Source organism: Argopecten irradians, chromosome 2 (assembly GCF_041381155.1).
Source record: "Argopecten irradians isolate NY chromosome 2, Ai_NY, whole genome shotgun sequence".
Lineage (NCBI taxonomy): Eukaryota > Metazoa > Mollusca > Bivalvia > Pectinida > Pectinidae > Argopecten > Argopecten irradians.
This window is the reverse complement of record NC_091135.1, coordinates 34,072,125-34,216,303: the sequence shown is the minus strand read 5'-3', so window position 1 is coordinate 34,216,303 and position 144,179 is coordinate 34,072,125. Positions and strand designations below refer to the sequence as shown.

The following is a 144,179-nucleotide window of genomic DNA, read 5'->3' as shown; positions in this document are numbered from 1 at the left end:
GATGACACATCTATTGAAATAAGATGATTGACGTACGGTACTTCATAAATATCTGAAATAAGATCAATATATCTCATACATTAAAGAATTTTAATTCCATTGGCGTTACACGTATGAGAAAGAACTGCCTAAATCGTTCGATCTCGCCACCAGGGCTATCGAAAGAACGTTGCATTACTTGTGGTTTCGATCACGTCAACTGCCAGCCTCCAGCGTCACAAGTATGCAAATGATGGCGATTAACACTCTCCTAGTACAGGTAGATAATCTGATAATTAGGTCGACGGAAACAAAAGACTGACTGATGTACCTGCGGGTAGTTGGTCACGGGTTGCTGCGTGCGGGAAGGTGAGGCACAGCGAGGTGTGAAGTCACATGTGCCTGTGGTCATAATCAAAGGGTCAATTAGTGTTAATTTAATGGTCGTTGGGACTATGAAAATTGGTCGTAAAACGGAATAGCGGTGTGATTGTATTTCTGAAGAGAAAAAAAATCGGAACTGAAAATAAGTGGCCGTAGTAGTGGGATGTTCGTAATTTAGTGTTTATGCTATACAGTACATGTCTATGTTTGGAATAAACTTTTGGAAAATAAAAATAAAATCAAACAAAAATAAATATAAAGACAAAATAAAAGAATATTTTCAAGCATGGTGAATTAACAACAAATAAAAATATGAAATAAAAAAAATAAAAGTAAGCTGCCGTCGACAAGGGTTGAACCCCGGACGTCAGCATAGAAACCTCAGGACTTACCACGACACCACTTGTATATGTTCTTTCCTTGTGAATATTATTAACTTGATAATGAAATGCAGTTCACTAAATTTTCTTATTTTCTTCGCAATCCACTTAAATTGATATTGATGCTGCTAAATAAGTTTACAGAATGATTCTAAACTAGTTTATATTGTATCTGGGTGCAAATTACAACTACATATACCACAAATGTGTGGTTATTCAGTTTATTCTTCACGACACCAGCCGGGGGGGTAAAAAGCTAGTTCCGGAATTGCGATCCCAATACTGGTAAAACCAAGTTTTACCGTAAAAAGTAGGTAAAAATCATACTCTATAGTTTGGTATCAGTGTCATAGTAACTCGGGCTACCTTAAGCTTGCTTGTCGGGACATTACTCAGTTGTCTAACCGATTGGGGGCCCTACGCTTAATGTTGTCATTATTCAAGAATGCTACATATGAAATATCAATACATATATAAATCATTCTAAAGTTGGTGTAGCTATCATATTATTTCTAAACGAGTGCACAATACAGGAGCCTAAGAATTAGTTAAAGGAGAGTGGCCAAGTGGTTCAGATGTCCTGACATGTTACCACAAACCCCTGGATCGCGAGTTCAAAACTTTCTTCCCTATGTATACAACTGTATACAGTACAAAGAGGTATGATTTTTACCGATTTTAATCTAGACCCTTAAAACATATAATATACATTGCCATCCAAAAGGTCTGTTACAAGTGTCTAAATTCTGTATAAAATCGTTTTGACAAAAATCCATGTGTAACAAAACTTTTGGAGGGCAGTGTATGTCCAATATTACGAGTTTAAGGACATATGGACCATCAAGTCCCTGTGGTCAAGGAATACGTCCTTATAGAGAACAACCAACTAAATAGTTTTACATAGACCACAGTGTTAAACTTTGATAAAGTTTTGTACTGTATTATTAAAACAAAGGAATATTAGTTAGCTATTGAGTTCTATCAATAAAGTCTAGGTTCTCATATAACACTAGATAGAACAAAAATGGGTCCTTCTGCTCAAACTCCAACCAGGGTAGCTATATTGAAATCAGGCGCATTTTGCGCTAAAAAACCTGAAATTCTAATATTTTACCTATTCATTATCAAATTGATATTTTGAACTTAATTCTCAATATGAATTTCCAAATTCATTTTATAGTTATCTAGGAAAAATTGCCTGTCAGAAAACATTTTTAATTTGAAATTCATAATTAGCCAGCCATTCAGCGGCCGGGTTAAACTCTATCCTGGGTCCTGGATATCCAATAATTAAAACAAAGTATTAACAAATAAAATATCATGATCATGTACATGTATTACAAATACAGTATGCATAGAGTGGTATAGATGAATAATATCTGTATACAAATGAATAATTACATAATTTACAATAATATAACAGCACTTACAAATGTAAAAATAGATATACACAGTATCATACAAGAATATATCTCATTCTTAAGTTTTTACTTACAGCTGGATTTGTTAACAACAGGCAACTCAACGATCACCCAAGTTCTGATACATAATGACACAAAGATGTGTTAAATCCTCTCCCCCCTGCACACATAAGGCTCTTGACCTCAGTCAGGAAAACATGACCCCTTTGTGAAAAAGGATCTTAAACTGCGGTGAAATAATAAAAAAGAAATGTTTATATAAAGGAAGTGATCGATTTGACTTTAATATTTGAAGAGTATTTAACTCCATCATATCTTGAGTTCTGAAGAGTTTTGAGCTTTTAGCTATTTTGGCACACCCCCTCTATGTAGTTTGGCCCTCCCACAGCTCCTTGGATGGTAGGACCATATAATTCACAAATTCACAACGTGTATGTCTTATGCCATAGAAGGTTTGTGCACTGTAGTTATGGAGAAGTCGAAAAGGTAAATTGTTAGATAGAAGCTTTAAATGGCATTTAAGCAATATTTCATCAAAAATTATGTATATTTACAATTGTATATCACATGATATCATGGAACATTTGTCAATGGCAAATATAGATTTACTGTCATGGTCGAAATAATATAATTTGTAAGTTTGTGCGTTATATCTGTATACATTGGTACGAATTATTTTTAAATTCCTAAGATTATAAAATCATCTCTCAATTTTCCTACCCTTGACTGTATTTATATGAATTTGTATTGAAAATGCATTAAGGATATACTGTTCAGTTTGAATATGTAGTTTGTTGATTTAATTGCTATAGGATGGTTGCTTCAGGGTGTTATGGGTACGATATTCTGTCAAACGATCGTGGGGAGCCACAGCAAAACAATATACATGTACATATCTACACACAGACATTAACTGATGTAGTAATATGCTACCAACTTGTAAATGTGACATGAGTAAGATCATTTATTTGGCATTGTTCTGAATTATACATGATCATGATTAGAAAATTAACCATGTACATTTTAATTAACCATGTACATTTTAATTTACCATGATCATTTTAATTAACCATGTACATTTTAATTAACCATGTACATTTTAATTAACCATGTACATTTTAATTAACCATGTACATTTTAATTAACCATGTACATTTTAATTATCCATGTACATTTTAATTAACCATGTACATTTTAATTAACCATGTACATTTTAATTAACCATGTACATTTTATTTAGAATACATCAATATGTGAGCAATTTATGGCAAAAGCCAAAATACAGATATGAAAACATGAACATGATGTCCAATGATGTATACAAAACATTAACATTACAATTATACAAAATAAACACCAATAATCACTTGTGTAAAATGAAATGTCATGTTTTGCCTAACATGCTTAGAAAATAGAAGGAAAACTTAGCTGATATATGCTGCTAGATTACAACTTTTAACACAGTAGAACATTGCACGGTAACTAGTAACAATGCAAAGTATACATTTATTAGATCACTGATTATAATCCTTCACCTACATTGGCCATTCATTTGTTTTATTACTTTACACCATAAAGACTACAGCTTAATTCCCAGAGTCACTCAGGAAATTCGGGGTAAGACAGGGAGATGCACCCTAATAAATCAACTTGTTCACCAGTTCTAGAGTATACTTCAGTCATTGTATAAATATGTCACAATAAGACTATTCATGCAAAGGATAATAGCATATAACATATGGTCAAGGACATTTAGAGGGATATATCATTCATTATACCAATATTGTAATGAATAAGCATTTTCGTTTTCTCCTCCTACTCACAACTTCACAAATACTCTTTCTTTGCTTCAATTTGAAAAAAAAGTTACTTTTGAACAGGGCTAGGTTGATCATTTATATAACAGGATCATTGGGTTGCAATGAATACAATATATACTGGTTTTTTTATACACAATATGTTGAAGAAATTTTTTTTTCCCAACAAGATATCAAATACAATGCTTCTTAAACAATTTACATAATGGGTGAAGATAAAGACTATCCTAATATATGGCCTTCAGTGACCTTACACATCAAGATAGGAAAAGTGGATCAAGACTTCCTAAAGTTGTTATTGCTTGGTATTTTGATGACTGTTGTAGGTGAGATCTCTTCATTAAATTGGTTGCTATGCCAACAATGCCTACTAGTAAATTTTGAGATTTAAGACAAAAGAATTAAAACGAAAATTTGCATCAGTTCTTACAAAATTGAATAAGAAATAAACAGCAAAAGAGCTAATTCTGGGACTTTGCAAAATATTCATCAAACAGAAAGTTGTCAGTATATATATACTATTGGAAAGTTCTACATTGTATATTACCTTACATGTTAAACGGTGATTTATGTTTTTACTTTTCTTAGCTCTTATGCTACAAGATGTTAGGAACAAGTCCAAATTAATTAAAATATGCGAGATTAACTTCTGGTCACATTTTTAAGATTGATTGAAGAGCAAAAGGAAAATGTTCTTAGAAGGTTTATGTATTTCAGTGTAGGGAAATTATTATTAAAGTAAAACCAACAATAATAAATGAACAGATATAGATGAACAATTGATAGAACATAAGTATCTGATAAACTCATTCACCCCTGGAGACACATTTGAACTTTCCTATTTCAAAGGCTGGAAAAGTTCATTATGGATTTTCAGGAGTGATTAGGTGAATGAGTTTTGCTACAGAAAAAAAAAGTAAAAAATTATCTATTTTACCAAGTTATAAAAACAACCAATATTATATCCAATCATGAATGTCTTAAGCATTTTATTTGGTGGAAATGGTGTTTCAATAATCATATTTAGATTATCAATAATAATATTGTACCGGTAATCAAAACGCTTTGGTAAAGTGTGCCTCCCTGCTCCACCCCTAATTTCCTGCATGTTTTTTTCTAACATAATGAATTAACAAAAAACATAAATAATGTTTTAAATGAAAACAAGTAAAGACCGACTAAAAGCCATCTTCTCTTTTTACAATAGCGAGGAAGAATAATCACTTTTCCATTTAGGCATTTTTGACACTATTTATTTCACCAGGAAGCAAAAGAAATACTTTATTGTATCTTAGGAGAATTTAAACAATAAGATTATTTATTTGTTTCTTACATCACGAAGTCAAATATCAATAGTAAGATTATGATGTACAAAACAAGTCTTTGGAAACATTTTCAATTAAATCTGGGAGACAGCATGTCAAAATACACCGGTGTACTTGCTATAATTTGAAAATCACAACCAAATGAAATTTAAATTCTAAAAATATGTGGAAAAAATGAACAGCTTTGAGGTTAACACATATTAATAAAATATTTCTGTTTTAATTCATCACCTATTTTATAACTATGGTATAGTAATTAGGAGGTAAACTTTACAATATTCTGTTGTATTCACAGATCAAAGATATTGTAGGTGTTCCATTTTTATTTGAGCTGACTTAATTTTAATTAGACAACAGAAACATGCATACTACACACAGTTACCTGTATATTCGATACGAACAAGACATTATTATATATTATATACATGTATGATGTAATATGGAAAATATATCAACAACTTGTTTTATATATTTTGATATAATATATGAATACATGCATTTACATATAACCTTCTAATATAATATAATCTTGTGTTCTGAGATCTAAAGAGATATAATCTGAAAAACAAATTGTACATTACATTTATTATACTTATTATTGTATAGTTAGATATTTCAAGTTATTATTATTTATTCAAAATTTTTGCTATTTTAACTAAGAATTTTAAAATTGGATTTTAATGTCTTTAAATTTTTGAGGGGTGCACATGGCTTTCAGGATTATATATGATTACATCATTTCTTATATTTTACTGATCTAATTTCCACAATCAAAGCAAAGTCGGTTATACTGTATTTAATTGAAAACAAAATTAAACACTAATTGCATTTATAATCTGTCACCATACTGATTTCTAGTAAAAACGAAGTATCTTGAAACATATATCAGCGAATTTCGCTGAAAATACACTGTAGAATTGAAAAATATTCAATGTTACTTTTAGGATTTCCAAGATATTTTATTCGAATAACCGGAGTCATGTAAAAAGTTTATTAAAAAAAACAGAGTTGAAAAACAATGATAAAGAAGGAAAAAATAGGGCACATGACATTGTAATGAGGTGAGGTTGAGAGGTGAGTTCAGGATGTTACAAGGCTGTCAATCTTGCTCTCTGATTTTTCAACCTTGCCTTGCAATCCTTCAATCTGTCTCAACCTTATCTTGTATAAAGAGAAAATCCTTGCAAGTACTTCACTTTGGAACCACACGATCACATGTCACAATCTTGTGATCTCGAAAACTTATTTGACTTGAGGTTTAAATCATGAAGTCACAAAAATGAGACATGACAGTAACTGGCCACCATTTTTAAGCCATGGTTGAAAACTATTGCTTAAGTCCCCATTCCTAAATATATGTAATAGTTGACAAGTAAGGGCAGTAACTCTAGTTTTAGTGTCAGATTTTCTGGGAGTAGCAAAATGTAAAAAATTATTTAAATTTCTAGATAAAGAATTATAATAATTATTTTAATCAGAATGCCATCGGTGAAATAATTTCCTAATTCATATTCATAAAATAGAGGATATCAGGATTATTTTTTTTAAATGTTCAATCTGTATTTAGAATCAAATTGCTGTGTTCTGAACTTCAGTTCTCTTTAAAAATCTATTTTTATATATTTTGAAGACATTCTACATCAAATCTTAATATGAAAGATATGGACATAGTTAAGTTTACATTTTCACTCACCCGAGAAGTTCTGCTAGGAGAACCCAGGGTTGTCATAGTGACTAGGAGAGGACATGGCCATGGCACCCTGGCCTCCTCCTCCTCCGAGGTCTGTTGTATTGTTCACATTGTCGACTGATTCCCAGCTAATTGGTCCTGAGACACTTACATTACCGTAGGCGGATACTCCTGGAAAATATATAACAGGATATATTAGGTTTAGATTATTCTTGCTTCACCTTTTCAAAATAACCAGGTGTATCTAAGGGCATGTCAGCTAGCCTTGAAGGTTCTGGACAGTCAGAATACCCAGTGAAAAATCACAGGACTACAATCAGTACCAGGAAATTTCTAATGGATAATGGTGGGTGAGATATCCCTCAACATCTAAGTCGCAAGTGGAAACCCACATGAAGCAGTTGCCAGGTATTGATCACAAGTCATTGGTTTTTCTCTGGGTACTCTGGCTTTCCTCCAACTGGATGTTAATATGACTAGCAATTATAATGAATTTCTATAGAATTTTCTAAGGTGAGTCCAAAATGCTTATTTTCAAATTTAGTGAGTCTCATTTAAAAGAAATATAGAGAGTTCTAAAAGTTTTGATGACTCCCACAGGAAATTCATGAGTCCAGGATTGGTCTAGGCGAGTCCTGTATATCCCCAGTTAAAATTGTAACTCTACCTATGTTCCATCTGCTAAAATTGTTAAAGGCCCATTACCTTTTCGAAACAAAACAAAAATAAAAGATTTATTTAAAGTATTTTTTTAAAAACAATCAATGATAGCGTAATAAAAGATACATTGAAACAAAAAGATAAAAGATTTATTAAAAGTTTCTTAAAAACAATCATTGATGCTTAAAGTAAGAAAAAATAGACTGATGACCTAAGAAAATTAAGTTTACAACACCATATAAATGCAAGTTTTCCTGCATGATCTATGTCAGTATGTGACTTGCATTATAAAAATAAACATTTATTTATTTATATTTTCTTATTTTATTTAATTAAGTTGTTTAGCTAATAACTTTTGAGACTCTACAAAACTATCAATCTTGCTTTAAATTTGCATACTAAAAATCAAAATCAAGCTGTTTCATTAAGATACATATAGTTGGCCTTTAATCAACAGATGATTTTTTGTTTTACCTGTTCAAAAAACATCCATTAAAATTTGAAGTACTGATATATGTACAGTGTACATACCTGTTCCCATAACACCAGTCGTTATTGTTGGAATAGCGTTAATTTCTGTCCCTCTCATAGCACGGCGCCGCTTCCTTATGGCTCGACAAATTAACAGGATACTAATTATTATCAAAACAGCAAGTAGAGCTACTGTAATTGCGGCTATAGTGTCAGTAGAGTTGTCTCCCCCTGCATCGGGAGGGTAGTAATCCCTGGGAGGTCCATTATCGGGTGGGGGAGTAGACTTTGCGGAGGGATCAGACGTTGTTGGTAAGGAGTTTGAACCATCCTGCCCTTGATTTGAGCCAGGATCAATGACATCACGCTTTCGCCTCATTTATATTTGAATGTCAAGTTATCTATAGCCGTACTTTACCGTACTGTCACAACCAAGCATAGCTTACAAAGGTCATCGTCTACACATTTATATGTAGTTAATACATTACTTATTCTAAAGTCAAATTTGAAAATAATCCATTGTATTAATTTGGCATGGGAGATGCAACTTCTGAAAGGAAAAGTAAGAAAAAATGTCTGAAAATCAAAATTACAAAAATAAAAATATCTACAATTACATGTATATATATATATATATAATCTGCTCGTGCAAAAGCAGATATGAATATATTTGAGGTTTTATTGATCATTCAATCCTTTTCTACTAAGGAAGTTACATATGATCATGTACGTACAGTTATTGTAAATTTTGTCAGCTGTTAATAATAAAGTTATAAAGCCCTTCAATACAAGTATCATATAAAATCAATGAAGATATTAAGTATTTTCAATGATTAACTCACTTTTCAGTTGCTTTACCTTCTTAAGATTCGGGATCAACAGCAATCACATGTTTACAAACTTTGACCGGGTTTATTTACCTGTATCATTTTCACCTGCACAGGTAACCGGAAGTAGTATTTTAACCAGCGCCACTAGTACTATACGGTGTATATTGAAGGACCGATAACTCTTATATTTTGAATGGTAGGCCTTTATCAGGCAAATTAACTTAATTACGTTTATAAAATGCATCACTAAACTTAAACCATTTTTCAATCTATTTTAAAACAATAAATGACAAGAATGAAGTTAAATTAAATGTATAGTTATAGATCTACTTCTTGTTTTAATAACATTATAATCAATAACTGTATTTTTTTAGTGCAGTTGGTATGTACATTCTTTGAGAAACACATTGATAGATCCTAATATAATATGTAACTTATTCTCAGATCCCTGTGGACAGATCTAGAAATGCGCTAGTAAATTTATTAATAGATTTTGATAATTCAAATTTATCATCAACTGAATTTTCTTTGACCTTGTAGCAGTCTGGCGCCAAAATAACAGTTACAAATCATTTTTTTTTTAAATTACAAAAACATACATGTATACTGTACAAAATATACACTGTACAGTGTATGGTGTATATATGTATATACATGTATCATTACATATCCATGGCTACCATAGCCCAGAATGTTTTTACCGCAATGACAGAGTAGGGGGAGGGATTTCAGTGTATGTATCTAATGAATTAACTGTTAAACCTTGTAATGACCTTATATTTAACGATAATGGAGTAGGCAGTGTATGGATCGAAATCTGTCATAAAAAATCACATGTTTTATTCGGAACTTTTTACAGACTCCCAAACTTCAATATTCAACTGTGGGGTAGAATTGAGGAATCCATCGATCTTGCTTTTAATACAGGTATCTCAAATATTGTTATAACAGGCGATTTTAATGTAAGTATTATCCAAAATCATCTCCATAAAAATCATTTATGCAATATTTTTTATACATATATAATGACACAGCTAGTGAACGAATGTACTCATTTTACAGAAAACAGTTCATCTTTGTTAGATATTATTCTTGTTAGTAACCCTTCAATATTGCAACGAGTATATGTCGGGGAATATTTCCTATATCAACCATTACGATACCATTGTCCTATATTTGGTATATTTAATTTTACAATTTTGAATTGGACTTTGTTGCTTCAGGATATGTCTGTTTAAGGTGTAGAATTTGTGACACATAATCTTGACTCGAATTTTGTAAAGACAATTGTTACATCTAACATTCCGGAATGAATTAATTGGTAACGATTAAGTACAATTCACCAATTAATTCATTCCGGAATGTTAGCATTGAATTGGCTTAATTGTTACCATATGAAATTCATTCCGGAATGTTAGCTGTAACAGTTATCTTTACAAATTTCAGGAACATATGTGTCAGCCAGCTAGATTGCATTTTATTTGTGATTATCTACATGTAATATAGTCTTTACATCCTATAAATCCTATTTTCTTTGTTGTTTATAGCTTACTGCCAAACTGGTTTTGGAATTACACAATTCATACTTTTATAGAATTTGAGAATTATTTGAGAAACGATTATTTTCTGAACATAGTAATATTTAAAATAAAATTTAAACTTTCAATTTATTGACCATATTTAGCTAGACTAAATTTCAACTAAAAATACGGTGTGATAGCTATGTAGCTGGGCAGTGTTGCATATTCCGTTTTAGAAAGCCTAATGTTGAGCTAGCTTTATTTGCAATTTTTGTGATATGTCACATTTGAAATCATCCGAAAGGGAAAGACCAAGATATGGATTGTATTTAATTGCTCCAGGATTTGTCTGTTTAAGGTGTAGAATTTGTGACCTTTTTTCTTTTATGTTTATGATGTAGCACTTTTTTGCATTTAATTTCATTGCCCAAATGTTTGACCATTGTTTTGGATATTGTAAGTCTTCTTGTATTAACTGATGGTCTTGGTATTTGTTGATTTCTCGTTGTAGGAGACAATTATCTGCAAAAAATTGTACCTTTGAACTAGACAGAGAAACAATAATGGTCTGAGTACTGTTCCCTGAGGAACTCCTGAATCTACTGGGGCTTTTCGAGAGAATTCTCCTTCAATGGCTACTGTCATCTGACGATGTGTTAAGAAGGTTGGAAACCACTTGCAGATGACTTAATCCCAACAAAGTGTTTTGTTGTTGTTTTTTTTTCTGTTTTTTTTTAACGCGGAAAGATGACATAAATATACATCTTGACCATCAATTATGCATTTGGTAAATTTACGAAATAATGAAGTAGCAAAATCTTTTTCTACATAATTATATACACTGTATTGTTTTTCACATTCCGGATTCAATCATTTAAAAGCATGCCCCATAGCAAATTTGGACGTCATGTAAACTCAATGAAGAAGGATTTATAGGAAGTTGATGAACAACGAAAACAAAAACTAAATATTATGTTTTTTTAATCTTTCAGAGACGAAATTATAAATATTATGGTTCTTAATCTTCCAGAGACGAAATTAAGTAACTGAAGTAAGGAAAATGAAAGGTCCTATTTACCACACGTTTCACATCTTTTAACTCAACGAAGCAAGAAACTGAACATCTTGAGATAAAACCCGGTTTACATTATGATATAGGTAGGAAGAAACACCAGAACAAACCTTGTGTGAGTAATGCCGATAGAAAAGCATTATAAATGGAAAATGTCCAAAACATCAAATATGCTCCAGGATGACATAGACATTACTAGAGACGCCTTTACTATACACCATAATGAGGGAAAGCAGAAACTGAGGGAAGGACAAGAAAGTTCACCTAGAGCTACAATTATGTATGTGTACAAAGGTGGGGTTGCAAAATCCGCCCACGCGCCGATTTTTTTCCAAATTTTGCAGTGTTAAAGGTCTAGGTACATAACTACTTTTTATGTGCTTCTTATTTATTTTGTATGTTTTAAAAAGGCATAAAGGGCCTAAAATGATGTTTTTTAAAATTACTTTGGGTATGTGGCAAGGGGACCCCTTGTGTCCATATTTTGAACATAATTTTTATTTTTTAATTATTTGTGTTAATAAAAGATACTTCATTCTTTATTTCATATCCATTTATAATGATATTTACGAATTATTTTTAAGACAAATTGATTTTGAAGCCAAAAATCTCAAATTTTTGTCAGGATAAAAATTGAGGATATTGGGTTTGCTCGAAATATTTGGCATGTTATCGATGTTGTCCACACTTTTAAACCATTTTAAAAACATGCCATATTTATAATCTTATAACAGATTCTTTTTCAAAAAATTGAAATCCGGGAAAATAGCATTTCATAGGCTGAAATGTAGCGAGGGGAATTTTCTAAAAAATCAATATTTGCCCTAGTTGACCATAAATTTAAAATTGATCATAAACACCATAATAAAACAACAGTTAGAGATAGAATTTTTTGTTAACTAACATATGTACTTTAAAATTATTGCATTTCTATTCATGCATCTTCCCTAACAGTATAAAAAAGCCTAACAACTAGATATGCTCTTGGGTGAAACAAATAGTTTCTCTTTTCGTATCAGAAATCAAATAATTATTGGAAAGAAATGTATTTTCGTCAGCATCTTAAACTCAAAAGATACAAATTAAGATTATCCATCTCTCTTATGTAGATAGAAACTATCTTAAATTGAATTAAAAATGATTAAAGAGGGAAACAGAGTTACATTTGATTTTCAAATAAAATATGTAATATTTAAAAATAATGCCAGCACCACAAAGACTACAATATTATTTTTGAGCAATCAGACGGCTTTTATTTCGAAACAATGGCAACAATGTATTTAAAACTGTTACTATCTCATTTGGCATACCCCATAACCCATTTCTACCAATTTTCAGTAATATCTAATAATATATAAATTTCAACCAATCAGAGACCTCCATTTTGTTTCCATGGCAAACAATCTTTTAAAAAGGGATTCCATGTTATTCAGCATATTTCATAACCCATATATACCAATTTTCACTTAAATCTGACAATATCTAAATTTCAACCAATCAGAGGCCTCCATTTTGTTTCCATGGCAACCCATCTTTTTGAAAGTGTTACCATGTTATTCAGCATACCTCGTAACCTCTTTTTACCAATTTTCACTTAATTCTGACATAATTTAAATTTCAGCCAATCAGAGGCCTCCGTTTTGTTACCATGGCAACCAATATTTTAAAAGGTGTTACCATGATATTTAGCAATAAAAATTATTTCTGTACACTAGTTTTCACGTATATCGGACTCTGGAATCATAAACAAGAAATGTATAACTAGGTATACTAACAAAGAAGTGGTCCGTTGCTACATGCACTCTCTATTTTTAAGTCACTCAAAAACAGTTTTCCCGGATCTTAATTTTGAACCTAATTTACACATAGACAGAAAATGTCATGGGAGTATTTTTAAATGGGGGTAAAATTGTGGACAAAACCAGTAACAGGGTGAAATGAGATGACAAAGAGCAATGTTTCCTTTTCGTTTTTGCAAAAAGTGTTACTTTTTCGTAAAAAATATTATTTCAAACAAAATTTTCCGTTAAAAATCTAAAAGAAATGACTTGAATATAAAGAATACAATCTACTCAAATGATTTATTAATGAAAAATGTAGAATATTTAACAAAGGCTAACCTTTTTTGGCATGTTTGTGCAGGTAGTTTTAATGAAAATGACTACAAAGAATTCAGGCCCTTTGGGCCTTTTTAAAATCACAAAAGAATAAAGAAGTGTCATTTTAAAGGGACAACTAGTAGTACTTTCAATATGCAAAGTTTCAAGAAAATTGGGCTGTGGGCAGTTTCTATGGGATTTTTAACATTAGCTCGAACACCACCTTTGTAGTAGTCCGAGTACAATGAAGATCTTATCTATGCTACAACTGATATGAAATAGTGTACATTGTACATTACTTAATGTTATTGGACAAATGGGTTTAATACCATATACCGGTATATTATTTTCACTTCAATAAATGAACTTGAAAGATGGCAATCAAATATCATACGGTATAAATGAGATTAGCCGAGTACATGTATAAATGTTAAAAAAAAACCTCCACATGACCAATGTTGTTCTATATATAAATGCATGTAATACGTACGGCTATTTTATCACTAAATTGAATCTAAACCCAGTTCCACTTCACAGATTTATTAGAAAAAAAATGCTTTGTTTTAAATCTTGCATTGACCGTCGATATCGCTTTATGTGTGTGTGTATACATATATGTACATTTGTATCGATAATGTTCAGTGGTCCGCACTGTTAAGTGTAGGGTACGTATAGTAGTATGTCGGGGATAGACTTGTTGTAAATAGAAAGAATGGATGTCTGATGTCACACACACTTATGATGTTGGTGATGTAAAACAGAGCTAAATATCGATATATATATACAAAACATAGCCAAAAAATGATGATAAGCCTTAAGAAACCAGCGAAGAAAGGTAAGTTATTCGAATTCGTATTTTATAATTTGACTATTTTGATATATTGTATAATGACCGGGGACTTTTCAGAGCTTGCATACATACCGATTCCGAGGTATATTGTTGAAATTGTGATATGTTCTACTGACCATTTTATTACTTTTGTGCTTTGTTTGTGATTAACTACGTGTACATACATAGTATGTTAGTTGTGCATTATTTGTATTGTCCGTACTCATTACCAGCGGAGGAACACCGCCGGTTTTTTTATGTTATTTTTTTAAGTTTTGCCCTAAATGACTCTGACTGCCGAAAGGCCGTTTAACATAAATAAACAAACAAACAACGGTGGTATCAGTATTATACAGTTGTTTCATGCCTTATCAGTCAACAGTCAAAACTCTTTTCCCGAGGTGTTGGGACCAACCTGTTTCCCGAGGCCGCAGACCCAGGGAAACAGTTTCTCAGGTTGGTCCCAACTCCTCGGGAAAAGAGTTTTGACTGTTGACTGATAAGGCATGAAACAACAACTGTGTAATTAACATTCGAACGTTACGTCTCCCCGATAAAGTCTTGTTGAATTGGGGTAGCTGATAGTCGGACATCGTGTTGGAATTGGCATTTGCTGACGGAATCTCAAGCTCTTGGACTAACATATTCTCCTGGCTGTCCGTTAATGCCACCAGGCCCATGTTTGTGATATCATTGAATAGATCTGAAAAAATGACCAAAATATTGTTGTCTGATTCATTAAATAGATTGACTTACTAAATACACGTACCTGGAAATCGTACTTTTATACATGTAATGTAAACATATACATGTACATGTACTAGGACAACCTTTAGAATTTCAGGAATATGTATCCCGGAATGTTTAAATTTAAATAATTATTACTTACTCACTCGTTATCAGGACATGTAGTACTTATTTATATATTGAACATATTGTTTTTTACAATGTACAAAGTCGAAAGAGCCGATCAGAGATATGTACATCTCGACATTTCATACTTACCGGTAGCGCTCTGATAAGGACTAACATCACGTATTAATTCTTCACAGCCTTCGTTTCATGTCCAGTCTTGAGATTGTCTACTTTAAATCTCTGTTTTCAATCAGATCCAAAATTCCTTGATAGGAAATTTCGTCAAACCGTTCTGTTTTTGACGCCATTTTACGTCCGTCATAACTGTCGATCTCAAAGGCGGCGCGACAACTGAAAATTTGGCGCGGGCGCTCTCGTTTTCGTGACGTCAACAATTAAGCGCGTGCAAACATTCTCAGCCGGTCAACAGTCCTAATATTGACCGGTCAATATTTTCTGAGGATTTGTACATATGAAATGATTTTGTAGCAATTTCTAGGGAAAGTAGTCGAAATTACTTCATTTACATTTATATAGAGAGTCAGGTAACAATAAAACATGTAAAACACAACAAGGGTATAATATGATAAAGAGACGTAAAGTTCGTTTTGATATCTTATATTGTCCAGTGCTGTCAAAATGGTACTGGGTCTAATCTAAAGTGCGATTGTGTTCCCCATGTCAAAAAAATATAGTTATTATGTATTCCTATTGCAAGAATATCAGCATTAAAAATAAGAGCATTACTACATTGTATATAAATGTACTCTATATACAAGAACAACAAACAGGTTAGCATAATACGTTTCAAAAAGGAACATTTGCCTGTGATGTATTCAGAGATATAATTACAAAAATGTAGATTCTTCGGAGACAGTAAAATTCTTCACTACTGTATCAATTAAAAGGTCTAACGTGACGCTACCCAAATTGGTACACTTTTTAATATATTTTACAATCTAAACTGATAATAACTGTCCTGAACAAAAATGAAGGTGATTAACAGTGACTGTGTCAATTTTAATATGTCATATTCTTCCTTTTTCCTATTGCTCTATTTAAACACGGATATAATGAAATTATGAAAAAAAATCCGGGAATCGACGTCGTGTGACAACCTTAAAAACACCATATATTTTATAACACAGAAAACAATTGCTGAATGGGATATTTTTGACATATATGTGGCTTTAATCAAATGAAAAATGTGTTTGAACTTTCCTTAAACTAATTCAATCATTTTTTATCATGTCTAGACATTAATCAATCAAATCAAATTTAGGAGATGTACCATTTTGGGTACTCAAACCTGCTGAAACACAGGGCTGGACCGGGCATGCTTCAAAGTTCTCTATTTATCAATATATGCACTGCTGACAAGTAAACAAATCATGAAATTAAAGCTGAAGGCATTTATTTGTGGAATGTAAAAAGAAAAATCTGGATTCAAGCACAACACGTAAGAAAATTTTAACAATTATCTTCAAAAAGTGTACCAATTTGGGTAGCGTCAAGTCAGGAAACTTATTGCATTTCCCTGCTACATCAGGTCAAAGATTTGATTTCTCTCAACAATACCAATGGATACTGAACACTCTCTTTCTAAATAAGAGTATTTGTATTTCTTCTCTAGGTACAAAAGTGTCGAAGAAAGTCAGGATAAGGGAGTATACCGATGAAGGAAATGGTACGTATTTAGCTGTTAGAAAGCGATACAAAGTATGCTTGTCAACTCAGAAGTTCTAAAGGAATAACATTAATGTAGATTTTAGAGCATTGAATAAGATAATTTTCTCATCCAATATTTTGACGTTTTATTCGACCATTGAACGGTGTCGGATCAGTGGTCTCCTAGCAATACTTGCACAAGCTTTATTTTCAGCACCACTTAGGTACGGTTAGGTTACTAGCTAGGTTTACGTGCTATTAACATCCAATACTATTTAGGACGCGGCCTGCCTTGTATGTTTGGGATGGCTGCAGTAAGCGCTTCTCACTGAAGTCCTTCCGTACGTAAGTTTTATGTAATAAGCCTTGACTATATCGAGCTATTACCTCTCAAACTTACGTACATTTGTTTTATTATTGCTTATATTTAGAGTCAATATCATACAAATATTGCCTTTTTGGGGATTATTATAAAGATTTCTTAAACCTGACAAATGGAATATTTTATGAGACCGAAGAACGAGGGAGACATTATCTTTTTCCTCCGTTTCTTTTAAGCATCCTTACTATGATTTTTTTATAAGAAAACAGAAATTGTTGGCTAATGGCCGATAATCGGTAATGTCCTTATTTGATTGGTTAAACATGCGAAAGTAATGGGTAAATCCACGCTTCTATTTATAGCCCGCTTACCGACAATTGCGATATTAACCTCTGAACAGGTAATCATCGCTCTCAGGTTTACATTGCATTTACGTAAGACATGTTCGCGGTGTTCAACCAATCGGAACAGCTAAATGTCAGCCAACAGTTATATAGCAACAAGCGAAGTAAGATGATAATTTAACTATCTTTCATGTTGAGAAAGTGTCATATTTTCTATGTTTCAGGACGCTCACCTACCAACCTGATTAACAATAACTACGGGGTAGCCCTTCTGCTTGTCATTGGATTTTCATTTGGATTTATTATCACAAGTTATTCTGGATCCATCACGTCTTTCGGCTCGAAAGCCGAACCCATCCCGATGGAAATAACCCTCTCCAATGAGGACGACACAAACGAAGACATTGTGGAGATCCAAAGAAAGCCTATTACATCAGTTGATATAAGCTCTACAAGTACCAGGAATAGCGTGATTAGGAATAATCATGTTGAACCGGATGTAAAACCTACGCAGCCATCAGCTTTATCTAGATCTCCACATCCACCTCCAGGAAGTGCAGAAGCTTTCACGATTGAAAACTTGCAGCGCAAAATTCCAAAGTTTGAAGTTGGTATTGCTATTCGGCAAGATACAAACAGATATATCTGCAATGGTTATGGCCCAAGACTCGGCAACCTCATGTTCCTGTACGCTACCTGTTACGGTGTTGCGTACGATTTCAATATGACACTAGCCCTCAATAATGGGGAATATATATATGGTCCCTTTGAAGGGATTCCTAAACCAAAAAAGTCAAAATCACAGTACTGCAGAGGGGGTCAAAGGTCCTTCAATCAGGCAAAGCCAAGATATTACAACAGATTTAACATCAAAAGGACGGATAAATTCGTTAGACTAAATGGGTATCTGCAGTCATGGAAATATTTTGCAAATTCGTTCGATGATCTTAGACAGCAATTTACATGGAGAAAGTCTATTCGTGATACCGTGGAGAAAATTATTGCCCATTTGGTTAAAACTAGTTACCCTAACGACGATTTCAAATCTGTGACAACCGTAGGAATTCATATAAGAAGAGGCGATTATGTGCACGAGCGCCGCCCAATGGCGGACAAACCTTATATAGAAAGTGCCAAGCAATATTTCCTGAGTCGTTATCCAAAAGTGTTATTTATAGTAGCGACCAATCCCGATACCGAGGCAAGGACCTGGTGCACAGCTAATATAATAAATGGCACGGGGACATCAGTGTTTTCCGGAAAGAATAATGACCGCTACGTTGACATGGCACTATTGTCAATGACAAATCACGTGATCATTTCTACAGGAACTTACGGATGGTGGGCGGGCTTTCTTAGCAAAGGGACCGTGGTGCATTACGACTGGATCCCACATAACCATTATAAGTTTAATAGAGAGGATTATATTCTACCATATTGGGTCGGAATTAAAGCTACAAAAATTGACTGGAGCAATTCCCAATTCAGAACTCTTAAACCACCACCTATTCAACCACCGCAAGGATAGATAAATAAATACATTAAATCTATCATATATCTTCAAAATACGGTGTACGACAGACTCTTTATGCTCAAGTATATGGCAATGCCTCATTGTCAGTGCTTCATTTCTAATAAGAATTCAGACAAAATTTTCTTTAAAACTTAACTAAAAAGTTATAATAATAAAAACATATTTTCAACTAGCGTATACATGTACGTCAGTGTGTAAATTTAAGCCAGGCAACGATCAACTTAGGTTGGACAAAAATAGTAACAGAGGTAGTACAATACAAAGAGGCACAAAACATTAAAAGTCCACTCGAATCCCACTGTGAATAAAACTCATTTTCTCTTCAAATTCAAAATGGCCACCGAAAGATATCGCGAGAAATGCCTTTAAAAGACGCCAACTTAAAAAACGAAAGCAGATCTGTCGAATTAAGATTTTAGTCGATTATGAATCCTCAAATTAGTTTAAGTAGAAATGGACTCCTCAAGCGTAATTCTATGTCACTTTTATTTAATTCGTAAGAATGGCGGCCATTTTGCATTGGAATCCTAAACGAGATCTTGCCATGGAGGAATTCGGATGGACTTTCATGTGACAAGAGGCAGTAAATCACTTAACTAATTTCAATTGTTAATATTTTTGTCCAACCCCTAATAAACTTGCATTGCCTAGCCGACTTATAGCGTGAATAATTTAAATAATCGTTTCCTGGGATTTCGAACTGATTGCTGACAATAAGTGGTTACCGTTTTACACCCTATGCATGTCATACCCAATAATAATCGTTGAATCAATTATTATATCAATACAGACTCTAATAAAAAAGATTGCTTTATTTTCTGAGTACTATTCAGTATTTGACGAAATATTGATACAGAGGTTTGTGAGCACTTTTATTAAACACAGAATAAGAATACATTTTCATTTCGCCTGACAAAGTATGTGACGAAAACAAAACGCATGTATTATTACACGAAAACAAACAAAAACACAATAAGTAGTTACGTTCATATAATTAATGATATTCATGACCACAATGACGTCATGAGGGAGGACGCTTTTGTTAGAACTGTTGACGTCACGCATATTTTAGCAATCTCTGCAGTGAGCGATGCTACATTGTACATAAGTGCATTAAGTGTTTAATGAATTGGTTAAATAATAGTATGCACGTCTCACTTTTAAATTCAAATTTCCTCCTATGTTTTATTGTTGAATCACGTGCCATTCGGCCATACACATGTATTATTTTACTTCCATCCTTACTCGGCTCTCAAGTCTCTTCTATTGAAATATAACAGCTAATTTTCGATTAAGTGCTGCATTTATGCATCTATAACAAGGATTTTTTTTCACTTGTTATACAAAATGTTGATTTCGGAAAAGAAACAAGGATCCGTAATGATTTCTTTTGACGGTCTTTTATTACACTAGCACTTTGGTGGCCGTCACTGCTCTTATAGAGTATAAACAAAAGCTTAAATGAAATACAACAGATAAACACCTGACATTTACTGCTCTAAATTTACTGGTCAGGCGGGTAGGCTAATTATATTTAATTGGCGTGTCCATTGCCCTGAGGCTAAGTGTCATACCACCTAGTTGCCCCGTGTACTTAATACAATTACTCAATTAACTTTATGTGACAAGCAGATATAAATACCGCGGTTAATCCAACAACAATAAAATCAAGGAAATTTGTATAGCAATGTCAAATGTAGTGTCTGAAATAAATATACACATCCATCTGTCCGTTAAAATTATACGCGTTCACTGTCCTTTGTTTTACAATATTGTATTATTATAGAAAGCACTAAAATCCTTGTGACACATCTATCAGCAAACTTTAAATAAGACAATTTTATTTAAAGCATAACGCCAGAAATTTCAATGCGTACCACACAAATATAGAATTTTTAAAATAAAAGTGGTGTAACAACCTTTCATTACTCTTAAAGGCCCATTACCTTTCCGGAGCAAAATATAAAGGTTACTTAAAAACATTAATAACATCAGAAAATGCATACCGATGACCTAAAATAAGGTAACGACAACAAACATATGCAAGATTTCCTGCGTAATACATGAAAACAGTGGAGAGTTAATTCGCTGTTTTGCCGTCTGGCGCAGTGATAGTCAACTACCGCGCGGTATTTAGGACGAAGGCGGGAAACATAAGACGACCCGCGTTATGAAAATAAACGTTTTATTTATTTTAATCAAATCGTTCAGAAGGTGATGATAAATGTAGTATTAACGGTAAGTTAATAATTTTTGAAGACTCTACAAAATTATCGATCTTGTTTTACATTCCCATTTTAAAAATTGAAAGCCGTTTCGGAAAGGTAGTGGGCCTTTAAACGCAAGGCGAAACATGTGTGAAATAATTCATTTATTGTTTTCATTTTCTAAAGGAATTTTTCCAGCATGCCGATGTTGAACATATCTAAAACATCCCTTTTCACCTTGTTTCCTTGCGAAGCTCGCTAAAAGAGGAACACTATCATAACAGTACCACTGCTCTAGTTGAAAATGCAATACTACAGTATCATTCAAAGCTCTACTTCACTTACTTTGGTATAGCAAGATTGAATGGTCACAAGTCAACTAATCTATATGACGCATTTGTCCTTTTCTTTTCGAATGAAATTATATTTAAGAAAGGCATCAAAAGACAACACATTAAAATTGTATAGAAAACAAAACTGGTTTATATATTTCTGTCAAACGCATAATGGAAATCCAATGAAGTTAGATATACCGTATATATAGACATTTACGTAATCCCAAACGGTTCTCAATTTTGAATATGTACATGCTACTAAATGTCGTATTAACTCTTAAAAGTTATAGACGTTGTGTTAAAATTACATTAGAAAGTTGATGTAACATATGTAAGTTATAACATAGTATCAGTATTCTTCTTTTTGGCTGTAATAAGTGACACAGCTGGTCAAATTCGTATACCAGATTAGCCTTTCAGTTTTAAAGATATAAATGTAAAAAGAATTTTTCAAGCTTACTCTTCATTTTTACTTATCAATGTTGCACAAATAACCAGTTTTTAAACGCAAAATCATGTTTCGGAATGGCATACATACAATGCAGAAATTTTGCATGAAATATTTAAGTGAAATTTCTTTCGTGGTTTAGATATTTGATGTAATTTCGTGGATAGAAATATTGGTGGTTAGTCGATGGAACAATAGTGAAAATAATATATATATATAAAAAAACAGAATTCGCTGAATTATATTCGTGGTTTCACAAGAACCATGAAAAACAACGGAGGTTTCTACACAACGATTATTTCATGTTATACAGTTTTAAAGTGATAAATATTGATTAAAGATTTCTCGACGTGAAAGTCACTACTATTAAACTCTAAATAAATTCAGTTTCAATAAGTATTTTTTTATTGGCTGTAGGTTGACTTGAACAACGAGATAAGTCAATTTCGTTGACAAAAACAGAAATATTAATATTTTTTCAGACTTGATATTTTCTTTCCATTTTCGGAAAACCAAATATTCATTACATTTATGTAATTGATCACTGCTTCTGTTCTTAGAATATGTTTCGCTTAAATATTCCGTATAGTTACATTGAGTTACATAACCGCTTTAAAATAGAAACATGCAATTAATTCTGGATGAATCCTAATTAATATATGCAATGTAATGAAGTACACGTCACGACCCTCTATATTGCTTCCTTGAATCCATTAACAACAGACCCAACGTAGAATAATAATAAAACATTAAAACGATGTACATACACTTGTATACTGTATTACGTATTGCTGACACCTAAGTCATTGCGTTATATATCACGGTATTAAATGTTCGAAATGAATATCGTTTTTTATGAGGCGAATTAAAATCCTTCGCTAGGTTTTTTTTTGTTTTACATGTTTTGTTAAATGGCTTATTCAGAGGACCAGTCAAAACGTTTAATTTCATGATCCCAAAAACATCTAGGAAAAGGACCTTGCGGTAAATGCTAAAGTAATAAAAAAATAAGCTGGGACTCATTTCAGTGTTTTTAAATGCATTTAAGTTATGAATGTGGTTGAAACTTTAATTATTCGTTGGTCATCAGTTTGTATAGCAAATTACCACAGAAAATATCAAGTGATGTTAACATTTGCTAAGATATTCAAAACAATGTTATTCTTTCGACACACTGGTACAAGTGGTTAAGGTGGTTTCCAACGAATTGTTACTTCATCTTTCTCAAAAGTTTGTAACTGACGCATGGCAGTTACTAACGGTACTTCAGGCCATTGGTCGTTATCTGGGGGCTCCTACATGTACCTTCCCCTGCTACTAGACCATACCATGGTATCATAGCATACTAACCAATCACCTCTATTGTCTGCTTTGCATTCCCCTCTTTAAGCGTTATTTGGAACTTTGCCTCATTTAAGGCGATTCCGAAAGTACCTTTTAAATGTGTGTTAATGAATTCCAGCGTTGCTCTTATACTTAATCAATCATGTTAGTAATGAGATAAACATATGTTCGATAAAGTATCTTCTGAATTAAAATTCTGCTAAAATCTTCTTCAAAATGGGATAATTTAGATGTCAGTAGACATATTATTATCCATACAGTAAAATAGATGTTTCAGCACAACCTTTTGATTAAGTATAGACAGTTATGTTTTGTTTTCTCAAATATTACATATATTATGTATTTATAAATCATGTAAAAATGTATATCTTAGGTAGATTTTGTCGCGTTATACGTTTATAATGCATATCACATCAAATGTATATTTCAGGTCAAAAGTTTAAAAAAGCATGACTTGTACGGTGTATTTGAGGGGAAAATATACCTATCTAGGTAGTATACCTTAAGTGTATAATTTAGGAAATTTTTGTTGCTTTGATTTTCTGTAACGTATATCAAAAAGAAAATTTGTGTCGTTTTAACTTGTCTGTCACTCTGCTCATTACGTATGGTAATTGACACATACATTTTACCTGTCTGGTGTGAAACGTTAATGTGTGCTTTATCGTAATGCTCTGTTGTTGAGAATGAACTCTTGATTAACCGCAAATCCATCATGAACTGACAGGGACGGGGAAAACAGAACGTAGAATGTCAAAACGGCTAAAACCTCAATTGATTATAAAATACCAGCGGGATTTCCGTGGACTTTTTACAGGAGTAAGGTGTATTCTTCGAAACACAGAAAGTAAAATTCCTGGCATATAAGCTATATAAATGATAAAACGGAATGCTGCAAATCAAACCGAAACATCGACGGAAATCATCACTTGTTTCAGGCAGAAGACACATAGAAAATGTTGTTGGCTCTACAAGTCTCGCTGATCCTGGCTGTACTGGGACAACATTGCCCACTTACCTATGGAGCTGTTTTGGGTACAAGTGACGGGAGTACTGAAGTTACGTCTACTTCTCCGCAGCAAGTGGGCTCGGATAGTCTGATCATCGAAAATGTTGACGTCACTCAGCTGTCCGAAGAAGATTTGGAAGATTTCTTAGCAGCTTTGGATGAAAAGTTTAAAGGGGAGCTAGGTGAGTGTGCTTCAGTTTGGATTATTTACAATAGCTCCAAATCATGCTTGGCTTTCATTTTTAATGTTAATTCAGCTTTATTGTCATTTTAGAAAGTCTTCATGTAGGCAAAATGAAGGTGAAGAATACGTTTTGGGAATTTGTTTAGTTTTGTTTGTCTCACAGCGCAGAATACCACACAAAAATTGTATACTTAAAATATTTTCTCTGTGAAACATTTTCTTGAAGACATCTATCGTCCACTGGAGCTGGGCAACATTATAACGATAGCGAACTAATTATGTGAACATATCCAAAAATAATGACCACCAAGGTTGCAAGAAAAAACCCTGTTATATAGACATGTGGATTATACCATTACCTAGAGATAGAACGAGATAGAAGGCACAGCTCACTTTGTGTACACCTTTGTAACACTGTTGTCTGTATCAGTTATATAAATAAAAACAATTACGCTTTGTAAAGTACATTTATAACACGAGAAAAATCGCAACGTTAACATTCAACAAATTAATCATCTCAAAGTTAGATCCTATAGTGTATGTCGTTATGTAGCAATGCCCAGGTGACTTTAAATAAGAAAGTTTTCTTCCCCGTTGTATTTAACACCTAAAGCAAACATGAAAATCATTACCAATGTAAAATTGCATTTCAGGTATGTTGTATAGGATAGGAATCATGTTAAATTATATAGAGTACTAATACTATATAACATAAAATGTTCGTGAGTGCTTTCTTCATGGTTTGGTGTTTTTAAAGTATTTAGTAGGTTGACATATTCGTGTTGTTGTATTGGAACGGCGATTCCAATAATATCACTGTATTTACTCTTATTAAAAATAATAGTTCAACGGTAATAACGAAAACAATTTTATGTAGAACAAAGATTCTACACAGCATATACGTTATACAGTATACATTTATTTTTTCTTCAGATATCGAGGTTGGCAAACAAATCATTAAAAGTGCTGTATCCGGGGGTAGGACAAAAAGATGGATCCCGCTCGCAGCACGTGGGGCTTTCATTGTTGGGCGTGGTATATTCAGAGCGCTCTCCCGCGCAAAGGTGTCCAAAAGTGCAGGGAAAATTACCCGTCAGTATGAAAGACGAGGAAACTTCAAAAAAGCTGTCAGCGATTTCCACAGGCTTAAACCAACTAACGTCAAACGGTTTAGTGGAAAGGTGAGTTTATTACCTGTTCGTTTGGTAGTATTAAGCGGAATGCTGAATATCCAGTGATAGTCATATCATACCGGTCTGTCGTTAAAAAGGATTACTTCTAAAAAGTTAGAAGGAAAGCATTGTGAGCACTTATGCCCTGATGCATATATTTCGGGCGAAGATTTTTACATGTATTTCAATACCTCGCATAGGCATGCATGTTACCAAAGCAGTCCATTTGTAATAAATATACTTGTAATATAAACTAAATAACTGACTAAAAAGTAGCGCCATTTCTATAAAGAAATTTTTCTGTTACTAGTATGTATTCAAATTATAGCATTATTTGAAGCTACTTTTATTTTGTCCTTCTTCAAGACCGTCAATTATTTATTCCAATGGCGAAAATGACAGAGACAAAACCCCAACAATAGCCGTATACCTAGCGAGTTTTACAGCAAAACGACCACATTTATTCCGATTTTTAAACTTGATTTTTTCACTTTCTTAATTTTATTTAGAATGGCTTGACTGGTCTACAGGGACAAGTCGGAAGAAACACCGTTAAAGTCCGATCAAACAGTTCCGGAAATCGGCCAACTCTTGAATCCTACAGAACGAACAAAGCAGAGAGGAAAATTATCAGGAAGGTTCGATACGACAGAAACTAGATAGTTAGTACTGAAATTGGACGGTTGTATACATTATGTTACTTCAAATGGCAATTTGGAGTGAGTTTGTTTTTAGTTTTTTTTCAAAGGAAATATGAATAATTTTCGGTAATACATGTACACAAATTCATACCACTTAAATTTCTCAAACCTTATATTGAAATCCATTGTGTTGATAAGGTATGACTGACTTTGAACAAGATCATTTTCTTCGTAATAACGTTGGTTCATATTGCTATATATCTCTTTGACACACCTTGTGAACGTATTCATTTTCGTTTCGGAATAAGAACGTGTATTTGATTAATATTTTAACTAAGCTTAAAACACTTGTTTTTATTGTTTTAATCAAGTACCATAATGTTAAACATATTTCTGACATGTTTTGTGACTGGATGATGCAGTGTGCCTAATATGGCAAATTATGTAATACATGTATATTCATTTCTCATTGATTTCATTTGTTTTCACCGCTATTAATTTCATATCATGAAAGTGTTATGAAGTGCGAGACTGTTTTCGTATTTTCAAACTTATCATTTTGTTTTTATCATTAAAAGTATGTTAACGTATACATTGTCGTTCTATTTGTGTTCCTTTTTACAAGAATGTTATCTTTGCTGATTCTGTGTCGTATTCAGTTCCTGTCCATAAGCAAACAATTTCTCTTGAAATGAGAATGAAGCAGTTTAAATACCGGAGCCGGTTATTTTTGCGGGTATGATATTTCGCGGGATATTTCTATGATCGCAAAAATTTGAATCGCGAATTTATAATCTTAAAGCCAACTTGGCAACAATTGAATAACGATAAAATTATTTTAACTCGGTTTTAGTTCAAATCGCGAAAATATTGACCAGCGAAAATATCCGGCTATGTAGTAATACAAAAAGGTACTCTGAACGAGGAATCTTCTCATCGACTTCACAACTACAGGCATGGTAGTTTGGGCGCTAAGTATATATACTGTAAACGAACGTTTTTGGGGGTGATAAGATTTTGACGAATTTTGCTTGAATTCCTTTGTCTTTCAATGTGTGCTAATTGCATTCTTTATAATTTCTTATAATTAAAAACATATTGTGACTATACATGCATGCATTTATCAAGTGTGCTAATATTGTCATAATCAAGTTAGTGCTAAAATTCGATTGCGCTAAAATAAGTAAATTTACAGTAAGTAACTTAACTTTGCCTTACTTGTGCAATGATGCCATCGGGGCGGGACTCATTCACGTACCACGTGATACCCGATAACGTTTGTGCTGGACTATTGTTTCTATTGGTGATGGAATGACGTCAAATGACGTTATCGCGGGATAACGTCATTTCAGCGGGAAGATTACAAAGAGTTACCTTCCATCACCACTGGAGATACTAGTCCCGCACAAACGTTATCGGGTATGATTAGCGTATGGGTTATTTGTTACTTGTGAATTGTTAAATCCGTGCGACTCCGCATTATTTACGTATTGTGAATTACCATCGTTTGATAAGGACAGTTTACGCTAGCTAGGGTGGATAACAATTATAAGTAAAGATGTCAGAGGTGAAGTCGATGAAAATTTAGGATAGCAAGTCCACTTGAAGTTTTTTTTTTAAATTTGATAATAGCGAAAAATCGAATCATGCAAGACATAGAAAATTAAGAAGCATAAAACAAAATTCAGTTCGGTATAAATCCGGTTTCAGAACATTGCTTACAGTTTTTTAATAAACAATACTAACCCGTTCTAAAACGGACTCTTTAGCTAAGAACTTTAATGCCTATTGATGATCTTAAAGCACAACCATCAGATTAAGGCTTGCTGGAGATTTGTATTTCAGATCATCATTGTTTTCATTCGTTCGAGTTTCAAAATCAGAAGGGTTGATCTCGAATCGACTTCTTTCAACAGAAGACCAGTCAACCATGGAAATGAAATTTACCAGTACTAATTACCATAGATGATTACTTATGACGTTGTTCTCTTCTCGATAACGCAAATATATGGTTAATTTACCATCACATCTAAAATGAATATTGATATCACCAGATAAAATTTTAAATACAAAACGTGATTATTATCTGATGCATTCTATAAAGGATGCAGAAAAGAAATTTTGAAAACAAAAAATAAATTTTAAAATCAGTATTATCCTAATGTACGCATCACACCTACAGAAACCCAAACTGAAATAAACCTGTGTTAAAACACTTACGACAAATTCCGTTTCTCAATACCACAAGATTACGGTTAACATAATAAAAAGGTTATTAATATTAATAAAACAAAAGTTATCTTTTCGATAACACAAAATTAGCATTAAAACTATAACTATATAATGACTGTATATATCTAATACTTCACAATATCTTAAAAGCAATATCTTCTCGAAAAATCTTCAAAATAAAGATTAAATCAAAATTACTTTATATAGTGCACCACATCTACTGTAGATGTATGAAAATCAATTTTCAAGGTTATAATACTACATGCATTGTTGTATGTATCGTAATATATAACTGATTAGTGATGGTACCGAATAGTACATTAGCGCATCACAGTAGTCTTAATTATTCTGTCGTTCTATCGTCCTTGTTTATAGGCCTTGATCAACGGCTCAATGCAAATATAAACAGCGATGGAACGGCAGAATAATTCGGACTCGCGTCAGATCAAGATCAGTAGATTATGTAGGTTCATGTACCTTTCTTTCAATTAAATCATGATATGCATGAAGATTGTCAACATTAAAAACGACATCAAACTGTAAAACATTAAAGTGACACATGCATTACAATATGGAATCTATCCAGATATGGAAGTAGCGTCATCGCAGGAATTAATCAGCTTTCATCCCGTTTATGATACTTGTCAGTTTTACACAATTATCCATACTAACTTTACACAAATCTAATAAAACTGGATGATGTGATTCAGTCAACTACATACAAATATAGAGACAACGCTATATAAACAATCTCAATCTCGAAACTATATGTTGCTGATGTTTGTGTGGTTGATGCTGTTGTTGTTGGTGGTGGTGGTGTTGTTCAGTTCGAGACTTTGGTGTCTATCTGTTGGAGGTTTGCAATGAATATTTGTCTGGTTGAAACTTTGATTTTGTGTTTGACTGTCCTTACTGAGCCTTTTGAATTCTGTATTTAGCTGTCTTGCCCATGCGTTTGCTTGACGCTGACTCGATTCGTATTCGACGGGACCTGTACGCAATACCAGTCCTTTACCGGTCTCAGAACCATTGCCTTTCCACTGATACTCGGAGTCTCTTTGATCAGTGTACCTCGTTCCCATCCCGTTGACCTTTGACATCGGCTGGTTACCACTGCGATATGATATATCCGATCGATTATTTTTGCTTATTTCCTGTTTGTGGTCATATACGCAAACTAAAACAACATCCGGATCGCCGTTGGATTGTATGTGTCCTTTCTTTGTTTCCTCAGCTGTTCTTAGTTTCTCCTCCATATCGTGTCTGACATATGTCAACCAGTCGTTGATTCTATCTGCTAGTTCCGGACCCTTTATGTCCACCGGACAGACAGGCTCTTGTTGTTTCTGAAATGTAAATATTTACTAGGCCAATATGAAAATTCAACCTCAGCTTTAATTTGTACTTTAGGCTGTGATCTTTCCACATTTACTTTAAGAGCTATCTGTATTTACCTTTTGTAGAAGTTGGAGGGCTATTCTTCCTTACAAGGACTATCCGTAACCACATGTTTCTGGCCACATTAAGAACAAATCCTGCCAACCCCACCACTTCAAAAACTAACCCCTAACCACCGGTACCCTGCTACTTAAAAAACTACCGCTACCTACCGGTACCCGGCTACTTCCAGAACCACACCCGCCTCCTGGGCCAACTCCTGTCTACCCGACTAAATCGAGATCAATCCTTGCCTATCGGGCCTGCCCAACAATTTCCAGAAATATACTTACCTCCATAACCAAGAAAAACAATAATCATATCTGCGTACTGAGCCACTTCAAGAACTATCATTTCCTCTCTTGCTACTTCCAGAGCCATCCCTATGAACTGGGCACTTCAATGACTATTCTTACCTACCTAGGCTCTTCGAAAACTTTCCATACCTTCCTTGCCATTTCATAAATCATCCCTGCCAACCTGATCACTCAAAGAACCATCCTTGCCCGCCCGGTCACTTCAAAAACCATTTTACATGTACTTACCCTGTCACTTCAAGAGCCATTCCTGCCATTCTGATCATTTCATAAACAATCCCAGCTACTTAACATCTATGGGAGAGGCAACAGAATTTGGCACGAATTTCCAAGAAACGGTAAATCTATGTTTACATGGTTAGAAATTTGTATCAAGGCCATGTGGGCGAAGCCTATTCGCGAACATTAAGGGGCTAAATCTCTTTTCCATCTCGATCATAAACATTAACGAGTTTTGATCTATACTATTCCTTCTCCCATCCTTTTTAACGGCCTAGACCTACCACGACACCCCTCGTCCTCTTGAACAGTAGCGTTGGTGTTGATCTACTGTTTTGGGAGGACAGTCGTTTGATCATCTCGGCTCTTTCAGCATCGTCCATCGTTTCTGAAAAAGTGACAGAGTACTACTGGTGGGTCTAAATATATTGAGTATATAGTATAGTGTATATTTAAGGAATAGATTTTTATTTTGTTGAGGTTATGAGGGTATAATGATAATGGAATACGTGTAAATTATGTAACCCCGGCGACGCCGGGTTACATAAAATTTACACGGGCTCCATTATCATTATACCCTCATAACCTCGGCGGGGTTACATAATTTACACGTGCTCCATTATCATTATACCCTCATAACCTCAACAAAATAAAAATCTATTCCTTATATTTACAGTTTTTTACGTAAATGAATATAATTTATTCTCCCGGCAGTTGCATATTTTTTTTTATTAAAATATAATTCTACCCTTGTTTTTTCTTCTCTTCCGTCATCGTCAACGAATTCGATTGAACAACTGATTCGAGTAATTCATATGTTCCCACTAAAAGTTGGGTCATGACCCCACGTTGCTACGCCATCGACTATTCACGTAACGATAGAATCGCCGCACGTGTTGTGCTATCATTATTTAAGCAGTAAACTGTTAAGCTAGACCAGGAAAACCGTTTGTCAACGACGATTTAATCCACGAGATGGAACACCATTTTGGCGGTGATCAGTTGACGTTACCACGTCAACAATAGTGACGTCATAATAGTCACGTTTTGGGTGTCATGCAGTTATACCGTCATATACTTCACTTTGCCTTGGTTAGTTTATATAGTAGAAGTGACAATTAAATGTAAATATACACTGATAATGATAATACTAGAAAGCATGATTATTGAGTCCATGTCAGTGCAAACTGTAAATATTATGTAGTAACATGTAGAATACGAATTTTACCGATTTTTGATCTAGACTCCTTTTAAAAACGTCTATAATGGCTCTAAGGGCACTCTGGTGGGTTGGAATTTTCTGGCTACGGAATTGAAACGCTAAAAATAATATAGTATGTAACATTTTTGTGAATGCATGTATTTCAAGAATTCAGCACAAAGTACCTACAGTAACAAATGATTTGCAACCATTCTATTTTCCAGTAATAATAACTAAACTTAGAATATTAGATTTTCGACTACATTTTGGGCAATATCAATTTTTCCATGCGCCAATTCCATGGACCTCCTATTGGTTGATCCATTGTTTAAAAGTCGGACATGTTTGATGAACCTTGTGCTACGAATATGTTTATCAATGTAATATTGCTAAATACAAAAATAATTTGTGCATTTTGTAATGTTGCAGTGTCTTAAGATATAAACTGTATTTTGGCTCGGGACAGAAAGACAAAAGGTATATCATTCAGCTAAAAGATGATTTTTTTATGAATGTTGTAGGATAAAAAGTATATATGGTCAGTGTCTGAAAATAGAAGCGGTATTTTTGGCTCGGGTCAGAAAGAGAAATTGGCAAGCCTCTATTGCTATTTTGCCTTTCTTTACCTTCGCCAAAATACAGCTTACATTTTAAGATACCGACTGAAACCTCACATGTAATGTAACAAATAAAGGGAGGTAACTCCAATTGGTTCATCGGATTAAATTACGTCGCTAATTAGTCTGGTAGTCGCTAATCGGAGAAACATTTATTAGTTCTCAAATCCACGAATAAAATCTGAAGTATCAAGAATAACAGTAAGATAAAATAGAAAACAGGCATTAGTCGCATCATTTGTTACACTGACTGACTTTGAAACACGTGCAATCAAGTTTCTAAATTGGTATGCATATTTCATGCTCAGTTACATTTTCCTGATTTTTTCCTTATGTAAAAAACGAAATTATAGTCGCGACTCCAATCAAAAAGTGCCATTCGCAAAAATAGACACGCCAAACAAATACTGTTCCTCTCCTTTATTATACAAATGTACATATAAGTGTACAATGTCTGACGCGACAGGACGCGCGTACATATGAACATGGGGTTTGGACGGGACCGACACGACTATTTCGAAGTGTTCAATAAGCATACTATAGTATCTACCGTCCAATACAATATTAATTGGTCATATATAAACTTAATATAAGCAAAACAATATATACGGACTAGCATATATGGGTAATAGACATCATTCATTTTGCCCGACACGGAGTACGGACACCGACACCGACACGGACTTCCAAAATTCGGGAGCTGTCTCAAAAACAAATTCAACAAATTAAACTCGCCTTCCTTTTTCATGTTTATCCGAACATATATATATAATAGAATAATTATTATAATTTAATTCAGATAACTCAATCAGGTGCCAAATTAGCATAAATTTCCGTGATTTTATTTACTATTAAAAAATCGAGTTGTGGCACATCGATATCTTATCCAATAATTCAGTTGGCCAATGATGGCGCCGCTTTTAAAATTCCCAGCGAAAATGTTCTGTATTAGGAAGTCATAATACTTGACGTACAATTCTTTCGGTCGATGGAAAATAATCTCCACGATTTAACCAATAGAAATGATTTTAACATATGAAATTAATATATAAAGAAATGGAAAAAAATACGTACCTACATGTATCTATGTACAGTATGTATCCATAATGCATTGCGTAACTCGTCCAATCGTTTAAATGAAATGTGCGCACATGGTAACCTTCGATATGTATTTACTATGCGAAAGCATGTGTAATGTGTTCAATTATTTCTTTTTATTTCGGGTAAGTCTTTAAATAATAAATTATATAATTAAAATCAAGGATGTCAGAAATCTTGAGGACCTTTGCCGCTCATTACGTTTTATCTTCCAAAGCCACTAATCAATTTCACCTTTGAAAATTTATGTATTTAAACCAAACAAATAAGATCAGAAATTGTTACCGGCCATGCACTGTCACTATTGATACACAGGCTTTCGACTCTGTAGATGTACGGACACCGGTACCTCTATATGTGTAATACTGGGTACACATATAGAGGTCGTCCGTATATCAATAATCAAAAGCCTGTGTATCAAATGAAAACTATACGATATCGGTCTGGATATGCACTCTAGTATATGACACAGGTAGGTCAGCTTTCACGTGCATAGAGACAGGACAGTGCTGTAGCAGACGACCATTTATGAGGTGCGAAACAAGCATATCGTATCAAAATTGTATAATTAATAAACTTAAACAATGAACACAATTAACAAATTTGAAAGTAATCACACATTTAAAGTTATATAGAAGTTGCAAGCAGTATTCAATTTATTTCAAAATATTAAGAACGTACATATTTGTATATTCATCTACGTCCTTGAAATATATCAACAAAAATGTACCGAATTATACCTGAAGTATGTTTTAAAGACACGAAATGTGATTGCATCCCCTGATTTTAAGCAGAGTCAATCAAATGATTAGATGTATACGAATATGTATAATTAGTACCGCCTATATTAATTGAGTTTACATTTGATTGATTTTCAGTGTAACCTGACATTATAAAATGAGAGAAAATGATACCATTTAAAACTTAAAACTACTTCCAGCAATAATGTCTAACTTTAAAAGATACGACACGACAAGTATATTCTATTTATAACGTATTTGTTACAATGTTGTCTTTTTTACATTTCGTGAAGGCCCCCAAATTTCGGAAGTCCGTGTTGGTGTCGGTGTCCGTACTCCGTGTCGGGCAAAATGAAAGATGTCTAATATGACATATCCCAATAACTAGGCCTATACAATATAGCTAACCTGCCCTGGTCATCATGCGGGGCCATACAAATAGTACAATGAAATGATAAAATACCACTGTGTGTAGAGCTACAGTCGAGTAGATTAAATACAGAGCCTACCTGATTTTGTACTTGAAGACGTCGTCGGCCAAGATTTCGCGTCACTTTTCCAGCTGTTCTGTGTGTTGCATTGCCGTTGCTATAGAAACACGTGCCGCAATTATGACGTCATGTCCGCAAGCTTTTTAGTGGGAATTGAAAGGTGGCCCATTAAAAGGTGGTCTTATGATATTCATGCGAAATAGGCTATTCTTATTTTCATATAAGCCTTTCTGTTTGAGCAAAATAGCAGACAACCATCTATGGCCGTATGTATGTAGATAATCTATGTAACAACGTAAATTGCCGGACGGAGGGGGGGGGGGGGGGGGGGTCTTTTTGCCCCCCCCCCCCCCCCCCCCCCCATTTTCGCCGAGTGAAATGTTCTAAAAATGCACATTTGAAAGAAAAAAAGGTATTCATGCACATTTTTGTACTTCATTTCAGAAAATTTTCCACTGCGCGGCGCGTTTCCTAAACCGTTCAAGCACGTAATGTTCAAACCTTTAATAATGAAAATTCAATACACACGAACTAGACTAAAAATGTCCATCAATGGATTATACTATTTAAAAAAATGCTTATTAAAAAATTAATCTGTTTATATGTCTTCAATTCATTATTATTTTGAGTTACACAACAATGCGCCGATGGTGTGAATCCGGTATGTTCAAATCGAGCCGAGTTGCATAATGGTATGACGAACTCACAATTATCATTTCTAAATGCAGGTAACTTTAAATCGAAAAATTAAGATCGGTACTCACAAATAAATCAAATACATCATAAAACTCATCTCAGCCATTCTAAATCTTAATTTCTTTCCTCGGGGGAGACCCCCGAACCCCCAAACACCAAAATCTCGCGGTTTCGGCGCTCGCAAATTCAACAAAATGCATCGTAAAAACTCATCTCTGCCATTCTAAATCGTAAAATGTTTCCCCAGGGGAGACCCCCGAACCCCTCAAACACCATAATCTCGTGCTTTCGGACGGTTCGAAAATTCAACAAAATGCATCGTAAAAACTCTGCCATTCTAAATCAAATTTGTTCCCGGGGCAGACCCCCGGACCCTCCAAACACCTAAATCTCGCGCCTTCTTATTCCATCATAAAACTCATCTCAGTCATTCTTTATCATCATATTTTCCAGGAGATATCCAAAGTATTATATAAATTACCTCCTTTGGGTGCGGGGGGCCCGAGGGGGGAGGGTGTTACGAAATATTGAGGAAAACCACAAGGGAAAACCACCGTGCCACTGTGGGGACAACAAACCCAACAGACACCGCCTTGAGCAGGAGTCGAACCCCTTACTGAAGCGAGCGGTCCAGATCTGCAGCTCACGCTTGAATGCATATGGCGAATCCTGCCAGCGCATTATATAATTACCGATCACGGCTATCGAGGCACCCCTAATTATTTTTCCATCGCTGATTTTGAGGTTGATTTTGCCTTTGATGAACGTATCGTCGAATAAAAAACAGCAAAAAACACCAGTCATATAATAAATATGCTAAATCGTTTGTTCGGGGCAAAAAGAAGATAATTAAAGGCCCACTACGTATACCTTTCCGAAACGGCTTTTAATTTTAACATGGGAATATAAAACGAGAATGATTACTTTGTAGAGTCGCAGAAGTTATTAAATTACCATTATTACAACACTTATAATAATCTTCTGAACAATGTAATTGAAATAAATGTAATGTTAATTTTCATAACACGGGTCGTCTTACGTTTCCCGCCGTCGTCCCACGTGTATACTAGTCATCATCAATCTTTATTCCTCAAAAAATGAGAGTGTGTAATACAGAAAAAGAAAACAAAATTAATAATTGATATATACAATATAGATCAAATTTTGAAAGTCTCGTATCTGAAACAACATATCAATGTTCTTTGGTAGGGGTGTATCCCCCTGACATCTTATGGTATCATTCCATGTTCACGGCGTTAAAATACGTTTGTGCTGCTTTATACAAGAAATATATACAGTCGTTTGCGAATTCGCAGCCCAACGCATCGTTGTCAAAGTCATGTTCGCCAAGTGTTGCTTTAAAAAGAGACACTAAAAGTTTCTCGTCACTCATCTGCGACAACGTCAGATATGGCTGTACACCATAGTAATTTATTATTTTGTCCATAAACGTGTCCCTGAGAATGAATGTGGTAGTACATTCAGTGACGAAATGCCGAATGACGTCATAGGAAGGTTTTCCACACTTCACACATATTTTGCTACTGTGTTCTATAGGAGGGCAAGTTAACATTTTACAGACGTATAATACTTCTTTCTTATTGGTGTTTTCTAATTTTAGTAGCTTATATGGTTCACTATATGTCATGTGTACATGTTTAAAACGATTAAAATCAGAGTCATTGTTCATTCGTTCTTTAAGTTGTGCGTTTTCACGGATGTGTATTGCAGCTCTTACTATATATTTCCACTCGCGTCGATTTGGAAAGTTCCCATCTATTACGTATTGAGATATATATGTTATTAAATTATACTTGCGAAGAATGTTGACTATATCAGGCACGAATCCGCCTTGTATCTTTGATGTTCCGTCATAATTCAGAAATTTTAAAAGTCTACGAATGAAAATATCTTTTGTTGTGCTATTTGGAGGACTACTTATCAGGCAGTGTAGAAAGTTCAATTTCCTCTTTTCAATTTCACTATTGATTCTATAGATGCCGAGCATCGTTTCACACATATCCGACCTTGAAGATTTCCTAAGATTTAGAATTATTTTTGTAGCATAGTGTTGGAAGATTTCTAGCGTTTGTCTGTCTTTTGCCGTTAAGTTGCTCCACATTTCAGACCCATATAACACGGCTGGTAGTATTACCTTCTTATAAATGTTAACAGTGGTCAACGGCTTAGTATATGCACAGTCTGATCCCATACGAGTTATGGCATGTAACATGTTCCTTCCTTTTTTGCATGCTTTCTCCACCGCGTTTGAGATCTTTAGATCCGATGATACTTCAATTCCTAGATGAACTTCTGATTTTACCGTCTTGAGTATATTCCCGTCCAATGTCCATGTGATATTTGTAATACAGTTTTTAAACGATATTATAGAACACTTAGAAGAATTAAAAGTAAAATTCCACGTCTTCGCATATTCTTCCGCGATGTTGAGTAGGCACTGAAGAGCTCTCGGACTCGTGCTAATGAGTGCTATATCGTCCGCTAGGCATGGGTTAGCACATTTAACTGACAGAATTCTCGCGCCTGCTGCCGATGCTTCTAATTGGTTAAGTAGATCGTTTATATGGAGGAGGTATAAAAAAGTTGACATTATTCCTCCTTGTCTTACTGATCTTTTCACACTGAACCAACGTGATTGGACATTATTGTGGAAGACCGCACTGACGATTCCTTTATATGAGTTGTAAAGCATTCTGAACAAGTTTCCGGTTATACCGAGTTCATATAACTTCTGAAACATGCCTTTATGTTGAACAGTATCGAAAGCTTTGTATGTATCTAAAAACGCAACGTACACATTACTCTTTTGTTCTAGATTTTCGTTGATACATTCGTGGAGATTAAAAGATGCCATGGTGCAGCTCTTTCCTTCTTGAAATCCTTGTTGCTGTTTGTTAGGGAATTGGATATTTTCCGTTTCCATCCATCGAAGGACACGATTACGAATAACTTTTTCCATCAGTTTGTAAAGGGTCGGTAGTAACGATATTGGACGGTAATTATTCGGATCGTTCTTCTTTTTATGTCCACCTTTATATATTGGAATGACTATTCCCATTTTCCACGTTTTTGGTATTTTCCCTGAAATCCTTATACAGTTGAACAGTTCTACTATCTTCTCTATCAATAATTTCCCTCCATATCTGATATGTTCATTTGTTATATTATCAATACCTGGGGATTTATTCTGTTTTAGCTGTCGTATGCATATGTTGATCTCATCAAACGTAAACGGCGAGTCTAATTCCTCTACGTACCTATGGGGTGGGTCGAAGTCCGTCTCCTCATTTGAGTTATCCGAGTAGAGGCTTTCAAAAAAGTCTGCAAAAATGCCCGCTATTCCAATGGAGTCTCTACTATCAACACCTCCAAGTGACAATGATGTACATATTTCTGGCGTTGGGTTCTTTCGTTTCCGTATCGTTCGCCAGAATAGTCTTATATCGAGATCAGCTGTGCTATCAAGTTCGTTGTTAATTGTGTCCATATATGATTTGTATCCAATTTGATGCATATTACGGAATATATTTTTAGCCTCCTTGTATTCTTTATATGTTTTGAATTGCATCCCTCGCGGTCTGTTTTCGTTTATCCACAACTGTCTTTTATAAAGAGCCATATTTTGCGCGTTTTCAATTTCCGGCGTCCAGTACGGTTTTAGAAATTGTTTGAATTGGCGTTTTGGAATGGTTTTATGTGAAGACAATAGCATACATAATGACAATTGTTCATATAACGCGTCTATACCAAGTTGTGTATCCATGTCAAATTCTCGGATGTTGCCAAGTTTTTCCGTTAGAGCTAACTGATATGCTATCAAATGGTCTGTGCTTGCTTTATTCCAAGATGTGTGGTTCCTTGGACTATTTTCTGGTACTTTACAATATCCAATATTGAGATCTATTGAGCAGACTATAGGTAGGTGGTCAGACGCTATTTCAATATCACGATTATCTAGTATTCGGTTGCTTGTAACACTAGCAGCGGTTGATTGGTCTATAAATATATAGTCTAACGTCGATTGGCAAGATCTGAAGGTATATTCTTGTCCAGTCCTGGACGGTTGATTGTTAAGAATGCACAGGTTAAGGTCATTAACTAGATTTTTCACAGCATTTGCCTTTTGTCTTGCAATTGAATATGTCGGATTTTCTAGGATCCTTGCATTAAAATCTCCCGCTATAATCAGTTTACCGCGTTGGTCATAGAACGAAAGAAGATCGTGTAAAGTTTGTAAGGTTTCGCAGTAAGCATTTATATTGCAATCACTATGCATATATACGCCAAATATATATATAGGATTGTTCCATGTTTTACCGGTTACTTCAATGGCAACAATGCGTCCATTCTTTACTTCGTCTAGTTTCCGGATGGTATATTGTAAGGACTTTTTAATAAGAAAAGCAGCGCCGGTTCCACCGTTGGAGTATTCATGACAATTAGCACATACTGCATAGTAGTTTTCGTCTAACGTGTCTAGATAGCCGTGCGACTTCTGGCACAATTTGTGTTCGGTGATCGCCATTACGTCACAGTCCGTATCACGTAGTAGTTTTACAACACTTTTACTAGAGGAGAAAATTCCCCTTACATTCCATGTCATTACGGTAAGTACCATGATACCAGCGAGAAGTCCTAATTTAGACATATGAAACGTCTGTCTTTCCCCGATTTTATTCGAGTGCTGTGTTCTAATAGAAGTTATCGCGTGCATCATTATAGTTCCAAGAACTGTCATTGCCTCTGTTGAATCTGTTGTAATAATCCTCGCTATCATCATGCCAATAATCTCTATTGCGTTCATTATCATTGCGGTCTCGCGGTGCTGTCCATCGCGATCTATCTTCATTTGGTTGTTGGGATTCAAGTTTTTCTTGCCATTCCCTATTGGGGAGCCAAGGTCTACATACCACGCTTTCTGGCCAGAATCCTGGGCTTTCGAGAATTGCGGCAGCATTGGGTTCAACGTTTATCTTTGCCGTAAACGATCCAAACCGCTGTGGAAATATCCGTATGTCCGTTATTTTAACATGTTTCCTTTGTAGGTAATTGACGATGCCCGACTTGGTTGTTTGGTGGCCTATACCACTGAGATAAAACCGCGCCGCGCGTTTTCGCTTTTGAACTCCAACAAATATGTCTTGGCCTTCGTTTGTTTGGTCCATCTTAGGCTTACTATTTCTTTGTTTGTCTTCATGTCGTCCTTCCTGACTTTCTGTAGATTTCCCGGCTTTATTGCCATACGGCTTACAATGCCCGCTTTTTGGTTCGTAGTTTTGAGCATTGCCATTTACAGTATCTGTGGGTATATTGGTAGAATGTGTTACGCATTCTTGGGGTTCATTTGTAATAGTGCTAGCGTTGTTAGTCGGAACATTTCGGCACTGGTCAGGACTGGTTGGGTTTTGGTCAGTATGGGCGTCCATACTGCTCGCGCACCGTTTCTGTCGGCTGATTATATCCTTATGTAGGAGAGAAAAGACCATTATTGTATATAATGTAGATATAGCAGGACGGAGGGTATTATTGTCGTTATTTTGATTACAATTTCCTTAACTTTACAGAAGGAAGAACTTAAATTAAAGGCCCACTATCTAAGCGAAACAAATATAAAAATTTTCTTAAAAACAGAAATAATGTACGAAAATGCATATCAATGGCCTAAGAGGATGTTAACACATCAATTATCAATTTCGTTTTACATTCCCAATTTTTAAATAAAAAGTCGTTCGGAAAGGTAGGCCCTATATAGTGGCCCTTTAAAATCCCTTCTTTCAGTACATAGTTTTAAGTACATATGTAAGTTATTAATGATCAATCAAAAAAAGTCGGGATAAAAATTATTAAAAGAAATGTTCAATTTTGTTAAGATGAAAACACAGTAACATAAATATCATAATCACGACCCCCAAACAGTTTTAATTTGCTACAAGCTATGTACATGTATACATGTGATATTGTACATGTACCTTAAAACATGGTTCAGACATCGCGTATCGAATGCACCGATCGAATTGGTAAACAGGAAGTCACAGAAAGACCACGCGGACCGTCGACGTCCGATTCGATATGTTTTGAGGTACATTGTAGGCCTTAATTCTTATGTCTAATCATCATTTTTCACAATATCTAGACTTCATATGACTAAGCGATTCTGACAGCATTACATTGGAACGTCTTACATTGTAATACACACGGCAATGTAAGCTAGCCCACAGGTACTTGATGTTCTGACTCTACCTGTCTACAGTAAAGCACTGTTCTGTCAATGATATATACTATACATATATAAAAAATACCACTATGTACTATAATTAGGGGTATTTTTTTTATATATTTACTATATATTATTGACAGAACGTCAAACTCCTGTGCCTAATTATAAACAGATAAATATTATAATAATCATACTCTAACGTTACCGACTGAGCTAAAGGGATCGAAATTCATCCTAGTGCGAATCTAGAAGGCGACTGTACCACTATGTACACTATAAACAACTAAAATCTGTTTCACTCTGTTTAAAGACCACCTGATAGGAGGAACCTCTGTTTAGAGGCCACATGACATGAGGAACATCAGTAGAGAGGCCACCTGACATGAGGAACCTCTGTATAGAGACCACCTGACATGAACCTCTGTTTAGAGGACACCTGACATGAGGAATCTCTGTTTAGAGGCCACATGACATGAGGAACCTCTGTTTAGAGGCCACATGACATGAGGAGCCTCTGTATAGCGGCCACCTGACATGAGGAACCTCTGTTTAGAGGCCTCCTAACATGAAAAACCTCTGTATAGAGGCCACCTGATATGAGGAACCTCTGTTAAGAGGCCACCTGATAGGAGGAACCTCTGTTTAGAGGACACCCTACATGAGAAACCTCTGTAAAGAGACCACCTGACATGGAGAACCTCTGTATAGAGGCCACCCGACATGAGGAACCTCTGTTTAGAGGCCACCTGACACAAGAAACCTGTGTTTAGAGGCCACTTGATATGAGGAATCTCTGTTTAGAGGATACCTGACATGAGGAACCTCTGTATAAAGACCCATTAACACGAGAAACCTCTGTAGAGAGGCCACCTGACATGAGAAACCTGTGTTTAGAGGACACCTGACATGAGGAATCACTGTTTAGAGGCCACCTGACATGAGGAACCTGTATAGAGGCCACTTGACATGAAGAACCTCTGTTTAGAGGCCACCTAAATGAAAAACCTCGGTATATAGGCCACCAGACATGAGGGACCACTGTATAGAGGCCACCTGACATGGAGAACCTCTGTATAGAGGCCACCTGACACGTGAAACCTCTGTATAGAGGTCCCCTGACATGTGAAAATTCTGTATAGAGGTCACCTTAAACAAGGACACTCTGTATAGAGGCTACCTGACATGAAGAACCTCTATAGAGGCCACCTGACACTTGAAACGTCTGTATAGAGGACACCTGACATGAGGAAATTATGTATAGAGGTCACCTGACACAAGGACACTTTATATAGAGGCCACCTGACATGAAGAACTTCTGTATAGAGGCCATCTGACAAGAGGAATCTCTGTAGAGAGGCCACCTGAATGAAGAACCTCTGTATAGAGGCCACCTGACACGAGGAACCACTGTACAGAGGCCACCTGACATGAAGAACCTCTGAAAAGAGTCCACCTGACATGAGGAATCTCTGTTTAGAGGCCACCTGACATGAAGAACCTCTGTATAGAGGCCACCTGGCACGAGGAGCCACTGTATAGAGGCCACCTGACATGAGGAACCTCTGTTTAGAGGCCACCTGACATGAAGAACCTCTATATATATGCCACCTGATATGAGGAACCTGTATAGAGGCCACCTGACATGAAGAACCTCTGTATAGAGGCCACCTGGCACGAGGAGCCACTGTTTAGAGGCCACCTGACATGAAGAACCTCTGTATAGAGGCCACCTGACATGAAGAACCTCTGAAAAGAGGCCACCTGACATGAGGAATCTATGTTTAGAGGCCACCTGACCTGAGGAACCTGTATGGAGGCCACCTGACATGAAGAACCTCTGTATAGAGGCCACCTGACATGAGGAATCTCTGTTTAGAGGCCACCTGACATGAAGAACCTCTGTATAGAGGCCACCTGACATGAGGAATCTCTGTTTAGAGGCCACCTGACATGAAAAACCTCTGTGTAGAGGCCACCTGACATGAGGAATCTCTGTATAGTGGCCACCTGACACGAGGGACTATTGTATAGAGGTCACCTGACATGAAGAACCTCTATATATATGCCACCTGACATGAGGAATCTCTGGTATATATATGCCACCTGACATGAGGAATCTCTGTTTAGAGGCCACCTGACATGAGGAACCTCTGTATAGAGGCCACTTGACATGAGGAATCTCTGTTTAGAGGCCACCTGACATGAAGAACCTCTATATATAGGCCACCTGACATGAGGAATTTCTATTTAGAGGCCACCTGACATGAGGAACCTTTGTATAGAGGCCACCTGACATGAGGAATCTCTGTATAGAGGCCACCTGACACGAGGGACTATTGTATAGAGGCCACTTGACATGAGGAATCTCTGTTTAGAGGCCACCTGACATAAAGAACCTCTGTATAGAGACCACCTGACACAAGGAATCTCTGTTTAGAGGCCACCTGACATGAAGAACCTCTGTATAGAGACCACCTGACACAAGGAATCTTTGTTTAGAGGCCACCCGATATTGGGAACCTCTGTATATATAGTGACAATCTGCTATGTGGAACCTTTGTATATGAAGGCTACATGACACAAAAGTTCATTTTTAGAGTCATCTGAAGATGAAAACATTAGGAGCTGTTTTGTATGGCTGGACTATGATGTGGTTTGTTAGAATTTCTTTCTGTATGAACATTTTTGAACTTCTTCATAGATATTATAATATTACTAAATATTAAAGAATTCTTCTCTCTTTTTAAAATAATCAAAAAATACATAATGTATCACTAGACTTAAAAAAATCTATGGACATAGTTTGAAATAATTGTATTTTGATTTACAGAAAGCCCATGACTTCCAAATAAGATCATTTGTGTATTTATGTAACATTGTATGGAGAACTTCTTTATAGAAGGCAATTGACATGGGAAACCACTTTTACAGAAATGGTTGAAAAGTAAACACCAATTTTGCATTTTTATAAACAATATATCTTATTACATCTTGTTAAAACATCATAAAGCTATTAATCAGAATAAAACACAAGAATAAATTGGCCAAAAGACATGCAAGGTCATGCATTGGGTCAGATATGTTGGTCACTCAATATGCACTTGCTGATGGTTCAGTGTCCTAACTATATATAGTATTACTTTGTTACGTTATAAATTAAACACATTATATTTTAACTCAAAAGGTAACATCAGTAGCTGGTACTACACTGTGAAAATGAACATACCATTACCAGATCACGTGATCAAACACAGCGCTGAGCTGGGGTTAGAAGTAAGTATATGATATCTTATTTCCATAATTCAAAACTTCAAAATCTTTCCATTTTAAAAGAACTGTATGTAGTCAATAGGCAATTAATTCACATTAATGATTTCCTTCTTCCTTTTCCACAAACTGTTTTTACTGTGAATCCTCAAGATGGCATGTGATAGCTAGGTTTTAGTTAGTGGATTGAGCGATAGACATTGTACAAATGTACAAAGAAAATTAAAGTTGTCGAAAAATTTATAGCACCCCTTCAATTTTTCTGATCTTTTTTTCACCCAGCACTTATTGGGTTAAATCAGAAATTTAGATTATCATATTTATATCTCTGGTCAAACACAATTTGATTAACAGTTCCATATCATGGAAAACTTTTAACTGTTTTATGAAATCTAGAATAAAAATGCAATTTTGCATTACAATTTTTAAGGTTTAATTTTTCAAAGAAAATGTTTATTGTTTTTAAAGCAAAATTTTGTGATTTGTCATTGTAAATACAAAAACAAAAGATTTATTTGACTCAATTCACCTTTCATGTAAGTGTTCAAGGGTTCTTGATGCATTTGTATTTAAATGTAAGGGTAAGAATTCCTCCTAACAAATTCAAGAATATAATCAATGATTGTCACAAGCACCCTTTAATTTAAATTTTTACTGAAACTTCTTTTTCAATTATGTGACATTGCGATTTATAACATTATCTTTTTAATAATCAAAAGATTTGTATTTAATTTATAGAAAAATAAGGCTGTTAAGAAAGATTTTGTGGAGGCGTTTTTGAAACGTCACTTGCCCAGAAATAGACTTCTTAAAGGGGAAGATGAGGAGATTAAGTCAAAGTTCTTGATGTTGGATAATACAAAAACCAGCAAAGCAAGCAACAAAAGACCTACACGGAAGAAAAAAACTCTCACTTCAAGGGAATGCAAGAATTTAAAGATTTTTAAAGTGGATAAAACATCTCAAAGGTAAAACAAAAATCTTAATAAATATGTAAATAAAAATATTGTTAATAGAAATATGAAATTCATTCTATTTGATGACATTTGATGAATAATGTGTAGATTTACCACAAAGTATCTCTTTATGTATAAACAGAGAGTTTACTAATGAATTCGAGACAAATGTCATTATCATAAAATACCGAGAAATGAATCTAAATGTGCTTGTCGCACTTGTATTTCTTCAGGAATGGAATGGTTTTTTAGCTCACCTGGCCCGATGGGCCGGTGAGCTTATGTCATGGCGCGGCGTCCGTCGTCCGTCCGTCAACATTTCCTTTAAATCGCTACTAGTCATAGAGTTCTGCATGGATTGTAACCAAATTTGGCCACAAACATCCTTGGGGGAGGGGGAACAGAACTTATAAAAATTGTGGCTCTGTCCCCCCCGGGGCAGGACGGGCGGGGCCCAATAGGGGAAATAGAGGTAAATCCTATAAATAGCTACTTGTCCTAGAGTTCTGCATGGATTGTAACCAAATTTGACCACAAACATCCTTGGGGGAGGGGGAATAGAACTTGTATAAATTTTGGCTCTGGTCCCCCGGGGGCAGGAGGGGCGGGGCCCAATAGGGGAAATAGAGGTAAATCCTTTAAATCGCTACTAGTCATAGAGTTCTACATGGATTGTAACCAAAATTAGCCACAAACATCCTTGGGGGAGGGGGAACAGAAGTTGTATAAATTTTGGCTCTGACCCCCCGGGGGCAGGAGGGGCGGGGCCCAATAGGGGAAATAGAGGTAAATCCTTTAAATCGCTACTTGTCCTAGAGTTCTGCTTGGAATGTAACCAAATTTGACCACAAACATCCTTGGGGGTAGGAGAACAGAACTTGTATAAATTTTGGCTCTGGTCCCCCGGGGGCAGGAGGGGCGGGGCCCAATAGGGGAAATAGAGGTATATCCTTTAAATCGCTACTAGTCATAGAGTTCTGCATGAAATGTAACCAAATTTGGCCATAAACATCCTTGGGGGTAGGAGAACAGAACTTGTATAAATTTTGGCTCTGACCCTCCCGGGGCAGGAGGGGCGGGGCCCAATAGGGGAAATAGAGGTTAATTCTATTAATCGCTACTTGTCCTAGAGTTCTGCATGGATTGTAATCAAATTTGGCCACAAACATCCTTGGGGGAAGGGGAACAGAACTTGTATAAATTTTGGCTCTGATCTTCCGGGGGCAGAAGAGGCAGGGCCCAATAGAGGAAATAAAGGTAAATCCTTTAAATTGCTACTAGTCATAGAGTTTTGCATGGAATGTAACCAAATTTGGCCACAAACATCCTTGGGGGGAAGGGGAACAGAACTCGTATAAATTTTGGCTCTGGCCCCCCGGGGGCAGGACGGTTGGGGCCAATTAGGGGAAATAGTGGTAAATCCTATAAATCGCTACTTGTCTTAGAGTTTTGCTTGGATTGTGACCAAATTTGGCCATAAAAATCCTTGGGGGAAGGAGAACAGAACTTTGGCTCTGACCCCCTGGGGGCAGCAGGGGTGGGGCCCAATAGGGGACTTAATGGTTAATATTAAAATTCCTTCAGAAAAGAAACAATGAAGCTGTATTCAGAACATTACTTGGCATTACAAACCAGGTGAGCGATACAGGCCCACTGGGCCTCTTGTTTTAACTTAAAAAGGTTTTATGTCATTTTTCTGTTGCTACTGCTAACAATAAATAAGAAACCTATTGTTTATTGTAAGAAATCAACTTCAATTGTTATTAAAATTCTTATTTATAACTATTTCAGCTATGAATCTTATCTTCCCCTTCATCAACTTTGGCTAGAATACATGGAGGAACTTGTGAACTTCAACAGGTAATGTATAAAAAAAAAGTACAAAAAAAAAAAGAATTACTGTATTCACAAAAATTAGAGCCCCTCTCCGTATACCCGCCCCTCCCCTTTCTTGGAGAAGAGTTGAAGTTTTAAGCCTTTAATTTAACAATGTTTTACAACATATGACGACTTTAACATCAGGATTGTAACCCATATTACAGAAATTACGAGCCATGTTTACTGTAACAGATTAGTAGAGAAAGATTTTAAAATATGGAAGCCTTCTTTGGTCCACAACTTACATTTTGGTTCATTAATAAGCGCCCCCTTTGTTTCAATTATTGAAGTGTTAATTATGGTGAATACGGTATGGCATCATGACTTTGAGCTTCAGTTTCAATAAAATCATCTCTCATGGCTATTCTGTCTTTGCATATTACAGAGTTTCTCCCTTGCTGGTAGGTATCCATTGTGACATCAGTATTTTGTGAGTGAAATTCACTTTGTTTTTTCAGAAAAGTATGACATTACACTTGCAAACTGTCATGACATGACATTGGCCCTGCAGGTAGGGCGTTGGAATTGTACCTGATACCCCTATTGCATGATTGTAAAAGGCGACTAAATTTAGGATCTTTTCTTCTCTCTTCTTCCTAACTGACTTTATCTTTCCTAATGCCTCTCTTACCATCGCCTCACTTTTAGCCTTGAGTTGAGCTTTCGCCCCTGTGAGGAAGGCTCTTGGTTCTGTCCCCTGGCCGAGACATACCAAAGTCTATAAAAGTGGTAGTTTCTGCTCCTGCTTGGCGCTCAGCATACAGGGAGTGGGGCGACTGGTTCGCCCGTTGTCAGTATAATGTGACCGAGTGGGGTGTGTTGCTTGGTGTCTTCGGCGGCATGCTTCAGTGATATAGCACTATAAAAAGGGCAACAGTTCCACTATACAAGAAGACACAACATGAATATACCACAGTCTCCCGAAACACGCACCTCGCATAACATACACGCAACACATCACATACATGGGAGGCCGTCCTGACATGACCGTAGCTGTTAATAGGACGTTAATTAATCAAACAAACAAACAATGTCATGACATACCTGCAAGGGCAGACAACTCTACAATATGTAACCACAGAATTAAATGAAGTACCCTAATTAACTGATACCTCTTAACCAGTGTTAATATGCAAGATACTGGTTTAAATAATTTTGATGAAATATTGTACAGTATCAAACCTGTGTGAAAAGACCATGTAAGGGACCAAGAAACAATTGTCTTTATACATTATACTTAGGTCAGATTGTGTTGACATTGACCATTTGTGATCTTGAGAAAGTTGTCTTATTGAGCAGATGGTCTTTATACAGAGGTGTTCGCTAAGATTTGACTATGTTACTGCTAATTTCTGTTCTAGTTTCACGCCTGGTAGGATGATGAATGTACAACAACGATTACTAAAGGCTGACCTCCATGGCTCGCTACTAACAGTTCAAAGGTCAAAGTGCCCCAGCTACGTAGGGGTCACAGGAATTCTCCTACAGGAAACTAGGAACACGTTTCTTCTGATCACTAAGGAAAACAAAGTTAAATGTAGGTCACCGCTATTACTCGGTACATATAAGGGAAAATGATATATGTTGCTTATCGTGTCACCTAACCCAAAATGTCAGAATGACCTTCTTCTATTGTGCTACTTAAGTTTTTACAAATTTGCAACTGGGCGCTCAGTAATATAAACTAATAAAATTAAAAAAAAATTCTTCTCATGCTCTCGATCCCCATAGCAGGGACCTGTTGCTAATATATATATAAAGATGAGCCAAGTTACTGTAAACCAACTTTCTTTCTTGTGCGATTTAATTTCACGAATTACGTGATCCAAATAAATTGGCAAACATTTATCTCTGCAAACTTACATCTACATCATTGATACTGATAGGAATTGCCAGTCATTTTTAAAAATCTGCGAATGTTAATTTCCGTGAACATGTTTTGAAATGGAAATCGTGAAATTAAGTAGCCGCGAAAGAAAGTTGGTTTACAGTAACATTTATAATTGCAACCCATCTTGAATATCCTATCATTTAATAGTAACAAGTCCCTGTGCTCTCTCTATATCATGTATTGGCATTATTCTTCAGATGTTTCCCACCCTCCCCCCCCCCCCCCCCCCAGCAGAATTTCTAATACAACTTTTCTGAAATAATTCTGAGCTTTAAAGGGATGCAATATGACTTCAAAACATTGACAGCTCACATACAATATTGTTGATAACTTGACAATTATCTATTTTTGTTATAGGTATTCCCAAACAACATTCAGTGTTCACCTTCACATTGGGCACGTACCAATTTACTATCTACGGTAACAACTTCCGTGTGAGGTCCAGTGAAAGAGCTGTTCGCAAATTCAAATCAAAAGCTACTGTAGATTTATGATGTGTTAAATAAAATTATGTTTTTGACAAGTTATTTGTTGATACTGCTATGACACAAATATATTATAATATATAACACAATCTATGACATAACATATATATATATTATTATAATAAAAAAACTAAATTAAAACAAAACTGCAATCTATTAATTATAATATTAAATGTATAAATAAAATATTAAAAAAAAATTTGACTGGTCATGCCATGCAGACATTCTATTTGTTTGATTTTAACATCCTATTATTAAAGACCAGAGACTTATCAGGTTAAGGAGCTCAGTGGAGGAAAGCTGGAGTACCCAGAGAAAAACCACTGACCTGTGATCAGTACCTAGCGAATGGTATCATGGGCTTGTGATAAAAAGATGTCAGGACATCAGGGCCCAGTTTCATGAACATTCTTTAAAGTGAACAGTCGGGCAAGGATAGCTAAAGTCGGTAAAAATGGTGTGAATGTATCCAGAAATTAATTTAAAGTATAGGAATCCTAAAACGTCCTCCCGGCTGACTATGTCCGTGGTTACATTTCCACACAGCCTCGCTTTCAATGCTTTCAACTTTTCTTTTTTCCAATGGTCAGAACTGAAAACATAAGCAGAACTTGACCGTCGTATTAATATGCGAGAACTTTTGGAAGGCCAATGAACGCATTTAGACTGGTTTTCTTTGCCCGACTATTCACTTTAAATTTAAGGAATCCCCTAATTTAAAATTGTCCGTAGGAAAGCGTTTCCCCTTAACTTCTGTAATGCTTTTTATGGAGAAATTTAAGTTAAGGAATTCCTTTACAGAATGTTCATGCCTGCAACCTCCACTCCACCCTTCCAAGCAGAAATCAAAGGTTATGTGATGTCATCAGTCATTACAAATAACTATTATTAGCAAGTTCAGGGTGGTAAAAAAAAAAAACCTACATATCTCCCATTTGTTTTTGCAACTTATTTGAAAGTCATATATCATTCTGTTAAAAGTTTTTTTATTTTTAGGTCATCTGACCCAAAGCGTCAGGATGACCTATTGTCATCATGCACTGTCCGTCATCTTGCGCCCTCCGCCGTATGCAAACTTTTCATTCAAACGACTTCTTCTCAGTAACCGAAATGGCAAGGGTACTGATATTTGGCCTGTAGCATGCTGGGATAAGGGGCTACCAAGTTTGTTCAAATGAATGACCTTGACCTTCATTCAAGGTCACAGGGGTCAAAAAGGCTAAAATCTTTAAACGACTTCTTCTCAAGAACCAAAAGGCCCAGGGTACTTGTATTTGGCCTTGCGGATTGCGGGGATGAAAGGCTACCAAGTTTGTTTAAATAAATGACCTTGACCTTCATTCAAGGTCAGTGGGGTCAAATAGGCTAAAACTTTTTAACAACTTCTTGTGAATAACTAAGAGGTCTAGAGACCTGATATTGGGCCTATGGCATGCTTGGATGAAGGGCTATCAAGTTTGTTCAAATGAATGACCTTGATCTTCATTCAAGGTCACAGGGGTCAAAAAGGCTAAAATCTTTAAACAAATTCTTCTCAAGAACCAAAAGGCCCAAGGTATGCATAATGGGCCTGCGGCATGCTGGAATGAAGGGCTACCAAGTATGTTCATATAAAATAAATGACCTTGACCTAAAATTCATTCAAGGTCACGGGGGTCAAAAAGGCTAAAATCTTTTAACGACTTCTTGTGAATAACTAAGAGGCCTAGAGACCTGATATTGGGCCAGTGACATGCTGGGATGAAGGACTACAAAGATTTTCAAATGAATGACAGTGTTCAAATAGGCTTAAATCTTTAAATGACTACGTTGTATTGTGCCAATAGTCAGATGACCGTTAAGGCCCATGGGCCTCTTGTTTAAAATTAGAATGTTTTTTATTTATTTAAAAATTTTGGTCATACTCAAATATGTTAAAGCCGATCAAAAATCTGTAGTGTCTATTTAGTAGTATTACACTGTACTTTGTTTGCTATGCCTTAAATTTGTGAAGATAACAATTACCTCTTAAGTAATTTATTAGTGTTTGATCGAATATACCTGTTACCTACAACAGTAAAAGTTATTTCCCCTCCCCACAGGAATATATTTACCGTGGTAGTAATTTGCAGACCGTTGATGAGATGTATTATTGTCATACCTAAAGCATAAACTCTCAGGTGAACAAACAAAAATAACAGAATCATTTTACTAATTAAGACAATATTTTATTATGAAAGTATAAATAACCATTGCATGCACAAATATTATATTTTTCAAAAAATAGATAATTGATATTTGTTTCATATTTATATGTTCACAATATAAATATTTAAAAATAATTTAACTAAATTATGGCAATTTTTCTTTGGGGTCGGCTAGTGGATACATACATTCATATTCAACACAACCATGACTTGATTTGACAGCATTACAAGCATCTATTGACTTAATTCTTCATATTTTTCATTAAATAATGAAAATTAAGCTGATATAGGTGATTAATTAAAGCTGAACATTATTTAAAACCTAAGTTTACATGACTACACAAATATTTAATGTCGTCATGAGTATAATACCCCACATAATATTATGTACATGTATATATATATACATTTTGTATATACAAGCTCCCAAATTGTGAATGATATTAGTCAATCTTCGTTTCAAATCTTAGTACAACAGCCAATTTATATTCCACCATGGAATGTGAAGTTCATAATTAATATTGGGGTACAAATAATTGATATCCTGCCAATCAGATCGAATTATTAAAATCTTTGAAACAGGATTCTAAGGTGAGCAATTGTTCATAAAAATGAATATTTTACCCTTTCTATGGTCATGCATTGTGAAGAATGGAAAAAACAGCGACCATCCTCGATACCCCAGAGGTAACTATTACTAATGTTAGACATGATGCATCCACCCCCGAACCATCTTTTAGTAAAACTGGAGGCAGCCCAGGAGAGAGAAAAAACTGACCAATCACAGACCTGCAGAGACTTGCTTTGAAGATTACAGAGAGAACGATGCCAGACATCATAGCCATGCTATCAACCACAGTGGACACAGGTTTTATTCTTTTAATGTACATCTAAGGACCAGCTGAAATTACCTGTGTCTTATGTTACCATCAGTTTTACTACAACATAATCCAGGGGTTGATATCACGTCAGTAAAAGTAACCCCACTTGAACATCAAGGATGACCAGCAACTAGATCAACAAACAAACTTCTTGACATTATCTGCATGGTGACCATACTTATCTAGATCGACTGAATTCAATGTAAACTATACACTTAATTTCTTTCTTTTTAGAAAAATAGCTATATGAATTAGGGTATACATAGTAGTATATATGTATACATCATTTGTTTTTATTAATTGGATACAATGTAATACATGAAAAATAAAATAAAAGTTGGTTTGTTTACTGAGTAATTAGCTACAAGTACAAATGGAATAATACATACTCTTAAATATATTATCACCATTTTATGACACTTATAGAGCTGCAAAACTAAAACATTGATAATAGCTTTAAAACATAATATGTTTTTGTCCTATTGAACACACTATAACCTGCCAACTTTGTTGGTCAAAATTAAATAAGAGAGGAGTAGATGTACCAACATACAGGTAATGAATTGCAAGGAAATACGTTAAAATATGCAAATAAGTGTATAGTTTCTCATAAATTGGCAATATAATTATCCAAAAGTCTATACAAAAGTCATGTACTTAATTATTCTGGCTTTCAAAGAAGTAAAATATTTTCACACATGATAGTTCATATCAAGAATATACACTAATCTCAAACATCTTCTCAAATCTTGTTGATGTTGCAGTACTTCACTTAAATTAGGAAGCCTTTTTCTTCTGAGCGTCTCTATCCTTCTTACATTTTCTGACTATACCATCAAAGTGCGTCAAATAGAACAAGGACACCAGGCGAAATACACTTGCTGTAAGTATCTGTAAAAATAAAACCAATTTATGCAAAATATATAATTGTGAAAGTAAAACTATTACAGTATATAGTTTTATATAATATTATATATATTTAAATGTAGATTACACCTATCCAATATAAACAGAAATACAATGTAAACAAATTCTACTTTCTTCAAAATGAAAATTAAAAAAAAAAAAAAATCAACTTGATACAGAATATACCAGTGAATAACACCAAAATAAATTTAAGCAGAGAAATATGTATATGTACATGTACAAATTACACTTACATTATATCTAGCTGTCCATTTGATACAAAAATGCATAAAAACCTCAAAGATACCCGGTACTTGTTTTAGATGACTCCAGGTTAATTCAAGGGTCACTATATATACGTTTCCGAAACAAAAAGAATTAAAAAAAAAGTTATAATAACCTGGTATAAATAACCATCATAGCATCTATCGATGGCCTAAGATGAAGTTAAAACACTAAACAAATGCAAGCTAGGTTCCCTATGTATATCTATGTTAGCAGTGAGAGAAGGTTTATTTTACTGTTTTACAGCCTGGTGCAGTGATAGTCAACTATTGTGCTGTATTTAGGATGACACTAGGACACAAAAGATAACCTATGTTATAAATCAGGTAACAAAAGATAACCTGTGTTATAAATCAGGTAACAAAAGATAACCTGTGTTATAAATCAGGTAACAAAAGATAACCTGTGTTATAAATCAGGTAACAAAAGATAACCTGTGTTATAAATTAGGTAACAAAAGATAACCTGTGTTATAAATTAGGTAACAAAAGATAACCTGTCTTCTAAATTAGGTAACAAAAGATAACCTATGTTATAAATCAGGTAACAAAAGATAACCTGTGTTATAAATTAGGAAACAAAAGATAGCCTGTGTTATAAATTAGGTAACAAAAGATAGCCTGTGTTATAAATTAGGTAACAAAAGATAGCCTGTGTTATAAATTAGGTAACAAAAGATAGCCTGTGTTATAAATTAGGTAACAAAAGATAACCTGTGTTATAAATTAGGTAACAAAAGATAACCTGTGTTATAAATTAGGTAACAAAAGATAACCTGTGTTATAAATTAGGTAACAAAAGATAACCTGTGTTATAAATTAGGTAACAAAAGATAACCTGTGTTATAAATTAGGTAACAAAAGATAACCTGTGTTATAAATTAGGTAACAAAAGATAACCTGTGTTATAAATTAGGTAACAAAAGATAACCTGTGTTATAAATTAGGTAACAAAAGATAACCTGTGTTATAAATTAGGTAACAAAAGATAACCTTTGTTATAAATTAACATTTAATTTATCTCTATAAAATTGTTCAGGAATTAAGTGATAATTGTAGTATTAACGATTTGAGACTCCACAAAATTGTCAAACTCATTTCACATTTAAAAACTAAACACTAAAATTCTGTTTCAGAAACGTAGTGGGACTTTTATACAGAAACATGTAGAAATAATTCAGAGCGAGGAAGAGTGAACTGCACACCTGTGACAGAGCATCCAGAACTGTGGTCACTGGAGACATTCCGCAGGTCATACAGGCTAACATAAAACCATCCATTCCAATCCAGCTCTGGAACCGGCCATTCTGTTGGAAACATTAATTATGAAAATTAAACGTGTTCAATAATTTGATATGCCACGAGTGTTTAGGCGAATTGGCATATCAAATCATCTAACTAATTGATTTAGAAATTTCATATTAGGTACCCACGAGTATAAGATTCTATTTATCATATACGTGTAATAAGTATTGATGGAAATATATATACAAAACTATCAATTTCATTTCTTTATCAGAGTGGCGAAATCAGTCTTGGATTTGATGTTTTTGTCTAATAAGACAAACGTGTGATGTCATAATTTGGTTATGACGTAATTATTTTTGTTTTGTATTTTTCAAAAGTTTTCAATATGTATTGATGTAATTATTACCTGTGACATTACGATAGCGTTATTACATGTGTGTCTTATGACAATTAAATAGCTGAATGGGCCAGTTACATTATGTGATATTAATATTTAAGACATATCATTTACAAATATTGTATTAAGTGCTATGAATTTGAAGGAACAAGCAAGTTCGTGGAATTTCCATCCCCCGCTTTCAGGACAAATTGTAGGTAAACATTATTGAGGTTAGGTTTACACTTGATTGAAACATGCCGTGGCAAGCAAACTTGGCCAAACCCTTAAGGCATGCATTTGAACTTGTTACCAATTTGAAGAAAATCGGTTAATAATCATTAGAGTTATTGCAGGGAAATGGCAGAAAATGATTTTTTTTTTATTAAATCAAAGGGCCATAACTCTGCTAAATAAGGTCAGTCACAAATGGTGATCGAACTTGGCCAAGCCCTTAAGACATTTAACTTTGTTACCAAGTTTGAAGAAAATTGGTTAATATTTATTACAGTTATTGTATGTAAGTGGCAGAAAATGGCTTTTTTTTTATTAAATCAAAGGGCCATAACTGTGCTAATTTAGATCTGCAAAAAGTGGTGATCGAACTTGGCTAAGCCCTTAAGGCATTTAACTTTGTTACAAAGTTTTAAAAATATTAGTTTTAACATTTGTTACTTATTACACAGAAACTGCAGAAAAATGACATTTGTAGTAAATTAAAGGGCCATAACTCTAATAAATAACATCCGCTGAAAGAGTTGATCGAACCTGGCCAGGCACTTAAAGCATTCAACCTTGTTACCAAGTTTGAAGAAAATTGGTTAATATTTATCACGGTTATTGTACAAAACTGTTTTTTTTTTATTTAAGCAAAGGGCCATAACTCCACTAAATAAGATTTGTTGAAAGTTGCGATCGAACTTGGTTGAGTCCTTAAGGCATTTAACCTTGTAACTAAGTTTGAAGAAAATTGGTTTGCATTTGTTACACTTATTGCGCGGAAATGGCAGAAAATGATGTGTTTAGTAATTCAAAGGGTCATAACTCTGCTAAAGCAAGTTAACCTTGTCACCAAGTTTGAAGAAAATCGGTTTACATTTGTCACAGTTATTGCACGGAAACAAAGTGTTACAGACAGACAGACAAACCCAAATTAATATCCCCTGTTTCGGAGAAAGCGGGGGATAAAAAATCCAAAAGATTTCTTAAAATGTTGTTACAGTATTAAAATTGCACAAAATGGTGGTCAAGTATATAAAGTCAGGAAGACTTTTTTATTTTCATCAGATGAAATTAGATAAAATGACATTTTAAAAAACTCTATTCTTATCAACGGTCTTTATACGAATCATAAAAGAGGATGCAAATCATTCACAGAAAATTAATACTTGAAGTAAAGGTAACTTTAAATACAATGTCATGTCTATCAGAGCAATAACCATACACATTCAATATTATATCATCTAAGATTTAACCTGATATTAAATTCTTGTTAAAAGGTAATTCTTAACATAAAATAGCAAATTTTGTATTATGCTATAAATAGTTTTGAATAAATATTTTAATATTTCTGTAAATTGATTATTCCAATCAATCAGTGATCACTACCGTCAGTAGAGATCAATCGATACACAGTTTGACTTATATGTACAGAAACTGCGACTTATATACAGGTGCAACTTATTACTCGGTAAATAAGCCATACAAAACATTATTGTTATAAACATAAGCCAATGTTGAAGACTTTGATCTTACCAAACTATCCTCCACAATTGTTCTGGCAACTTTATCAGGCTGGAAAACTCCGGAGGTTTCGGATATTAGCATTGTTTCTTTTGGCTTTGAATGAAAAAAGAAATAAGTAAAAATTATTCCAAATTTGAAGTTATTCATCATGTCTTAATTCAATTATTTTTACAAAGAAATAAAAATCAATCCTTGAACATGTAATTATGTCACCAATTTCAATAATCAATACTGTCTACAATATACTATTATCTTCAATTGTTTAATTAAACCTTTAGATTTATTAATAAAGAAAGCATTTAACAACTTTGAAATGTTTCATTATCACTATGTATAAACTAAAGAGTAGATCCCCACCTCCACTTATACATCCTCAATTTCCAGGGATTACATGTAATTATGATGACTTACAATCTCTTTATGTAACAGTAGATACTATGTTTTTGTAACCACTGGAAATTGAGAATGCTCCTTATTTTCAAAAGCTTTCATTACTAAAATGAAAAGAATGATAATTTATTTGCCAAGTTATTGACAGTAATTAAAACCATACATTCAAGGTTTGAAACATTTGGGTCAAGATTAAATTAAAAACTATTAGCCAATTACTAACCAATGCCACCTTACTCTCCTGTTAATTACCCCTTATATGAGAACATGGCATTATTATCATGTTTCCATGATAACTGTCATTGAAACATGTTATATGACAGATTAAAGACATCAATATATTTACTTTAATTGACAATGTTTCAACAAAATTGATCCAAAACCTAATGATATAATAATCATTTGACGAAACCTCTGTGTGTGTGTGTGTGGATCGAGGGTATTATGATATAATTTTACTGCACAACTAATACACATTTAGTCTAATAGTGATTCTGTAGTACTGCCAGTTTCATCAGGCTCAGCATAATCTTTAATCTTAATTCATATATTTACTGAATATAATTTCAAAACTTGTACAGTATTAAAATATTTTACATTTTCATCTGGGTAATAAAGTCATAGTGGCTTAGCTAGCTAGTATATAATAGTACTTGGTATCAGCCTTGAAATATTGAGACAAGCTTAATCAAATACTGGTACATTGTATTGTTTTGAAGTTAAACATCCTGTACCTTTAAGAACTGGTATATATAAGCAGCAATATAACAACAAAGCCTTTTATCTAATACATAATTTGATAACAGAAATAAGAATAAAACTTATCAGGATTACACTCAATGATTTAGCTTGACCTACCTTTCCCTCGGCCAGTTCAGCCTTATAACCTGGTGTTTCAGTATCAGGAGGAAAAGATATCGTCACATGAATATTGTAGGGCTTTACCTGCAAAAGGTATATGTCCTACACGTAATATACATGTATTACATCAATAAAAGTGACTACATTTCTGGAGGTTCCATCCCCCTGAAACATAGCCACATAGATTAGATCTACACATGAAATCTTTAAACTATTATAATAAGTAACAAAACAGCAGTGACATCTATCATACTATGTTATAACAAGTGTGATCATTATGATACTGTTGACATAGAAACATTCACTGATCACTGTCAAAGGTAGGGATTGAATTGTTGATAAAATGCTAAATGCTTTTCTGGATTACATTAAGATCTTAGCATTGAGCTATCTTGATATGGCATCAATGGTCAATAGAAAAGCATCCTCGATATACTCCAGGGGTTACTATCACTGACATCATATCCACCCCTGGACTATCTCATAGTAAAACTGGAGGCAACAGAAGACACAGTTAAATTGATCCATTATACTGTGGTTGATTGTGTTGCTTTGAAGTTGAGTGTCTCTCTCATTTCTCTCTCTCTGTAATCTTCAAAGGAGGAAGTTTCTGCAGGTAAGTTTTTTTTCCTCAACTGCCTCCAGTTTTACTATGAGATAGTGCAGGGATGGATATAACTTCAGTGATAGTAACCCCTGGAGTATCAAGGATAAAAAGATGCCAGAGCTTTTTCAGGCAATAATTTCATGATGTGTTAGCACACAATTTGATGTTTGTGAGCAATGTGAAGGGCTTAACCTGCTGAACACACCATTTGTTATGCAATTGAGTCAATAGCAGTACTGGTAGTATGCAATATGGTCTAAATTATACATCTATATCCTTAGAATTATTTTGTGGGACAGCCGAAGAAATTGTAACCACCTAACCTTAATTAATTCATCATACCTTGATTCATTCACTGTGCCCTCATTCGTCCTACCTTAATATATTCACCCTACATGTAACTCAATCCATTCACCTTAACTTGATCAATTCATCCTACCTTCATCCATTCTACCTACCTCAATCCATTCACCCAACCTCCATTCACCCTACCACAATTTATTCTCCTTATCTCAATTCATTCATCCCATTTCAATCCATTCTACCTATACCTCTATCCATTCACCCAACCACCATTCACCCTACCTCAATCCATTCTACCTACCTCAATCCATTCTACCTACCTTAATCCATTCACTCTACATAAATTCATTCACCCTACCCCAATTCATTCACCCTACCTAGATCCATACACCCTACCTCCATTTGAAGAGCCTGTGCAAGCCCTGTGAGAGCAAATTTGGCAGCAGAATATCCAGTGTATCCAAATAGTCCAATTTGTCCGGCCTGTGAGGAAAGGAAGATGATTCGGCCACACCCCAAAGTCTTCATGGACGATATGACAGCTTTGGTTGCATAAACCGTCCCTAGATAGTTCACATCCATCTGACTCTGAATGTGAAATATGAGTATGATTATTGTTTATTTACAACAAAATTGATAAAAATAAGTTATATCAACACAATACACTATTTATTTCACTTCGTTTTCAAGTGGAATATAAAAAGCATAAGATATTAAATTATTAAAGGGGAGATAATTCATAATACTCTTATAAGTAGTAAAACCACAAATTGTATAAAAAATTTCCTTTGACAGACTGTAAACCGTCATGTTATCAAAGGGGGGATAATTCATATTTAATACACATTGTACTTAAGGGGAGATAATTCATATACAAAGTGTATGTAATTTATAATTTAATAAGAAAATTGTTTTCAATTTACGCCACATCTTGTAAACATTATGAAGTCTAAATTTGTATTTTTAAGTATATAAATAACAAGTTAAGATTGATTACAATTGATTGATTCATTTAGGTTGTCCTCAACCACTTATCAACTTTGATTTGAGTAACATCTTCCCAATAATATAGGTCTAAAATATTGTAAAAACGAACTCTAGTTGCTCTCAAGTCCACTACCTACAAACATATGTGTTTAAATGGCAGTAAAATGTAAACTGTCAAATGACTGGGTATTTCGGTAAATTTTGATGATTTATATAACAAATCAATTTATATTAAGTACGGTATTTGGCAACATATTGAATGTCTGTGTCTCTTGTTAGATAAAATCAAGTATAGGAAACAGAATTAATTTAGTGGTCATGTGGATATTACAAAAGACATATTGCCATGTCATAGAACATGACATTTGTGTATTAACTATAAATAGAACCACCTCACAGTCAATCTGAAAAAGGCTTGAATTTGCTGTATCATTTTGATTTCAAATCTTATTCTTAATGCATCCCATTTTCATGTAAAATATCATAATATATGTAAGAGTAAATTATTATGGTACTTTAAAGTCTTCTGGTTTCATGTCATCAAAAGGTCCACTGATGGAGAAGCCAGCACTATTAACCAGCATCTGAACAGGTCCATTTTGGCTCTCTGCCTTAGTGAAAAGAAAAGAACAAAACATTATTCTATGTAATATGAAGGGTTCAACTCATGATTATATATACAGAAAACATTGTCTTAGTGATCACATCTGTATAAAGACCATTCCTTCAATCAACAAGTTATCGTACATATATTTGAAATAATGATGATAGCATACTCTTAATTTATGATATTGTTTCAATTGTTCTTGTGTGATCTATGAATATATTAAGACCTTGGATTAATTGTCCAGAAAGGACAGAAATTATGGTAATCATTTTCAAACAAATTTAAATTATACAGATCTGCTACCATATAGATTTGTGTATTTTTTTTTTTTTATATTTTATTGCATAAAAACATTTTACATATAAACAACTTGTACATAGTCATCATTCACTAACTTTCTCATCTCTCATTTTTTTAGCATTTTGTTATATGATCATCTTAACTTCAGCATATTATCGCACTATTATTTCCTTTCGTTGTACAAATATATCTCATTCTCTCTCATTTTTATTACAATTACACTAATACTATCGATCTCTTACTTACTCCTATTTCATTCAATATAATGTCTAATATTTCCTTAATGCTTGTTAGGTTGTATATTTTTTTTACATCCCTCTCATTGACTCATTCTACATTCTCTCATTCTATTACACTCACACTTCATTTTCTAGTATCGTAGTCAATTTTTCCAATGTCCCATCTAATCCAACAAGAGATCCCAGAGGGATCTTGGCGCCCACCATAGAATGATCTATGTCTGACAATGGAAAGAAGGATCTTTTCCCTGCTTTTCAAACTTTTTCAAATATACAACATATGACATTTAAGACAAATCTCATTATTGCTTTCTGAGAATCAGCGGTGAAATCCAAGATGGCAAGAGGTTGGCCATCTTGTTGACCAATCAGTCCCAAAGGTACTATGCACAACTAAAGTCCAAGGGGAAACTACGCATGAAATATGAGAGATATCCCTTCAGTAATTGCAGACAAATAGCGATAACTATCAAAATCCAAGATGGCTGCCTGGCGGCCATCTTGTTGACCGATCAGTCCAAAAATGCAATATGCACAACTAGGGTCATAGGGGAACATACATATGATAATTGAGAAACATCCCTTCAGTACTTTCTGAGAAATAGCGGTAACAAACTTTAACTATCAAAATCCAAGATTGACGCCAGTCGGCCATCTTATTCACTGATCGGTCCCAAAATGCAATATGCACAACTAGGGTCCTAGGGGAATCTACATATGACATTTGAGAAAGATCCCTTCAGTACTTTCTGAGAAATAGCGGTAACAAACTTTAACTATCAAAATCCAAGATGGACGCCAGTCGGCCATCTTGTTGAGCGATCAGTCCCAAAATGCAATATGCACAACTAGGGTCCTAGGGGAACCTATATATGAAATTTGAGAAAGATCCCTTCAGTACTTTCTGAGAAATAGCGGTAACAAACTTTAACTATCAAAATCCAAGATGGCCGCCGGTCGGTCGGCCATCTTGTTGACCGATCGGTCCCAAAATGTAATATGCACAACTAGGGTCCTAGGGGAACCTATATATCAAAATTGAGAAAGATCCCTTCAGTACTTTCTGAGAAATAGCGGTAACAAACTTTAACTACCAAAATCCAAGATGGCCGCCGGTCGGCCATCTTGTCGAGCGAACGGTCCCAAAATGTAATATGCACAACTAGGGTCCTAGGGGAACCTACATATGAAATTTGAGAAAGATCCCTTCAGTACTTTCTGAGAAATAGCGGTAACAAACTTTAACTATCAAAATCCAAGATGGCCGCCAGTCAGCCATCTTATTCACTGATCGGTCCCAAAATGCAATATGCACAACAAGGGTCCTAGGGGAACCTACATATGAAATTTGAGAAAGATCCCTTCAGTACTTTCTGAGAAATAGCGGTAACAAACTTTAACTATCAAAATCCAAAATGGCCGCCGGTCGGCCATCTTGTTGAGCGATCGGTCCCAAAATGCAATATGCACAACTAGGGTCCTAGGGTAACCTACATATGAAATTTGAGAAAGATCCCTTCAGTACTTTCTGAGAAATAGCGGTAACAAGAATTGTTAACGGACGGACGGACGGACGGACGGAAGGACGGACGGACGGACGACGGACCACGGACGAAAGGCGATTTGAATAGCCCACCATCTGATGATGGTGGGCTAAAAATGTTTGCTGTTCTGATTAAATTATTTTTAGTGTGTCTGAATATAAAATTTTCGTCATGATCAGTGTTTTGATATTTAATAATATTTTTTGTTTTCCAAATCCACCATTTTGTTGTCATTATGATAAAACTGGTAGTGATTTGCTGTTCCTTGTTGAAATAAGTATTCAGTCCTAACATAATGTGTTTTTCTTCCATAATATAATTTGGGGGTAAGTTAAATAGCCTTATAATGACATTTTTAATTTTTTGCCATAGTAATTCAATTTTTGGGCACGAATAAAATAAATGAGTTAAGGTTTCTTCATTAATTTTACAGAATGTACATAGGCCGTTTGATTTCTTCATTAGTTTAAGTTTGTGTTCTGTGCTTACTATTCTTTGTATAAGTTTCCATTGAAAATCCTTACATTTTTTATCTGCTATTGAATATTTGATTGTTTGCCAAATTAGTTCCCAATTCATATCCTCGTTATTAAAGTTATGTAGTGTTCCCATTTGTTCATTTGTTTAGTTTTTGAGCTATTGCTATACAGAATGTGTTTAAAAAACTTTTGAGGTCCTAAGTGTATTTATAATTTTCTCATTGTATATTAGACATAGATCGTCGGTGATCTTAGTAATTTCTTGAGCATTTTCTTGTTGGTTTTCTAAGATTTGTAACCAGTTACTAGGTATTGCCTTCTTTATTTTAGCAAATTCTGATATCCAGTTATGTTTGTTGATTAATTTATTCTGTAATGCTTCGGAAGTTATAAATCTGCTTTCTGTATTATTCCATACATGTTTGATTTTAGATATTCCGCTCTTACACCATTGTTTAAAGAAAAGTGGTTTGTGCTTAAATAATATTTTGCTATTGCCAAAAAGATTCATATTCAATATGCCTTGTCGGGTGTGATTAGAAAATTTTTGGATAATGAACTGCCATTGAATTAAGGCCTGCTGAAATATGTCTGGTATTTTCCGGAGGTCTAACCCTTTTGTGGTACTACATTTGCAAAGAAAGTAATCAATGTTGAACGCTTTATCGTAAGTTTGGAGCCAGTATTTTCCTAAGATATTCCATGCCTCTGTTTCACTGTGGATAAGCTTATATATCATTTTGACTTTTTTTATTTTATCAATAACGTCTATATCCAACATATCCAATCCACCCTGATTTCTTGACTGATAACATAATTGTTTAGAGACCTTATGAATTTTGCTGTTCCATAGGAACTCGTAAATCAAATCGTTTATTAGAATTTTGTAGTTTTTCGGAATGGTCTTTTGAGATAATTCATAAGTTACCTGGGAACAAATCAAGGATTTAATTATGAGAACTTTCCCTTCAAGCGTAAGGTTTCTTTTTTTCCATTGTGTTATTATGTTTCGAATTTTCAAAAGTTTACTTTCCCATATCTGTTCTTCATTGATATTATACCCATGATATAGACTGAGTGCTTTGATGTTGTCTTTCACCCATGAAATTTTTTCTAAAATTTGTAGGTCTCTGTTTCTAAATACCCATACATAATCCTTTTGTTTTTTTCTAAGTTAATCTTTGCACCAGATGCTTTTTCATATCTAGATAGAATGTGGAAAATATTTGGTAAACTGTTCGCGCTACTAACAAAGAATTGAGAGTCATCTGCGAACATATTAAGTTTTAATTGAATGTGTTTGTTATTTACACTTGGTAAGTCAATACCGTTGATAGCTACGTTATTTCTTATTGAACATGCTAGTGCCTCCGCTTGTAAAATGTATAGTATTGGGGCGATTGGACATCCCTGTTTTACTGACCTGGATATGTTGAAGAATTTAGAAAGATGGCCGTTAGTAAGTATGCAACTTTTAGAGTATTTGTAAGTCATTTTAATCCATTCAATCATTTTTGTCCCGAAACCAAATTTCTTCAGACATTTTTCTAACCATCCCCATTCGACCCTATCGAACGCCTTCTGTTGGTCTAAGAAAATAATTGCCCCACCCGTATTCATTTGCCCTGTATATTCAATCACGTCACTTAATAATCGTATTGCATCTTCTATGTTGCGCCCTTTGATAAACCCTTTCTGATCACTATGAATTAGATTTGTGTATTATATAAATTATAAAAAAGCTAGAAATGTAACAAAGGTTTTACTGGTTACATAATTATGGGTCATTTAAGGATGTGCCAGGTTTCTTGGTGGAGGAAAGCTGGAGTACCCAGAGAAAAACCACTGACCAGCTGTCAGTACCTGGCAACTGCCCCATATGGGATTCAAACTCACAACCCAAAGGTGGAGGGCTTGTGGTAAAATGTTGGGACATCTTAACCACTTGGACTCAGCCATTGCATCGCCTGGTTACATATACAGTTATACCTTATTTATCAAATAATTATTATAGTAATAAACACCCATTACAGGTTTAAATGATGGTGGTTATATCAGTAAACTATTATACTGATTAGTATATAATTTATTCAAAACATGTATTATTATGTAGTGTACATGTATATATTATAAACCACTTTCAAAGCATTGTTTAATCATGTATATACAAAATACTTTACATGTATTTTGATTTTGGTACATGCACAATCAGTCCATATAGGACATAGTGCCACAGAATATTTTCGTGATGCAATTAATTATTTGTGATATTTTTATCTTGAAGTAAAATTAGAAGCTCAAACTTTTCAATGGTGGTATAATGGTGTATAAAAAAAAGCAAATTTTGTATAATAGATATATATGAAGAAAAATACTAATTCATCTGCTCCTGTTTTTTAGTGAGAAAAAATACCATTTGTCAGCGGTGAAGCATCTTAAGTCCAATATGATAATACATTTTGTATTATTAACTTACTTCCCTAACTGCTTTTTCCACAAGTTTAGCATCTCTGGCGACATCAGCTTCCACACAAACTACTGGCTGGAAGAAGAAATCATTTCAGTTTCTTAAGTGTGACAAATGATCACAAACAGAATAATTCTTAAGATATAATCTTCTGATGAAAATGACTATTATTCCTTTCCCTGACTATTGTAACTTTAAAAAGTGATATTTTGTAAGCGTAATAACATTTGTTTATCAATTCTTAGGTAACTGAATTCATGAACATTGTAAAGGTTGGTTGACTGAATTCATGAACATTGTAAAGGTTGGTTGATCTTTATTTATACCCGGGCAATTGAAATTGAGGCCTCAAAAGGGGGAGGCCCGCTTATACATGAAGGCTTATTGGGTCAAATACAGTAATTATATAAGTTGATTAAAAGTGCATATATACATTATGGCTAACATTTATAGATATTACAAATACTGTTGACTTTAGATTTGTTGTGTATAGATTGTTACTAAAGACTTAAGTTTGACAACATGTCACATTGTGCGGAAATGGTTTTTATATCTATTTCATAAAATGATAATGAAAACATCAATGTGAATTGGACACAGATATATAGAATTAGGTATATTAAACTAATAAAATTGAATATGAAATAAAACATTATGAATACAACTACTACATGTATGCACCCCTATACCATAAAGGTTATATACTAAGCATTTATTACTAATAGATAATAATGTGCATCTAATTATGATGCATGTGTCGTACAAGTATGACAACTTGATAAATTACACTTACCTCTGTACAGCCAGTTCTTCTACATTGTTCAATTTCTTCCTTGGCCTCTGCAAGTCTTTGCTAAAATGAATAAAGACACTATAAAATAAAATGTATTTATTTTCTATTTCTTCTGCAATTGAATTGAGTCACTTGACTTGAATTTTATTATATTGGAAAAAAAAATCTGTGTGATAAACTTTGGTCCTTACCTTATTGCGTGCCATTATGCTCACTTTTGCACCTCGACTGATCACCAGTTTCGCTATCTCCTTCCCAATACCACTAGAACCACCTGTTATCTAAAAGAGAAAACAAAAAATTAAAAAAATTAATTGGCTGTTTAAAAAAAAAAATTTCACTTATTATGTAGTATGTTGGACTAAGCACTGTTCAGCCCTAAACATCCTGACACGAATTACAATAATATTTCTCTGTCTACTAAAATAAATGTTCATAAATTCCCAGTACATGTAAATTGATGCCCATGTTCCCGTGTAAAGGTGTTGGTGTCTGTGTGTTGCTGTGAGTGAAGTGTAGTGTATCCGTGGTCAGACCTTATTCATACTGGTAGGATTTTGCCTACGAATACAAATTCATGACAGGCACTTGATTTGAAAGTAAATCCATTTGCAAGTTTATATAATTAGTTATGTAGCCACTGACCATTGTCAAAAATCTGTTATAAATGTAAAAAAATTAATTTAGTTATTTTCAAAAGACTTTGGCCACAAAATCTAGACACATTTGAATATATTTCCATTCATGGCAATTATGCCATGATCTATACTGTATATACTTTATGGTCCATAAGCTTTACATTGATTGTAGAACTGAATAACACAGTGACACGTACAAACATGACTATAAAGTATTCAAAATACGTAACGTGTCATGGGATCAACAGCTATCTGTACACACGGGATTGTTCCACTTGCAACTAGAATGCATATTTTATTATGTTTTTTTAATACTAGGCCTAGTCCTAATATTCCGGATTGTTTTACTTATTACAGTTTCCCTCATGTGATGTGGTAACCGGCCTGCTTACTAGAACGTGCACTCCTTCCAATTGCATTTTCTTCGGAACCCTGACATTCCAAACAAACGTCAGAATAAAAACTGACAAAATAACAAGTACTGAAACCGTACAACAATCCATCTTCACTAGAAAGAGCTTAGAGCCGAGAATCGAGTATTGATCTTCTACCGGATGTTTGATATCGACGTGTAATAAATTAAATCATCCGGAAACAGGGACTGGAAACGGAAAATGGATATTTGCGATGTACATGTATATAGAACCTTATAAAAAATCATGATGACAATAAAGAATCTATGAATTTATGTATGGCCGTTAATTTTAGAAGTAGTCTTTGCCAGCACTGTAACCTTTGTAAAAAGTTTTTAGAAAAAAAAATATATATTTTAATCGAACGCACCTAAATTATCTTAGTCTTCTGCATGTTTATCTTTGTGGTGAACAGAAGCATTTCATTAACACCGAATGTTTGAAGTGTGTAATAAGGAAAAGCACCTGTTAGTTTCGGTTTATTTTGAGAACAGGAAGTAAATGGAGATTTTCTTGAAATTTAAACATCAACAGACAATGTACATAATGTGACACAGATGGCATTTCTTTCAGAGACATACAAACTTGAAGAAGATGAAAAGTCACCCATAAAAACTCAACCCGTGAATCGGGATTCCATTAATGGAGACGAACCTCCAATTCTGCTTATTGACGAACCATCACCTCATCTGAAATGCACTGTTTGTAAAAAATTATACAACGAGCCTGTTATTAGTGTCAAATGTGGTCACACATTCTGCAGCAAGTGTGCTTTCAGAATAACCCGCTGTCCAATTGATAGCCAACCTTGTGATACAACACAGCTTGTTGTCAACAGGTGTGTATGGTACATGTGTATTTTCATTTTTATTTGTGTATTTGAAATGTATAATTAGGCTATGGCACGCCGGTTTGTCGTAAAATACATATAATATTTAATATCAAATCTTTTCCTTTTACCGTTAAGGTTAAAAAATCGGTTTGGTAACATAATGGCATAAACGATTTTAAGTAGGCCTATTTTATGTATACATATGTATCTATGTGTATTTTATGACAAAACGGCGTGCCATATAATATATGTTTCTATTTGGATGTGTTGTCCTAAGCTTGTAAAGAATTTCTTTATGTAAAAACTGTATTTCCATCATGCCAAAAATGAAAGCATAATATTTACTGTTAAAAATAATTATTTTAAAATGTCATTATAAAAATGCCAAGCCTTTCTCAAATGTCATAATATTAGCTGTATCTTGTTAATTTTTCCTTTTTCCTAACCGGCAAAGTTCTTAATCCTTAAGTTAAGGATTTCACGAAGCCATACAAACTTTAGATGTGAGACATAGAAAAGTTAGAGTAATATTACGTTAATTTATGTAAATCTTAAAGTGAAAGATAAAATAATCTTTCATTGACATAAACAGTTTGTGTTTGTATTGATACCCTGTAATAGCGTTTGATTTTATTGCAGAATTGTGGTTGGACAAATAGAAGACCTATTGATCCACTGTCGATATGGTGTAATTAAAACAGACAATGGTTTCACCACAGACCCGAGTGGCTGTCAGGAACACATAGTAATTGGTTAGTTTAATCAATAAAAGGCAGTTTTGTTGTTATAAACTTGTTTAAATTCTATTGCCTTAAATTGCTTTTTAATTTACATAGCAATATGATGTAGAGTAGCTATATATATGTATAAGATACATGAGTGCATACTTTTTAATTTACAAAACTTTTATCATCTGGACTGGCTATTTTTTCATCCTTATCCTTTGAAATCTGTGACTGTGAAATTTGAACATTTAATGAATTCCAACAATTAAAAAACAAGGTAATCTCCTGAATTTCAAAATTATTTTGTCATTATAAGCCCATCTACCCCTGAATTTACTATTAGTGGGGCGACCTATTCCCTGTAATTGCCCTCTTTTCATGTCAGGATCTTTAATCTCTCTTCTCATCTCAGGAGCCTTGATCAGACTCTTCCCTTGTCAGGATCCTTTGACTCTTTCCTTGTAAGGATCCTTGATCAGATTCTTTCATTGTCAGGATTCTTGATCAGACTCTTTCCTTGTCAAGATCCTTGATATGACTTTTCTATGTCAGGATCCTTTGACTCTTTCCTTGTCAGGATCCTTGATCAGACACTTTCCTTGTCAGGATCCTTGATCAGACTCTTTCCTTGTCAGGATCCTTTGATTCTTTCCTTGTCAGGATCCTTGATCTGACTCTTTCCTTGTCAGGATCCTTGATCTGACTCTTTCCTTGTCAGGATCCTTGATCAGACTCTTTCCTTGTCAGGATCCTTGATCTGACTCTTTTCTTGTCAAGAGCCTTAATCTGACTCTTTTCTTGTCAGGATCCTTGATATGATTCTTTCCTTGTCAGGATCCTTGATCTGACTCTTTTCTTGTCAGGATCCTTGATCTGACTCTTTCCTTGTCAGGATCCTTGATCAGACTCTTTCCTTGTCAGGATCCTTGATATGATTCTTTCCTTGTCAGGATCCTTGATCCGACTCTTTTCTTGTCAGGATCCTTGATCTGACTCTTTCCTTGTCAGGATCCTTGATCAGACTCTTTCCTTGTCAGGATCCTTGATCTGACTCTTTCTTGTCAGGATCCTTGATCAGACTCTTTCCTTGACAAGATACTTGATATGACTCTTCTTGTCAGGATCCTTGATCTGACTCTTTCCTTGTCAGGATCCTTGATCAGACTCTTTCCTTGTCAGGATCCTTGATCAGACTCTTTCCTTGTCAGGATCCTTGATCTGACTCTTTTCTTGTTAGGATCCTTGATATGACTCTTTCCTTGTCAGGATCCTTGATATGACTCTTTCCTTGTCAGGATCCTTGATCTGACTCTTTCCTTGTCTTGTCAAGATCCTTGATATGACTCTTTCCTTGTCAGGATCCTTGATCAGACTCTTTCCTTGTCAGGATCCTTGATCTGACTCTTTTCTTGTCAGGATCCTTGATCTGACTCTTTCCTTGTCAGGATCCTTGATATGACTCTTTCCTTGTCAGGATCCTTGATCTGACTCTTTCCTTGTCAGGATCCTTGATCAGATTCTTTCCTTGTCAGGATCCTTGATCTGACTCTTTCCTTGTCAGGATCCTTGATCAGACTCTTTCCTTGTCAGGATCCTTGATCTGACTCTTTCCTTGTCAGGATCCTTGATCTGACTCTTTCCTTGTCAGGATCCTTGATCAGATCTCTTTCCTTGTCAGGATCCTTGATCAGACTCTTTCCTTGTCAGGATCCTTGATCAGACTCTTTCCTTGTCAGGATCCTTGATATGATTCTTTCCTTGTCAGGATCCTTGATCAGACTCTTTCCTTGTCAGGATCCTTGATCTGACTCTTTCCTTGTCAGGATCCTTGATCTGACTCTTTCCTTGTCAGGATCCTTGATCTGACTCTTTCCTTGTCAGGATCCTTGATCAGACTCTTTCCTTGTCAGGATCCTTGATCTGACTCTTTCCTTGTCAGGATCCTTGATATGACTCTTTCCTTGTCAGGATCCTTGATCAGACTCTTTCCTTGTCAGGATCCTTGATCTGACTCTTTCCTTGTCAGGATCCTTGATCTGACTCTTTCCTTGTCAGGATCCTTGATATGACTCTTTCCTTGTCAGGATCCTTGATCTGACTCTTTCCTTGTCAGGATCCTTGATCAGACTCTTTCCTTGTCAGGATCCTTGATATGACTCTTTCCTTGTCAGGATCCTTGATCTGACTCTTTTCTTGTCAGGATCCTTGATCTGACTCTTTCCTTGTCAGGATCCTTGATATGACTCTTTTCTTGTCAGGATCCTTGATATGACTCTTTCCTTGTCAGGATCCTTGATATGACTCTTTCCTTGTCAGGATCCTTGATCTGACTCTTTCCTTGTCAGGATCCTTGATATGATTCTTTCCTTGTCAGGATCCTTGATCTGACTCTTTCCTTGTCAGGATCCTTGATCAGACTCTTTCCTTGTCAGGATCCTTGATCAGACTCTTTCCTTGTCAATATCCTTGATATGACTCTTTCCTTGTCAGGATCCTTGATCTGACTCTTTCCTTGTCAGGATCCTTGATATGACTCTTTTCTTGTCAGGATCCTTGATCTGACTCTTTCCTTGTCAAGATCCTTGATATGACTCTTTCCTTGTCAGGATCCTTGATTGACTCTTTCCTTGTCAGGATCCTTGATCTTCTTTCCTTGTCAGGATCCTTGATCTGACTCTTTCCTTGTCAGGATCCTTGATCAGACTCTTTCCTTGTCAGGATCCTTGATCTGACTCTTTCCTTGTCAGGATCCTTGATCATGACTCTTTCCTTGTCAGGATCCTTGATCAGACTCTTTCCTTGTCAAGATCCTTGATATGACTCTTTCCTTGTCTTTCCTTGTCAGGATCCTTGATCGACTCTTTCCTTGTCAGATCCTTGATCTTCTTTCCTTGTCAGGATCCTTGATCTGACTCTTTCTTGTCAGATCTTGATATGACTCTTTCCTTGTCAGGATCCTTGATCTGACTCTTTCCTTGTCAGATCAGGATCCTTGATCAGACTCTTTCCTTGTCAGATCCTTGATATGATCAGGATCCTTGATATGACTCTTTCCTTGTCAGGATCCTTGATCAGACTCTTTCCTTGTCAGGATCCTTGATCAGACTCTTTCCTTGTCAGGATCCTTGATATGACTCTTTCCTTGTCAGGATCCTTGATCTGACTCTTTCCTTGTCAGGATCCTTGATCTGACTCTTTTCCTTGTCAGGATCCTTGATCAGACTCTTTCCTTGTCAGGATCCTTGATATGACTCTTTCCTTGTCAGGATCCTTGATCTGACTCTTTCCTTGTCAGGATCCTTGATCAGACTCTTTCCTTGTCAGGATCCTTGTCAGGATCCTTGATCATGACTCTTTCCTTGTCAGGATCCTTGATATGACTCTTTCCTTGTCAGGATCCTTGATCTGACTCTTTCCTTGTCAGGATCCTTGATCATGACTCTTTCCTTGTCAGGATCCTTGATCTGACTCTTTCCTTGTCAGGATCCTTGATCTGACTCTTTCCTTGTCAGGATCCTTGAGATCCTTGATCAGACTCTTTCCTTGTCAGGATCCTTGATATGATTCTTTTCCTTTCCTTGTCAGGATCCTTGATCTGACTCTTTCCTTGTCTTGTCAAGATCCTTGATATGACTCTTTCCTTGTCAGGATCCTTGATCAGACTCTTTCCTTGTCAGGATCCTTGATATGACTCTTTCCTTGTCAGGATCCTTGATCTGACTCTTTCCTTGTCTTGTCAAGATCCTTGATCAGACTCTTTCCTTGTCAGGATCCTTGATATGATTCTTTCCTTGTCAGGATCCTTGATCTGACTCTTTCCTTGTCAGGATCCTTGATCTGACTCTTTCCTTGTCAGGATCCTTGATATGACTCTTTCCTTGTCAGGATCCTTGATCTGACTCTTTCTTCAGGATCTTGTCAGATCCTTGATCGACTCTTTCCTTGTCAGGATCCTTGATCATGACTCTTTCCTTGTCAGGATCCTTGATCTGACTCTTTCCTTGTCAGGATCCTTGATCAGACTCTTTCCTTGTCAGGATCCTTGATCTTCCTTGTCAGACCTTGATCTTTTCCTTGTCAGGATCCTTGATCTGACTCTTCCTTGTCAGATCTTACTTTCTTGTCAGACCTTGATCTGACTCTTTCCTTGTCAGGATCCTTGATCTGACTCAGGATCCTTGATCTTGATGACTCTTTCTTGATCTGACTCTTTCCTTGTCAGGATCCTTGATCTGACTCTTTCCTTGTCAGGATCCTTGATCAGACTCTTTCCTTGTCAGGATCCTTGATCTGACTCTTTCTTGTCAGAGATCTCCTTTCCTTGTCAGGATCCTTGATCTGACTCTTTTCCTTGTCAGGATCCTTGATCAGACTCTTTCCTTGTCAGGATCCTTGATCTGACTCTTTCCTTGTCAGGATCCTTGATCTGACTCTTTCCTTGTCAGATCCTTGATATGACTCTTTCCTTGTCAGGATCCTTGATCTGACTTTCCTTGTCTTTTGATCTGACTCTTTCCTTGTCAGGATCCTTGATTGACTCTTTCTTGTCAGGATCCTTGATCTGACTCTTTCCTTGTCAGGATCCTTGATCCTTTTCCTTGTCATCCTTGATGACTCTTTCTTGTCAGGATCCTTGATATGACTCTTTCCTTGTCAGGATCCTTGATCAGACTCTTTCCTTGTCAGATCCTTGATATGACTCTTTCCTTGTCAGGATCCTTGATCTGACTCTTTCCTTGTCAGGATCTGATTGACTCTTTCCTTGTCAGGATCCTTGATTGACTCTTTCCTTGTCAGGATCCTTGATCACTTTTTCTTGTCAGGATCCTTGATCTCTTTCCTTGTCAAGATCCTTGATATGACTCTTTCCTTGTCAGGACCTTGATCGACTCTTTCCTTGTCAGAATCCTTGATCTGACTTTGTCAGGATCCTTGATCAGACTCTTTCCTTGTCAGGATCCTTGATATGACTCTTTCCTTGTCAGGATCCTTGATCTGACTCTTTCCTTGTCAGGATCCTTGATCATGACTCTTTCTTGGTCAGGATCCTTGATCTGACTCTTTCTTGTCAGGATCTTGATCAAGATCCTTGATATGACTCTTCCTTTTCCTTGTCTTTCCTGCAGGATCCTTGATCTGACTCTTTCCTTGTCAAGATCCTTGATATGACTCTTTCCTTGTCAGGATCCTTGATCAGACTCTTTCCTTGTCAGGATCCTTGATATGATCTTTCCTTGTCAGGATCCTTGATCAGACTCTCCTTGTCAGATCTTGATATGATCTTTCCTTGTCAGGACCTTGATCTGACTCTTTCCTTGTCAGGATCCTTGATCTGACTCTTTCCTTGTCAGGATCCTTGATCTGACTCTTTCCTTGTCAGGATCCTTGATCTGACTCTTTCTTGTCAGGATCCTTGATCTGACTCTTTCCTTGTCAGGATCCTTGATCTGACTCTTTTCCTTGTCAGGATCCTTGATCGACTCTTTCTTGTCAGGATCCTTGATCTGACTCTTTCCTTGTCAGGATCCTTGATCTGACTCTTTCCTTGTCAGGATCCTTGATCAGACTTTTTTGTCAGGATCCTTGATCTGACTCTTTCTTGTCAGGATCCTTGATATGATCTTTCCTTGTCAGATCCTTGATGATCTTCGATCCTTGATTGACTCTTTCCTTGTCAGGATCCTTGATGACTCTTTCTTGTCAGGATCCTTGATCACTCTTTCCTTGTCAGATCCTTGATATGATTCTTTCCTTGTCAGGATCCTTGATCAGACTCTTTCCTTGTCAGGATCCTTGATCCTTGATCGACTCTTTCCTTGTCAGGATCCTTGATCTCTTTCTTGTCAGGAACCTTGATCTGACTCTTTCCTTGTCAGAATCCTTGATCTGACTCTTTCCTTGTCAGGATCCTTGATCGACTCTTCTGTCGATCCTTGATCTTCTTTCCTTGTCAGGATCCTTGATCTGACTCTTCCTTGTCAGATCCTTGATCTGACTCTTTCTTGTCAGGATCCTTGATCTGACTCTTTCCTTGTCAGGATCCTTGATCTGACTCTTTTCTTGTCAGGATCCTTGATATGATTCTTTCCTTGTTCAGGATCCTTGATTGATTCTCTTTCCTTGTCAATCCTGTCGATCTGACTCTCTTCCTTGTCAGGATCCTTGTCAGATCCTTGATCTGACTCTTTCTTGTCAGGATCCTTGATCTACTCTTTCCTTGTCAGGATCCTTGATATGACTCTTTCCTTGTCAGGTCCTTGAGTCAGATCCTTGATCGACTCTTTCCTTGTCAGGATCCTTGATATGACTCTTTCCTTGTCAGGATCCTTGATCAGACTCTTTCCTTGTCAGGATCCTTGATCTGACTCTTTCCTTGTCAGGATCTGACTCTTTTCTTGTCAGGATCCTTGATAGACTCTTTCCTTGTCAGGATCCTTGATCAGACTCTTTCCTTGTCAGTATCCTTGATCAGACTCTTTCCTTGTCAGGATCTCCTTGATCTGACTCTTTCCTTGTCAGGATCCTTGATCAGACTCTTTCCTTGTCATGATCCTTGATATGACTCTTTCCTTGTCAGGATCCTTGATCTGACTCTTTCCTTGTCAGAATCCTTTGTCATCTGACTCTTTTTCTTGTCAGGATCCTTGATCTGACTCTTTCCTTGTCAGGATCCTTGATCTGACTCTTTCCTTGTCAGGATCCTTGATATGATTCTCTTTCCTTGTCAAGATCCTTGATATGATTCTTTCCTTGTCAGGATCCTTGATCAGACTCTTTCCTTGTCAGGATCCTTGATCAGACTCTTTCCTTGTCAGATCCTTGATCTGACTCTTTCTTGTCAGATCCTTGATCAGATCTCCTTGATCAGAATCTTTCCTTGTCATGATCCTTGATCAGACTCTTTCCTTGTCAGATCCTTGATCATGACTCTTTCTTGTCAGGATCCTTGATCGACTCTTTCCTTGACTCTTTCCTTGTCAGGATCCTTTGACTCTTGTCCTTGTCAGGATCCTTTGACTCTTTCCTTGATCAGATCCTTGATCAGACTCTTTCCTTGTCATGATTCTTGATCAGACTCTTTCCTTGTCAGGATCCTTGATCAGACTCTTTCCTTGTCAAGAGCCTTGACCTGACTCTTTCCTTGTCAAGAGCCTTGACCTGACTCTTTCCTTGTCAAGAGCCTTGATCTGTTTCTTTCCTTGTCAGGAGCCTTGATCTGACTCTTTCCTTGTCAAGAGCCTTGATCTGTTTCTTTCCTTGTCAGGAGCCTTGATCTGACTCTTTCCTTGTCAAGAGCCTTGATCTGTTTCTTTCCTTGTCAGAAGCCTTGATCTGACTCTTTCCTTGTCAAGAGCCTTGACGAGAATAATTCACATACCATGTGATTCCTGATAAAGTTTGTGCGGGACCATTGCTTCTCTTTGTGAATAAAATGACACATAATGATGATATATCCCATGCTAACGTTGTCATTTCAGCAGGAAGATTACAAATGGTTAATGTTCCATTAATCTTCCATCACCACTGGAGATACTACATGTAATACGGTTCAAACATTATTGGGTATCACATAGTACTTGAATTATTCCCATGCCTGTGTGTAAAACATATATATATATACTATTTTGCTAATAATTGTTTACATCAGGTAAACGACAGGAGCATGAGTCCACCTGCACCTATGCCCCAGTACCATGTCCAAACAATGCTGGTCACTGTGGCAGGTTTAGGAAGTCCGAGCTTGACCAACACCTGGAGGTGTGTCACTTCACACCATGTGGACACTGTGAAAAAGGTAACAGGAAAATAAATCTTAATTTGCAGAGAGCTAAACAAGAGAAAATTGATTGCATGCTTCCAGAAATATCACACGCATAACGTTGTCTTAATTTACTACCATAACTAATTAAGATACTTGCATGTGGTTAAATTTCAATATTAACATATACAGTGTATATAATTACATTAAGTAATACCTATGCACAGACTGTAGCTGAGAGTAAATACAAAGTACATATTGTCTTCATAACATATACCATTGATGTTATATATTGCCTAAAAATGAATGAATGCATTTAATAACTACACAATGCATAGTTTAGATAATGTTTAAGGTAGGAAATGTTTGAGAGAATGACAAACCAGCTGGGTTGAGATTCATACGTTTTATTTCATTTTAAAACATTCTGCAAATATGATAAAAACACAATAAGAACCACTTTCAAAACATACATCTTTCATTCAAAATCGAATCACCTGCTACATGTAATAACATTCAAAGACAATCTTTACATTTCACACATTACTGAAAACTCTTATCACAATATTGCAGAAATAGATAAAAGTAAACTCACCCACTTACAATACGTATAGAGTATTAATGTGTAGACGTTTATGTACTCGGTATTCTACAGTCATGAAACAGCCAATCATATAGCTACAGATTGAACTACAAATAAAAGAACATACAATCCTTACTTATAAGTACATTTAAGATATATGTAACTTATACATTTTACAGTTACAATGGGATCACATGTATACAATTCATGTACATATATCCGTATCTATTTCATTGTTTAAAAATATTCAAATTATAATGATCACATTGATAATTATCGCATTCAAACAATTTCCATACTGGGGAGAATATATTTACCATTTAAGATAAAGAATATCCCAAATAGTAGAACGAGCGAAATTAAAACTTACCAAATAAGTGGACCATGATCACAAGAGATGTATATGTCTGACATATATACAACAGGGACAAAATTCAAATCTCTCGAAATACAAAAAGATGTATACTAAATACGTTTAGCTGAAACTACCAACCAATCAAACAACTTTGTCACTGTCTGTAACAGTCACATGTCCTGTCCATCATAAAAGTCTGTCAGTGAACACTACTAACAGGTACACAAACCTATATGTACATATATAGTTAGATACAGCGCTCACGAATATATACAATATATTACGCATGCAGGTGAAACACAGCACAGATACAAATTAATATACATTTGTAAATATTAAAAAAAAATCTTCCAATTTCACTTTCATACCACTTTTATTTATTGCACAAATAGGTGACAAATTCACATAAGATATGACCCTATTACATGAAGAGCCTGAATCATTTGTAAATTAACCAAATTGTTTATCTGGTTGTTCAGGATGTGAGTTCGTGGGCACTCTTGAGGAAGTGACAAAACATGAGGACACTACTTGTGGGTACAGAGGTCTTCAGAAGAGTGTCAGCTTTAAAGATTTCCATGAGCAGGTGACATAATTATTATATAGATAAATATGAAACCATGAGTTTCTGATATGCCACAGTATAGTCTACATTTGCATATTACAGAGTTATCTACCCTTGTCAGGAATGCATGTACATGTTCCTTAGCGTAACCTTATACTTTTCGAAAGAAATGATGCTAATTGCACACATAAACTAACGACTTTACAATCAATGCCTTCACACAAGAGCAGATAACTGTATCATGGAAAGACAGAATTACTATTTAGTCTAAATAAAATGATCTAGCGAAAAGAAAACACGTTTTATCAGCTAAGTTTACTTATATTGAGCATATTCCCCACATGCCAGCAGTCCTTACCATACCTTGATCTACAGCATGCAGTGCCAATAAAAATACTTTACTCGAGGTAATTCTAAACGTATTTTGTAACACACAAATGGCAGCTCAAGTACTGTTTGTCCTGTTTACTGGGCCTGCAAACAAATCAATGATAGATAATCAAAAGGCCAGGAATCTTAATTATACTGAGCACTCATTTTTGCATGCAGTTACGTAACGTGCAGTTAGAATATGCTAAAATTTATAGCTGCAAAATTGTTTTGAGCACACTACGTATACTGTGCTGTACAGTAGAACAGTTGCAATCTAAATCATGATATTAAAATGTGAAAATGTTGTTAGGCATTAAAATTAGAAAATAAGTTGAATAGGTTTGTACAGTAAAATCATTTGCTAACCAATCCCATTGGACCAGGAGAAGTAATTTGTTGTTGTAATAAGAGAAATTTAGTTAATTTAAGTGGTCCTAGGCTGATTGCACTGAGAATCAACATATATAGTTCTATATACTTACTACTAGTAAGCTTATTTACAAATTTCTAAGTTGGCAACAATGTATTGACTATTCTTTGACTATTCCATTATCAACAATTAATTGTATACTTGTATACTCATATTTAATTTTCTATCAATTGATTCCCCTTTCACTTTAAAACAAGGCTATACATGTACATTCAACACTTTCAGATAAAAAATAATCCAGAAAATTTAGATCTATTCTAAGAACAAATATTAACTTGACAGCACCACAAAATCACCTTGTGTCAAAAGGTGATTGTTATAAGCAAATTCCTTATTATATTTCTAGTATATACATTTCACAAAGTAGTATGATTTAATAAATAAAGAGGTGCCAAAATCAGGGATTTGAATTTATTTTGTAAGTAGCTGAAATTTGTATTAAGCAGGTTCAATTATATTAAAGCTTATATTGAGCTCATTATATATTATGATTATAATGTGATATTAAAGTATAAAATTACTGGTAAATGTTTGTGTTTAGAATCTGTCTTCAGTATTGAGTGAACAAGTGTTGTAATAACCAAATCAATACCATTAACATGTAATGGTTACCATTTCTCCAATCTTTTTTTGAAGACATTACTATATATTCATTAATAAGATTGTGTTTTCAAATTCTCAGAATCGCATTCTTGAAGAAAGCAACAAAGAGTTGAGGGAGGAAGTTGGTCTGTTGACACAGCGAGTGGAGTTATTGGAGGGAGGGAAAGAAACAATGCAAAAACAGCTCACAGCATGTACAAGGTATGTTTAATATGTGTTTATTAATTTGAAGTTATTTTTAATTCCATAATTATTCAAAATCTATAACAGTTTTGTAATTATTATTGCACAATCTTTTATATATTAACATGATCTGTATAGTGTAGACAATTTTGAGGATTGTTTGATAGCTCATAAGTCAGAGTAACTAATACTATGTAAGTATACATTTTAACAAATTTTCAGGTGTTTTTTTCTTCTAAAAAATGAATTAATAAGATTTTGATTTCGTGACTTTTTGAATTTTTCTGAAATATGGTTACTGTAAACCAACTTTCTTTCACAGCAATTAAATTCTGCGATTTCTAATTTAAAACATGCTTGCGAATTCACAAATTTGAAAATAAATATATATATCTATCAATAATTTAATTTCATATGTTACACTCATTTCTATTGGTAATATCTTTGAGGTTATTTTTCCATAGAGCGAAATAATTGTACGTCACGTATTATGACGTCATAGATACAAAACGTTTTCGTAGGGATTTATTAAAAGCGGCACAGCTATTGGCCAAACTGAATTATTGGATAAGATATCAATGCACCTCAACTCAATTTGTTTTATTATAAAGTAAGTAAAATTACGGAAATTTATGCCTAATTAGTACCTGATTGAGTTATCTGAATTAAATTATAAGCATTATTCTCAATATCTTTTGGGGTTATGCAGTCATAGACAAAAAACGGGCGGACATTCTTTTTCATAGACGCTTTGCGTCTATGAAGAATATCCTTCCGATTTTTGTCTATGACTTCATAACCCCAAAAGATATTGAGAATAATGTTTAAATACAAGCGCGGTCTACATGCATTCACTGAGATTAATATTTGTTAATTAATTTACTATGATCGCAAAATTCGCGAAAGTAAATCGCACAAGAACGAAAGTTGGTTTACAGCACCCAGTGCTTACTAATCTTCACTATATTCTCTATGTTTAGATTCTGTTCAGGGTGTATAAATATTGTATGTATATTTTCAGTTGTCATTTGGGATCTTATTTACCCGGCCATAAATTTAGCTAAAAACACCTTTCATAATGCATGATGTTAAACAGTTGGTGTTCAAGCTTGATGTCATGCTCTTACTCCTGTCCATTACACTCTATGTGGCCATGGATGGTGATTTATGAAATAATTCTAAGTCAAATTATATAATTTTGTGATACAAGATAAATGGGTCAACATATATGTGAAGAATTATCAATTGTGTAATTTTATGTAGTAACCTACTAGCCCTACAACAAAAGTATGAACAGATACAGGGATTAGTGGAACAGATGCTAAGTGGTGGACGGAACCGCCGGTCAACAACATCTCCTGGTCACACACAAGAGGCTACTGCCAGGCCCCGTGGTAACAGTACAAGTAAGTCTTATAGGGCCATCACCATGGTTACTGTACAAGACAGGACAATTTCCTTAGTAAGAGTACATGTAAGTTATATAGGGCCTTCAAATGGTTACAGTAGATGTAAGTCATACAGCAGGGCAATTGCATGGTTACAGTAAAAGTCAAGACAATTTCCTTAGTAACAACACAAGTCTAAACTGCAATAAATGAGCATGTGTATTCAGACAGATTCTTGTTGAACTTGTTTTGTCAATTAGAGAGGATTTTCTCTGGTAATGATGGTTTGTGTATATATTATGTTTGTGTTTACTTAGGTACTGCTGTATTAGTTAAGTCCCCGCCAGGTTCGCCATTGAAGGCCGAGGATTGGGACATGCCTTTCCAGTTTAAGTGTATTGGGACTTTAAGGTAAGTCAATTCCTGAAAACAAAACAGTGTAACTGTATACCTGTCAGAGTAAAATTGTGAAATTGGATGACTTAATTGGCTCCCAATCAGAGTGTGTAATGTGTTTATAAATTGAAAATATTTGTATATTAAACAATATCATGTTGCCAATATATTTTTTAACATACATTTGTATAAGTCATTCTACACATTTGTCCACTCTTATTGATGTACATACTGCTATCAATTCTAACATAATGTATTTTCCGAAAATTGTTTGCACTTATTTCCAAATACTTTATCCCTATAAGCATCCATTCCCCTATTGAGGAATTATTTCATCAGAATCCATTGATGTTGGTTTAACGTTAGTTATCTTTTATGGTATGATTTATTGAACTTAGGGGACATAAGGATATTGTTTGGTGCCTCGCCACCCAGCGTCAGAAGTTGTGCAGCTCTGGGGCAGACGGCTTGGTGAAGGTCTGGGACATGGAAACCTTATCAAAAGGCTGTATCAAAACTCTTGAGGGGCACAGTAAAGTGGTAGGAAATTTGTATTGACATCCATTGTCTGGAAAAATATCAATGTTTCCATACCATATACATGTACATATATATATTCACTCCCCATTTCATTATTCCCCACTTACAGATTTTCTCCCACAAATGGGGCAAAACTTTTGAAGAAAATTGACAGATTTATGCTCCAGCCATTATTTAGATGCATAATATTATAATTCTAATTTAGTATTTCAAAAATGGTTTTCCTGCAAAAACGATATTTTCACTGCTTAGTAATGCTGTAGGTGTTATGATTGGTCAAAACTGATATCTTTAGCCGCATGAAAAATACCACTGTCTGATATTTTTACGATGGAACCTTACATTTCACTCTTAAAAAATGAAATTATTAATGAGCTAGGCTGAATATTTTACAGGTCCATTCAATGGTAGCTAGTGGAGACATTTTGTATACTGGTGGCAGTGACATGTCCATCAGAGCCTGGAACATGGAGTCACTCTCAGAACATTCCCATGTCGAGGTACGGAGTGACTGTTAACACAGGGTTATCTGCTCTTACATGTATGACTTGTGGTAATTGTTAATCTCATTAGACTGTTAACACAGGGTTATCTGCTCTTATGACTTGTGGTAATTGTTACATCTCATTAGACTGTTAACACAGGGTTATCTGCCCTTATGACTTGTGGTAATTGTTACATCTCATTAGACTGTTCACACAGGGTTATCTGCTCATACATGTATGACTTGTGGAAATTGTTACATCTCATTAGACTGTTCACACAGGGTTATCTGCTCTTACATGTATGACTTGTGGTAATTGTTACATCTCATTAGACTGTTAACACAGGGTTATCTGCCCTTAGTCCTTGTGGTATTTGTTACATCTCATTAGACTGTTAACACAGGGTTATCTGCCCTTATTACTTGTGGTATTTGTTACATCTCATTAGACTGTTAACACAGGGTTATCTGCCCTTATTACTTGTGGTAATTGTTACATCTCATTAGACTGTTAACACAGGGTTATCTGCCCTTATTACTTGTGGTAATTGTTACATCTCATTAGACTGTTAACACAGGGTTATCTGCCCTTATTACTTGTGGTAATTGTTACATCTCATTAGACTGTTAACACAGGGTTATCTGCCCTTATTACTTGTGGTAATTGTTACATCTCATTAGACTGTTAACACAGGGTTATCTGCTCTTACATGTATGACTTGTGGTAATTATTACATCTAATTAGACTGCTAATACAGGGTTATCTGCTCTTACATGTACATGTATGACTTGTGGTAATTGTTAAACTTAATATAGTAACTTCATGAATGCATTCACAGTATACATATAATGTACATATTGATACAGAAAACTTTGATACAGTAACTGATCCATTAGTCATTCTGATCTATCAGATCGAAATACTTCCTATTACTGAGAGAGTGACGCAAAGGGAAGTAACTCTGATACATCAGGTTTTTTTGTTATTTTTAATAACCATAAAAATGTGTACTTAATAGATATTTATGATAAAGTGACTTCAATGTTCCAGAATGCTCATGACAACATAATCACAGCCATGGTTCTAGTGGGAGACTACCTCTTTTCTTCATCACATTCGGTCATCAAGGTATGGGAGGCGAAGACATTGACTCACAAACATACAGTATCAGGTTTACACCACTGGGTGAGGGCACTGTGTCTCAACACGACAAAGGTCAGTCTTTTTTCTCAAATTTAATATTTTTTAATTAAAAGTCAATAATTCATTTAAAGAGAACATTATGTTTTGGTCAAGGGTTCATTAAGTTTGGAAGTTTTGTAGCATAGAAAAGTAGGTGACTGACTATATTGTGTATCATAATTACCACAGTAACTGTAAAAGTAATGATACCTTGGAATGTGTATCCCAGTCTAAATTGTCCAATTTGTGATTTACTGATCAATGACATGCAATTATCAAATCCCTTTCCTAGGATATTGATCTGTCAGAAATCTGAGTCTTGAATCCCCTACTATTAGCGTAGGGATTACTGCGAGTCCACTGTAACAGTGACGGTCATTGTTTGAAGGACTGTATCCAAGTTGTTTCAGGCAAGATTTAGAGCAAAACCATGATATATTTACATTAAATAAATAAAATAATGTATGATTTTGATTGTGTTTTAGGACCGTCTGTATAGTGGGTCCCATAACACTATAGATATATGGGACTCTACAGGGACATTTGATCTGAAGGGAAAGATTGACCATTCGTTTGGGTCAGTGTACTCTCTGGCCATTACTCATCAATATGTCATAGCAGGTACAGTCACCACATGCTGCAAATATTCAAGCTTAATTCAATCTGACAATGCTTTATGAAATTGGTTGAAGCTATTACTATTTATAGTATAGGCAAAAAGAATGCAGAGGTATGTAATTATAAGGTTCAGGCCCATTGTTGTTGCCAGATGTATGTAATTTCTATTTTAAAGTGTTAATTTAGTGGTTAGTGAATTTGTTTTTATCATTTTTTTGTTTCTTAATGCAGCTCCATTCGCCATTATAGTAACCATCCAAAATATGCATACATCAAGATCTAAAAGTTTGTTTATTTGTTGCTTATTTTTTTTCAAATATTTTATTGACATGTATGTACAAATGTACAGATAGATCTTTGGGATTGTTCAAATATTTGCTGTTTGATTACTTGAATAAATATTTATAATACATAGAAAATTGTCAATAATGCAGACAACATTTTAACAATTGCATAATTTATGCATATATAGGATAGTTCCAATAGCATTGAACAGCTGTTACGACATGGGTAACATTCCAATATGGGGATTTTGAGATCCTACATTGGTAAAGTACGATTTACCGTCAATTTACCTTCTGGTGATTTAGATGTCACAAAATTCATGTCAAAAGATGACGTCACAATCACCGGAAACTGGGACTAATGGACAGTAAATCATACTTTACCCACGTAATTTTGGGATCTTGAAACCGCCGTATTGTATCAGGGATGCTTAATTATGTAATTATATAATATTAACAATACAAATACAACAGTATATAATTACTTAATAACAGATTTAACATACTGATGGATTTCAGAACCAATTAAGGGCATAAGCCATGTGTATTTATTTAACAATATTATTTCCTGGTATAATAATAATGAAACACATCACTGTACTATCTGATTACATAAGTTTGTATATCATGATCAGTTGACCTTTTTTGAATGAAGCTGTCTTTGTCACAGACTGGTTGACTGTAAAAGAACTTGATATCAATTTTTAAATATATATTTCATTCTCTTTTAAATTTAACTCAATGTTTTCTTTTTACTAAATAATTTATACAATCTTTCTCAGAAACCCTTCATGCCTTTCATAAGCACACCGACCATTACTTGTATTTCATTAATTTAAAATAGATAATTTAATTTGAATATCTTAACTTTGAAGAAAAACAAATATGATTAGGTATACCATAGAGTAATTACACATTGTGAATTAAGGTTTGTTCCTAAAATCACCTGAACCTTTCATATAGATCTTGAGTACATTACCATAAACACATCATGGAAACCATTTTTGGCATTTATTTAACGGTTATTTCATTATTTATTTCAATTCATTGTGACTGGAGTAAGCTGATTATAATTATCTTATGCAATTGTTCTCTTCCCATGTTCTACTGTAAGATTGTTCAACTTTTGTTTAGGTACCTACAACCGACTCATACAACTATTTGACCTTCAGTCACATGACCATATCGGGTCATTTAAAGGTCATATTGGGACAATATGCAGTCTAAAGGCAACACCCTCTGGGAGGTTTCTGTTTTCTTGTTCTACAGACAAATCTGTAATGGTGAGAGCCTGCATGAATTGCAATGTCCAATCAGAATCACTGTAAGGGCTTGTCAATCGTGGCCAATCAGAATCACTGTTATCATGATAGCTTGTGATTGGTGAATGTACATGCTAACTGGCCAATCAAAGCTATTGTTAGGACTCCTCCATAGTTAAGCCACTTTTCTGCAGCCCTTTTAATCTGAGCACTAACACCTTAGCTTTCAAATGTTGGCTTTTCAGTATACATATATTGATCTTGCTTGTTATTTTCTATAACCTGGAGACAGAATTTCAGATTTATCTGTTTTGATCTTTGGTAGGAACATACAGCCAAAACATTCAGGTGTTTGACATAGAAACCAATCAGCATACCAGAACTTTCCAGGGTCACATTGGGACCATAAATTGTGTGATTTCCTCACGCTCAGGCCGTTTTCTCTTCTCGTCCTCGATTGATAAAGCCATACAGGTGATTCTGAGTCTTTAGCGAAAATAGATATTTGCTTTAAAGATTGGCCGTTTGATATTTGCTTAAATTATTTAAAGTATTTATCCAAAATTCTTTTAAAAGAAGGCCTTCAATTGGATAATAAAACACAACTAAATTTGTGTGGTTTTATCAAATTTATTTTTTTGAAACTGTAGGTTCTCAACAACAGGCAAATTCATTTAATTTGTTTTTGAAATGGCCTTGCTTATTAGAATTTAGTCGCTACTATAAAATTGAAGTCAATAGTGATTTTTTAAGTACTTTTAGCTGTCAATATAAAGAAATAATGGCTATGTCAGCAGAGGCATCAATGAATATATGGAAAATATTGCAATGGTTCAGAAAAAGAACATGCACTTATTCCAGCAAATATCATACGGTAATATAGTTTACATGCCATTATATATGATATTAATATCTGACTACATGTATATGACATTCAGTTATTCTATTCAATCATTCTTTTTGAATCTACATGTATATGACATTCAGTTATTCATATTCAATCATAACAAAAAATAATTTAATTATACATAAATGTATCTTCCAAGTTGATGAAATGAATTAAAATTAACTTGTGTTACTTTTACCGTAAACTCGGAATTCCCTCAAATAAAAAGCATCCTGCATAAACTTTTCTGTCTTTGTGTACTAAAAGATTATGCATGTTATGATTGTTAAAATCACACAAGTTGCTTGGTTAGAAAATATCCTTTAATATAATATTTTTGTTAAAGATATGGAGTCTAGAACTGATGCTACCTATCCAGAATCTGAAGCGACATGAAGGAAGCGTGAACACTCTTGCGCTCCTCGGGGACTACCTCATATCTGGGTCAGAAGATCACGAAATCAAGGTGAGATTATGTCACACAGATTTGTTTAAAATCCTGGAAATTGTGATTATAGAAAATAATTATATAAGTTTTTTAATTGCATGTTATAAGATGAGAACTTTTAATTGATATAATTTTTAAAATTATTTTACTAGTATTTGCTTACATACTGGAACTGATTTTGTTGTTCATTTTGTTGAGCTTTCATCAAATCAAGTATTCTATCAATTGAATTCAATAGGAATAATTTATAAATTAAATTGTAACAGACCATTACTGAAATGCGTCTGTCCGTCCGTACGAATGGTTTCCGGAGCATAACTCTAAAACCAGTAGAGATATTTCCACGAAACTTCATACACACATTGGTCTTATGGTCTAGTAGTGCCTTTTGCTATTGTTAGGTTTTCACTTTTTGTACTTTTTTCCGTAACCATGGAAACATTGCTGAAAATATCATATTTTTGTACCAGGTTCGTTCCGGAGCATAACTCTAAAACCAGAAGAGATATTTCCACGAAACTTCATAGACACATTGGTCTTATGGTCTAGTAGTGCCTTTTGCTATTTTAAGGTTTTCACTTTTTCTACTTTTTTCTGTAACCATGGAAACATTGCTGAAAATGGCAGATTTTTGTGTAAGAATCGTTTCCGGAGCACAACTCTAAAACCAGCAGAGATATTTCCATGAAACTTCATAGACACATTTTATGTAGGACTTCTAATTTTGTATTATGCTTTACTTTTTATTTAATATGCATGCAGTAAAACTCAGATATATCAAACTCAATTACTATGAACATTCACTCATGCATTAATTGATTTAGCTCTCCATTGGCGGGGGATCTAAATGACTATGTCCTTGTATTAATTTAGCTTCGAATTCTTGGTCAAAATTTTTAACCCTCATTCAGTCTCGTTCATCCATAAACAATAGCTTGAAATTAACCTTAATTGTAATGTCTGTTTTAGCTCATTTACATGTACATATAAACATGTTGGCTATATCGCAAGATAAATCAATTTTATCAAATACAAATAGTTTATTAATTTTTTTTGAAAATACAGGTTTTTTAGGTCACCTGAGACGAAGTCTCAAGTGACCTATTCTAATCGCCTTTTGTCCGTCGTCGTGCGTCGTGCGTCGTCCATTGTATGTCCGTAAACAATTTACATTTTCGACTTCTTCTCCAAAACTGCTGAAGCAATTTCAATGAAATTTTGCACAAACCTTCTAAGGCATAAGGCCAATCAAAATTGTGAATTATATGGTCCCCACCCCCCAGAGGGCTGTGGGAGGGACCAAAAGGGGTAAAATTGAGTAAAATTTCAAAAATCTTCTTCTCTACTCACAGATGTGGTTGAATCAAATACTCTTCATAGATAGAAAGGTCTTAAGGTCCTTTACAAAAATTGTGAATTATATGACCCTGGGGTCTCTAGTTTCCCCCTGGGGAGGGGGTTAAGTTTACTATACTTTATATTGAGAAAACACATTTTTGCGCATTATTTGGTCATTTGTAATAGGAAATGAGTCAAATGTTGTCAAAATTATAAGTATGGGATGGCCATTTAATCTTATTAACAAATTTTCTATGACTGACCCCCAGGGGCCTTTAGGGCGGGGTCAAAAGGGGTCAAATAGGCTAAAACTTCAAAAATCTTCTTCTAAAATTCTGGAAATGGTAGAATCTAATACTTTTCATAAATAGAAAAATCTTAAGATAGCATTTTAATATCATATCCATATTGGTCCTGGCCGACCCCCTGGGGCAGAGGGGCGGGGCTAAAAAAGGGTTGAAAAGGCTAAAACTTCAAAAATCTTCTAAAATTCTGGATATAATAGAATCATATAATTATAGATGGAAAGGTCTTCAAGTGTTTTATAAAAACTGTGAATTAAATGACCTTGGGGTCTCACGTTACCCCCTGGGGAAGGGTCAAGTTTACTTTAGTTTATATAGGAAAAACATATTTGTGTACATTATTTGCCCAATTTTCGTAGGAATTAGTCAAACTTGATTAGAATTATTAGCCTAAGATATAGCATTTAAACATCCATATCCATCCTCAATGACCCCCTGGGGGACCAGAGGGGCAGGACCAAACAGGGTCAAATTGATTAAAATTTCAAAAAATACCTCTAAGTTCACAGGTTTGATGGAAGCAAATACTCTTCATAGTCTAAAAAGGTCAAATTTATAAACCACTGACCAACTTCAAGGCCCAGCATATAGTGTTTATATGTCTTTAATTTGTTTCATTATTTGTTTCATTATATATTCTAACTCAGGTGACCGTTAAGGCCCATGGGCCTCTTGTTTTTGTTTGATTATCTGTAATGCTCGCTGAACATTCGATCTTGAAATAATTATATATATATATGTATCTGTATCACAAGTCTTGACTTCTATACTTACGTTTCAGGTTTTCAAATACTTCCAAATGCAGATGGGTTTTGCACTTCAGACTTAGAGAAATGATGTGCGTATGACTCAATGTCATAACTAACTCTACTGTGATAAAGATGTAGGATACACCTTACAAGGTCAAAGTCAGCATTAAAAACATTACTTAAATTAAGTTTATGAATGTTATTGTATGTTATCCGAGAGAAGAGGCAAGAAAGAAGTTTAAAGTTTTCATTTCATAGTGAACCAGTATTATATTATTATATTAATGAAATCCTAACCAATTACTGAACTTGCTGATATAAAGTTGATCTGATCATAAAGATATTATTTATGAGAGTTGTGATTTTGTTGAGGATGAAACCATTGCGTCTCAGAGGAGGCATTGTCCAAAGAATTGAAATAAGACCTTTCTGCATAGTGATCTGAGATTGCTTTCTGATATCTGTGCAGTAACAGAATTATGTAAATGTATTTTATTCAGACTTAAATGTTTACTCAGTTGTATATGCTGATCAGGTGTTTGACTTTTACTATTATAATTATAGCCATGATATATTTTTCCATTACATTTAGATACTCTGTGATAAACTAGAAAATGTTAGATGAGAGACACTGCATAGACCTATTGCTCCAAGTGTCTTACCACTAACATTCCATCTGGTCTGGTTGCTGCCAGGAACTATGATTGGGCAGTATTCTCTTCTGTCTTTCTCCACCCAAAAACCTGACAATCCTTTAAACGATCTTAACTGTTTCAAAAACATTAAAAAAGTTTAGCAAAAACAAGGATAGAGAAAATAATAATTAAGCTTAATTGTTATTTCATTAATGTCTTCATACATTTTACATTATAGACGCTTCTATATCAAAGAAGTGTTCGCTATTGATATCAGATCTATTATAAATAATTGTGTTATGTTTATGTAAGTGTTATAATACTTACGTAAAAAACTGTTGTAACTGAATGCATTTATTTTTATTAATAAAAATGTAAATTAATAGTGAAATGCTGGTGGCCAAATAAATGTACTTTTTATTAGGTCACCTGAGACGAAGTCTCAAGTGACCTATTCTAATCGCCTTTTGTCCGTCGTTGTGCGTCATACATGTATGTCTGTAAACAATTTACATTTTCGACTTCTTCTCCAAAACTGCTGAAACAATTTCAATGAAATTTTGCACAAACCTTCTAAGGCATAAGGCCAATCAAAATTGTGAATTATATGGTCCCAACCCCCCAGGGAGCTATGGGAGGGGCCTAAAGGGGTAAAATTGACTAAAATTTAAAAAATCTTTTCTCCACTCACAGATGTGATGGAATTAAATACTCTTCATAGATAGAAAGGTCCTAAGGTCCTTTACAAAAATTGTGAATTATATGACCCTGGGGTAGCAGGTTTCCCCCTGGGAATATATTGGTCCTGGTCAACCCCCTCAGGGCAGAGGGGCGGGGCCAAAAGGGGCAATTAGGCTAAAACTTTAAAAATCTTCTTCTTAAATATTGCAAATGGTAGAATCAAATACATACTCGTCATAGATGGACAGGTCTTAAGGTGTTTTATGAAAATTGTGAATTATATGACCCTTGGGTTGTTTCCTCCTGGGGAGGGGGTTAAGTTTACTGTAGTTTATATAGGGAAAACACATTTTTGAGCATTATTTAGTCATTATAATAGGAAATTAGTCAATTGTAGTCAGAATTATCCCTATGTGATGGCCATTGAATCTTATTACCAAATTTTCCATGACTGATCCCCAGGGGCCTTAGGGGCGGGCCAAAACGGGTCAAATAGGCTAAAATTTCAAAAATCTCTGCATAGATGGAAAGGTCTTAAAAGTCCTTTACAAAAATTGTGAATAATATGACCCTGGGGTCTCATGTTTCCCTCTGGGGAGGGGTCAAGTTTACTTTAGTTTATATAGGAAAAACACATTTATGAACATTATTTGCCTATTTTTTGCATAGGATATTAGTCAAACTGGGTTAGAATTATTAGTCTGAAATAGCATTTTAACATCATATCCATATAGGTCATGGCCGACCCCCAGGGGCCAGAGGGGCGGAACCAAAAGGGGTCAAAATGGTAATTTCAAAAATCTTCTTTTTGAATTCACAGATTTGATGGAACCAGATACTCTTGATAGATTGGAAGGTCTTAAGGCCCATTACAAATATTTGTGAATTTTATAGCCCTGGGATCTCAGATTTTCCCCTGGGGAGGGGGTCAAATTTACTATAGTTTATATAGGAAAAACACATTTAGATTTAGGAAAATTATTTGCTTAGTTTTCATAGGAAATTAGTCAATCTGGGTTAGAATTATTAGCCTGAGATAGCATTTTAACATCATATCCATATTGGTCCTGGCCAACCCCCAGGGGCCAGAGGGGTGGGGCCAAAAGGGGTCAAAATGGATAACATTTCAAAAATCTGTCTTCTGAATTCACAGATTTGATGGAACCAAATAATCTTCATAGATTAAAAAGTCAAATTTATAAAATCACTGACTGACTTCAAATGCCTGATGGGCAAATATATAGTGTTTATATGCATGTCTTTGTTTCATTCTGTATCTGAACTCAGGTGACCGTGAAGGCCCATGGGCCTCTTGTTAATGTAATTAGTGATACTACAGATATCTCTTTATATATTCAGATAGATTAGAAATTGCCTGTTATGTATGCATGTTTTCTTTTTTGATGGATTTATTTGGGTATAAGTGTTTTAACTCAAGAATAGAATTAACCGTTCCACTAAACATATCATTTAACGTTCAGTGAATCAATATTACAAAATTAATATGTTATAGATTTAAAGATGCTCCACTGCCGACAGAACATAAATGATACTCATCATTTGAACAATAATTGGTGTTTTATTGTGTATATATATATATATGTTTAATTAACACAAAAATCATATAAATAATTTATTTTGCTCTATTGGGTGCATGCGTAATCAGTTCTTCATTTCATATAGGACATATGATAGTGCCATGGATTTTGTTGTGACAATTAAATTATTTTAAAATTATTATCTTGAAGTAAAATTAGAAGCTCAAACTTTTCAATGGTGTTAATGGTGTAAAGTAAGTAACTTTTGTAACTGAAGAAAAATACTAAATCGTCTGCTCCTGTTTTTGATAGAGAAAAAATGCTGTTTGTCAGCGGTAGAACGAATATACGTACCCGGCCTACTATACCTTTCGGCCGGGTACGAATTGGTCCCTATGTGTCGTAGTGGAGCACTGCCTCCGAAAATCACTCGGGCACAGTTTTCTATACTTTTTCGTAGGTTTCCAATTATTTTATGCGTATACATTCATTTACATATTATTTTTGTCCAAAACAAACATAACTACCATTCTTAATATCTACCGTACCGCTCACAAGACGTCAAATTCACAATTTGTGGACTTGCCGTATAAATTCTCTTCAGACAAATCTTCATATGCATTATGTAAAAAAATAATGCCTCGATGAGAATTTGATATTAAATGTGGTTCAGTTTTATTGCCTAGTGGGTAAGCGATATCAAACAAGTACGATAAAATGCAAACAAACGTTTTATAATGGTTTTCATAATCATTACTTTGCTCCATTAGCAGTAATAGGCACCAATTGTAGCTCTAAAGACGACACCATTTTCTGTCTTAAAGTCTTTTGAGATACAATATTGCAGCTAGTCAGCGGTGGAGCATCTTTAATGTGTTTCTGTTGCTATTTGTGAATGTGTATTTTGAAGAAATGATCAACTGCTCCATTTGCTTTTGCCACATTATACATATAAATGTATACATTATTTGCCACATTATACATATAAATGTTTAAATTATGCTCTCAATTTCAAGATGTCATTCATATATTATTAAGGTTCACATTATGTGTCGGATTTGCCTTATTCCTTCTATGAAATCAGTCTATTTCTACTGTGATACATAGTGTGTATAAAATAATAACTATATTTGTGATCTTACCTTGATATTGACTTGCCCTTTGATGATATGTTATTATACATGTAGTGTTACCTATCTCTGATGATATGTTATTATACATGTAGTGTTACCTATCTCTGATGATATGTTATTACACATGTAGTGTTACCTATCTCTGATGATATGTTATTATACATGTAGTGTTACCTATCTCTGATGATATGTTATTACACATGTAGTGATACCCATCTCATAACTGTTTTTCTTTGTCCTGTCCTGCTTTGATATATTGTAGTGGGACCATTTTTGTTGTGCTTAAACTGCAGGCCCTTCAGCTCTGAGAATGCCCATCTGTTTCAATTTCTTTTCAATATAAGCTAGGCGGCAACTGTTTTCCCCAGGCCACCTGATGTATATATACATGTATATACCGGTATTTGTAAATCCATATGGAAACCTCTATCTTTAAGTAACTTGCTTCAAATAGTGCAATATTATTCAATTGTATTTAATTTAATGTTAAATGTTGTATCATAGATAATTCGATTGGCTTTATATCTTTGTTTAAGACTACTTTTTAACACATATGTAGATGTTTCGTACTATTTTGTAAGCATTAATATTAGACCACAGCTACATGTACGATGCTGATAACAACTTTTTGTAAGTTTGTTACTTTGTGTATTGTTTCTGGTTTTTTATGAACAAGTGACCATAGCATTCTGATTATCTTTGCTAAATTCACGCAATTTGAAGTGAAATGAACAATTTACTTCAGTAGCAAAATATTTAACGCTACAGATATTTAAAGCTACAGATTTTAATTAGAACTGTGCCAAGCTCTTTTTGTCGTGTGTTTGAACCAATTAATGATACTGTTAAACCAACTTATTTTCGAGCGCTACGCTTTTTTTTTGCATTTCACAGCTGATTCGGAAACACAGATTAAACTTTTCAGGCATAGATACAATAGGACCATTTGGCTCCAGATTTTTAAATCGTGAAATTAAACCGCCTTGATTCAGAAATAGTCGTCAGGCATGTAAACGTGAATTTAAGTCATCATGAAAATAGGTTGGTTTATTGTACGCTGATCAACTTACCATAAAAGTTGTACAGATGTTATTCCTTGTTTGATGAACTAAGACAATTATTATTGGTTTAAAGTATGCATATTTCAAACGTTTGTTAGTAGGTAGAGACAATGTAAAAAGTATGTGTAATAAATTTCGTCACATAAACCAATATCTTCTACCATTACAGTAGACCGACCACCAAAAACCTAAGTTGTTGATAAGACTTTCTCATAGTTCTTCACTAGGTTATCTCCCCAAGTTTGAAACTAATGTATCTAGAATATCGCATCTAGAATTAGACATGTAGTAGAAAAAACAATCAGACCAAATTTCAGTAATATTTTATTCAAAATTCTAGTGACTGATACCTGTCAAAACTATCATAAAACATATGATTTAAAGTAATTGATCATAAACAACTCCTATATATGGAATTCGACTTTTTAAGTAACCTGAGACGACCTTTTATTTTTGTCCATCGTCGTGCGTCGTCCGTGGTGCATCGTGCGTCCGTAAACAATTTACATTTTCGACTTCTTCTCCAGATCTACTGAAGCAAATTCAATGAAATTTTGAACGAATCCTCTTAGGCATAAGGCCAATCAAAATTGTGAATTATATCGCCCCCACCCCAGGGGCTGTGGGAGGGGCCAAAAGGGGTCAAAATGGCTAAAGTTGAAAAATTTCCTTCTCCACTCACAGATGTAGAATCAAATTCTCTTTATGGATTGAAAGGTCTCCAGTCCCTCTACCAAAATTGTGAATTTCTTGGCCCTGATATCTCGGATTTCCCCTTAGGAGGGGGTCATATTTACCGTAGTTTATAAAGAAAAATACATGTATGAATATTATTTGCCCAAGGAAATGTAACAGATGTAATGGAATCAAATACTCTTCATAGATTAAAAGGTTAAATTGATAGCATCACTTACTGACTTTGAGAGCCTGATGGGCCAGTATATAGTGCTTATATGTCTTTGTTTCATTCTGTATCCAGAGTCAGGTGACCGCTAAAGCATATGAGCCTCTTGTTGTCAATATTCTTAATACAAATAAATATATAATATTTCAGAAAGCAGAAAGAATCGCGACTTTTCAAGTACATCGTTTTGAATAGAAGATATTTTTCTTCCAATATTTTGATAACAATTCACTATACAAAAATGTTCATGTGCCTTAATGTTTATACTGACGAATTCAGAAGAACTTTTGATATATTATTTACATGACATCAGTAGATACATTTACATGAAGCAAAGTAGCATGTCGAAAGGTTCGTCCGGATATAGCTGATGCGGCTTAGTATCTGTTCACTAGGAACGATCCACCAGTGTATTGTCAATATGAATGGGTACAATCTTTGTGAAATTGATATATTTAGTTTAATGTTTTATTGTTTTAAACGCCCACATGTTTATGTTAGTCATCATTTAATTTATTAAAGTGCTGTTCCACACCATGTTATTCATGACACGTATGTGTATTTATAATGACCATTTAGTTCCTGTCAAGGTAGCATTTTCGGATTGGTAGTATTTTATAGATTGTTGATTCATGCTATATGTATTGGTACATTTTATGATAGTTTATCATGCAAGAAATATTCCTATGATCTACTGATGATATGATATTTAATATTGAACATGTTATATTTGATATAATAGCGAATGTGTGTGAAAAAAAACGATTTGAAAGAATGGTACTGATGACATTTAACAACATTTAAATGAATAACAATATGAAAAGAAATTCTTTTTGTTGTCATTAACAAATGCATCTAATTGTCGTCAACAACTGATGATTTTACTTGTGTTTTAAACGTAATTACTAAAGCACTCTGTTTAGATAAGTGAGGATTGATGGATATCACCGTAAGTGAACTTGCTCATTTTTGATGTAATACATTTCGTGTTTTCTAGCTGAACAAGTTTTCATAATTTGTAACTGGAAATCTCATTTGGAATTTTGGATTTAATACAACTAATATGACAAATATTCGAACATACATTAGAATGTACTGCGATCACTGGTCTAAATTATCATACAAAAAAACGCTGTTTGTCAATCATGTAATCGTTATTCATACGGTACTATACAAATTACGACAAACGCAGTATAGTTTATCTAGAAACATCAAACTAAAATATGGAAATTCTGATTTATACCTTCATAGTGTATTATATATATAAACCAAAAGTAAAATACCACATCCATGTATAGTAACAAGCGTCAACAAACCGACAAAAGGAGGGTGGGTAGGGCCTTGGTTCGTCTGTTGAACTAATGATTACCTCCGATAACTTTATTTGAAACACGATATCTAAAAGTTTCCATGGATGACAAATATGATGACTGATTAATTTCAGAAGAAAATCTGTATCGTTTAGTCATAATGTGAAGTCTTGACGGTGACCAAATTTGTATTCGGTATGAATACCTGTTCATCACAGTTACCTGGATACTCCAAGGCGAAAAGTGAATTACCTTGATATAACCATGACGGGATGCTTGGTGGAATTTCAGAAGAAAATCTGTATCGTTTTGTCATAATGTGAAGTCTTGACGGTGACCCAATTTGTATTCGGTATGAATACCTGTTCATCATAGTTACCTGGATACCTCTAGGCGAAATGTGAATTACCTTGATATAACCATGACGGGATGCTTGGTGGAAACAAATACCGGTAAGTCATCGATTCACGTTACAATTACACATAGAATACGATCACAAACGAGAGTGCAATTAAAGTTAAAAATAATGTTAAGACAATCATTGGTCTAAATTATTCACAGGAAAATGCTATGTCAAACATAATATTAGTTGCTCTTCAAGCACTAAATGTTTTTCAATACATGAATCCCCTATCTGCAACGTAATAGTGTATCATATATCTCACAACCCGAAAGTGGAAAAACCCATCTACAAATGTATATAGATAATACTGACGACCTGTATTTAGGTCATAGCAACGAACACCAACAAACAAAACCAAGCTTTAAAAAATGGATTGGCCTACCGGTGAGTTGTAACATTATATCACTAGAGAATACGACTACAAACGAGTAATGAAATTCAAAATCGGGATTCCTAAACATCATTTTAATAAGGTTAGGGATTTCGGTAATGATTGAATATTTACCAATCAGAAACTATTATGCTTTATAAACTTAGAAGGGGCCGATTTGGTTGAGTGGTTAAGATTTCTCGACATATTACCCACAAGCCCTCCACCTCTGGGTCGCGAGTTCGAATTCAAAGTGGAACATTTGCCAGGTACTTACCACTGGTCGGTGTTTTTTCTCCGGGTACTCTGCCCCCCCCCCCCTTTATCTTTAGGATTTCGTCAAAGAAAGGGTCGTTTTAGAGTAGAAAAAATCACGTTTCGAGCTTTCATTATTGCATTGCTTCCTTGACTTAACTCTTTTTTTAATTTGGGATTTTGTTCTCAAACATGAAAATAAATGGTTCCTTTTTTTCTAATTGTAAAACTTAGTAAATAGCAACAAACGGACACACTAACGATCATGTTTAAATCAAACATTGCAATAAGAATGAGCGTCAATTTTTTGGCCCTCTGGCTGTCATGACCTTAATCAGTATGTCCTAACCTCCGGGTTTCTGTAAACAAAAAAACTAATGCTTATTGGTTGGTCGCCACAGGGCCTAAATTGACATTCCTGCTCTTTGGTTTACACTTTATTGTATAACCACCTTTTTGATATTTTACAGAAATGATGTAGACCTGTAAGGCACATCCACAATGATGGACTACTGTGGAACGTGGATCCTCTAATGTGGAACTGGAATTATGAATAAACCACTGATGATTACTTAGGTAAGACATACACTCATGAATATTTAATATACCGTAACATGATTGCATGGCATATATAGGGCAATCCGTACTTACGAGATTTTCCGTTGGATCCGAATCCATGGTATGTTTACGCCAACACAGCTTGATCTCACAATATCTGGCACCTTTTTTGTACACAATAATCTGAATCTCTTGAGGCGTACTGTTACGCGGTATGTTATTTTGGCAATATACAATTACCCAATCTACCGGCGCTTATTACCTTTAAATAAGTAGATCATAATTACCTGATATATACTAAAATTATTAGTATTGATTTCATTTTATATAAACTTCATTAAGTTTATAACTTAAACAAATCACTTTCGGTGGCCCGGATGTAAGGATATGTGCGGCAGGAAACCTACGGTATTAAGCCGATAACCCGACATGTTTACGCCCGTGCTGTGAATCGTACCCCAGCCGACTCGGGGAAAGGCGCATGATTTAATCAATACAGCCCCCTATTATCCTATTGATGATCACAAATTTCATTAGAAAAAAACTTTTAACGATATTGAGTAATGTAGAATGTGTACAATAATTATAAAGAATATGTGTGTAATGATTATTTATTTAGCATAATGTCCCAATAACAACTTCTATCAGTTATAATAATGCCATGTCAGGTTCAGTTGGAGGTGATCAAAGATGGAGTAACCGGAGAAACAATAACCTATCTACGGTCAGTTACTAGTAATTGTTCCCTCCTCCTGTGAGGTTTATACTCGTAATCCGAGACAGATGCCTTGTGATAAAATGTCCGGTCAACATAATCGCTCTATCACAGTCTTGTATACCCCTCCATCTAACATTGGAATCTGAATGAATACATCTCGGTGCTGCAGTTAAGGGTACAAAAAAAGCACATATTTGGGAAGTTTTTTTGGGAGATTTTTACTGGTATATTTAAACGTATCCAACCAATAATCTGGATGTGTACAGCTACTTTGACATTCATCCCTCAAAGACATGAGTAGAGATCGAGAGATAAAGGTAACTTTAATCTTTCCAAAAGGCTTGTTCGTCTACAATCATATTTCATGTTATATATACAATATTACCATTTCGTTCGAAATACTTCACAAAGCTATTATTTTGGACAAAAACTTGACAGTTGTTTATAAATACATGATGTTCGAAAAAAGCGAAATATCCATGGCAGAAATTGTTACCAGAACATCACCGATTTTATACCTATGTCTTCCTGTATGACCCAACGTCTTGTTTGCTTATGTTATAGGGGATATAGACTAACGACGAAAAGCATGTCAGACCAGGGGGAACTGTACGGAGATTCCTGTATTCTGCACTATGTCCTTGACAGGATGATTGGAAACCAGGAGATGGTGACTATCAGGAGGAAACTGACACTTGTAGAGGAACAAATATGGAATACAGGGAAACACAATTGTAACATAATTTCAACAGGCAGTCGGGCAGAAGGAACACACATGAAGGGTTCGGACGATGATCGTATGTTTATTGACAAAAATGTGGTAGTAATATGTCGGGATCAGGACATTAGTACCACACCATATATTGCCAATAAAACTGTATTCATTATGAGAGATGCCCACAGCCGACCCGGATATGTAAATCTAGAGCTGGTTAAACTTGGACAAATGAGAACTGAAGAAATTATGAAATCAATCGTTCCTGTACGGGATTTACATTACATATCCAGTGACATGTATAGGAGGTCTGTTACAGATAAGGTTAGTGATGGTTTCCATATTAAAATGGATGTTACTGGACCAGCTAATACCTTAGTTAATGATCAAACTAGGACAGGTTGTGATACGGATTGCGTCAATGCATTCATATGTAACAGTTGGCCTAGAGAGGCTGATGAATGGGCTAATAGACCACGATTGCATGAATGGCCAGGTAAATGTTTGATAGATCAAGTAGTACACGACGGTTGTTATCTTGTCCCTGTAGGAGACAAAACATCACCAGACACATTCCTTCAGTGGAGAATTTCTTTCGCAACTGCGGAACGCAAACTTCTTCATTCTATTAGTCATGTTCAGTTCATGGTGTATTGTCTTTTCAAATACCTTAAAAAACAGGTATCTGACAAATTCAAACAGATATATAGGGATGAAGATATTATATCATCGTATGTAATCAAAACCGTTTTGCTTTATGCTTTAGAGTTTACATCGTTATCGTTTTGGCAAGAAAAAAACCTATTTTTATGTTTCACTCTATGTTTGAATATTTTAATCACTTGGGTGAATGCAGCATACTGCCCTAATTACTTTATCAATACAAACAACATGTTCCTCGGAAAGGTCCACGGTGAAAATCAACAAAACCTCCTTCATTTCCTCGTAGATCTACACAATATGACTTGGGAGAGTCTATCAATAGGAACAATCTTCACACCATCAATAGGAAAGCTTCTCCGCCTTGTTAAACATGGAGCCTGGGAAATAGTCCTATCTACACCGGCTCGGTTAGAAAGAGAATCTGATTTGACAATCATCAAAAATAGCATGGCTATCATTATATCAGCGACCCATCCTGGATTGTTTAAATATCTTAGTAATCTCCTCTGTAAATCAGAATCGAACATGGATGAATTTGTTTCTTATTATCATCTGGTCAGTGCATTATCCTGTCGAGGAATGGAAACATTTGAAAAGCGATCCCCTTCCAGAGGAAATAAAGATCAATACAAACGTCTTAGGAAATCTAAAAACTATATGACACCCTTTGCGTCAGTGTGTTCCAGTCCCGGTCTACTGACGCTAGCAACATATCACTATCAAACCGGGAATTACATCAAAACACTGGAAATGTGTGGACACGTGATTTCCTCAAGGAGAATGTATATTGGTAGTCCTATTGATGAAGAGAATCAAGACAGGTATGAACATCTCTACTGTGGGCTTGGATATAACCTTCTGTACAAATGTCAACACACATGTGTATCATCCGTTAAGTTTTCAGGGACGTTTCGTTTTATGTGTCCTATACTGTTACATCCTGAGCTATCATTAGCTGGTAACCTTACGATTCCCCCACGGCCTTACGCCATGTTCCTATCCTTCATGTGTTACCATGAGCTTGGTGATACCAGAAGACGAGATGCATCACTGATCCAACTCCAGATCGTGAAGCATGATAAGTACGAGGGAGTGAGTGAAAGGTGGATTGTCCACAATCTCCTGGGGATCTGTTACGAAATGGTCGGGGACAGAGCCCTGGCTCTCCGTGAGTATACAGAGTCTCTGGGTGTTAAAGGACCTTTTCAGTTTCGGAACCCTGCCAGGCAAAGGATAGAAATGCTCAAACAGACACATTTAATGCGAAAGTAATCCCCATCGCACAAAAAAAATCTTTCATTTCGGAACCACCAGACTATGGTTTCTTAACGCAGCAAATTTGTATTCATTTTTTATACATTGGTATACAGACATCATAGATCAGTTGACATGTAAATATACGGGGATCATCAGGCAGAGTTTAACGTACCGACATGTAATCGTTTCTGGGAACATGGACATGCCATACTGAGGTTAGCAGACAGTTTGATGTCGTCTTTTTAGCCCACCATCATTAGATGGTGGGCTATTCAAATCGCCTTTCGTCCGTGGTCCGTCGTCCGTCCGGCCGTTAACAATTCTTGTTACCGCTATATCTCAGGAAGTACTGAAGGGATCTTTCTCAAATTTCATATGTAGGTTCCACTAGGACCCTAGTTGTGCATATTGCATTTTGGGACCGATCGGTGAACAAGATGAATGACATGCGGCCATCTTGGATTTTGATAGTTAAAGTTTGTTACCGCTATTTCTCAAAAAGTACTGAAGGGATCTTTCTCAAATTTCATATACAGGTTCCCTTAGGGCCCTAGTTGTGCATATTGCATTTTGGGACCGATCGGTGAACAAGATGGCCGACAGGCGGCCATATTGGATTTTGATAGTTAAAGTTTGTTACCGCTATTTCTCAAAAAGAACTGAAGGGATCTTTCTCAAATTTCGTATGTATGATCCCCTAGGACCCTAGTCCCTAGTTGTGCATATTGCGATTTGGGACTGATCGGTGAACAAGATGGCCGACAGGCGACCATCTTGGATTTTGATAGTTAAAGTTTGTTACCGCTATTTCTCAAAGAGTACCGAAGGGATCTTTCTCAAATTTCATATACAGGTTCCCCTAGGACCCTAATTGTGCATATTGCATTTTGGGACCGATCGGTGAACAAGATGAATGACATGCGGCTATCTTGGATTTTGATAGTTAAAGTTTGTTACCGCTATTTCTCAAAAAGTACTGAAGGGATCTTTCTCAAATTTCATATATAGATTCCCCTAGGGCCCTAGTTGTGCATATTGCATTTTGGGACCGATCGATGAACAAGATGGCCGACAGGCGGCCATCTTGGATTTTGATAGTTAAAGTTTGGTACCGCTATTTCTCAAAAAGTACTGAAGGGATCTTTCTCAAATTTCATATAAAGGTTCCCCTAGGGCCCTAGTTGTGCATATTGCATTTTGGGACCGATCGATGAACAAGATGGCCGACAGGTGGCCATCTTGGATTTTGATAGTTAAAGTTTGGTCTCTCAAAAAGTACAAAAGGGATCTTTCTCAAATTTCATATATAGATTCCCCTAGGACCCTAGTTGTGCATATTGCATTTTGGGACTGATCGGTGAACGAGATGGCCGCAAGGCGGCCATCGTGGATTTTGATAGTTAAAGTTTGTTACCGCTATTTCTCAAAAAGTACTGAAGGGATCTTTCTCAAATTTCATATACAGGTTCCCCTAGCGTCCTAGTTGTGCATATTGTATTTTGGGACCGATCAGTAAACAAGATGGCCGACCGACGGCCATCTTGGATTTTGATAGTTAAAGTTTGTTACCGCTATTTCTCAAAAAGTACTGAAGGGATCTTTCTCAAATTTCATATATAGATTCCCCTAGGACCCTATTTGTGCATAGTACCTTTGAGGACTGATGCATAATGCCTTTCGGGACTGATCGGTAAACAAGATGGCCAACTGGCCGCCATCTTAGATTTCATTGTTGAAGTTTGTTACCACTATTTCTTAGAAAGTACTATAGCGATCTGTCTCAAATTTTATATGTAGTGTGTTTGAAAAAGTTTGAAAAGCAGGGAAAAGATCCCTCTTTCCATTGTCAGACATAGATCATTTTTGGGTGGGCGCCAAGATCCCTCTGGGATCTCTTGTTGTACAAAAAGAAGCTATAGATAATTCGCCGTCTGTCATTGAATATATTTTACCTATTTCATATATGTATGTTATTAAAGATAACGGAAACACATACTGCGATTAAGGCCACGGCTTTATTTGATGCACCGCCCCATCAGTGGGTGTAATTGGCAACATCACAAAAATTTCTTAATATTCCAAGAAGTCAATAGAGATGAATGAGGATACAGCATTCACTCCATTATGTTACCACCACATTGTTTCTTTTTGACTAAAAGTTATTCAAAAGTCATAAAGTTCCTTGATCGAAAGAAATTTAGTTACTTTAATCAATAAAAGTTAAATTACTCTCTAAATGTAGAATTTGCCCTTTGGCATTTACTTATTTTTTTCAAATTAATTCCAATCACATGATTAATATAATATTCATTTTCTTTTCAAATAAAAACAAATAATGTGAATATAAAGCACTATCAATGTGTGCAAAAAATTTCAATAAACTCTATCAATGACTGCAAAAGATGTTAATATGCACTATCAATAAGTGTAATCAATGTCAATAAGCACTATCAATAAGTGCAACTGGTATCAATGAAGAACAATCAATAAAATGTCAATAAACACTATCAATAAGTGTAACCAATGTCAATAAGCACTATCAATAAGTGTAATCAATGTCAATAAGCACTATCAATAAGTGTAATCAATGTCAATAAGCACTACCAATAAGTGTAACCAATGTCAATAAGCACTATCAATAAGTGTAATCAATGTCAATAAGCACTATCAATAAGTGCAACTGGTATCAATGAAGAACTATCAATAAAATGTCAATAAGCACTATCAATAAGTGCAACCAATGTTAATAAGCACTATCAATAAGTACAACCAATGTAAATAAACACTATCAATAAGTGCAACCAATGTCAATAAACACTATCAATCAGTGCAGAATATACACGTTTGTCGAGGACTCGCCATATGAACCTGGAGGAAAGCACATTATAAATGTCATGCCAGAAGGTTCACCGCCACTAAATAAAGTGGTGAAGAGATCCACGACAAACAACAGTGACCTATATTGCCCTATTTCTAACTCAGGGGTAAATACCTGACCTTATATAAGTAATTGTCTCTATAGCCCCTTGGATATAGTTTAAGAAAATATTGGTTCCCAAATCAGTTAAATGTACTCCAACAGGCAAAAACATTTCTGGAGAACTCAAAGAAATTTCAGGGTATGTTACATAACACCCGCTAAGCTCGTGCAAGGTGGCATTGGCAGCAGCTCGGTTTACCCTTAACCTGGCTATATTATTACAGTCCAAATTAAATTCATTCCTCCAATAGTAACGTGGTAAAATCTGCGACCATATGAACAGGGTGCCAGGCAAAGATTCTTTTATGAACCTCAATGTTCCTTTAACTAGCTCACATATTTCAAATAGAGTACCACCTTGACCAATATCATTACCTCCACAATGTATGAATAGTATATCAGGTGTGCTATTCAACTTCTGTAATTCTTCCACATGAAAGGCTAGATTATCAAGAGTCATGCCACCCTGTCCCCGCTAATACAAGTCATATCCACGACTATCCAGACAGAGCTGACTCCCCTGGTCGGTTCAAAGAGTTGTAATATATGCTCTCCTTACTATTGAGGAGCCTACCAAAAATACTTTGACCTTCCTCCCTGAAAAAAAAACTTTAAACATGTATGAATGTATTGCAACCTTAGAAGAGTTATCCTAGATGGTCTTACATAACTTTTATAAGCTAATGATTTCCACCTTCCCATATTCTGGATTTCTTGCTCACTATAACCTACCATAGCTGCCCGAGTAGCCCCCCCCCTATTCTGAAGGAATGAGTTTTGATATTGCAACAGATAAATCCCCAAACTCCAACGATTTCTTTAGTACTGAACTAAATTGGTAGCAGGAGAGGGACGAGTGGTCCATGTGGATGAAAAGTGAACCCTGAACGTACAATCATATACCTTGCCAAAGCCTGCACTGGACAAATAACAGCAGAAGCTGCTCTAGGTATTGATAGAGTGACTAAATTACCCATCTGATCAGTTTTGGAATAGTTAAGGGTTAATTGAATATGGGTACCAGACAGCTCGACATCATTAAACTGCACCACTTTTGATCTATTGAACCTAGTTACCGCAAGTTCCCCTACACTGAGTAGACCATGAAAGGCTCACAAAAAGGCAGCTGAAAAAAGTTTTGCTTCAAAATCTGACGTACAGACATATTTAAGAGAGTTTGGGAAAGACATCAACATTTCTACTGTTATTGGGGCACGACAATCATTGGACCCTTTACGCCTTTGCATACCTATAACCATTTTTTTCACAATGAAATTGCTTATATGGTCAGTACTTTTGCTAAGCTTCATGAAAAATTCAAACCTCCCAAGTAAGTCTTAACTGTTGAGCACGCTGTATTGGTGCTTGACAGGTGTAGTACAAAATGTATGATATGATGCACTGGTGGAGGCAAAACTGATGGATAATTAACAGTTTTCCTAAACTGATTAAATGCATTCAGCGCATTGTCATAAGTTGACCTGGTGTTACTAGAAATAGATGAGTTAATTAAAAAATGGAATTCAGATAGAAAATTCTCTAAAACTCCTGTGGAATTACACAAGGATATGCCTCGGAATGTGGCGCCAGTTTTCGAAACTTCTGAAAGTGAAATCGCGACAGTGCATCAGTAATAGAATTGTGTAGCCGCTGAACATGAATAGATTTAAACTGAATGTTACTCTTCAAAGATGTTAATACTAGAGGCCGAATCAATTTCATAACCCCGTTTGACTTAGAAGTCTTTTTGTTCAGTATTTCTACCAGTGGTTGATTATCACAATGGAAAATCACCTTCTTCATCTTAAACTGTTCCCCTCCAAATGACAATTGCTAGTGCAATTGGAACAAGCTCTAGAAAAGTGATGTCCCGAATCAAATACAATTTTCTCCAAGCAAAAGGCCATTGCAAACAAACCCACTGATTTTGATATATTGTAGCACACCCCAAGTCTGGGTTACCTGCACTATCTGTATACAACTCCAATGTTGTGTTTGTTGTCCAATCCTTGTCTGGTATAAAACACCCCCATTAAATGAGGAGAAAAACTGCAATAACACTTCCAAGTCCTCCTTCAAAGCCTTAGTGAGCATATTGCAATGAAAAGGTTAAGATACACATGGCATGGACTCGTAAAGTCTCCTACAAAAAGCTCGAGCACCAGGAATTGCTCTTGTACAAAATGTGCTACCTTTCCTGTCAAAGACTGCATTTTTTTTAAACTGACTTTTGACCTGTTCAAAAAACTCTCAATTAAGTTTACTAGAGACACTACTTTTTCTAATGGAACCTTGATTAACATCTCCTCTGTATCAATATCTAGACCTAAAAATGTCAAACAAGTTGTAGGACCCTCACATTTGTCTGGAGCTAATGGAACACCTAACTCATTACACACCTGATCAAAAGTGTTCATAGATTCTAAGCAATCTGTTGTGTCTTTCCTGCCAGCATCCAAATAATGCTCTATACATTTTGAATTAGATTTTTCACACACTAACCATTCGAAAAAAGAAGAGAACTTTTCAAACAATGCACAAGAAATGCTACAGCCCATAGGCAAACATTTATCTATATAATACTGTCCCTTAAGACGAAAACCCAAAAGATCGAAATCACCAGGGTGAATTGGAGTAACCTAAAAGCAGATTTTATATCCTTTTTTCCTAACAAGGCCCCCTTTCCCAGTTTTTGTATCATTTCACTGCTTTATCAAATGATGTAAATTTGACAGATGCTTTGTCAAAATCAATGAAATCATTAACACTATAGTTCTCCGGACAAGATAAGTGAGTTATCATTCTCCATTCTCCAGACTTTTTAGGAACAACACCCACCGGGGAAAAGTTATTTAAAGGCTTGTCAACGAAAGGACCTGCTACTCTTCCTAACCTAACCTCCGATTCAATTTTTGAGCCAAAGCTGCTTGGTGGTCTACTGCTGATTAAAGATTAGTACAATTCAAAGGAATACGGGGTCCTAAATATTCCAAACGAAAACCAAATTCAAAACCTTTTGCTAACTCTGCACCCTCAACCCTCAATGGGTAATTCTCCAAATGAACCTTAAGAGGATGTAACCTAATTAGGGTTGCCCCTAGGTCCCATATTTTGACCTTTGGGTCTGGTATTGCCTTGCTGCTGACCTTGCCCTGTGAATCTGTGGGGGTTGTAATAACGAAATTTTGGATTATTCCCCCTTATGCCTTGCACTTGGAATCTAAAATTCCCTTAAGTAATATACTGATGTTGCGGATTTGCATTAAACCCACAGCGACATGCTGGATGAGCACCATTACACTTGATGCAGGTGTGTAGATATTGGCAATTATTTCTCCTACACTGCCCTTGATAATTGAAGCTGTAACATTTGCTAGTAAGGGAAGGGTTAGGTGTTTGAATACTCCTCGGTGCACAAGACACCAAAATCTGCCATAATTCAGAATCTATTTCGGCCCATGACCGCATAGGAGTGCGCACTTGTTTTAACCGAAACTGAATATCATAATTCCTCAATTCAACACCCTCAAAATGCTCAGCTGCAAACATAACAATACTCATATATTTGAGGAACTCTTGGTGTCTTTCTGGGCATTTGCACAAATAGACACTGGTTAAAATGAAAAATATCCTTGTCCACTCTTCTATATTGTTAATTTTTCGTTTGCTTTGGGAAGATTTGACTTGTAATACCCCATTTACTAATACCAAATTCTGCCTAACAGCTGGCTGTGATTCTGGATCAAGTAAGGCCCATAATTCTATGTATTCAATTTTCCAGATCTTTTCTTTCAGTGTTTGATGAATATTCTCACCTAGACATGATGATACACTAACCGTAGAAAGGGGGAATCAAAATCAGCAAGATCCATACCTAGATCTCCAGAGACTGTGTTCTGGACTTGTTCCAGTGCTGGAGCTGGTGAGGGTGTCGGGGTCAGCGAGGCTGCATGTGATAAACTCCTTGAGCTTGCAATTGGAACCTGGTTGGGTTGATCTCCGGAAAGGCTTGCGTGCTGAGGTACAGGTGTTGCCATTGGTTCCTCTATGGTATAGTTGGTACTGACACTGTTGAACGGTATGGCCTCGCCCTCTTTGACCGAGGGTTAATACCTTTCGCCCTGGGTATGCTGATTATCTGTAGATCCCATAAAAACACATATAATTCAATACATTATCCGTGCCATAGACACCACATTATTTATGCCTATTCAGCTCCCAAAACAATAATAGACAATATAATTTTAAAAGATGTGGTTCGTAATTAAGCATAATTATCTTTGACGAAATATTCGCTTTTTATTAAAATTTTATTTGATAGCTATTTATTATACTAATTACTAAAAACGTGTTAATAACTGTTTGTTACAAGAGAGGCCGTTTAGTCGGTCATTGCTGTATATCGCTACTCCATGCGGTCTCCGGCACCTGAAATTAAAAATCCTGCGTAATCACACTTAACTCAAAACATCGAACTCCGAGACCGCTAGACAATCATCTCAGTATCATCAGGTTTCTAAAGTATGTATAATTGCAACGATAACTTGATACCTTACCAACAATACTTACGAAAACCTAGCTTGAATTTTTTTTCTTGCAGATTTGTTCAAGCCGCGACGAAGAAGGAAGTGTTCACCGCGCATGCTTACTGGGAGAGAACGCGTTATACTAAATGCGACTACTTCCGGTAGAAATGGCACACACCGGCTGTAACGAAAAGTATGGCCCCAAACCTGCACAACTTAACATTCCATCGAAACTGAATGAAATTTTTGCTCCTTTAATAAATTGATTTATTCGTTACACAAAAATCTTATTATTTTGCTGATTTTATTAATGAATTTGCAGCGTATATCATGAATAATTGTTTTATCATTATAAATCATATGTCACTATAATACTATAATTATACTATATACTATAATTATTTAAAGGGGTATACTATGTAACCATTTCTTATCGTCACGTTACAAACGCCTCTAAAATGATACAAAGATTAACTCATAGATTAAGGGAATATTACTTGTTGAAAGCTATTAGAAAGAACGAAACCTGTACTGTTAACATGTAATCAGTTCAAAGACCCAATCCTATTAAAATCCTCCTACTCTTTAAAGATGCTCCAACGCCGACAGAGCATAAATGTTATTATTTATTTAAACAATAATTAGTGTTCGCGTTACTTCATTGGTCTGTCCGTTGTTACGCTTGATTCTCGATGTACATGTGCATTTTGAAGTTCCGGTGAGTTTTCTGCCAGCCAGTCATCTGTGCAGTCGAACTTATTTAGCTCCAAACCCAAGGTGATTTTACCTTGTTTGAAACTTCGAATATGTTTTATTAATGGCTTGTTTATTTTTAAACGACACGTTGATTTATTTATATTACAGCATCATGTCTGCCTTGGGGTTACCTCGAGTAGCCCCGAGTAGAAAAATCATGAGCATGCGAAATAAGTCGTAGTTACGTAATTCCGAGTTCCCGAGTTTGGGAAAGTCTCGACTAGTGCCGAAATATTATATCTTTATGTGCTTCGCTTCCAGGTTCAAAAACAAAAACTACAAAAAGTTACGTTATGAATAATGAAATAGATATGACAATACGTTTGTAAATCATATTACATGTACTTGCATTTGGCAGTCTGTTGAGGATATGAACGCTTATATGAATGTTTGCAAAGAGAGGCCATATTTGAATGTTTGAAATTTTTTTTTACCTGCGCATGAGGTGAAATTTGTTATATTTCATATAGTACACAATGTTTTCCTAATGAAAAAGCAAAGTATGATTGGATGTGAGATATTTATTGGCATTTTGTTGATAAAATCAAATGCACAAGTCTTACCCTGAAAGCCTTGACTAGTGACGAAATTTATACCTTTATATATTAATAATTTATAATGTATATAATTCACTTATTATATTTGTATTACTAATTAAATGTCAGGTTTCATGTATTACAGCTCTTTGTTGTTCATGCCATGGGATCGGTCTCTCTGGGGCGAAAAAAACTCCTTACTGTGTGTCTTTTAAACCACTTATAACGTAATAATAGGTGATGGCGGGATGGGATCGCGCCAATTTACCTATATATCTACATCTACGCGTATCTAATTATATTCAGAACGAACCGGGAAGGTAAATTTGTTTACATTTAAAAACAATTTGTTTTGTTGTTTAAAACATATGTGTTATTTTTGAATTTATTCATTATATACGTTTCTAATTCTAATGGTTCTAATAAGGAACTTATAAATCAAAATAAAATCAGTCGTTCATGATGCCAAAACCCATTTACAAAAAACTGTGAAAAGCGTAATTACATCACATTTATATGTTCATAGTAATGATCTTGGAAATTTTCTCACACAACTTCAAATAGCATCTTAAATAGATTGGCGATTCAAATATTAACATCAATGCAGTTTGTAGCGACAAGACTTCAACTGACATTGTTTTAAACAGATTCTTGAGGTATGCTAGGTGATAATAATTATTTAACTCATATATCAGTTCATAAAATGAAATGTTGAAAACACTTTTTGATGACGTCATAAATAGATGACCATTTTTCAATCAAATGACGTTATATTCTGTTTCCGTAATCGTCAGCTACTGAATTATATCACAAATATTTTTGGCCGGATTTCATCAATCGTACAAGTCGAAATCAGAATGCAACCATTTACGGATGGCTAGATGTCCATTTTGCGCGAGATGTTTTGGCTCAGGTTTGGTCGACACCAATATCATTTGTTTGTAAAGCCCACTTTTGTCTTTTGTATTTCTGTTTAAGCTATCGTGTACCCATCATATTGATTTGATGCAGAATTCACTTCCGCCGGTCTATATATCGATAGACCAAATGAGTATTATAAAAGAATTAAATTGAAATGTATGGAATTTTTATTTAGGTAATATAACGTTTGAACTTAAAGGCCATGAAAAATATTATGTTTGATGGCAGAAATGGACTAGGATGGCAGAAATCTGTATCCATTTTGTACACAATATAATTTTATCAAGTAACTTACTACATGCTACAAATATACACAGCGTCAAATGTTAAGCACCACCCTATTTTTAGATGCAGATAAACATCAAAGTTACGAATAAACAAACAGCATGTATACATTATCTGTTTGTTTTTACGATAGAATTGTACAAAAAGTTTCTCAATCAATTGATTACTGCACAAATGTTGTTAACCTCTATTGTGCTGAACGCACAGCGTCACGCCTGTAGGGACGGGTACAGTGGTATTTTTGGTACGCACAAAGATAATATACCTTAAAGATAAGCGATCATACAACAACCTTTGAAAGTAATTTGCAAAATTATTATTAAAATAAGTTAATGGTGCTTAACGCGATGTATATATAACAATCAAAGGAAATCTTGTTTTGATTTCAACTGTCCGTGTGTTCCATTTGCGGATTCGTACCAGTTGTACTAAATTAATACAGCACCGTCAAATGGGACGCGTTTGGATTTTTCCATGATAGCGCTACCCATATATGAAAGATACGCTTCAAATATGAAAGTCAAGTATTTTCCATGTTACCAATGAATTGGATATAAATAAAAGTAATACCTAAATAGTTTTGGCATATATTAAAACAAATAATCCATGTAAATCCATCAGATATAAATACTCTCTGTCTTGTTTTCAACAACGAAAACATTTCGATGATGAATGAAAAATATCGAGTCCGCCGGCGATCTTGGATCCAAGTAGTCCCGGTTCAGTTCAGTTGGTACGGCGCGTTCCAATACAGGTACAGCAGATCCGTACCGGTACAACTGGTACGAATCTGCAAATGGAACGCATGGGACATTTTTATTTTTGACACTACAGTGATATGATGACTACTTGGTTTAAAAACAACGAGAGTTTATAGACAAGTATAACGAATTATATATAATCTAGTTCATTAAATAAGTACATGTTACACTCCATCTAACCCCGATTTTTATTGAAAAGTTATTAGAGTTAAACTAAAACTAAACTGATAACATTCGCATTCAACAAAAAGATGACAGCAAGCAATGCAGTAAATTATTGCCTTTTATAAGTAACGGTAATAAGGAAGACAAAAACAGAGAGACATGAAATTTACATCTCCTTACCTGATGGACTATAAGACTCTACCTCATGTGGATATGAAAGATAGGGATACCCTATCCACGGTCACAAAGGTTTTTCGAACGAATCGAATTTAGAGATGGTAGAACAATAATCATTAATATGATTACAATTGCATGGTACTAGAATATTTCAATACTAGATGGGTGAATTAAAGATAGAAGGTAGGGGGTTTACTATATGATATTATGTAAAACACCTGTAAAACGTGATGTGGTATACGTATATATAATTACCAACAAACACTACACTTGGAGAACACATGATGACCGTATTTCAATTTGAAATGCAATCAACAGGAAAAAAATATTTTCACTCGGCCATTAACTTAAAATTAGTTGAAGTGGTACTTGATAATGGCTTCGTGGTTCACCTTATTATAACGGAAATCCTAGTTTGGTACTTCCCTGTGTATCAAGTAAGCAATCTACGGAGCTCGTGAGCGGACACTTTCAATCTGTTTAATCCAATATATAGATTTATTAATCCATGACAGAGATTCAGTGATTGATGGGCTAGGATTACTTATCCGTGTTCTCGCTTTACCTAGTAGAGTAGTTACTTGTCCGAGGTTATGCTAAGTAACCTGTGGTTAGTTATGGAAACAAGCATTGAAGTGTAGCTTAGTTAGCTGATTCATTGGAAGGTCATTAAATAATCAAACATCAAATAATCTACATCACATAGACAGCTATCAATTTGTATATTGATATAATCAGTAATCTATCTGACAAATAGCTAAGTGAGATTCGACACTGATATTCATACTATTTGTCGATTTAAAATATAAAATGAAGATATACCAAGAATTTTTAAAATGATTTCTCAGTAACTTTTTTGTACAGCAGTTGGTGAAATTCGATGCTTGTAAACTCGCCTTCATTTTTAAGAGAGTTCGGAAAGACGCTACGTAGTCACGGTAGCCACTTGGTGTTCTTGGCAACGACGTTACAATGTCGTGATCACAAAGTTATGTTCTATATTTATTTGTTTTAAATTAAAAGTTTATGAATGAATCATTATCTGTCATATTGACTTCTTAATTAGTTTTTTGTGTGATTTAAAACAAGAGTTTTTAAAGAGCTATTTTGCATCCTGAAAAACAATCAGGTAAACACATATATTGGGCCTATGATATAAATTGAGTTTCTTGAATATCAGCTATTTTACACAACGATATACATAGACCGATAGAGGTTCAGACATTTATTAACAACATTAAAACAAATAGAAAACATAGTATTGTAAAATAATGGTCAGCTAACGAGATGGAGAATATTAATTAGTTATTTGTTGACATAAAGAAAGAATGAAAACAATTTAAAAATAGCTTTAATAATAAGCTTTGATATCTAAACAGTTAACGCTATTATGTGAGTATAATAAATTGTTCGCTCTTATATTATCACGTTCAAAGAGAACAAGAAAAATATGTATTTATATTCTAGCAGTGATTTAAATCTCTGAGTTTAGTTTTCAGAGCCAAAAACGTGTAATCTTACGGAAACAGTATAAAAAAGTTGTTTGACATTATCATCAACCGGAACGCCAGATTAAAACTTCTTGTAGTGTGTATTTAGATATAGTAGTAACGTTATACTTACCAGTCGGCCAGTCCCTGGGACCACTTAACGTTTACGATGGATTGACGGTCATCACAATGGCTTCAACAGTTCGCTCCAAGTTGGTAAAATTATGGCATCATTTTTATTATTATCAAAAGTGCCAGCAACAATTTTATAGGAGGAAACGGATTAAAAACAGCACAGTTTTGAGTATATTGTGACACAGACCAATTTTAACCACCGAAGGTCGTCTAAATGGAACAGGGATAAAGACAGATTTAAGGACGAGTCTTTGAACTCTGAAACCAGTTTACTGGGAGACACCAAGTCAGAGGAAAGGAGGTAAGTTGTTTAAAGCGTCACTGGTCAAAACCAAAACTTTATTTTTAAAAAGAGGTCAGAGACATCATTTAGGCAAAAAGTGAGTCTGTGCCCCGATAGAAAAGGCGCGAAAACCAAACCAACATCTAAAGTAGATTTGTTAGTGTATTGGTTATGTTAGCCAGCTGTATTTAATAATTTATATGAACATAGCGATACTCTTTACTAATTTTACATAGAGAATACAAAGCCAATATTTCGGTCTATTTCTGTCCCGAGAAAAAAACCCAGCTAAAACCATGCGTACTTTTCATTCTGCACTATTTATCAAAAGAACGAATTTATAAGTATGTTAGTCTAATCGGGCACGTGCTGTATTTTTAAATGCTGCTGTTTTTCATTAGTGCCGAAAAAAAATATCTGATTCATACAACATCATTCCTGGCAAGCCGGTGTAACGTTGAAAATGGACCTCCGTTGAAAATTGACCTCGGATCAGTTTTCAACGTTGAAAACGGACCCCGAATGCCGTTGAAAATTGAACATGCCGTTGAAAATTGACAGTGTCTAGGGTCAATTCTCAACGGCAGGTCTGTTGGAAAAAGACCGTTGAAAAATGACTTTGGCATACTATCAACGGATGGTCTGTTGAAATATGACCCTAGTACATTCACATATATAACTGTTGCACAAACATAATTCTTGAATTCTGTAATCGCCATTCCTAATATAAGCGACCCTTCTGTGCCGGTATTTAAATTACGTAATCACCTCTATTTAAATTGAAATTTGGTATTGTTATAATCGTAACAAATACCTCAATTAAATATTTTAGGTGCTTGTATGTTTATTATGGAGAATACGGCACTACAAAACTTTCATTTTTTTCTATAGTCATTTTGTTCGTCCGTGTAGATAATGTTAATTTAATTGTTCTCAAACTGAGGAATTGCTATATAACACTGAGGTAAAGTAGTAAATAAAAAGGAATTGTTGTTTTCAACTGCATGCAAAGTTTGTACTTTGTGGTGTTCACTTTCGAGTACCACTGGATAGTGTTACAAAACTATAATTATGGGATTTTTATGATTATATATTCAGTAATTGTTAATATATATTTATTCCCTGCAATACAAGAATGCATGTATTATATATATGCGTATGGATCAGTTATGTTTTGTTCTGCGTATGGTTATGTTGTAATGTGTTTTTGTGTTGTTTGTTGTGTGTTGTTTTGTTGTAGTGTGATGTTGTGTTGTGTGGTGTTGTTGTGTGTTGTGCTGTGTTGTTATGTGTGGTTGTGTCATGTTATTGTGTTGTGTGTCATTGGTGTGTTGTTGTGTGGCTCTGTTTTGTGTTGTGTTGTTGTGTGTTGTATTGTTGTTCCGTGTTTGTGTAATGTGTTGTGACGTGATGTTTTTGTGATGTGTTGTTGCGTTATGTTGTGTGATGTTGTGTTGTTGTCGGGTGTTGTGTTGTTGTGTATTGTTGTGTTGTTGGGTGTTGTATTGTTGTTCCGTGTTTGTGTAATGTGTTGTGACGTGATGTTTTTGTGATGTGTTGTTGCGTTATGTCGTGTGATGTTGTGTTGTTGTCGGGTGTTGTGTTGTTGTGTATTGTTGTGTTGTTGGGTGGTGTTGTAATGTTGTGGTGTGGTTGTGTTGTGTGTTGTGGTGTGGTTGTGTTGTGTGTTGTTGTGTTGTGTTGTTGTGTGATGTTTTGTTGTGTGATTTTGTGTTATATTATGTTGTGTTGTGTGATGTTGTCGTGTGTTGTGTTGTTGTGTGTTATTATGTTGTTTTTGGGTGGTGTTGTATTGTTGTTGCGTGGTTGTGTGTTGTGTTGCGTGTTGTGTTGTGTTTTGTGTTAGGTGTTGTTGTGTGATGTTTTGTTGTTATGTGATGTTATGTTGTGATATGTGTTGTGCTTTTGTGGTGTTGTGTGTTGTTGTTGGGTGTTGTTGTTGCGTGTTTGTGTGATGTGCTGTTGTGTTGTGTGATGGTGTGTTGTGTAGTTTTGTTGAGTGTTGTTGTTTGATGTTGTTGTATTGTTGTTGCGTGGTTGTGTGTTGTGGTGTGGTTGTGTTGTGTGTTGTTGTGTTGTGTGATTTTTTGTGTTATGATGTTGTGTCGTGTTGTTGTGTAATGTTGTCTTGTGTTGTGTGGTTGTGTGTTGTGTGAAGTTGTGTTTAGTGTGATGCGTTGTTGTGTTGTGTGATGTGATGTTGTGTTATTTTGTTGTGTTTTGTTGTGTGATGTGATGTGTTGTTGTGTGGTGTTGTGTTGTGTAGTGTTGTTGTGTTGTTGGTGTGTTGCTGTGCTGTGTGATTTCGTGGTGTTGTGGTGTCGTGTTGTGTTGTTGTGTAAAAATGAGTTCTTATGGGGTCACTTTTCAACGGGGTCTATTTTCAAAGGGTCGGTGTAAAAAGTGCGCTGAAAATTCAGTTTTCAACGGTTTTCGGGGTTATTTTTCAACGTTGAAAAATGACCCAAGGTCAGTTTTCAACGGGGGTCCATTTTCAACGTTACACCGGCACTAGGCTTCACTATGTCTCCACAGTAGATACAAGTATGTTATATTTAAACTAAACAAAAAGATCATATGTATATATTTACACTTGCTAGGCTTGGTCACTATACGCTAATACTAGCCGATTTTGTTTACCATAACTGCATGGTAACATTGAACTTTGAACTTGCGTAAGGAAATGTTCTGTGCAACGTAAAAGGACTACTTTTTTTTAAAAGAAACACATGGCTTTGTTTACATTTTGACGCAACATTACGTGTATATTGTTCTTTTTCATAGATTTTTGGCAAAATTTAAACAATATATACATGTTTTATATTTATATATGATTCAAACAATTTTTAAATTAACAATTGTATAAAGAAACGGAAAAATATCCCGACCGGGGCGACGTGCTTTCATTTTTGTTAAAAATGATGGGTGTCAAATGTAAACATTACCTCTGTGCCTATGTTCGTCCTACGATCGAGCCTTTGGGGTGGACGGTTTTGAGACCCTCTGATAGAGGTCAGTTATAAACATATCCTCTTGTCTTTGTTCTTTGAGTATTTAATCATGTGTATTATAAAACATGCACTGCTAATAATCCACGTGTTGACAGTTCCGCGTCACCACAAATACATTGTATCCATCGAACACAAGTGAATTTGTTTCATCTATCGATGGCGATATGGATCTAAGCGTAGATTATATAATCACATGGCTCCCAAGGATGTAATACCGTCAAGTCAGACGACATCTCAAACACATTGAGCTACTTGAAAATCGGTGTTTTGCCAACTTCGGCAAACTAAAGTGTGTAAGCGTGCGTCAGCTTCGCCTCGCTGCACAATAACAGTCACCGAGTTCACACATGTGGCCGTGTACAAATTCTGTATGTTATTACGCTATATATTAACTTTTAGCAAAATTGAATATATATTTAAAGTTCTTATCTGATTAAATAAAATTATCTCTGAAATTTACTTTGTTTGTCATGTTTATTTTACACTAAAATATTGAACTTTTTTGTCGTCGCGGAAGAATAATTCTACCTTACGTGAAGCGTCACCATTCGCTGTTCAAATGAGTAAGCTCCTCCCACTTTTGACCAACTTTTATTGAATAATTACGTCACTTTCAAATGACGATTTTATTGCATAAAATATAAATAAAAAGTCGTGTGAGTGTAAATATAGGGATTGGATTTCGTTTTTATGTTAACCATGCTTGTATGGAGCAATTCCTCTAAGAATATATTCAATATGGGGCGCTAACGCGCCCCATAGAATATATTCTTAGAGGAATTGCTCCATACAAGCATGGTTAACATAAAAACGAAATCCAATCCCTATATAGGGGCATTCATGATATTTCAAAGAAACGTGTAGGGAGCTGGAGAAAGTCCCCTTAATACGGTGGCTGATTTGTGCCATTTCGTCTTTTCGTCTTTTCGTCTTTTCGCCCCGAAAAGACGAGAATTAAGAAACCTTAATTTTCGTCTTTTCGTCTTTTCGCCCCGAAAAGACGAAATTTAACAACTTTAAATTTCGTCTTTTCGCCGCGAAAAGACGAAAAGACGAAAAGTCAAACACGAAAAGACGAAAGTGATACACGCTAATTAGCGACTTTGATTCTCGTCTTTTCGCCTTCAAAATTCTCGTCTTTTCGTCTTTTCGTCTTTTCGCCCCGAAAAGACGAAAATTAACAAACCTTAATTTTCGTCTTTTCGTCTTTTCGCCCCGAAAAGACGAAATTTAACAAACCTTAAATTTCGTCTTTTCGTCTTTTCGCCCCGAAAAGACGAAAATTAACAAACCTTAATTTTCGTCTTTTCGTCTTTTCGCCCCGAAAAGACGAAATTTAACAAACCTTAATTTTCGTCTTTTCGTCTTTTCGCCCCGAAAAGACGAAAATTAACAAACCTTAATTTTCGTCTTTTCGTCTTTTCGTCTTTTCGCCCCGAAAAGACGAAATTTAACAAACCTTAATTTTCGTCTTTTCGTCTTTTCGCCCCGAAAAGACGAAAATTAACAAACCTTAAATTTCGTCTTTTCGTCTTTTCGCCCCGAAAAGACGAAAATTAACAAACCTTAATTTTCGTCTTTTCGTCTTTTCGTCTTCCGGTCTGGTGTGGAAGTCATTTTGAAATCTTTTTATCTTAATATTGACTTAATTGTTCAATATAGAAGCATCAAAGTAGTTTATGATAACAATCGATTTATTAAATTGATAGTATTACAAGTATCTTCATCAATAACTAAGATTAGAAGTTTTAAAACAGAAGTCAACATGTTTGTTTACAGCAGTTACGTAGATTTCTCACACGTGGCATATGCCACGTGCCACTAACAGATTCATCATTCCGCAAATCCTTTAGCGTGATTGATACATTTTTTTTAAATTCATTAATATCTTATTTTTTGTGTTCTAATCGCCATCTTTAGCAATTACGCTTATCAAAACATCGCCGTGTATATGTAAGGACCATAATGAACTTAAGATGCTAAACATAGCACTTACAGGAGTTGCCTCCCCTACACAACTTGGAAAAAAAAGTTGTCGGCGGGTATTATTTGAAAGTGTTTGAACCACCGATAAACTTGTTAACAAAATAATTTATGAAAGACAACTCGTGAAGACTTTGAGTTTAAAGGAAGGACTTATACCAAGAAATTGCTCAAATACAGTTAATTATAACAGTCAATCAGTAGGTACAAGGTACTGTATATTATTTGAAAAGACATTTTGACTACATACATGACATGGTCTTCATCATAATTTTACATTAGAAATTACATTATAATCTCCGTCGTATATGATAGATGACAAATTATATCCATAATTTGTATTTTTTCGGGGCGAAAAGGCGAAAAGACGAAAAGACGAAAAGACGAAAATTAAGGTTTGTTAATTTTCGTCTTTTCGCCCCGAAAAGACGAAAAGACGAAATTTTCGGTTTGTTAATTTTCGTCTTTTCGGGGCGAAAAGACGAAAAGACGAAAATTAAGGTTTGTTAATTTTCGTCTTTTCGGGGCGAAAAGACGAAAAGACGAAATTTAAGGTTTGTAATTTTCGTCTTTTCGGGGCGAAAAGACGAAAAGACGAAAAGACGAGATTTTTGAAGGCGAAAAGACGAAAATTAAAGGCGCTAATTAGCGTGCTTCACTTTCGTCTTTTCGTGTTTGACTTTTCGTCTTTTCGCCGCGAAAAGACGAAATTTAAATTTGTTAATTTTCGTCTTTTCGGGGCGAAAAGACGAGAATTAAGATATTTAATTTTCGTCTTTTCGGGGCGAAAAGACGAAAAGACGAAATGGCATAAATCAGCCACCGTACCTTAACGCGAAGGTTTTTCCTATTAACAAATACACAAGCCTTGGTCTTTAATTGCCCGAAACAATGACAATGATGTCAAACATTATACAAATTGTCAAGGGCTACTGTGCTCTAGTTCATAATTATTATTACCGTTATTATTAATATATAACCCGAGGTGGTTGTAAACAATATGTGTTGTATTGCACGAGGCCAAAGGGGTAATTTTAATGAACTAGAGCACAGAAACACATGAAATATTTGTTTTATTACATAATCCAAAATTTCATCGATTTCGATATCGGCAACACGATAGAATCAACCGTCTGCTGTCGCCATTGTGTCATAAACAGCGATGACGATGACGTCTGGCGCGAAATTGAAAGTGAATCTACTGTGACGTCATAATTACGTTACTTATTATTATGTGCGATTTCTCGAAAGTCCTCTTCAAAACTATATTATATTTAGATAAGAACGACACGGTATTCCTAAAACTGCAATATAAGATCTCGAGCCGTGCAATATAAGATCTCGAGCCCTGCAATATAAGGTTTCTGTGGAAGCGTGCAATATAATTTCGAATTGTGAAATATAACGACGTTTTCTTGAAGGTTTGGTATAATAATTGAACAATGTCCGTAATTTAGCGCGATGGTCTTGGTTGTTAGTTGAACTAAATTGCTGTTGTTTATTTTAATGTTAAATTTACCAATTAACCGGTTACTCGGTCGGAATGTTATTCGAATAACCTGTTAGCAAATTCCGACCGGTTGACAACCCTACTTTATTGAGTACTTTATCCCCGCTGTTATCTATAATACAAATATTAATGGGTTACTGTGCTCTAGTTCATAATATTTAACCCGAGGTGATGGTAATCAACAAATGTTATATTGCACGAGGCCAAAGGCCGAGTGCAATATAGCATTTGTTAATTACAGTCACCGAGGGGTAAATATTATGAACTAGAGCACAGTAACCCATGAAATATTTGTTTTATTACATAATCAATTAATCACCAGTTTTTTTTCAGTTGATTTTTAATGAATGCCAAAATCACAGATCAATATCTACACCGGACGGGAAAGCTTCAGATCATATTGAAGATTGGCGTCTAGTCCCGGTACTTCACGGCGTAACTCCACTTTTTATCTCGAGTTGCATTCTTTTTAAATTAATAGTCCTGTTTATATGCAGCCTTTTAATCCAACACATTCTTTGTGATCGTCCTCTACTTGATAAAACCAACTTTCAAGCAGAGAGACCTACGTCTATGGCGTGCTTGATCCGAGATCTGTAGAGCTAGCGCGAAATTGAGCGTGAACTTTTGTGACGTCAAGTAACGCAACTCACCGTTACGCGCGATTCCTCGGAGGTTTTCTACAAAGCTATACAACAACGGCGAGGTGTTCCAAAAGCCGTGCAATATAACACCACGAACCGTGCAATATAACGTTTCCATGGAAGCGTGCAATATAACCTCGAACTGTGCAATATAACATTTGTTGATTACCATCACCGAGGGGTAAATATTATGAACTAGAGCACAGTAACCATGGAATATTTGTTTTATTACATAATCACCAGTTTTTCAGCTGAATATTTTTTTTATAAAACGAATACGACAATCACTTAACAAAATCATCAACACCGTGCCGTACGGAAAAAAACCCACTTAATATCCTATTGAAGATTGACGTATAGCCCACGTACGTCACGTTGTAACTCCGCCTCAGTTACCTCCCTTGCGTCAGGACCGGTAGCGAGTAGCCATCTTGAGTGAGAATTCCAACTTCAGAGTAGTGCGCATCATTTCTCCGCCTCAGTTACCTCCCTTGCGTACGCTTCACTGAGGACCGGTAGCGAGTAGCCATCTTGAGTGAGAATTCCAACTTCAGAGTAGTGCGCATCATTTCTGCGCATGATATGTCATCATGGAGACGGCTGCTTCCGTTAAGAGAAAATAACGTCATTAACGTCGTTCCTATGAACACACTAAACTCTGTTAGCACGAAATGATTTCAAAACTTAAGATCTTATTTAATTTTGTTTATATATCGTTCAAATAAATTATTTATTCTTTACGTTAAGATCCGTCGCTTCGTGCGTAAAGGGGTTTCCCACGTCTAAAAAAAGTGATACCAGCGAACCGGATATGTAGATTGACCAATCAAAAAAATCATCATGGTTACCCGCTACCGGTCCCTAGTGAGCGGAGCGCAGCCTGGCGGAGAGTAGAGAACTAAGGGAAGGGAACCAGTCTAATGCTTGATTCGAGATCTATAAATCCAGCGCGAAATTGAGCGTGAACCTTTGTGACGTCATAATAACGTAACTCACTGTTACTCGCAATTCCTCGGAAGTTTTCTACAAAACTAAACAACAACAGCGAGGTGTTCCTAAAGCCGTGCAATATAACATCTCGAACCGTGCAATATAACGTTTCCATGGAAGCGTGCAATATAACTTCGAACCGTGCAATATAACAAGGTTTTATTGAACGGTCGGTGTAATAGTTGAAAATATTATATTTCTTCATATATAGATTGGTGTAAACAAATTATGTAATAAAACACATTAGTGTTGACAAAGAATTGTCAAAAAGAATTGACAAATAACAAACCAAAGAAAATACTAATTGATAATTGTCTTTCGTTCAAAGGAAAACATCTATTGGTTTAAATTGAATTTCACGACGTTTCAATATTGCTAATGATTTCATTAAATGATATTGTTACAGAAACAATGAAGAAACCCTGCTCTACCAAACTTCGGAGACAATGATGGACTACTGTGTAACGTTGATCCTCTAATGCGGAACTGGAATTCTAAATAAACCTACGATGATAATTTAGTCATCTAAATATAAGTAAGTTATCACTGACGTTACCCTTTTTTGTACACGACATTCTCAATCTACCGGGACGTGTCGATAAGGTTTCTATGTAAATTTTGGCAATATTCAGTTATCCAATGTGTACCGGCGTTTATTGTCTTTTCATATCAGATCATAATTATCTGATATTAAACGTATCCTTATATCATGGAGGTGATAAGCAGCGAAACGATACTAAAGATATTGAGTAATGTAGATTTCTATACATATTACGGATAAGTGTTTAATGATAGTTTATATATTTCAATGTTCCGTTACCAGATTACATTAGTTATAATAAGGGAATGTCAGGTTCAGTTGGGGGTGAGAAAAGAAGGAGTAACCGAAGAAACCATATGTGATAATCTGAGGTCTGGGAATAAAGAGATACTACTTGTTTGGACAAAAACGCGTTTAGAAATACATCGTACATGATATTCCAAAAAAGCGAGATATCCAGAGCATCATTCATGTATGAATTGAGTAGCAGAATACAAAACTCTCGTATTTTTATGTTATAGGGTATTCTATAGATCAATAAAGAAAAACATGTCGGACCAAGGGGAACTGTACGACGACTCATGGATTCTAAATCACGTCTTGGACATGATGATGGGAAACCATGAGTTGGTAACTATCAGGAGGAAACTGGCACTTGTGGAGGAAGAGATATGGAATGCCGGCATGGGTTATCAAGGAACGATTTTAACGGGAAGTCGCGCAGAGGGAGCATTTATGAAGGGCTCGGACAGTGATCGTATGACAATTGACAAGCGTGTTGTAGTTATATGTCCGCATGATGATTCTAGTATCACACCAGATATTACCAATAAAACTGTATTTGTTATGCGAGATGCCAACAGTCGACCTGGATATGTGAATTTGGAGTTGATTAAACGGGGACGTATATGTAGTAAATTTATGATTCAATCAGTCGTACCTGTAGGAGATTTACATTTTATATCCAGTGAGATGTACAGGCGGTCAGTTACAGTATCGTTGAGTGATAAGTTCAAGATTAAGATGGATGTAAATGGACCGGCTAATACCCTGGTTAACGCCCAAAGTAGAATAGGTTATGATACGGATTTCGTCCATGCTTTCATATGTAGTTGGCCCAAAGAGGCTGATGAGTGGGTTAATAGATCTCGGTTACATAACTGGCCAGGTAAAGGTTTGATAGATCAAATAATACAATGTGGTTGTTATCTTGTCCCTGTAGGAGACAAAACATCACCAGACACATTCCTTCAGTGGAGAATTTCTTTCGTAACTGCAGAACGCAACCTCATTCATTCTTTCTGCCATATCCAGTTCCTGGTATATTGTCTTTTCAAGTACCTTAAAAAACAGATATCTTCCAGGTTAAAACAGATATATGGGGATGCAGATATTGTATCATCGTATGTAATTAAAACATTTTTATTCTATGCTTTGGAATTCACACCATCGGCATTTTGGCAAGAAAAAAAATATATTTGTATGTTTCACACTTTGTTTGAATATTTTGATCTCTTGGGTGAATGCAGCATACTGCCCTTATTACTTTAACAATACAAACAACATGTTACGGAAAAGTTCATGCTGGAAATCAACAAAAACTCCTTCAATGTTCCTTCCTACAGCGACCGTATTAGAAAGAAGACATGACTTAAAAATCATCAGCGATACCAAAACCATCACTATATCTGAGACGCATGCCAGATTATTTAAAGTTGTATTGCTGCTAATTTCACTGTAACGATATGTAACTTAAACATTTGATATTTAAACATTGACATGTAACTTGATGATTTAGCTCCCCAAAAGCATATGTCGGCCTATAAGAGAGCCGAAATCTAGGAATCATATATTCCTGGTTTTGAATAAAGCGCCTTCAATCACCGCCATGTTCAGTGACTTCGGGTTTTGTCGGATTCCTAATCGTATCCCGTGACTGACGTTCGACACGACCTGCACGTGGTCAGCCAGGTAACTAGCATAAGCACACATGTGTTTGTTTACGTTTTCCTTCTGGCCTATATGAGCAAATCATGCTAGTATATGTCCACAGATTGAGTATTTGAAACATCCAATTTACACATTACCGTAAAATGTTGTGTGTATCAAATATTGTAATGTGCGAGCATTATTTTTTTTGTAGATAGAGTCTGATGAGGTCGACCACATATTTTGTTTATGAAAATTTGTTGATATTTTCTCTTGGTTTCACAACTCTCGTTTTACTTCGAGATTGTCGCGACGATGTTCGGAAGAGTTCGGAATGATTCGGTATCTTTCGAGCCTATTTTTACGTGTACACGTTAAAAAGACTTTTTACTTTTATAATTAAAGATACTTCCAGTGCTGCAACTTTATAAAAAGTGGTAAAATTAGAAAGTTTAAACCTCAGACAGACGGAGAAAAATATGTATAACACTTAAACAGTTTTCACTGTGACAAAAAGAACGAAAGTTATAGACCATACAACTTTAAACATCTTGGTAATCTCCTCTGTAAATCAGAATAGGAAATGGATGAGTATGTTGCTTATTATCTGATGGTCAGTGCATTATCCTGTCAAGGAATGGAGACATTTGAAAAGCAAACCCTTTCTGGAGGAAATAAAGATCAATACAAATGCCTTAGGAAAACTAAGAAGTATGTGTCTCCATTTGCCTCCGTGTGTTCCAGTCCCGGTCTACTGACGTTGGCAACATATCACTATCAGACCGGGAATTACATCAACACACTGGAAATGTGTGGACACGCGATCTCGTCACGGAGAGTGTATGTAGATGATACTATTAGTGCGGTGGATCAAGTCTGGTATATAACCTTCTAAACAAATGTCAACAGGCATTTGTATCATCCGTAATGTTTTCAGGGACATGTCGTCTTATGTGTCCATCCCAGTTGCATCCTGAACTGTGTTTAGCCACGGATCTTTGGATCCCTCCCCGACCATACGCCATGTTCTTGTCTTTCCTGTGCTACTTTGAGCTTGGTGATATCAGAAGACGTGATGCAGCACTAACTCATCTCCAGAGTGTGAAGCTTGACAAATACCAGGGAGTGAGTACATACTGGATTGTCCACAATCTCCTGGGAATATGTTGTGAAATGATTGGGGACATAGCCAGGGCTTTGTGTGAGTATAAGGAATCTCTAGGTGTTAAAGGACCTTCTCAGTATGATAACCCTGCCAGGAAAAGAATGCAACTGCTGAAATGCACACAATAAATGTCACATAATCCCCATCTCACCAACAAATCTTTCGTTTTGGAACAACAAAGCATGTGGTTGCAAATGATTTGTAATTTGCAATACATTTTTTTACATTGATATAAAGACATCATTGTACAATTTACAAGTAATTATGCGGGGACTACATATGCATACGCTTACAAGGCTTGTTCACTATACGCAAATACTAGCCGAGTTTGTTTACCATAACCGCATGGTAACATTGAACTTTGAACTTGCGTATGGAAATGTTCTATGCAACGTAAACGGGCTACTTTTTTAAACGAAACACATGGCATTGTTTACATTTTGACGCAACATTACGTGTATATTGTTGTTTTTCATAGAATTATGGAAAAATGTAAATAACACATATATGTATAATATTTATATATTATACAAACATTTTTTTTTAAATTAACAATTGCATAAAGAAACGGGAAAATATCCCGACGTGCAGTGCTTTCATTTTTGTTAAAAATGATTGATGTCAAATGTAAAAAATTACCTCAGTGTCTGTGGGGTGGACGGCCGTGAGGCCCTCTGATAGAGGTCAATTATAATCATATCCTCTTGTCCTTGTTTTTTGAGAATTTAATCATTTGTATTATAAAACATGCACCGCTAGTAATTCACGTGTTGACAGTTATGCGTCACCACAAATACATTGTATCCATCGAACACAAGTGAAGTTGTTTCATATATCGATGAATCTACCATTGATAATATAATCACATGGCTCCCAAGGATGTAATATCGTCAAGTCAGACGACAATTTCAAACCTATTGAGCTACTTGAACACCGGTGTTTTGACAACTTTGACAAACTCCAGTGTGTAAGCGTGCGTCAGCTTCGCCTCGCTGCAAAATAACAGTCACCGAGTTCACACATGTGGCCGAGTACCAATACATTATATCATCACGCTTTATATTAACTTTTAGCAAAAATGCATATATATGTAAATATCTGATCTGATTAAATAAGATTATCTCTGAAAGTTACTTTGTTTGTCATGTTTATTTTATACTAAAATATTGACTTTTTTTGTCGTCGCGGATGAATAATTCTACCTTACGTGAAGAGTCATCGTTCGCTGTTCAATTGAGTAAGCTCCTCCCACTTTTGACCGACTTTCAAATGACTATTCTATTGCATAAAATATAAATAAGAATTTGTGTGAGTGTAAATATAGTGATTGGATTTCGCTTTTGTTAACCATGCTTGTATGGAGCAATTCCTAGAGGAATTGTTTTCTTTCAATTTTATTATAATATGTTTCATTTACATATCCTAACATCCAAGCATCTACTTATACTAATTAACATATTCATTATCTTTAATTAGTATTTTAGTTACACTATATTTAACTACACCATTTACTGTTGTTATAATTGAAGTTCGTGCGTCATGATAAGATAAGTTGATATATGTTTTTACTGGTTTTCAGTAATAAAAAATAATGCTTAATTTCATACCAAAATTTGACTATTGTAGCAATATATTTGAGAACAATATGGATTTTGAATCTCTGTATTCATTAAAGTTTAATTAAATAACTTGTCTGCCAAAACCTTCACCTGTCGCTGTCCAATATGTTATCATTAGCAGTCCATTATTACCTGTAGCTGTCGAATAAGTTAGAACTTCTTGGACAGCTACACGTAAATAATGGACTGTTAAACAACATATTGGACAGCGACAGGAGAGGTCCGTGGTTTCTGTTATTGGATTTTGAACTAAAAGAAAATGGATGACATCACATCTGTCTTTTAAGTAGAGAAATATTTTCTATTGTTTTTAATTCACATTTTATATTTGTATTACTAAATAAGTATCAGCTTAAACTCATACCAAATCTTTGTTGTTCATTTAACTGGATCTGTCAACCTGGAAAAAACTGCTTTGTTTACATTTCGATGTTTTCTCCTCCCCTTCAATACCCACGTTCTAATAATGAACATTATTGTCTGCGGCGCCTCCTAAGTCTTTTAGGCCTACTTGTATCGCAACAAGTGGTGGTGGCGGTGGGATCCTGCCAATTTACCAATAAATTTACATTTACGCGTATCTTATTACATTTAGAACGAAACCTGGTGGTAAAATTGGTTTGTTTACCTTTAAAAACAACTTGTGTTTTTGTTTAAAGTTTCTGTGTTTTTGTTTAGTTTCTGTGTTAATTTTTCATGTATTCATTATAAAGATGGATGGTTCCGAAACTGTGAGATTCTCAAGTGTACATAATAAAGAGTTCTATGAAACTGTTGATGAGGCAAATTCTTTACCTATTCATCATAGTTACAACATGAAGTTTCCAACTCTTATGGAACGTATGAATCAAAATAAAATCAATCGTTCATGATACCAACATTCATTCGCAGAGTAATATGTCAGAAATGATGCAAACGCAGTTATCTGAATTCGAAAAGGATATGGACAATATCCAAAGGAATCACACTCTTTTTTCTGCGATAAATTCTGTTGATTATTTATCTGAGTGAAACAATAGTTCTATTGTTGATAAAAAAACACACCGATAGCATACACGTGTGATGTCAAATAGCTCATCATATTGTGCTCGAGCACAGATACACACTGACATGATCCATACACAGAATTATAAACCTGCTGTTAATTTTGGTTTACATTACTGACCATCCAGCATGTTGATAAAACACAACTGTGAAAATTTTATTTACGTCACATTCATGTGATCATATAAATGATCTAGGAAATTATCTCACACAACTTCAAATAGCATCTTAAATAAATTGGTAATTCAAATATTAACATCAATACAGTTTGTAGCGACCAGACCTCAACCGACAATGTTTTTAACAGATTCCTGAGGTATGTTAGCAGGAATTCATCTATCAGCTCATAAACTGAAAGTTGAAACAGACGTTTTGATGACGTCATAAACAGTCGCCATTTCTCAATCAAATGATGCTATATTCTGTTGATATTTGCCGTAATCGTCAGTCAGCCACTGAATCATATCACTAATATATCAGTCATATAAATCAGATGAAGTTTAAAGGGGAAAATGCAAACACTTATAATATTTATGGATGGCGAGGTGTCCATTTAGTGGGGGATGTTTTAATTCAGGTTTGTTTGTAAAACCCAATTTACTCATTTTGTCAGTCTGTGAGTAATTTTATACATATCATATTGATTTGATGTAGATTTCACTTCGGTTTTCGGTCTATATATCAATAGACCAAATGAGTATCATAAAGGAATTGAATTGAGATAATAAAAGTCTCAACATGGGAAATGTTTTTTTTATTTAAATAATATAATGCTCGAACTTGAAGGGCGTGGACTATGACCAGTGGTCAATTCATTACCAATTACAATTTTGACCCGATGTTGGAACTATATGGCCACAGCTTAACTCAATTTATGATAAGATCCCGGGGGGGGGGGGGTGTGTGTGTGTGTTCTCTCCTTCCTTTAAATTCTTTATTTCCTTACCGCCTGTGTTAAAAACACTTATTGGCCCGCCAGTGCCTCTCTGGTATCAGAGTTGACTTGTATCCCCTCCGTGCAAACGGAGTAGGTGCAATCCAAGCCCCTGCCCCTAAAATATCTACCTCGAAATTTCTACCTGTCCTTTGGGTACCCACAAGTGGACAACACCCCCTAGCAGTATCGCTAGTGAAGAGGATCCCTCCGGTACCCGTGAGTGGATCAATCCTGGGGATTCCATATTTTGGAATACCCCCCGAACCTGACCTCCCTGGTTAACGTGGGTAGGACCTAACATATATAATTTGGGCTATATGGTGCCTGGACTGCATATTCCAGAGACCCCCCAGGATCTCGCCACATGAGAGGGTCTAAACCCACCCTCTCACGCCACATAAATTGGTCTTTTGCCATTCTCAGTACCCCCACCCCCGGGAGTCTCAGACCCCCCATCCCCCTCCTATGCCCTATGTGACCTATGTTAATAAAGTAGTGGATATGACAACGGCATAAAATACAAGGTAGGAAGAGCTATTTCACGGGGAAATCTGGCTTGATGGGTTACTATAGAAACGCTCTAAAGCTCCCTTAATATCACTGACAAAGATACTATTGCCCAAAATAGTAAGATGATTACCATCATTCCTGTATAGACTCTTTTCCTTAACCACTATAGTGGGATGGTTGGTGATTTTCCCATTATTACTTAATAAGATTCTTTTCACTGCATTGTCAGCATCATGCCAATAACACCTGGGCAACATATCGGACCAGATCAATGTTGTCTGAGGCAGCAGGACTTTCAAACGAAGAAAAGAACACTATTGTCATTTATAAGGTCAACCGATTTTGCGGAGGTCAAGTCGTTGGCCCCGAGGTGTATGATGAGCATAGCTGGAGGTGGGGAGGACCTAAGGCGTTGCTGGATTGTCTCATCAAGTTCCCTCCATCTCATTCCGGACTTGCCATACCAGTGGACTGTAACACCCAAACGGCCATACAGCCCCATGGAAGCTCCCCCCTGGCCTTGTAGAGACATAAGTTCCAGCCCATCTGATATATGATGAGCCAACAATCCAGACAGAAGATCCTATAATGTAAACAAGTTTAACACAATTATATTGTTTACTGCTAATAAATTACTATGAAACTATGAGAACGATAGTGACCAGTCCACATCCCACTAAATGTAAGTGACTTTTTTAGGACAGCAGAAAATTGGTACCTAATAAGGGGTTGGCCATTGTAGTGAATAAAGAGTTGTCGTTCAAGTGTATTTGGACGTATGCTTAGATAGTTATGCATAGATTGAACTGGACACACGCATTGATTTGCTGCTTTTGAAATTATCAATGAAATTGGCAGACCCTTTTGGTCGGTCTTTGATGATCGTATGCACACCCGAATTTTGTCCCCTTCCCTGGTAAACCAAATATCCCCTTTTTCAAAGGGCCTAGACCGCTGGTCACATTTTAATGCTGCTGTAAATTTCCCTACCCTAAGAAAACCGAAGAAGGCTAGGCTGAAGGCAACTGTGAAAAAACTAGCTTCATTATGAGAAGAACACACTGAGGGCAGGGCCACTATTAACTTGCCCAGCAAAGAAAGATTAATCGGAGCTCTGATATTAATCCTATTACCCTCTCGTTTTATTCCCTCCACGAGTTTAGATACTATAAAGCTTTTTGTGTTGTCCGTCACACCGAGCACTGATGTATGTACAGACAGTACTTGGTGCACGATCATTTAAGGATAAAAACAATGTAATATGTGATGTAAGATATAGGAATAGGCCATTTTAGCGGAAGATTATATTGGTCTAGATATGTCTGGAATTGACGAAATGCAGTATCATAAGTAGTTTTGGTACTATGTGCCATAGAATTTGCTAAGAGTCTGGGATCCGCCTCTGGGGCCAAAAGTTTGAACCTTTCCCACTGACAACGAGAAATATAATCAGCTATTGATTTTTTTATCCTTCAATATGCTCAGCTTTTAGGATTATGTTGTATTTAAGACATACCGCTACTAGACGCCTAACAAGTCCCATGACTAAAGGGTCCCTCGAGGATTGTTTGTTCACAATTGTACATACTGCCTGACTGTCGATGTGAAAAAGGACCTTTTTATTACACATGTCCCTACCCCAAATATAGAGTGCGATAGTTACTGGAAGTAGCTCGAGGAAAGTAATATTTCTCAAAATGGGTAATCCGCTCCAGTCAGAAGGCCATGGAGCAAAGGCCCATCGACCCTTATTAATATACATACCGCACCTAGTAGAGAACTATTTGAAGTCCAGAACTGATCAGGCATAACAGTTACCCCGTTGTTTTCATTTAAGAACTCTAACCATGCCTCCAAATCCTCTGTCATGTCAAGAGTAACCCTTAACTTGTGGTGTGGTTTGTTAATCCCTTTGGTTGCATCTATGAGCCGCCTACAGAAAGCTCGGCCTGGTCTTACAACCCGACAGGCAAAATTTAACAGTCCTAACAGTGACTGAAGTTCTGAAAGGGTTTTTTTTTCATTCAAAATGTTGTTTATTTGTGATTTTAACTTAGCCAACTTGTCGGCCGGAAGTCTCAAAATCATGTTAATAGTATCAATTAAGTTCTACCCCTCAGAATGTTAACACTGTACAGGGTCCTACTGTTTTGTCATCAGCCAAAGGAATCCCCAATTAAGCACAGCTGTCATAAAATACCTTCATTGTGACTTTACACTGGTCTGTATCAGACTTACCGCCGAACAAAAAATCATCCAAATAGTGAAGTAATGCTGGCTGGATGTTGTTATTGTGGAGAATCATGTTACGTTTTACAGACCAGTCTAAAACTGTTGCAAATTTTTCGAACAAAGCACAGCTTATACTACCTCCCATCGGAAGGCATTTGTCAAAATAGAAAAAAACCTTCAATTTGAAAACCTAGTAGGTCAAAATCACCTGGCGATATCGGCAATAAAACGAAAAGCTGATTTTATGTCGGCTGGAAATTACGATTTAGAATGACAGAGATGAGTTTTACGACACATTTTGTTGAATTTGCGATGGATTTTGGTGTTTTGGGGGTCCGGGGGTCTCCCCGAGAAAAATATTACGATTTGGAATGGCTGACATGAGTTTTATAATGTATTTTGATGATTTTAAAGCGTTCGTTCTTAACACGGTATTCCCCCCGCTTCCTACGCCCTTGATGATAGCAGTAATCCCAATATTTTGTACGCAATATTATTTTATCCATTAACCTACTACAGGCTACAAGTGATATAATCAATTTATATATTGTTGTGAATTAAACTATATATTTAGTTCTGATGCTACAGGAACATGCTGGCTACCTGGTCACAAGAACGATCTATATACCTTCTATTCCATTAAATAAGAGCATGTGACACCCAACCACCCCCGATTTATATTGATGTTAATATTACTGATTACATTCGCATTCAACAGACAGATGACAGCAACTAATGCAGTAATGCAGATAAAGGGTTTTAATACATGATCATATTTATGTAACACATATGTAAAATTTGATATGGTGTATATTGATATAACTGTCAACATAAACTAGACTTAAGGACACATATATAACGACCGTATCTTGATTTGAAAACTGACAAACAGGAGAAAAACTATTTTCATTCGGTCATTGACTTAACAATAGTTGAAGTGCCACTTGATTGTTAAATGATGGTTTCGATATATGTATATACATGTTTAAAAGATTTCACTTTACAATGGAAATCCTAGTCTGTTACTTACCTGTGTCAAATAATCAAACTATGGAGGTCGTGAGTGAACACTTTACGGTTATTTGTAATACAAGATCTAGATTTACTAATGACCGAGATTTAGTGATTTAGGGGTTCGAATTATTGATCTGTGGTCTCGCTCCCTCTCTAGTTACGATTAAGTAACATATATGGTCGTGGAGAAGCCAAAATTGAGGTGTATGTTGTTTGTTTGATTGTGTTTAACTAACTATTTACATATTTGGTAATGTAAGGACGATCTCCCATGAATGTTATGTAATTGTTACAAGTTATATGCGCCATTTCGACATGCGATTTTTTTAATGAATGAAGCGGTGGAAATCATTCAAATGAACAAACATATATGATGCCTTATAACCAGTAGTTACAACACAGAATTTATGCACTGTAAAATTCTTGTTTTTTATGCCTTGTGTATGTTTAGATGAAACCATTCCTGCAGAAATCATTTTAACGCTGTTAAAATGTGAAATAAAATTGTAACTTTTGCTTCCTGGTTTGACTGCTTTTGCAGCAACACAAATTCTTTGCAGTGTAATAGTTCTTGTTTTATGCTTTATGTATGTATAGATAAAAGTATAGATAGAAATCACTATGTAATTACTAATATGATACAAATGTTAAATGAAATGGTAGGGTTCTTGGTTGTTTAACAATGTGTCAATTTTACTGCGATGTAGATGTACATGTAAATTCCATGGTTTTGATTTCACACTGTAAATTTTAAATCTCTCATACTTAAGAAGTTGAAATCTTTTGTTGATGAATAATATGTTAAAAGATTTTCCTCATTCGTGAGAAAAAACTCAGAGCACATAATATCAGTATTTAATATCTGTATGTCTGGAAGAAAAATCAAATATTTGAAACATATATATATATCTATATATTGTCAATATATCTAGCGTTAAAATATAGATTCAAGTAACTTGGCTATCTTAATTTACATTCCTCTCTATAAATTGTTAATAATGTAAGATTTTATTTCGGTTGTATACATATTTCTGCACTTGTTTACAAATACCAAGTGTTCATAAGTAGCTCATCATTTCTTCCAGCTCTAACACAAACAGGTAGTTTTACTGTCGATGTAGTTAAAGAGTTAAGATCGTCGACGGTGCATCACGTTCAAGTTGTTATTGCGGTTATCTACCGCAGTTGGTATAAAACAAGTGAGAAAAAACTCAGAGCACATAATATCAGTATTTAATATCTGTATGTCTGGAAGAAAAATCAAATATTTGAAACATATATATATATCTATATATTGTCAATATATCTAGCGTTAAAATATAGATTCAAGTAACTTGGCTATCTTAATTTACATTCCTCTCTATAAATTGTTAATAATGTAAGATTTTATTTCGGTTGTATACATATTTCTGCACTTGTTTACAAATACCAAGTGTTCATAAGTAGCTCATCATTTCTTCCAGCTCTAACACAAACAGGTAGTTTTACTGTCGATGTAGTTAAAGAGTTAAGATCGTCGACGGTGCATCGCGTTCAAGTTGTTATTGCGGTTATCTACCGCAGTTGGTATAAAAACAAGTGAGAAAAAACTCAGATCACATTACATAATGCTTCGCCATTAAATGTTATAATGAATATCATATTTAGTTTTAACGAAAACACGGTGTCATTTATGCATAATGCCTCGCTATCAAATGTTGGACATTTTTGTCATGTTGAAGATCAGACAGAATATCATATTTAATTCTTACGAAAACACGGTGTCGTTTATGCTTGACCGCTATGTAGATGTAATACATTGTTATCTGAGAGAGGCATTTCTCAGCCTTTCACTGACTTTTTTCGGTCAAGTAAATTACAGCTTAACACCATGCATAAACTAAGAATGACACCAGAATTTGGATAAACCTTCAACGACATACGTTGTTTAAAGCCTATCTAAACTGATGAATAGACTAAGCTAAGAGATGTACATCACTTAAACAAGTAATAATTTGAACCTAAATAGATGTAATCTGTGATTTATATCGACCAAGATATTCTTACCAATTGCTTATACAGTTAAAATGAATCTAAAGAATGTTAATAATGATTTCTCAGTCACTTTGGTAAAGCTATTGGAGAAACTCGATGCTTGTAAATATGACTTTAAAATGGTCGCCATAGAAGTCAGAAAGTTCATCACATGTTCTCGAGAGAGTTCTGAAAGGCTTAACGTTGTCACGGCAGTCACTGGGTGTCAACGACGTTACACGATTGGATAATATTGGTTCGTTTACAACGCAGGATACACTTAAGTTATGTACGATATCAATTGTAATCAAATTTTAATCAAACGTTTATCAATCGTTACCGCCCATATTGACTACTTAATCTTATTTCTGTGTGGTATACAACATGATTTTTTCCAGAATTCTTCTAAATCATGAAAACTATGCGGCAAGCACATACATCAGGACTATGATATCAATTGGGTTATTGAATATCAGTTATTGTATACAATAATATACATAAACCGATAGAGGTTCAAACTTACATATTTCCATTCTACTTTCAGTTTCCCGTTTGTTCTATGTTAAACCAGATTGGCAATATCAGGCTATGAACTCCAATCTGATTAAAATATGATTATTATACAAAATTTGTATTTATATACCATTTATATACATGTTGTACAATTTCTTTTTGTGAAGTAAATTTTTCCTGTAAAAAAAAAAAAAACCCAAAAAAAAAAAACCTCCAATCTGGTCAAGCGTAACGTTTCCGCCGAGTCACGGACAATGTATACAATGTATACTTACGCCTATACATAACGATCAAATGATTAAAAAGTTGTGCGGTCTTTGAAATCCAATAGTATTATCATGTTGACAAAAATAGCATGTATTGAAAAATAAAATCGCATAGTTTTCATTCGTTCGCTTGTATTGAGAAGCTGTTGATATTGCTGTTCCGTTTATTGGACTTAGTGCATCAACACTAGGGCAAGTGGAAAATTCAAACGATATACGTGTATAGATTTGAATTTGAATGATCACAATGGAAATATAAGTAATAAACTGTTAAAACGGGCGCCATTCTATTTATCTTCTTTCTGGGCTTCATATCAACTGTATGTCCAATCTGGTAACAGATTAAATAAATAACATAACAACATATGATAGTAAAGCAGTGGTTAATTAATGAGATTGAGAATGCCAATTAATTATTTGGTAAGATAAAGAAAGCATGAAACAATATAAACATATCTTTGACATTAAACTTTGATATTTAAACCGTTAACGCTATGATGTGACTAATATCAATTATTTGAAAACGCATCTTTTTATCAAATACATTGCCAATTAAGTTTAAAGGGAACAAGAAAAACATGCATTTGTATTCAGGCAATGATGTAAGATTCTAGTTTTCTCTGGCCAAGTGCGTGTAAAAGCAGTATTACAAATTTTGTTAGCATCTTCATCCGGAAATAAACACTTCCTGTATTGTGTATTTAAGTAAACTTAAGAAACATCATACCCTCTAGTCGGCCAGTCCATGGGACCAGTGAACGTTTACGATAGCGTGGCAGTCATCCTCATTCTTTTGACTATTCGCTCCAAATTGGAATAATCATGGCCGCATTTTCCACACATTTTTGACAGAAACGGTCTTGAGAGAGAAAAGGGATTAGAAACAGCACAGTGTGAGTATATTGCGACTCACGCCAATTATAGCCAGAGAAGGACGTCGTAATAAAAGCGGCAATGGCATATGTAAGGATGAGTCTTTGAACATTGAAAACCGGGTGATGGGGAGACACCACGTCAGGAGAAAGGAGGTAAGTTGTTTATAACGTTATTGGTAAAAAGTAAAAAACTGATTTTAAACGTATTTGGTCAGTGTCTTCATTGGGAAATGCAATAAAATTTCGTTGTGCTAAAGATGACTCTGAACCCTACTAGCAATAGCGCGAAAACTATTCAAATATCAACATAAAGGAGAAACGCTTATCTGTTGTTTTTGTAAGTAAAGTAGGCTTCGGAAATCTTTTTTTATGAATTACAGATGCAATATTTCATTATATATCTATAGCGGTATCCCTTGCTTTATACATAGATAATACGCAGTAATGTTTTTGATTTGCCCTTTTCTATTTCTGTTCTGAGCCAAAAGAAAAAACAAACTAAATACCATGTATTACGTTCCATTCTGCACCATTTGTCAAACAAAATTTAAGCTTAAAGGAAAGAAGCCAGCAGCATTGCAAATACGGAAGTGTATTTTCGTCTTTGAAAAAAATCACCTGATACGTAATCATCTGCTGAAAAATGTGCTCGAATTTTAAAATATTGCTATTTTTCGTCAGTGCCGTATAAAAATATATGGGATTCACACAACATTATTGTTGGTGAGGTTAATAAGAACACTGCATTTTGGCACTAGGCTTCATTTTGTCTAGTCTATAATTACAAGTATATTATTATCAAACGAAGGCTCAGATGGATGAGGTATTTATGATATTTTAAAAGAATATGTAGGACGCTGGAGAAAGTTTCCACTACGCAAAAGATTTTCATTTCAACACATTCATTAGCCTTGGGCATAAATTGATCGCTACAATGATGCTGATTGCACATATATTGATTTTTCATCTTTTAAAGATAAAAATTTGCTCATTTGCGTCTTTTGTAATCATCATGGAACAAATAACATCTATATGTTAGTTATCAAATGCCTTACTTATCATATACATTTGTATATGGGGTTCCACTTGACGTATTTCTGCGTTTGCTGTGCCCTTTATATGGCAGCTGTATACCAGAGAATCTCAATATATCATTATTTTTTTCAAATATTTTTGACAAACTGATAAACCCCAATAGGGATATTTTTTCGTAAGTATACTTGTATTTCTGTAGGTAAATTATACATGTAACTTTCTTATGCGTTGTCCATAATTTAATTTGGCTGTTGTTGTTGTGAAAACAGACTATTGGGCAAATTGAAAGTAGTTCAGTGGCTCCAGTAACTAAACGAAACAGTGGTATAATTGTATGATTCCAGAAAATCATTCGGACCCGTAAAAATAATCTACCTGTACATATCAGTATTTTTAAATAAGTATGGATTCATTTTACATAGGGATTGGATTTCGTTTTTATGTTAACCATGGTATGGAGCAATTCCTCTAAGCGGGGCGCGTTTTTTAGCGCCCCATATTGAATATATTCTTAGAGGAATTGCTCCATACAAGCATGGTAAACATAAAAACGAAATCCAATCCCTATATTTACTCTCACACGACTTTTTATTTATATTTTATGCAATAAAATCGTCATTTGAAAGTGACGTAATTATTCAATAAAAGTCGGTCAAAAGTGGGAGGAGCTTACTCAATTGAACAGCGAATGATGACGCTTCACGTAAGGTAGAATTATTCATCCGCGAAGACAAAAAAGTTCAATATTTTAGTGTAAAATAAACATGACAAACAAAGTAAATTTCAGAGATAATTTTATTTAATCAGATCAGAACTTTAAATATATATTCAATTTTGCTAAAAGTTAATATATAGCGTAATAACATAAAGAATTTGTACACGGCCACATGTGTGAACTCGGTGACCGTTATTGTGCAGCGAGGCGAAGCTGACGCACGCTTACACACTTGAGTTTGCCGAAGTTGCCAAAACACCGATTTTCAAGTAGCTCAATGTGTTTGAGATGTCGTCTGACTTGACGATATTACATCCTTGGGAGCCATGTGATTATATAATCTACGCTTAGATCCATATCGCCATCGATAGATGAAACAAATTCACTTTTGTTCGATGGATATGTACAATGTATTTGTGGTGACGCGTAACTGTCAACACGTGGATTATTAGCGGTGCATGTTTTATAATACACATGATTAAATTCTCAAAGAACAAAGACAAGAGGATATGTTTATAACTGACCTCTATCAGAGGGTCTCACGCCCGTCCATCCCAAAGACTCGATCGTAGGACGAACATAGGCACAGAGGTAATGTTTACATTTGACAACCATCATTTTTAACAAAAATGAAAGCACGTCGCCCCGGTCGGGATATTTTTCCGTTTCTTTATACAATTGTTAATTTAAAAATTGTTTGAATCATATATAAATATAAAACATGTATATATCGTTTACATTTTTTCCAAAATTCTATGAAAAACAACAATATACACGTAATGTTGCGTCAAAATGTAAACAAAGCCATGTGTTTCTTTTAAAAAAAGTAGTCCTTTTACGTTGCACAGAACATTTTCATACGCAAGTTCAAAGTTCAATGTTACCATGCAGTTATGGTAAACAAAATCGGCTAGTATTAGCGTATAGTGACCAAGCCTAGCAAGTGTAAATATATCATGATGCTACGTGAAGTCTATTGTGCGAAATGTAAAATCTGCATCCATCAACGGTAAGTTACTCACGTTACAATGAACAGATGAGCAGTATTTCAGCGCCCTAAAAATGAACATAGCTGAAATATGTCTTTAGCAAACTATTAATGTTGCTTACAAACAAGATGGTGTCAATGTTAAATATATTACATGTACTGTGATTTTGATGCGTTTTGTTTACCGACAAGAACATTTAAACAACAGGTTAAGGAAAGTTTGAGGTAATACTTAATACTCTTGGAACAACAATGATTTAGTTTCATTATCAGTCAATCATTTATTATTTTGTTGTGTACTTTAGAGTGTATCAATTAACGATTCCTTTTTTAGGGAGATGATGTAAGGAAAAAGAAGAATAGATAACCGATATTTTATGGGTAAGATTACATCTTAGATATGTATTTACGAACTGACAATTAATTCCCTTACAGACATTAGATGTCTGAAGTTTTATACTTTTTAGTCTTAGTAAACTGTTCTCTATGTTCACATCAAATACTGAAAAAACGATGTACGCCAGTTACCGGCATTGCGTTGCTATTTATATATGTGCATGACAAGATGTACATAGAGTACTATATAGGAGATAATTTACAAATATATATATACATGATGCTCACAGGTCTCCTGCTAACCGTGTTGGATTATCTACATCAACATTTACATATAAGATCACATACCATTCGAAATACCAAATATTACGGATATGAATGAACATAAGGCAGAATCAAATGAGGTAACCCAGATAAAGGAACCTGCTTAGAGAAGGATCCCTTACACAGGGTATAATCTTTTACATAATTTCAATTTCATTTCCTTCTGTATATACACAGCATATTACTTATACATTATGAAGTTTTACTTTAAGAATTGGCACGTAACACTCCGAAGGAGATACAAAATGGCCATTATCATTCAAAAGAAGAAATGGAAGTTCGGGGAAAACATCAAATCTATTGGTTTAAATGTCTTCATGAAGTCTCAAAAATAAAAAGGCATTCCATTTATTTATATTTTTACAGACATAATGAAAACCCACTGTTCTACTAAACTTCGGAAACACTTTAACAACCACAGTGATGGACTACTGTGTAACGTGGATCCTCTAATGTGGAAATGGAATTCTGAATGAACAATGAACTTAGGTAAGCCATCACTCATGGATATATATACGGCAATCCGTACTCAAATGTACACTTTGATCCACAGCCATATATTTAAATTTAACTGCAGCCCTACTAGGTAATATTACGGAGACCAATTGGCATTCATCAGTCTATAAACTTCCATTCGCTTATTATGGCGTCATTGATACTGAATACGATGACTATTTGTAATGGGGAGAGGCAAGGTTGCATAAATTCACAAATCAGTTTCATAGCTCAAAATAAATGTATATATTTATATGTGTTGCTATTTATTTTGCTTCTGGTGTTGCAGTCTCATTTTACATATCACAGTCAATGTTCAGGGCAATCATTATCAATTTAATGAAATTAAAATTGCGATTAAACTAGTAGACTAGAAAACAACTTACGGAGTTGATAAAATATCTAAAAATACACAAGAACGGGTGCATGTGTTTAATTACAGAGGTGACATATAGCGAAGTTATCTCAGTCCTTTGATATCACAGTACTCACCGATAGCGCAACTGGACACAACCAATGTCAGATCTAAAATTACACCAGATTTTACCTTGCCAAATAGCCAGCCTTATGAACAAAAATGCTATTAAGACCTCCGTTGAGTTACTTGAACAAAGAATACTTCTAAGACCTCCGTTGAGATACTTTCTTAAAACAACCTTTGATGGCATATGCCTGACAAAAACAATCATAGATATTGACAGTAAACCCATGGTCACAGATTCGTGTCTGGTTAGCGCAAACTACTTTCGCTCTGTTACACTACGTAGAGCTTTGGATCAGAAGATATATTATCTTTGTCTTCTACAATATTGTTCAAGGTTATTTTTGTGTGAAATGTACATCATATTACGAATTGATTATCATGAGAAGTACATGTACATCATCAATCAACTTTGGAATAGACATGTTTATAAATAGATGATATTCCAAATACGCGAGATATCCAAACCAACATTCATGTATGTATTTATTAGCAGTGTAACCCAGAATTTATATCTTCGCTACATACTAATATACGAATCAAACTCTCTTGCATTCTTATTTTATAGGTCGTATAAACCAACACAGCAAAACATGTCGGACCAGGGGGAACTGTACGGGGACTCATGGATTCTGAATTACTTCTTGGATAGGATCATGGGGAATCAGGAGATGGTGGCTATCAGGAGGAAAGTGACCACTTGTAGAGGAACATATATGGAATACTTGGGGAAGAATATTATGAGACGATTTTAACAGGAGGTCGGGCAGAGAAGGAGCATTGACGAAGATATTAGATATTGATAGATTTTGACAGATTGATAGAGATGCCAACTACCGACATGGTTATGTAAAGTTAGAGCTGGTTAAAATGGGACATGTCTTTTCTGTTATTATGATTGGATCAATCGTTCCTATAAGGAATAT

The 144,179-nt window shown here is 35.2% G+C and overlaps 7 protein-coding genes and 2 long non-coding RNA genes across 23 annotated transcripts; 6 read left to right on the top strand and 3 right to left on the bottom strand.

The window, feature by feature from the left end:
- Positions 1–2,027: 2,027 nt before the first annotated feature.
- On the bottom strand, positions 2,028–9,078 carry LOC138315253 (uncharacterized). 2 transcript variants are annotated; one of them, XM_069256131.1, is made up of 4 exons: positions 8,986–9,078; positions 8,188–8,677; positions 7,000–7,167; positions 2,028–5,864 (listed from the first exon to the last, which is right to left on the bottom strand). In XM_069256131.1, the coding sequence occupies exons 2-3, from the start codon at positions 8,504–8,506 to the stop codon at positions 7,013–7,015; spliced, it is 474 nt and encodes a 157-aa protein (XP_069112232.1). In that variant the 5' UTR covers positions 8,507–8,677; positions 8,986–9,078; the 3' UTR covers positions 2,028–5,864; positions 7,000–7,012. The 2 variants fall into 2 exon arrangements, with proteins under 2 accessions (XP_069112232.1, XP_069112231.1); XM_069256130.1 differs by having other exon boundaries at positions 8,970–9,071.
- Positions 9,079–14,286: 5,208 nt separating this feature from the next.
- On the top strand, positions 14,287–19,510 carry LOC138315252 (galactoside alpha-(1,2)-fucosyltransferase 2-like). Its single transcript, XM_069256129.1, has 3 exons — positions 14,287–14,483; positions 16,966–17,019; positions 17,891–19,510. The coding sequence occupies exons 1-3, from the start codon at positions 14,450–14,452 to the stop codon at positions 19,192–19,194; spliced, it is 1,392 nt and encodes a 463-aa protein (XP_069112230.1). The 5' UTR covers positions 14,287–14,449; the 3' UTR covers positions 19,195–19,510.
- A 4,837-nt stretch (positions 19,511–24,347) lies between these two features.
- LOC138315251 (uncharacterized) lies at positions 24,348–27,132 on the top strand. Its single transcript, XM_069256128.1, has 3 exons — positions 24,348–24,725; positions 25,661–25,908; positions 26,409–27,132. Exons 1-3 carry the CDS (start codon positions 24,491–24,493, stop codon positions 26,556–26,558), a joined length of 633 nt encoding a protein of 210 aa, XP_069112229.1. The 5' UTR covers positions 24,348–24,490; the 3' UTR covers positions 26,559–27,132.
- Positions 27,133–27,834: 702 nt separating this feature from the next.
- Positions 27,835–35,040, bottom strand: LOC138315250 (uncharacterized). Its single transcript, XM_069256127.1, has 3 exons — positions 34,911–35,040; positions 31,030–31,133; positions 27,835–30,118 (listed from the first exon to the last, which is right to left on the bottom strand). Exons 2-3 carry the CDS (start codon positions 31,126–31,128, stop codon positions 29,537–29,539), a joined length of 681 nt encoding a protein of 226 aa, XP_069112228.1. The 5' UTR covers positions 31,129–31,133; positions 34,911–35,040; the 3' UTR covers positions 27,835–29,536.
- A 6,549-nt stretch (positions 35,041–41,589) lies between these two features.
- On the top strand, positions 41,590–50,341 carry LOC138315249 (ribonuclease P protein subunit p29-like). 3 transcript variants are annotated; one of them, XM_069256123.1, is made up of 6 exons: positions 41,590–41,688; positions 45,011–45,099; positions 45,832–46,061; positions 47,841–47,909; positions 49,289–49,464; positions 50,176–50,341. In XM_069256123.1, exons 2-6 carry the CDS (start codon positions 45,043–45,045, stop codon positions 50,310–50,312), a joined length of 669 nt encoding a protein of 222 aa, XP_069112224.1. In that variant the 5' UTR covers positions 41,590–41,688; positions 45,011–45,042; the 3' UTR covers positions 50,313–50,341. The 3 variants fall into 3 exon arrangements, with proteins under 3 accessions (XP_069112224.1, XP_069112226.1, XP_069112225.1); XM_069256125.1 differs by lacking the exon at positions 41,590–41,688 and adding an exon at positions 41,765–41,827; XM_069256124.1 differs by lacking the exon at positions 41,590–41,688 and adding an exon at positions 43,953–44,479.
- Positions 50,342–53,658: 3,317 nt separating this feature from the next.
- Positions 53,659–68,731, bottom strand: LOC138315248 (3-dehydrosphinganine reductase-like). The gene is made up of 10 exons (XM_069256122.1): positions 68,538–68,731; positions 67,699–67,788; positions 67,508–67,567; positions 66,724–66,789; positions 61,594–61,689; positions 60,488–60,679; positions 59,179–59,265; positions 57,940–58,023; positions 55,766–55,867; positions 53,659–54,261 (listed from the first exon to the last, which is right to left on the bottom strand). Exons 1-10 carry the CDS (start codon positions 68,646–68,648, stop codon positions 54,148–54,150), a joined length of 1,002 nt encoding a protein of 333 aa, XP_069112223.1. The 5' UTR covers positions 68,649–68,731; the 3' UTR covers positions 53,659–54,147.
- A 265-nt stretch (positions 68,732–68,996) lies between these two features.
- Positions 68,997–111,963, top strand: LOC138315246 (E3 ubiquitin-protein ligase TRAF7-like). Of its 11 annotated transcripts, none has more exons than XM_069256117.1 (16): positions 68,997–69,396; positions 70,030–70,142; positions 77,764–77,910; positions 79,292–79,398; positions 80,862–80,983; positions 82,229–82,371; positions 82,671–82,764; positions 83,148–83,289; positions 83,685–83,789; positions 84,825–84,989; positions 85,442–85,577; positions 87,446–87,594; positions 88,353–88,472; positions 90,879–98,560; positions 99,607–99,712; positions 100,977–101,009. In XM_069256117.1, the coding sequence occupies exons 1-14, from the start codon at positions 69,116–69,118 to the stop codon at positions 90,924–90,926; spliced, it is 1,872 nt and encodes a 623-aa protein (XP_069112218.1). In that variant the 5' UTR covers positions 68,997–69,115; the 3' UTR covers positions 90,927–98,560; positions 99,607–99,712; positions 100,977–101,009. The 11 variants fall into 11 exon arrangements, with proteins under 11 accessions (XP_069112218.1, XP_069112219.1, XP_069112212.1 ...); XM_069256118.1 differs by lacking the exon at positions 87,446–87,594 and adding an exon at positions 86,993–87,141; XM_069256111.1 differs by lacking the exons at positions 68,997–69,396; positions 70,030–70,142; positions 77,764–77,910; ... (8 more) ...; positions 87,446–87,594; positions 88,353–88,472 and adding an exon at positions 109,823–111,963 and having other exon boundaries at positions 90,927–98,560; positions 100,977–103,262.
- Positions 111,964–115,796: 3,833 nt separating this feature from the next.
- Positions 115,797–126,035, top strand: LOC138316981 (uncharacterized). The gene is made up of 3 exons (XR_011207693.1): positions 115,797–116,080; positions 124,628–124,756; positions 125,284–126,035. It is a non-coding gene; the product is annotated as an uncharacterized lncRNA (long non-coding RNA).
- A 12,711-nt stretch (positions 126,036–138,746) lies between these two features.
- LOC138316980 (uncharacterized) lies at positions 138,747–143,950 on the top strand. Of its 2 annotated transcripts, none has more exons than XR_011207692.1 (4): positions 138,747–138,897; positions 141,952–141,998; positions 142,644–142,766; positions 143,822–143,950. It is a non-coding gene; the product is annotated as an uncharacterized lncRNA (long non-coding RNA). The 2 variants fall into 2 exon arrangements; XR_011207691.1 differs by lacking the exon at positions 138,747–138,897 and adding an exon at positions 138,993–139,032.
- The last annotated feature ends 229 nt before the right edge of the window (positions 143,951–144,179 follow it).

Excerpts from the sequence above, each read along its gene's own strand:
- LOC138315253 (XM_069256131.1), bottom strand. The coding sequence starts at position 8,506 with ATGAGGCGAAAGCGTGATGTCATTGATCCTGGCTCAAATCAAGGGCAG. Across the intron at positions 7,168-8,187 it reads GACTGGTGTTATGGGAACAG|GAGTATCCGCCTACGGTAAT; the intron begins GTATGTACACTG and ends TATATTTTCCAG.
- LOC138315252 (XM_069256129.1), top strand. The coding sequence starts at position 14,450 with ATGATGATAAGCCTTAAGAAACCAGCGAAGAAAG. Across the intron at positions 14,484-16,965 it reads TAAGAAACCAGCGAAGAAAG|GTACAAAAGTGTCGAAGAAA; the intron begins GTAAGTTATTCG and ends TTTCTTCTCTAG. Across the intron at positions 17,020-17,890 it reads GTATACCGATGAAGGAAATG|GACGCTCACCTACCAACCTG; the intron begins GTACGTATTTAG and ends TCTATGTTTCAG.
- LOC138315251 (XM_069256128.1), top strand. The coding sequence starts at position 24,491 with ATGTTGTTGGCTCTACAAGTCTCGCTGATCCTGGCTGTACTGGGACAA. Across the intron at positions 24,726-25,660 it reads AAAGTTTAAAGGGGAGCTAG|ATATCGAGGTTGGCAAACAA; the intron begins GTGAGTGTGCTT and ends TTTTTTCTTCAG. Across the intron at positions 25,909-26,408 it reads TCAAACGGTTTAGTGGAAAG|AATGGCTTGACTGGTCTACA; the intron begins GTGAGTTTATTA and ends AATTTTATTTAG.
- LOC138315250 (XM_069256127.1), bottom strand. The coding sequence starts at position 31,128 with ATGGACGATGCTGAAAGAGCCGAGATGATCAAACGACTGTCCTCCCAA. Across the intron at positions 30,119-31,029 it reads AGAGGACGAGGGGTGTCGTG|AAACAACAAGAGCCTGTCTG; the intron begins GTAGGTCTAGGC and ends TTTACATTTCAG.
- LOC138315249 (XM_069256123.1), top strand. The coding sequence starts at position 45,043 with ATGAACATACCATTACCAGATCACGTGATCAAACACAGCGCTGAGCTG. Across the intron at positions 45,100-45,831 it reads GCGCTGAGCTGGGGTTAGAA|AAAAATAAGGCTGTTAAGAA; the intron begins GTAAGTATATGA and ends TTTAATTTATAG. Across the intron at positions 47,910-49,288 it reads GAACTTGTGAACTTCAACAG|TTTCACGCCTGGTAGGATGA; the intron begins GTAATGTATAAA and ends TTTCTGTTCTAG.
- LOC138315248 (XM_069256122.1), bottom strand. The coding sequence starts at position 68,648 with ATGGATTGTTGTACGGTTTCAGTACTTGTTATTTTGTCAGTTTTTATT. Across the intron at positions 61,690-66,723 it reads TGGAAAAAGCAGTTAGGGAA|GCAGAGAGCCAAAATGGACC; the intron begins GTAAGTTAATAA and ends CTTTTCACTAAG. Across the intron at positions 59,266-60,487 it reads CACAGGCTCTTCAAATGGAG|GTAAAGCCCTACAATATTCA; the intron begins GTAGGGTGTATG and ends TACCTTTTGCAG.
- LOC138315246 (XM_069256111.1), top strand. The coding sequence starts at position 101,002 with ATGTCAGACCAGGGGGAACTGTACGGAGATTCCTGTATTCTGCACTAT.